Raw genomic sequence first — 126118 nt, 5'->3', positions numbered from 1 at the left:
GGAGACCCATGAAGCGGTGCACAATTTGCCCAGTGTCGTCCGGGTTAGGGGAGGGTTTGGCCGGCTGGGATGTTCTTGTCCCATCTCCTTGTGGCGGTCGGGCCATGCACGCCAGCTGTAAGGTGTTTCCTTTGACACATTGTTACCAGATGTGGAAAATAGTTTAATGTAACCATGGCTCTGTAGTACTGTGCACCTCCTATGGGAGCTGTCTGTTCTGGACTTGGAGACTGTGAAGAGACAAAGAGACCTCTGGTTGCATGTCTTGTGCGGTATGCATGGGTGTCCGAGCTGTGTGTTAGTAGTTTAAACAGACAGCTTGGTGCATTCAACATGTTAATACTTCTTACAAAAACAAGTAGTGAGGAAGTCAATCTCTCCTTTACTTTGAGCCAAGAGAGATTGACATGCATATTATCAATGTTGACTCTGTGTACATTTAAGGGCCAGCTGTGCTGCCCTGTTCTGAACCAGTTGTATTTGTACATGGCTAAATAAAAGTTGTCAAGTTACATTTTAAGGCCATCATCTCAAAGTATATATGTTTAAAGCCCAATGCTTTACACCTCTGAAGCCCTCCTGTGTCATGGTATATTTTCATAGAACTGTATGTGCAGAGGAGGCTGGATAATATCGACAAATATACTGAGACTGTCACACCCTGATCTGGTTCACCTGTCCTTGTGATTGTCTCCACCCCCTCCAGGTATCGCTTATTATTCCAGGTGTATTTATCCCTGTGTTTCCTGTCTCTCTGTGTCAGTTCATCGTGTATGTTTTTCAAGCCACTGTGACTATTAAAACCTACCCCAACCAGAAACCGTGGATAGATGGCAGCATTCGAGCGAAACTGAAAGTGCGAACCACCGCATTTAACCATGGCAAAGTGACTGGGAATATGGCAGAATAGAATGATAAATCAGTTTATTTAAGATAGACTACTTACAAAGCTACACCATCAGCATGTGAATTAGTTGATCATTTTCTTGTCAATCATTTTTTATGAAAGTGTTGAGTTCGTTTCAGACAGTCTATAGACTGTAGTATACACCGCTCCACCATTTTAGGCCATATTTATCTGACGGAGAACAGTAATTCATCAACCTCACAAGTACCCTAGTAATTCATAAACACTTGAGCCATTTAATCAAGAACAAGTGGTGTTTCAGATCATCTTTATTTTGCAGTTATGCTACGAACTTATCAGATCTCACAGCGCCTGGAGAAGTATTTATCACGTCAGGAAACCCATTCATGTAACATAGCAATCTTGGTAACGCTATATTTTAAGGGATTCTTATTACAGTGTAATTACATATGTGATTACACTAAAAGTATTGTAATTAATTGTAATAATTAATAGTTACACTGTAATAACAACATGCAACTGGTTATAATTGCAGTCTGTAAGTACAGGGATGTAACAATGAATGCTTCTTACAAGGGTTGTTATGGTGACCATATTACAGCCACACTGGCGGTCACAAGTCATGATGGCAGTCAAATTCCATGTGACCGTTTAGTCACGGTAATTAGGCTTCTCCTAGCTCTGATGCTGCTGATGGTCATTAGTAGCCTACCAAACTTGCTAACTACCTGGTACTCAGCACTCTATTGTCCCTCTAATCACTCTGACATCAATGCAAATGTAATGAAAAATCAAAGAAAAAAATACTTGATGAGCCCATGATGCTCAACATTTCTATAGGCTATGCAATTGCGTGAGAAAACAGTGATGTTAAAAGAGGAGATCCCATCAGTTTTCTATAGGCTAGGCTTACTATATTTATTTCTCAACTTACCTAATATTAAGCACATTGCTTCTCTTTACAACAGGAGTATAGTCTACCTGGCTGGCAATAAAATGAACCGTTGGGAAAAGCCTCCTCCGTTCCCTATTTCAGTGCATAGATGACATATATTTTGCATGCACCTGCCCGTTTCTAGACAGGTGCATGATAATGGTCCATTCTAAATCAGCGCGTGAGTTTCAAGTTAGGAAAGATCATTTTAACCATACAAATGCACCCTTATAATAAAAGCATTACATGCATAATCGCATTTGCGGACACTTTTGAGAATGGTGGTTTCCCGCTAATGGAACATTCGCGTTTATAGCATACTGCCAACGCTTTTTTTAATGCTAGTGGCTGTACTAATTTGGGAGCTATCCCATCCCACAACTGTCCCAGACTATGTTTGGAATATTTCTTTCTCGTATAGAATAGGTCAACTGTTGTACTACGGGGGGATAGTAGATTGTCATAGGCTCGTGCTTTTGCTGTTCGTTAAGCCTACTCATCCGGTTGGCTGACGGAAAGTAAATGTGGACAGTTCTTCCAGAATCTTCAATATGAGCCTCGGAATTGGATAAGGACATGCGCAGTTGCGTCCCGGAAGTGTCTGTCTTCACTTGTAGGAGAAAGACCCGATCACCTGATGGAGACAGCGACCACAATCCAATGCGGGATAAAGCGCAATTCTTATAAAATAATATAATATTTATGTTGCACCATTGTTCTCATGTAATATAAGCGTATACAATTTCAGTAGCACATGTCCTAGACTGATGGACTGGGCCATCTACTCAAACAGGCGCGAATCAGACAGGTTTCTAGAAGACTATGATATATAAAAAAATTCTACTGCTACTTGCTTGACTAAATAAATCTTGGTCGACCAAACTGGGGTCAGCCCTAATTTGTACTTATTTCTTGGTTGCATGCGTTCCTTCTATATTGCTTTCTTTCTTTTTTCTTTCTTTCTTCAACTACTCTAAATCCCCAACTACCCCAACTACTAATGAATGGAATTCTATGGGAGATATGCTTCTAATCAGCACATGCTCATTGTTTAAGCTAGAGACTCCATTTATCTTTCCAGAGGCTTTAAGAGCCTTTCAAAATATACATACAGTACCAGTCAAAAGTTTGGACACACCTACTCATTCCAGGCTTTTCTTTATTTTTACTATTTTGTACATTGTAGAATAATAGTGAAGACATCAAAAGTATGAACAACAAGATTGATTCTCTACTTAGTTTGACCAGTTTATTCGACCTGTTATATAACTTTTTGAAGTTTTCGTCCGAGTTCGCCTGCATCTGCGCGAGCGTTTGGACATGTGCACTAAACATGCTAGCAAAAGTAGCTACTTAGACATAAGTAATGGACAGTATCGAACAAAACAACGATTTATTGTGGAACTAGGATTCCTGGGAGTGCATTCTGTTAAAGATCATCAAAGGTAAGAGAATATTTATGATGCAATTTCGTATTTCGGTTGACTCCAACATGGCGGAGAAATGTTGTTATTTTTGAGCGCCGTCTCAGATTATTGCATGGTGTGCTTTTTACGTAACGTTTTTTTGAAATCTGACACAGCGGTTGCATTAAGAACAAGTGTATCTTTAATTCTATGTAAAATATGTATCTTTAATCAAAGTTTATGATGAGTATTTCTGTTATTTGACGTGGCTCTCTGCAATTTCTCCGGATATTTTGGAGGCATTTCTGAACATGCCGCCAATGTAAACCGAGATTTGTGGATATAAATATGCACATTATCGAACAAAACATAAATGTATTGTGTAACATGATGTCCTATGAGTGTCATCTGATGAAGATCATCAAAGGTTAGTGATTCATTTTATCTCTATTTCTGCTTTTTGTGACTACTATCTTTTGCTGGGAAAATGGCTCTGTTTTTCTGTGGCTATGTACTGAGCTAACATAATTGTTTGGTGTGCTTTCCCCGTAAATCCTTTTTGAAATCAGACATGTTGGATTCACAACATGTGTAGCTTTAATTTAGTGTCTTTCATGTGTGATTTCATGAAAGATTCATTTTTATAGTAATATATTTGAATTTGGCGCGCTACATTTTTTCTGGCTTTTGGCCAAGTGGGACGCTACCGTCCCACATATCCCAGAGAAGTTAAGACACTAACAGCTTACAGACAGTAGGCAATTAAGGTCACAGTTATGAAAACTTAAGACATGAAAGAGGCCTTTTTACTGACTCTGAAAAACACCAGAAGAAAGATGCCCAGGGTCCCTGCATATCTGCGTGAATGTGCCTTAGGCATGCTGCAAGGAGGCATGAGGACTGCAGATGTGGCCAGGGCAATAAATTGCAATATCCGTACTGTGAGACGCCTAAGACAGCGCTACATGGAGACAGGACGGACAGCTGATCGTCCTCGCAGTGGCAGACCACGTGTAACAATACCTGAACAGGATCGGTACATCCGAACATCACACCTGCCGGACAGGTACAGGATGGCAACAACAACTGCCCGAGTTACACCAGGAACGCACAATTCCTCCATCAGTGCTCAGACTGTCCGCAATAGGCTGAGAGAGGCTGTAGGCCTGTTGTACGGCAGGTCCTCACCAGACATCACTGGCAACAATGTCGCCTATGGGCACAAACCCACCGTCGCTGGTCCAGACAGGACTAGCAATGACGAGTCATGGTTTTGTCTCACCAGAGGTGATGGTCGGATTTGAGTTTATCGTCGAAGGAATGAGCTTTACACCGAGGCCTGTACTCTGGCGCGGGATCGATTTGGAGGTGGAGGGTCAGTCATGGTCTGGGGCGGTGTGCCACAGCATCATTGGACTGAGCTTGTTGTCATTGCAGGCAATCTCAACGCTGTTCGTTACAGGGAAGACATCCTCCTCCCTCATGTGGTACCCTTCCTGCAGGCTCATCCTGACATGACCCTCCAGCATGACAATGCCACCAGCCATACTGCTCGTTCTGCGCGTGATTTCATGTAAGACAGGAATGTCAGTGTTCTGCCATGGGCAGCGAAGAGCCCGGATCTCAATCCCATTGAACACATCTGGGACCTGTTGGATTGGAGGGTGAGGGCTAGGGCCATTCCCCCCAGAAATGTCTGGGAACTTGCAGGTGCCTTGGTGGAAGAATGGGGTAACATCTCACAGCAAGAACTGGCAAATCTGGTACAGTCCATGAGGAGGAGATGCACTGCAGTACTTAATGCAGCTGGTGGCCACACCAGATACTGACTGTTACTTTTGATTTTGACCCCCCCTTTGTTCAGGGACACATTATTCAATTTCTGTTAGTCACATGTCAGTGGAACTTGTTCAGTTTATGTCTCAGTTGTTGAATCTTGTTATGTTCATACAAATATTTACACATGTTAAGTTTGCTGAAAATAAACACAGTTGACAGTGAGAGGACGTTTCTTTTTTTGCTGAGTTTAGATCATTCCATCTCACCAATAACAAGTTAATCACTACTACGAGGTAATTTAAATAGCTGTAAACATACTAAAATGTGCTCATGTCAATTAGTTGGTTTCCAACAGTTGATTAATGAACTCTCTACTGTATGTTAATGATGGTCTGAAGACTGGTTTTATTTGTTAGAATGGTACTCTGAACTACAGGTAGGAGAGAAACACATGTACACATTCAGACACACACACACACACACACACACACACACACACACACACACACACACACACACACACACACACACACACACACACACACACACACACACACACACACACACACACACACACTCATGCACTGATCTGAACCCGAGTCTCCCATGGGAGAAACCAACGTCTTAAAGGGAATATGGGGAATTTAGCAAATTAGGTTTTTGTGGTAAGTACATGGGGGCCGTCATCTTTACCCAACTACACTATTATTTGCGAAAGTGTTGATCTGATTGGTGAAAGGACCAATTAGTGGAAAAAGACCAGAATTGGGCTAACTGTGTAAATGTAGCTATGGAGAACTCCAAATTCTAATTCCAACCATTTCCTCATTACTTTGGCTGCGTTTACACAGGCAGTCTAATTATGATCTTTTTCCACTAATTGGGCTTTTGACCATTTATTAACATCAGATCTTTTTCAGAGCTGATATGATTCACTACTCTGGACGATTCTGACTTAGAATATGTGGACAACTACAAATACCTAGGTGTCTGGCTAGACTGTAAACTCTCCTTCCAGACTCATATTAAACATCTCCAATCCAAAATCAAATCTAGAATCGGCGTCCTATTTCATAACAAAGCCTCCTTCACTCACGCTGCCAAACATACCCTCGTAAAACTGACTATCCTGCCGATCCTCGACTTCGGCGATGCCATTTACAAAATAGCTTCCAATACTCTACTCAGCAAACTGGATGCAGTCTATCACAGTGCCATCCGTTTTGTCACCAAAGCCCCTTATACCACCCACCACTGCGACCTGTATGCTCTAGTCGGCTGGCTCTCGCTACGTATTCGTCGCTAGACCCACTGGCTCCAGGTCATCTATAAGTCTATGCCAGGTAAAGCTCCGACTTATCTCAGCTCATTGGTCACGATAACAACACCCACCCGTAGCACGCGCTCCAGCAGGTATATCTCACTGGTCATCCCCAAAGCCAACACCTCCTTTGGCCGCCTTTCCTTCCAGTTCTCTGCTGCCAATGACTGGAACGAATTGCAAAAATCGCTGAAGCTGGAGACTTATATTTCCCTCACTAACTTTAAACATCAGCTATCTGAGCAGCTAACCGATCACTGCAGCTGTACATAGCCCATTTGTAAATAGCCCATCCAATCTACCTACCTCATCCCCATATTGTGTTTATTTACTTTTCTGCTCTTTTGTACACCAGTATTTCTACTTGCACATCACCATCTGCTCATCTATCACTCCAGTGTTAATTTGCTAAATTGTAATTACTTCGCTACTATGGCCTATTTATTGCCTTACCTCCTCACGCCATTTGCACACACTGTATATAGACCTTTATTTCTATGTGTTATTGACTGTACGCTTGTTTATTCCATGTGTAACTCTGTGTTGTTGTTTTGTGTCGCACTGCTTTGCTTTATCCTGGTCAGGTCGCAGTTGTAAATGAGAACTTGTTCTCAACTAGCTTACCTGGTTAAATAAAGGTGAAATAAAAAATAAAAAAGATGATTTGGTTATATTTCATAGCAACACTCATGAATAGGCCATTATAAATGGTTTACACATTTGCTATAAATGGTTTACAGATTTGTCAGGGTGACTGGTCACTTTGTTGTTGTTTGAGTCCCAGATTGACCCTTTATTAAGTCTATCTGATGGAGTTGTGTTGGATACCGATTTGAAGAGTTAAACATATTTTTATAACTTAACTCACAACATTACATCAGAAACTATTAAAGGAGTGGACTAAAGATACAATAGGTGATATATTAGCGGTGAAAAAGACATGTATAGTCCATGTTGTGGGGACTGTCTGGTAATTAGTCAAATCTTATGTCATTGGTGTAAAAAAAGTCATGATCATTAGGATGGATGTTTAATAAACATTATATTGTTAAAACATGTTTATTGTGTTAGTAGCATACACACAGTGTGCTGCAGTCTGTTCACTCTGTCTTTTGAATTACATTGGACCAATGCCTGTCTGTCTGTGGAATTACACTGGACCAAAACCTGTCTAGCTGTCTGTTGAATTACACTGGACCAAAACCTGTCAATCTGTCTGTTGAATTACAGTGTACCTAAACCTTCAGTATTGCTGTCTGTTGAACTACACTGGACCTAAACCTTCTGTATTGCTGTCTGTTGAATTACACTGGACCTAAACCTTCTGTCTAGCTGTCTGTTGAATTACACTGGACCTAAACCTGTCTAGGTGTGTGTTGAATTACACTGGACCTAAACCTGTCTAGGTGTGTGTTGAATTACACTGGACCTAAACCTGTCTAGGTGTGTGTTGAACGTGTCTATGAATAAACATGGACCAGAAGACAAGTGTGACACACAGGAAGGATTCTGGAATGTTAAGTAGAAACAGATTCTGGTTCTAGAACCTGGAGTGTATGAAGATGAGTGTTCTGGAATGCTTTAGCCAGATGTTCTGGAGGAGTGTAATGTTGATTGTGACGTCATCACACCTTGACCACAGCCTTGCCGGTGTTGTCTCCCTGTAACATGCCCATGAAGGCAGCAGGCATGTTGTTGAAACCACTGGTGATGTGTTCACTGCATCTCAGCTTGCCCTGAAAGATCAACACAAACATTTAATTCTCCCTGCCAGCATCATCACTACTGTCATCACCATCATCCTCGTCGTCATCACCACCGTCATATTCATCATCATCATCATGCTTACACAGTGTTTGACAACTGTTTTCATGGATTCACATGACTCAATAAAACTACCTTCAGAAGCAATCTTTACTGGATGGGTTTCTATAGTATCCTGAACACTGGTAATGTAACACTTTTTAAAAAACCTTTATTTAACTAGGCAAGTCAGTTAAGAACAAATTCTTATTTACAATGACGGACTAGGAACAGTGGGTTAACTGCCTTGTTCAGGGGCAGAACGACAAATGTTTATCCTTGTCAGCTCAGGGATTCGATCTTGCAACCGTTCCGGTTACTAGTCCAACGCTCTAACCACTAGGCTAATTGCCACCCCTGCCAACAGAACACCGGTAATGGAACACCGGTAATAGAACACCGGTAATACAACACAGGTAATGGAACCCTGCCCCTGTACATCAGTCATCCAGGCCAATATTGTCCCTAGTACCGGAACACTGCTAATACAACACTAGTAGCAGAACACTGCTAATACAACACTAGTAGCAGAACACTGCTAATACAACACTAGTAGCAGAACACTGCTAATACAACACTAGTAGCAGAACACTGCTAATACAACACTAGTAGCAGAACACTGCTAATACAACACTAGTAGCAGAACACTGCTAATACAACACTAGTAGCAGAACACTGCTAATACAACACTAGTAGCAGAACACTGCTAATACAACACTAGTAGCAGAACACTGCTAATACAACACTAGTAGCAGAACACTGCTAATACAACACTAGTAGCAGAACACTGCTAATACAACACTAGTAGCAGAACACTGCTAATACAACACTAGTAGCAGAACACTGCTAATACAACACTAGTAGCAGAACACTGCTAATACAACACTAGTAGCAGAACACTGCTAATACAACACTAGTAGCAGAACACTGCTAATACAACACTAGTAGCAGAACACTGCTAATACAACACTAGTAGCAGAACACTGCTAATACAACACTAGTAGCAGAACACTGCTAATACAACACTAGTAGCAGAACACTGCTAATACAACACTAGTAGCAGAACACTGCTAATACAACACTAGTAGCAGAACACTGCTAATACAACACTAGTAGCAGAACACTGCTAATACAACACTAGTAGCAGAACACTGCTAATACAACACTAGTAGCAGAACACTGCTAATACAACACTAGTAGCAGAACACTGCTAATACAACACTAGTAGCAGAACACTGCTAATACAACACTAGTAGCAGAACACTGCTAATACAACACTAGTAGCAGAACACTGCTAATACAACACTAGTAGCAGAACACTGCTAATACAACACTAGTAGCAGAACACTGCTAATACAACACTAGTAGCAGAACACTGCTAATACAACACTAGTAGCAGAACACTGCTAATACAACACTAGTAGCAGAACACTGCTAATACAACACTAGTAGCAGAACACTGCTAATACAACACTAGTAGCAGAACACTGCTAATACAACACTAGTAGCAGAACACTGCTAATACAACACTAGTAGCAGAACACTGCTAATACAACACTAGTAGCAGAACACTGCTAATACAACACTAGTAGCAGAACACTGCTAATACAACACTAGTAGCAGAACACTGCTAATACAACACTAGTAGCAGAACACTGCTAATACAACACTAGTAGCAGAACACTGCTAATACAACACTAGTAGCAGAACACTGCTAATACAACACTAGTAGCAGAACACTGCTAATACAACACTAGTAGCAGAACACTGCTAATACAACACTAGTAGCAGAACACTGCTAATACAACACTAGTAGCAGAACACTGCTAATACAACACTAGTAGCAGAACACTGCTAATACAACACTAGTAGCAGAACACTGCTAATACAACACTAGTAGCAGAACACTGCTAATACAACACTAGTAGCAGAACACTGCTAATACAACACTAGTAGCAGAACACTGCTAATACAACACTAGTAGCAGAACACTGCTAATACAACACTAGTAGCAGAACACTGCTAATACAGCACTAGTAATAGAACACTGCTAATACAACACTAGTAATAGAACACTGCTAATACAACACTAGTAGCAGAACACTGCTAATACAACACTAGTAGCAGAACACTGCTAATACAACACTAGTAGCAGAACACTGCTAATACAACACTAGTAATAGAACACTGCTAATACAACACTAGTAATAGAACACTGCTAATACAACACTAGTAGTAGAACACTGCTAATACAACACTAGTAATAGAACACTGCTAATACAACACTAGTAGCAGAACACTGCTAATACAACACTAGTAGTAGAACACTGCTAATACAACACTAGTAATAGAACACTGCTAATACAACACTAGTAGCAGAACACTGCTAATACAACACTAGTAATAGAACACTGCTAATACAACACTAGTAGCAGAACACTGCTAATACAACACTAGTAGTAGAACACTGCTAATACAACACTAGTAGTATAACACTGATAGTAGAACACTGGTAGTAGACCACTATTAGAAGAACACTATTAGAAGAACACTGGTAGTAGAACCCTGGTAATAGAACCCTGGTAACAGAAACCTGATATTAGAATAATGGTAATAGAACACTGGTAGTAGAACCCTCTCTCTGTACCTCAGTCATCCAGGCCATCAGCCTCCTCAGTGACTGCTGGTGTTTGTGTTTCCAGCGAGCACACAGGAAGCCCTCCATCCTCAGCTGTTTGAAGATCATATGGGTGTGTACATACGGCCCTGAAATATAAATAAATACCTGTCTGTGGTGCGGACAGTATACCTGTCTGTGGTGCGGACAGTATACCTGTCTGTGGTGCGGACAGTATACCTGTCTGTGGTGTGGACAGTATACCTGTCCGTGGTGTGGACAGTATACCTGTCCGTGGTGTGGACAGTATACCTGTCCGTGGTGTGGACAGTATACCTGTCTGTGGTGTGGACAGTATACCTGTCCGTGGTGTGGACAGTATACCGGTCCGTGGTGTGGACAGTATACCTGTCCGTGGTGTGGACAGTATACCTGTCCGTGGTGTGGACAGTATACCTGTCCGTAATGTGGACAGTATACCTGTCCGTGGTGTGGACAGTATACCTGTCCGTGGTGTGGACAGTATACCTGTCTGTGGTGTGGACAGTATACCTGTCTGTGATGTGGACAGTATACCTGTCTGTGATGTGGACAGTATACCTGTCTGTGGTGTGGACAGTATACCTGTCTGTGATGTGGACAGTATACCTGTCTGTGGTGTGGACAGTATACCTGTCTGTGGTGTGGACAGTATACCTGTCTGTGATGTGGACAGTATACCTGTCTGTGGTGTGGACAGTATACCTGTCTATGATGTGGACAGTATACCTGTCTATGATGTGGACAGTATACCTGTCTGTGGTGTGGTGTCGTTGTACATGGAGATGCTTCCACACACAGCTATTCTGCCATACTCTCTCATCTGAGGCATCACTACACTGGAGAACTTCCCACCAACCTGGACAGAGAGAGAGAGAGACAGAGAGAGAGAGAGATTGAGCTTTGACACACACACACACACACACACAAATGTCCATACACACACCTGTCCACACACACAAAGAGTGCGTGTGTGCGAGTGGTGCAGTGACCTCACGTTCTCAAAGTAGCAGTCGTATCCGTGTGGCGCGGCCTCCCTGAGTGATTCCTCCAGAGAGGTGGCAGTCTTGTAGTTGAAGACCTGGTCAAATCCCAGCTCCTTTAGATAGGACACCTTGGTATCTGTCCCAGCACAGCCCACCACTCTGCAGCCCTGAGGACGGACGGACGGACACACACACACTGACTCACTATACATTATGAAAGTCACTGGTAACACACAGACACATGGAATATAGAACACAACTTGTCCTCATCTTCAGGAAGTAACTAACACTGTGGAGACGTTGTGGGAACACTCTGGAAACGATGGGGGAATGTTGTACCTTGATCTTGGCGATCTGTCCCACCACTGAGCCCACGGCTCCTGCTGCAGCGTTCACCAGAAGAGTCTCCCCCTTCTTTATCTCACACACCTCCTCTAGTCCATACAGAGCTGTCAGACTAGAGAGATATCATTATCACTATTATAACCACTACTGTATATCACACACCTCAACCACACAGGGCAGTCTGCATATCTATCTATCTATCAAGAGAGATCCATCCATCCATCCTACCCAGGCATGCCGATGGCCCCCAGGGCCAGGGAGAGGGGGATGTCCTGGGGCCAGTCGGGCAGCACAGGGGTCAGCTCTGCCCCATCACACACCCAGTGACTCCTCCATCCACAATCACTGACCACATGGCAGCCAACCGGGAAGCTGGGGTTATAGCTCTGGATCACTCTGGAGAGAGGGGGGGAGAGCGAGAGAGAGGGAGAGAGAGAGAGAGAAAGGTGAGTGTGTGTCAACATGAGTCTCAGTCAGTCTATAGTGTGTCAACATGAGTCTCAGTCAGTCTATAGTGTGTCAACATGCGTCTCAGTCAGTCTATAGTGTGTCAACATGAGTGTCAGTCAGTCTATAGTGTGTCAACATGCGTCTCAGTCAGTCTATAGTGTGTCAACATGCGTCTCAGTCAGTCTATAGTGTGTCAACATGCGTCTCAGTCAGTCTATAGTGTGTCAACATGCGTCTCAGTCAGTCTATAGTGTGTCAACATGAGTCTCAGTCAGTCTATAGTGTGTCAACATGAGTCTCAGTCAGTCTATAGTGTGTCAACATGCGTCTCAGTCAGTCTATAGTGTGTCAACATGCGTCTCAGTCAGTCTATAGTGTGTCAACATGCGTCTCAGTCAGTCTATAGTGTGTCAACATGAGTCTCAGTCAGTGTATAGTGTGTCAACACAAGTGTCAGTCAGTCTATAGTGTGTCAGTCAACACGAGTGTCAGTCAGTCATATAATGTGTCAACATGAGTCTCAGTCAGTCTATAGTGTGTCAACACAAGTGTCAGTCAGTCTATAGTGTGTCAGTCAACACGAGTGTCAGTCAGTCTATAGTGTGTCAACATGAGTGTCAGTCAGTCTATAGTGTGTCAACATGAGTCTCAGTCAGTCTATAGTGTGTCAACATGCGTCTCAGTCAGTCTATAGTGTGTCAACATGAGTCTCAGTCAGTCTATAGTGTGTCAACATGAGTGTCAGTCAGTCTATAGTGTGTCAACATGAGTCTCAGTCAGTCTATAGTGTGTCAACACGAGTGTCAGTCAGTCTATAATGTGTTTGCATCCACATGCCCGCCTCCCTCCCCCATAATGTACCCTTACTTGGCAACTTGGGATCCAATCATCACGTCTCCCTCCTTCATCATCGTCTGGCTGTAGGGTCTCATGTAAGGATCCACACTGAGGAACACAGCCTCCAACAGCACCTGAACAGTGGTCTATTCATTAGTACACACCGTAGCAAAACAATTTGCAACTGAAAATATTTTGCTACAAAAATGTATAATTTGTTAAGGGGTATATTCATTAGTGGACACTGTTTTGCAAAGAAAACACGTGATTTTTGTTGGAAAATTTCTGATTAGTCCCACCCCGTTTCGGCCCAGATAACCTGTTTCTAGTACAAATGTATTAACCACAGGTTATCAAGTCATTTCACATGCCATGGAACATGTTAGAATTGCAAAAGGAACGTGTTCATTTTGTGTGAAGTTCCTGGTAGGGCTTCAGTACGTGTCCAAGACCATTTTCCCCTCTGGGACATTAAAGGGCAATTCCGCCACTTTTCAACTTCATATTCTTTATCTCCAGCCCCAATCCAGTGTCTACATGTGAAAACAGTGTGTTTCTGTGATACTTGATTAAAAAGAGAAGAAGGTCCTCAAAAAGTATTCTCTGTGACATCACAGGGTAGAATTAAAACAGTGACTTCTTGCTCCCCACGTCACCGCAAAATCTCAGTGTTGGATAAACACTGTTTTTAAAAAATATTTTAACTTTTGATGATGTCATCAAGTAGAACCTTTTTAAAGTTATATCTTTTTTCTACAACACATAGAAATGCAACATTTCCACATATGTGGACACTGGTATTGTGCTGCATATTATGAAGATACGGTTGGAAAATGGTGGAATTGCCCTTCAAAGTCTATCCTATCCTCACCTGTCCATTCTTGGGCTGTGGCAGCGTCTCCTCCCTCAGATGGAAGTCACTAGCCTTGGGGAAACCCTGGAAGTGCTGGCGTAACGTCCAGGCCTTGGACACAACCATGGTGCTCTGCTCCTCTGGTCTAAAACAGTAGATCTGTAGAGACGGGCTGGAGGGAAGAGGAGGAGGAGACAGCGGTATGAGTGTATGAGAGAGACAGAGTTATGAGTGTATGAGAGAGACAGAGGTAGGAGAGAGACAGAGGTATGAGTGTATGAGAGAGACAGAGGGAGATATAGAACATGTGTTGTGTGTCTTGGGTTGAAATCACAGTGTAAATATTTGCATTCTTTTGTGCATATGCTAATAAATCCTGTCACAGCTATGTTTACTCAGGGCAGGTCATGAAAACAACTTTGTCCCAATGTTTTCTCAGGGCAAGTCATGGAAACTATTGTTTAGCCATGTTTACTCAGGGCAGGTCATGGAAACTATTGTTATGACATAAAAACAGATTAAGCTACTTTGGGTTGGGAGCAAAAATACATTTTCATTCTCTACTGCAAGATAAGGGACAATAAAAGATTATTCTTGTAATTCAAATGATTCTACTTCTTTACCTGAATATGCTGATTACTGCAGCATAAAACTCAGGGGCGCAACTTTTGATTTTAGAAGTGGGGGGGATAACAATAAATATATTATTAACAGCCTACCTGACCGCTCGGAGGCGTCCGCATGGTCCTAAAGCACACATTTGCCTCGTTTTGTATCACATTCCAATGATAAAACTGGGGTGGACAAAATTGAAATTTCTGCATGCTCCCTGTCCGTCCCACGTCCCCAGTGAAAGTTGCGCCCCTGATAAAACTGAAGTATGTCCAGCTATCCTAGTCTTCACACTATACATTTTATTTTCTGATTGAACCTTTATTTAACTAGGCAAGTCAGTTAAGAACAAATTCTTATTTACAATGATGGCCTACCCCGGACAACGCTGGGCCAATTGTGCGGCGCCCAATCACGGCCTGATGTGATAGAGCCTGGATTTGAACCAGAGACTGTAGTGACGCCTCTTGCACTGAGATGCAGTGCCTCAGACCGCTGCACCACTCGGCAGCCCATGTACATTGAGTACATTTCTTACCTAGCTATATTTCACTGTGTAAAGATGATTAAATATATCTATGTTTTCCATTCAAGTATTTGGTAATTGAATGGAATAGACATCTAAGCACTGCCACTGTGGATTTCAGAAAGCTTCATTTCTGCTACTTTGCAACAGTGTTGCTATGGGTTACTTTATAGGTGGCTGTAACGACTTTCATCTCGAATGTCCACTTCATACAGAGAAATGACACCCCAGCAATGAACTAAAGCAGCCGTTCAGAATTAAATGTAGTTGTGATGAATGAGCTTTTATGGAATGCAATATATGCACGTGTTCAGACAAGACAACTCAACCCAAGGCTGGTCCCAGATCTGTTTCTATGCCAACTGTAGCCAACATGCAACCAACCAACTCCTATTCCTATAGTCGTTGTTTGTGGTTGAAGTTTAATTCTTGGTTTGAAACAGACGACCAAGCTATTCTATGCTAGCCGTTATGCTTAATGTTAAACTGATCAATATGTGTTGTTAATTCAACGTTTCTCAGGCGTCAACATGCGGAATAGACCTACTTCAGCAACAACAACAAAAAGGAGAGGAGCGGAGGAACCCGCCCGTGGGCTACATGCGTGCTGGTAAGCATCTCATCCAAGCAGCCAGATAACGGAATGGGACTAGTCCTACTTTTAGCTAAAGCGAATCCTCACTCGTACGATATCCGTTAGTAAACGCGTATTTACGCCACCGCGAAATCGACTGAATGAGTGTAGGCCAACGTCTCCTAAACGCGGAACTTGTAAATTCGATAAACATTTGTACTAGACAAACACTGAATATTAAGGTAGAAAGGGTGGATATGTCGGTTTACTTTACCGTTTGGTCCGTAAACCGCTCGTGCGCGTCTGCTATTTCAGTTCAGGCTCGCCCACGTCTGCTGGAGAAAGTTGGCTTGTCGGTGGATCCCAGGATTGGGAATAGTAACCGATCTGTCGCAGTGTCCGGAAGGGAACTGTGGGCTTTGTTACTGGCATTGGAGTTATAACGTTGCCTAACCTTTCACCCTAATATTTCCTCACCGACCGAAAATGCGGAATCATTGAACAGTGGCACGCTCTGCAGTGACAGAAGTTGTAGCCTAATGCTACGTTCATAACCAAGTGGAAAGGTAGTATTTGCTATGTACGACTGGGGGGGAAATCCTCTTGAACGTCCCCTCCAACTGGTAATTACTAGAGGAAAACACGTCTATCATCCCGGAGCTCAGACTTCTCCCACATGCTGACCTTTGTAGTCATCTACTAAGAAAATTACTTCCAGAACAGCATTTTCTGCAGTTAAGTGCAACAAAACCTTATTTATAAAAAGTAATCTATTAATATGGTTTTGTAACATTATAATTTGTTTACAAGCATGATGTCCATGGTTGATGCAGCTTGTTGGCTTTTAGCCAGTTGCAGTTTCTCAAAGAGTTCAAAGCATGTGAATGCATTCAACTGGTATTATGACTTCACAACTGGTACTTACCACCTTGCCACTTATTTGGAATGCAGCATTACTCCGTCAATTTATGCTGCATTCATAAACAAGTGGGAATGTGGTTATTACTAGAGGTGTGCCGAGTAGTCGGACAAACAAGTATAGTGAAGGAAATGAGCAATTCTCTTGATGCGATTGTGATCCGAGTATTCTTTTTATTATCCGTGATCGGAAACGCATCTTTCTCATGTCAGTCAGTCAAGTGAGGTGCTGCTACATCATCTAAATAGCTCAACTGGCTAGTTTGCCTGTCTGTAAAGAGAAGGCTGGGCTGTATATTGATCCTGCTGCACTGATTGGACAGAGTAAAGCTGTATGTCTCTGTCCACTCGCTTCATAATTTCACCCGATCACTTTCACTTCTGTTTCACGTTAGCCTGCTGCTATGATAAATCACATGGCAAGGACGTTTGCTATCAAGCATCAATGTGCTTCATATCTAACAAACGGGTGAGGGTAGGGAAAAAAAATATAAAACGCCAACTCGCATTCTGACTGATAGCAAAATTGTCTGCCCACTGCAAGTTGAGGACACAGACACAGGTCGAACACACACCCTCCGCGGCTCCTACTCTGCAGGTTGTTTGGTCTATACACGTGCAGGGAGATAGATATTTGACAACATCTACATGTTAAAACATTTAACATTTAACATTTACAAGCACGAGTATCATCCGATCCAACTATCAACTGTCAATGTACAGATATGATTACGAATACGAGTATGGCCATGTCGGCACACCCCTAGTAATTACCAGTTGTGAAGTCGTAAATACCAGTTGAATGCATTCACATGCTTTGACCTCATTGAGAAAGATAAGATAAGTTAATGGCCAACAAGCTGCTAGGTAATATTTAACTAGGCAAGTCAGTTTAGAACAAATTCTTATTTACAATGACTGCTTACACCGGCCAAACTCAGACGACGCTAGGCTAATTGTGCTCCGCCCTATGGGACACCCAATCACAGCCGGTTGTGATACAGCCTGGATTCGAACCAGGGTGTCTGTAGTGAGGCCTCTAGCACTGTGCCTTAGACCACTGCGCCAACTTGGAAGTCCAAGAGTATACCAATAGTGTTCATGAAACATATTAATAGATTGTTTTTTATAAATAATGTTTTGTTGTTAAATTTAACTGCCTAAAATGCTCTTATCGAGATCATTTCCTTAGTAGGTGCAGAGGTCAACATGTGGGAGAAGTTGGAGCTCAGGGATTTCCCACTAGTAATTACGAGTTGAAGGGTAATTAAAGTGGATTTTTCCCAGTCGTATGTGGTCAATATCACCTTCCCACTTGGTTATGAAGGCAGCATAACATTAAACAACATTAGTGTGCCCTAGAAATAGTATGCCAAATTCATGATATTGATTTACATTTGGATATTGTATTTTTTATTTAAATGTTTATTATTAATATCACACATTAAGGCATACTATTTATAGGGATATTGGCAGCATATTGTAGGAAATGTTTCATTTTATTCTTCCAACATGAATCGATTAATCACTTTTTTTTCTTAGTAGCTGATAGTCACAGGCCTAGCTCTGGTCCAGGGCGTTAGTGCGCGTTTCACTTCAAAGATAACGCTTTGAACACACCGACTGTACTTTGCGCAAAATAGTATGCTGCGTCATCTAGATACGTGTGCAACAAAAGTTCAACATTCACCTTATGTTACCATTTCTGTCAAACCGTTTACGCATACAGTTTGACGTATACGTTCGATAAATCCAACGTATAAACCACACAAAACGTACTGCAGCAGCCTCTGCAACGCAATTGTGCAGGGCAACGCAGCGTTCCATTGGAAATGAATGTACTTCTGGTGTCCCAAAACGCTTTCACAGTCAGTGTGTTCAACGCGTAAGATATAAGAGAATGCGCACTAACGCTCTGGGCCATAGCTATGGAAGGAGGAACTGAAGTGCAAGCGCCAATCTATTTCGCCAGGTGGCGACAATAGTCCAGACAAAGTATCAAGGATTTTCTACACACCCATACAACAAGGCTTTTGCACTATTATTACCAATACAGCATACATGATCTAAACTGACCTATTATATTACCAGTACAGCATACATGGTCTATAGTGACCTATTATATTACCAGTACAGCATACATGGTCTATAGTGACCTATTATATTACCACTACAGCATACATGATCTAAACTGACCTATTATATTACCAGTACAGCATACATGGTCTATAGTGACCTATTATATTACCAGTACAGCATACATGGTCTACTGACCTATTATATTACCAGTACAGCATACATGCTCTATACTGACCTATTATATTACCAGTACAGCATACATGGTCTATACTGGCTTTGTACTGTTAAATAATAAGCGGTTACGTTTCTTTGCTAATACATCAGGATTTCTATTACTTAAGCTGCTTCGCCAGTCCACTTAATTCCATAACAGTTTCTGATAATATAATGTTGGGATTTCATTACAAAATAAAACATAATTTAGTCACATTGGATATCCAAATGAGAACTTTAGGCTGTTTATGTCGCCGGCTGGGTTTTGAACCCGGGTCATATGTGCAAGAACAGACTGTGTTAGCCCACCATGCTAAGATAAGGGTCAAGTTACCTATGTTTTTTTCCCCCAATCACTTTGCCAAATTTTCACAAGAATGAGCTTAACACAAAAATCTAAAACAGATCATCAAAATGTCTCATGTTTCAAAACTCTAAACACATAGTTACAATGTGGACGTTGTCTTCTCGCACATCCAGTGGATATTCGTTGTGCATGGTACGTCGTTCCAACTCTTTAGTGGGTCTGATACCATCTTTGAGAGATGAGCGCAGTCTTCACCCTGATTTGCATCGTTTGGTTCCCCATCCCTCCAATACCTATAAACAAGACAACAAAATAGACGGCAAAAAGTAATTAAAAAATAAATCAAACAGGCTACAGCACAGATAGACGGTAAAAAGTCACATGGAACACCACAGGGAAACAGAAGGTAAAAAGACACATACATATGACATTTACATTTTAGTAATTTAGCAGGCACTCTTACCCAGAGAGACTTACAGTTGGTGCATTAATCTTAATAACCTGTTTGGGCTAGGGGGCAGCATTTTCACTTTTGGATGAAAAGCGTGCCCAGAGTAAACTGCCTGCTACTCAGTCCCAGATGCTAATATATGCATATTATTAGTAGTATTGGATAGAAAGCACTCTGTTTCTAAAACTATTTGAATGATGTCTGTGAGTATAACAGAACTCATATGGCAGGCAAAAACCTGAGAAAAAAATCCAACCAGGAAGTGGGAAATCTGAGGTTTGTAGTTTTTCAACTCAGCCCCTATGGAAGATACAGCGGGATATTGGTCATGTTGCACTTCCTAAGGCTTCCACTAGATGTCAACTGTCTTTAGAACGTTGTTTGATACTTCTACTATGAAGGGGGGCTGAATGAGAGGGGAATGAGTCAGGTGTCTGGCAGAGTGCCTTGGGCTCGTGACGCGCGGTCATGTGAGAGCGAGCTCTGTTCCATTGCTTTTCTACAGACAAAGGAATTCTACGGTTGGAACATTATTGAAGATTTATGTTAAACACATCCTAAAGATTGATTCTATACATCGTTTGACATGTTTCTACGGACCGTAACGGAACTTTTTGACATTTCGTCTGCTCCTACTGAACGCGCTTTGTGAATTTCGATTTGTTTACCAAACGCGCTAACAAAAGAAGCTATTTGGACATAAATGATGGACATTATCGAACAAAACAAACATTTATTGTGGAACTGGGATTCCTGGGAGTGCATTCTGATGAAGATCATCAAAGGTAAGTGAATATTTATAATGCTATTTCTGACTTCTGTTGACTACACAATATGGCAGATATTTCTTTGGCTGTTTTGGGCTCTGAGCGCCGTACTCAGATTATGCTTTTTCCGTAAAGTTTTTTTAAAATCTGACACAGCGGTTGCATTAAGGAGAAGTGTATCTAAAGTTCCATGTATAATAGTTGTATCTATTATTAATGTTTATTTTGAGTATTTCTGTGAATTGATGTGGCTCTCTGCAAAATCACCCCATGTTTTGGAACTACTGAACATCACATGCCAATGTAAAATTCAATTTTTGGATATAAATTTGCACTTTATCGAACAAAACATACATGTATTGTGTAACATGAAGTCCTATGAGTGTCATCTGATGAAGATCATCAAAGGTTAGTGATACATTCTATCTCTATTTGTGCTTTTTGTGACTCCTCTCTTTGGCTGGAAAAATTGCTGTGTTTTTCTGTGACTTGGTGGTGACCTAACATAATCATTTGTGGATCTTTCGCTGTAAAGCCTTTTTGAAATCCGACACTGTGGCTGGATTAACGAGAATTTTATCTTTAAAATGGTGCCTAATACTTGTATGTTTGAGAAATTTGATTTATGAGATTTCTGTTGTTTGAATTTGGCGCCCTGCAATTTCACTCGCTAGCGGAACCCCTTTCCCAGACAGGTTTTAAGATGACAAGGTGGGACAACCACATATCACAGTCATAGTAAGTACATTTTTCCTCAGTAAAGTAGCTATCAGCTACTTTGTAGTTGTAGTTTTTGATGTCAGAGGAGTCGAGTGTTGGTTTCTTGAGGAGGGGATCGGATCGGGACATTTTGAAGTCAGAGGGGACGCAGCCAGTGGTCAGGGATGAGTTGATGAGGGAGGAGAGAAGGTCTCCAGAGATGGTCTGTAGAAGGGAGGAGGGGATGGTGGGCAGGTTGTCGGGTGGAAGTTACATTTTCCTCCTTTTTCACTCAGCTGCCCACAGCCCTGTTCTGTAAGCTCGCAATGAGTCACAGCCAAGGGGCAGGAGGGGAGGGCCGAGCCGGCCGGGAAGAAAGGGGACAGTGCGAGTCATAGGATGTGGAAAGGGAGGAGAGTAGGGTCAAAAAGGCAGAATCGGGAGACAGGAGGGAGAAGGATTTAGCAGAAGGGAAAGATGATAGGATAGAAGAGGAGAGAGTAGGGGGAGAGAGAGAGAAGATTTTGACGGCGCTTGGCCATCTAGATAGGTGCTGAGTGGTTAGGGTTGGAGGAAAGGGAGACAGAAAAGGAAACAAAGTAGTGATCAGAGACCTGGAGGGGGTTGCAGTGAGATTAGGAGGCGAACAGCCTCTAGTAAAGATGAGGTCAAGTGTATTGCCTGCCTTGTGAGTGGGAGGGGACTGGGGAAAGGTGTGAGAGAGTGGTGTGGAGCCTTCCTTGAACAACTCTGCAGAACAACTCGGCAGAACCGCCGTTGTTTCGACGACCATCTTAGTTTGATCTCATTTTGCTCTTTTGTAGATTTGGCAACTATTTGTGTATTCTATACCCGTTCGCTCCTCTCCCTGTAGGCTTTACAGACGCTCCCCACCCTTTGACTACAACCCTTCTAATTTAGTGTACCCTGCACGCACAACCCATGTGGAATTCCTGGTTTTCCGATCTGTGGTCAAGTACGCAGAGTTCATCTCAGCCTATGCTTCTTTCAGTCCCTTGACTTTTTGGCCCTGATGGAGACATGGATCACCCCAGAGAACACTGCTACTCCAACTGCTCTCTCATCATCTGACTACGTGTTTCTCTCATAGTTCGAGAGCATCTGGTCGTCGTGGTGATGTCACAGGACTACTCAGTTCTCTTAAGTGGAGATGTTCTCTTTTCTCCCTCTCTCACCTGTCCATCTCTTCATTTGAATTCCATGTTGTCACTGTCAATTGTCCACTCGAGCTTAACATTGTTGTTATCTATCGGCCACCAGGTGCCCTTAGAGAGTTACTCAATGAGCTTGCCACCTTAAAGCTAATTTACTGACATTGGGTCACTGCTCTTCGTATTTGGTGACTTACACCTCCTGACGTCTGCCTTTGATTCATTTCTTTCCTTCATTTCCGATTAATTTTCCCTCCTTGCCTCTTTTGACCTCACAGTACTCATTTCTGATTGCCTAGGAGAGGAGGAACCATTCCCCCTCCAATACAGCCACTGATTACCAAAACAACAACAGTCCCAAATTGCCCTGCCCCTTAATGCTGGTTGATGTGTCAACAATCCTCTGGGAGTTAATAGCAGTCAGCCGTTCACACACCAAGTAGGCTCCTGGGAAGACAGGACTTAAAGTAGATGGCCCTAGCTAGCAAAAAGACAGTACTAGACAACAACAGATTAGGACAAATGATATTTATCACTCCTGGAGATATCATGAGTCCTCTAACTATAAAATGAATCACACTGAGATGGAGCCTCAGAAACTGGTTCTGTACACTTCAGTACACTTCAACCAGAAACTGGTTCTGTACACTTCATCAATTCAGGAGTCCTAACTATAGAAGGAAGCACATAGAAACAGACAGTAGAAAGTCATCCAATACCAACACAGATAATCAGACGGTAAAAAGGAATTTGTTACAAATTAGACTGTAAAATATCATCCAGAACAGGTCCACTCACGTAGTGACAGGAGCTGATGATTGGTCTAATGCGCCATCGTTAATCCACTCCCAAACCCCCTCTGTGTTAGTGTCATGGAAACCAAGATAGGTGTCCAGGCATCCACTCCATTCATAAATAAATTCCTATTGTTTTGTCACAAAGAAAAGATCCAGTCAAAAAGAAAAGATCTTGAATCACATACAAACATGCTTTTGTGTCAGGATTATTCTCGTTTTATTTTGGAGGGGGGGGCTTGCAAACATTGGTTAAAGAGAGTGACATGATAAAGTGAAAAACAAACAGGAGTTGAAATAGAAACCAAATGTTGAAATGATCCAAAATATAATTGTCTAACTCCCTCTCACCTGTTCCTCTTTGCTGTTAATGATCACTGTAGGAGTATGATTGGACACATGGATAACATATGGGGGTATAAGAGGTGAACAGTAGAATAACATAGATGTCAGACAGAGAGGCGCCTAAAGAAAATTGGACACACTGAGGATGGGGGAGAGTGGAACAAAGAGTGCATTGATTTAGTGGTGAAGGGAAGGGGCATGGGGTCTGTTGACACACTGGGATAGAGGGTCCTGCCACCATTATAAACTAATTGAAGGCAGATGGTGGTGAATGACTTCATAAGGGACGGACAATACTATGTGGGGATAGATATAAAGGACTGGACTTCTGAGAGGTTGTGGGTGTGTGTTCCGCGGGGACATGCCAGTTGGCTATACAAATGTAATAAAAAGCATGTTTGATTTTAAAAGTTCTTGAAAGCGTTGTATTTGAAATGATTTTCCACGACATCACCAGGTGTGCTCCTCGTCCCAGACAGTCCTGCCTGCTCTCTGTCCAGGATTTCTTCTCAGTAGAGAGGTAGTACCAACTGGACTTAAACTTCCTCCATCCTTGGGGACCGGAGCGTAGAGGTTATTTCATGACAAACCCATGATAGCGATCACATTTGTCCACATCAGGGTCAAAATAGCACCTTATTCCCTACGTAGTGCACTACTTTCCACCAGGACCCAAATGGCATGGTGGTTTAGAAACAACAGCGTCCTTGGTGACTTTCAGTGGGAATGGAAGTCCTTTCAGTTCCCCAAAATGTTTTGACCTAGATTCAATCAGATCAAGTGTTAAGGCGACAGCAGACAGCTGCATAGGGGATGTTTTGGTGGTGTTGGAGGTGGAACTGTGTTAGATACGTGAGTGGCTGCTCTTGCCATCAATGTCACAAAGCCACACCCACCTCACTTGTGTTAGAAGTTCAGAACGAGAAAGTGTAGGCTATATAGAAATAATGATGCTCAAATGGAAAAATCATTCAAATAAATAATGCGGATTCTATCATCCAAATCATTCCAGCGTTCGAACGTGTAAACAAGGCTGCATGGGATCTCTTAATGCAAATCTGTGCAGCCAATGGCAATGTCTGCATTAGGTACACTGAGTGTACAAAACATTAGGAACACTTGCTCTTTCCATGACATAGACTGACCAGGTGAATCCAGGTGAAAGCTATGATCTCTTATTGATGTCACCTGTTAAATCCACTTCAATCAGTGTGGATGAAGGGGAGGAGACAGGTTAAAGATTTTTAAGCCTTGAGACATGGATTGTGTATTTGTGCCATTCAGAGGGTGTATGGGCAAGACATAAGATTTAAGTGCCTTTGAACAGGGTATGGTAGTAGGTGCCAGGCGCACCGTTTTGTGTGTGTCAAGAACCGCAAAGCTGCTGGGTTTTTCGCACTCAACAGTTTCCTGTGTGTATCACCACCCAAAGGACATCCAGCCAATTTGACACAACTGTGCATTGTAGTCAGCATGTGCCAGCATCCCTGTGGAATGCTTTTGACACCTTGTAGAGTCCATGCCCTGAGGAATTGAGACCTGTTCTGGGGGCAAAAGGGATGCAAGTCAATAATAGGAAGGTGTTCCTAATATTTTGTACACTCAGTGTACAATGCCAGGAGCTGCTTGTGGATTTGACAGCTCTAACGCAGTTCCACCTCTGACACCATCAAAACAGCTGCTATGTGGATGTCGGCTAACCCGGATCTGATTAAATATACCCCTTACTGAACATGAACTGATCTGCTCTAGTCTATTTGCAATTTCCCAAACTCCAAAAATATGCTTTCATTGGTTGCTTTCCTTGGTTGCTTTCCACAGAAACTTTTTTTTTTACAAAAAAAGTCTGACCCATACTTACTGAGAAATGAACCATCACATCAAAAGGTCATTTTTTATTAATCAACACAGCTCCATCCTGTTTAATTTCCAAACACTGGGAAGACACACATGACAAACCAGATGCCTACTCAGCAGCCTGGTATCAACTGATAAGCATCCACAGCCAGCTGCCTTCTCAGAAGCCTGGTATCAACTGATAAGTGACCAGAGCCATCTAAGTACACACAAATCTGTCTTTGCTGACAGATCTACTTGTTTTTGCCAACTCTTTGAATAATCTACATCAAGGGTTCTTAAACTTTTTCAGCTCAAGATCCAAATTAGAATTTGACCTTACTCCCGTGACCTATATTGTCCTCCAATTGCCCAAATTATGAAGAAACAGTGTGTAGATGTACTCATAACTTGCAACCCACCTCCCACATGCTCAGGGCCCACTTTCGGTCCCGACCCATAGTTTAAGAAACTCTTGTCTACATGCAGAGTATTGCACAATTGATCATCTAACTAATGAAATTATCAGATTTATCTTGTATCCGTTACATGTCCGTTTAGGTTAAAAATCCATTGTGTTGGATGGGCACAGCATACGTTAAAAATGAAATAACACTCATTTCGAGGTAATCCAATTGATTACATTAAATGACTTGTATTGTAATCCGTCCAACCCTGATCTGTATAAATACAGTAAATCAAGTGCACCTAAAATATATATATATTTTTTAGAAAACAATTAGGCTACTATTTGGATCAAGCCAGGCCCCCAGTGTCCGGTTTGGAGCATGAAGTCAAGTGCTCTGTTGGTCGCCCACTGCATAGCAAACTAGCGGTGCCCCAAAAAAACCTGGTCTGCGTTAGAAAGCCTAAATCCATTACGATCGCTAGAACGGCCCCATTTTTTTAAGATACTGTTTTGGGCTCAACAATTTGTTTACTACGATCAAGTTTGATCCCCTATGTGAATTATTTTAAAATTCTCCTCAAATCGGGATATTTAATTAAATAGTGATAAAATCTGATCACTATATTGTCGTCACACAGGACCACGTGCTGACACAGACCAATCACGAACCGGCAGGCTTAGCGGAGGCTCACGCCCTCATGCACGTGCTCTCAGGCAGGATGAAAACGACTACATCAGGTAGGATGAAAACGACTACATCGACCATGATGCTTTGCTAGTGACGGCTGCTTACAACATGATCCTTAGCGATTTTCTGGGTGACATTCAGCCCCATTCAGCAATATGGCACGCTTCAAATTAAAATACTTCCGGATTCATTCGCCATCGGAACTTATCCATAAGAAATAAGTGGACGACGTCAGCGCTATCACTATGTACTGGTCTTAATGTCTATGAATCTAGCAGATCTGGAGTACAGTGAAACAGTCAATTGATCTAGCACAGTGGTTCCCAAACGTTTTATAGTCCCGTACCCCTTCAAACATTCAACCTCCAGCTGTACCCCCTCTAGCACCAGGGTCAGCACACTCTCAAATGTTGTTTTTTGCCATCATTGTAAGCCTGCCACACACACGCTATACGATACATTTATTAAACATAAGAATGAGTGTGAGTTTTTGTCACAACCCGGCTCGTGGGAAGTGACAAAGAGCTCTTACAGGACCAGGGCACAAATAATAATATAATAATAATCAATAGTTTTGCTCTTTATTTAGCCATCTTACATATAAAACCTTATTTGTTCATCAAAAATGGTGAATAACTCACCACAGGTTAATGAGAAGCGTGTGCTTGAAAGGATGCACTTAACTCTGCAATGTTGGGTTGTATTGGAGAGAGTCTCAGTCTTAAATACTTTCCCACACACAGTCTGTATTTAGTTTTCATGCTAGTGAGGGCCAGGAATCCACTCTCACATAGGTACATGGTTGCAAAGGGCATTCCTGTCTTAACAGCACTATTTGCCAAGGCAGGGTTCTCTGAGCGCAGCCCTATCCAGAAACCTGGCAGTGGCTTTTGATTAAATTATATTTTCACAGAACCGCTTGTTGCAATTCCGACGAGGCTCTCTTGTTCAGATATCGGTAAGTGGACTGGAGGCAGGGCATGAAAGGGATAACGAATTCAGTTGTTTGTGTCGTCCTTTTCGGGAAAGTACCTCCGTAATTGCACACCCAGCTCACTCAGGTGCGTCGCTATATCACATTTGACATTGACCATAAGCTTTAGTTCATTGCACACAAAAAAAATCATACAATGATGGAAAGACCTGTGTGTGTTGTCCTTGTTAATGCAGACAGAAAATAGCTCCAGCTTCTTAATCATAGCCTCAATTTTGTCCTGCACATTGAATATAGTTGCGGAGAGTTCCTGTAATCCTAGATTTAGATCATTCAGGTGAGAAAAAACATCACCCAGATAGGCCAGTCTTGTGAGAAACTCGTCATCATGCAAGCGGTCAGGCAAGTGAAAATTATGGTCAAGGTTTTATGGTTAATGTGATTGGATGTTAATTATTTGACTAGGCTACCTGTATTTGACATTGTATTGTTATTTCGCTGAACACTAGATGGTTTCATTTTATTTTTTGGCAGTGAAATGAGGCCACTCAGGCGAGAAAAAAACCTCACCCAAATGTATAGCCCCGTTGGAAAATATACAGTTGAAGTTGAAAGTTTACATACACCTTAGCCAAATACATTTAAACTCAGTTTTTCACAATTCCTGACATTAAATCCTTGTAAGAATTCCCTGTCTTAGGTCAGTTAGGATCACCACTTTATTTTAAGAATGTGAAATGTCAGAATAATAGTAGATATAATTATTTATTTCAGCTTTTATTTCTTTCATCACATTCCCAGTGGGTCAGAAGTTTACATATACTCAATTAGTATTTGGTAGCATTGCCTTTAAATTGTTTAACTTGGGTCAAACATTTCGAGTAGCCTTCCACAAGCTTCCCACAATAAGTTGGGTGAATTTTGACCCATTCCTCCTGACAGAGCTGGTGTAACTGAGTCAGGTTTGTAGGCCTCTTTGCTCGCAGACGCTTTTTCAGTTCTGCCCACAAATTTTCTATAGGATTAAGGTCAGGGCTTTGTGATGGCCACTCCAATACCTTGACTTTGTTGTCCTTAAGCCATTTTGCCACAACTTTGGAAGTATGCTTGTGGTCATTGTCCATTTGGAAGAGCCATTTGTGACCAAGCTTTAACTTCCTGACTGATGTCTTGAGATGTTGCTTCAATATATCCACATAATTTTCCTGCCTCATGATGCCATCTATTTTGTGAAGTGCACCAGTCCCTCCTGCAGCAAAGCACCCCCACAACATGATGCTGCCACCCCCGTGCTTCACGGTTGGGATGGTGTTCTTTGGCTTGCAAGCCTCTCCCTTTTTCCTCCAAATATAACGATGGTTATTATGGCCAAACAGTTCTATTTTTGTTTCATCAGACCAGAGGACATTTTCCAAAAAGTACGATCTTTGTTCCCATGTGCAGTTGCAAACTGTAGTCTGTTTTTTTTATGGCGGTTTTGGAGCAGTGGCTTCTTCCTTGCTGAGCAGCCTTTCAGGTTATGTTGATATAGGACTCGTTTTACTGTGGATATGGATACTTTTGTACCTGTTTTCTCCAGCATCTCCACAAGGTCCTTTGCTGTTGTTCTGGGATTGATTTGCACTTTTCACATCAAAATACATTCATGTCTACGAGACAGAACGCGTCTCCTTCCTGAGCGGTATGACGGCTGCATAGTCCCATGGTGTTTATACTTACGTACTATTGTTTGTACAGATGAACGTGGTACCTTCAGGCGTTTGGAAATTGCTCCCAAGGATGAACCAGACTTGTGGAGATTTACAATTTTTTTGGTTGATTTATTTTGATTTTCCCATGATGTCAAGCAAAGAGGCACTGAGTTTGAAGGTAGGCCTTGAAATACATCCACAGGTTCACCTCCAATTGACTCAAATTATATCAATAATTTTCTGGAATTTTCCAAGCTGTGTATGTTAACTTCTGACCCACTGGAATTGTGACACGGTCAATTATAAGTGAAATATTCTGTCTGTAAACAATTGTTGGAAAAATTACTTGTGTCATGCACAAAGTAGATGTCCTAACCGACTTGCCAAAACTACAGTTTGTTAACAAGAAAATTGTGGAGTTGTTGAAAAACGAGTTTTAATGACTCCAACATACTGTAAGTACATGTAAACTTCCGACTTCAACTGTAAATGTACTATATGTCACGCCCTGGCCTTAGTATTCTTTGTTTTCTTTATTATTTTAGTTAGGTCAGGGTGTGACATGGGTATTGTTTGTGTTTTGTCGGTTTTGGGTGATTATATGGTAAAGGGGGTGTTGGGTGTAGTGTATGGGTTTGTGTTGAGTGCATGTGTCTAGCGTTGTCTATGTTGGTTTAGTTGTCTAGGAGAGTCTATGGTTGCCTGAATGAGTTCCCAATTAGAGACAGCTGATTTCTGTTGTCTCTGATTGGGAGCCATATTTAGGGTAGCCATAGGCTTTCATGTGATGTGGGTAATTGTCTATGTTAAACGTTTGTAGCCTGTGTGTGCACTTCGTTCTTAGCTTCACGATCGTTTTCTTGTTTTGTTTAGTGTGTAAGTGGTTTTGTTTCGTTTTGCCTTTGTATTCATTAAAAGGAATATGGCTTATTTTCCTACTGCTGCGTTTTGGTCCGTCAATCCTCCACAAAATCGTGACAGAATTACCCACCATAGGACCAAGTGGCATGTAAAGCGGCAACAGGACCCACCTACACAGGATTTCTGGAGATGGGAGGACGAATTGGAGGGTAAGGGACCTTGGGCACAACCGGGAGAATATCGCCTCCCTCGTGAAGAGCTGGAGGCAGCGAAAGCCGAGAGGAGGCGATATGAGGAGGCAGCACGGAGACAAGGCTGGAAGCCCGTGAGTACAACCCAAAACTTTCTTGGGGGGGGCCTTAAAGGGAGTGTGGCGAAGTCAGGTAGGAAACCTGCGCCTACTCCCTGTACTTACCGTGGAGAGCGAGAGTACGGGCAGACACCGTGTTACGCAGTAGAGCGCACGGTGTCTCCTGTACGCGTGCATAGCCCGGTTCGGTACATTTCAGCTCCACGTATCGGCCGGGCTAGACTGAGCGTTGAGCCGTATGTCATGAAGCCGGCCCAACGCATCTGGTCACCAGTGCGTCTCCTCGGGCCGGCGTACATGGCACCAGCCTTACGCATGGTGTCCCCGGTTCGCCTACATAGGCCGGTGCGGGTTATTCCACCTCCCCGCACTGGTCAGGCGACGGGGAGCATACAACCAGGTAAGGTTGGGCAGGCTCGGCGCTCAAGGGAGCCAGTACGCCTGCACGGTCCGGCATTTCCGGCGCCACCTCCCCGCCCCAACCCAGTACCACCAGTGCCTCCTCCACGCACTAGCCATATGGTGCGTGTCTCCAGCCCTTTACCACCAGTGCCTAAACCACGCACCAAGCCTCCTGTGTGTCCCCAGAGTCCTGTGCGTCCTGTTGCTGCTCCCCGCACTAGCCCTGAGATGCGTGTCCCCAGCCCGGTGCCACCAGTCCCGGCACCACGCACCAGGCCTACAGTGCGCCTCAGCCGGCAGGAGTCTGCCGTCTGCACAGCGATGCCTGAACTGCCCGTCTGCCAAGCGCCATCTGAGCCATCCGTCTCCCCAGCGCCATCTGAGCCATCCGTCTCCCCAGCGCCGTCTGAGCCATCCGTCTGCCATGAGCCTGCAAAGCCGCCCGTCTGCCATGAGCCTGCAAAGCCGCCCGTCTGCCATGAGCCTGCAAAGCCGCCCGTCTGCCATGAGCCTACAGAGCCGTCCGCCAGACAGGAGCCGCTAGAGCCGTCCGCCAGACAGGAGCCGCTAGAGCCGCCCGCCAGACAGGAGCCGCTAGAGCCGCCCGCCAGACAGGAGCCGCTAGAGCCGCCCGCCAGACAGGATCTGCCAGAGCCGCCCGCCAGACAGGATCTGCCAGAGCCGCCAACCAGACAGGATCTGCCAGAGCCGCCAACCAGACAGGATCTGCCAGAGCCGCCAACCAGACAGGATCAGCTAGATCCGTCAGTTAGCCATGAGCAGCCAGATCCGTCAGCTAGCCATGAGCAGCCAGATCCGTCAGCTAGCCATGAGCAGCCAGATCCGTCAGCTAGCCATGAGCAGCCAGATCCGTCAGCTAGCCATGAGCAGCCAGATCCGTCAGCTAGCCATGAGCAGCCAGATCCGTCAGCCAGCCATGAGCAGCCAGATCTGTCAGCCAGCCATGGGCCATTCCTCAGTCCGGAGCTGCCATTCCTCAGTCCGGAGCTGCCATTCCTCAGTCCGGAGCTGCCCCTTACCCTGGTACTGCCCCTTAGTCCGGAGCTGCCCCTTAGTCCGGAACTGCCCCTTAATGCAGTGGGGTTAATGTGGAGGGGGGTCATTTGGAGGAAGCTAAGGAGGCGGTTAGTGGCTGTGGTGGGGTGGGGACCACGACCAGTGCCGGAGCCGCCACCGTGGAAGGAAGCCCACCCAGACCCTCCCCTAGACTGTGTAATGGTGCGCCCGGAGTTCGCACCTTAAGGGGGGGGTTATGTCACGCCCTGGCCTTAGTATTCTTTGTTTTCTTTATTATTTTAGTTAGGTCAGGGTGTGACATGGGTATTGTTTGTGTTTTGTCGGTTTTGGGTGATTATATGGTAAAGGGGGTGTTGGGTGTAGTGTATGGGTTTGTGTTGAGTGCATGTGTCTAGCGTTGTCTATGTTGGTTTAGTTGTCTAGGAGAGTCTATGGTTGCCTGAATGAGTTCCCAATTAGAGACAGCTGATTTCTGTTGTCTCTGATTGGGAGCCATATTTAGGGTAGCCATAGGCTTTCATGTGATGTGGGTAATTGTCTATGTTAAACGTTTGTAGCCTGTGTGTGCACTTCGTTCTTAGCTTCACGATTGTTTTCTTGTTTTGTTTAGTGTGTAAGTGGTTTTGTTTCGTTTTGCCTTTGTATTCATTAAAAGGAATATGGCTTATTTTCCTACTGCTGCGTTTTGGTCCGTCAATCCTCCACACGATCGTGACACTATAAATGTGAATCACATTTTTATTTGGCGTACCCCCGACGGCATTGCGCGTTCACCAGTTTGGGAATACCTAATCTAGCAGATCTGGAGTACCACAAAACAGTCATGTCATTTTCCAGTTTCTTACCACCGCTCTGTTTGTTTAGCTCTTCCTTCGAGTGGTCTCTCTCTTTAGTCAGGGTGTTGTAACTGGTCTGTAGCTGGTCTCTCTCTTTAGTCAGGGTGTTGTAACTGGTCTGTAGCTGGTCTCTCTCTTTAGTCAGGGTGTTATAACTGGTCTGTAGCTGGTCTTTCTCTGTAGTTAGGGTGTGGTAACTGGTCTGTAACTGGTCTCTCTCGTTAGTCAGGGTGTTACTACTGGTCTGTAGCTGGTCTCTCTCTTTAGTCAGGGTGTTGTATCTGGTCTGTAACTGGTCTCTCTCTTTAGTCAGGGTGTTATAACTGGTATGTAGCTGGTCTTTCTCTTTAGTCAGGGTGTAATAACTGGTCTGTAGCTGGTCTTTCTCTTTAGTCAGGGTGTTATAACTGGTCTGTAGCTGGTCTCTCTCTTTAGTCAGGGTGTTGTATCTGGTCTGTAACTGGTCTCTCTCTTTAGTCAGGGTGTTATAACTGGTCTGTAGCTGGTCTTTCTCTTTAGTCAGGGTGTTATAACTGGTCTGTAGCTGGTCTTTCTCTTTAGTCAGGGTGTTATAACTGGTCTGTAGCTGGTCTTTCTCTTTAGTCAGGGTGTTAGAACTTGTCTGTAACTGGTCTCTCTCTTTAGTCAGGGTGTTGTAACTGGTCTGTAGCTGGTCTCTCTCTTTAGTCAGGTTGTTGTAACTGGTCTGTAGCTGGTCTCTCTCTTTAGTCAGGTTGTTGTATCTGGTCTGTAGCTGATCTCTCTCTTTAGTCAGGGTGTTGTATCTGGTCTGTAGCTGGTCTCTCTCTTTAGTCGGGGTGTTGTATCTGGTCTGTAGCTGGTCTCTCTCTTTAGTCAGGGTGTTGTATCTGGTCTGTAGCTCGTCTCGCTCTTTAGTCAGGGTGTTATAACTGGTCTGTAGCTGGTCTCTCTCTTTAGTCAGGTTGTTCAAACTGGACGTCTGGAATCTCTCTGCAGAGTAGTAATGACCAATGACTCGGTTATCTGTTGAAATAAAAACATATAGATATTTTGGACAATTTTATAAAACAAAATTCAGCCACACAAGTGGATATAGTATACACATGTGCTTACGTCACTGAGGACAACACAGTAATTTCCCCGTTGTAGTCCTTTGAACGATAAGTATTAAACTACTGATGATGAAGAATGTAAACTCAGCAAAAAAGGAAACGTCTTCACACTGTCAACTGCGTCTATTTTCAGCAAACTTAAAATACGTGTAAATATTTGTATGAACATACAAATATTAAACAACTGACACATAAACTGAACAAGTTCCACAGACATGTGACTAACAGAAATTGAATAATGTGTCCCTGAACAAAGGGGGGGTCAAAATTAACAGTCACTATCTGGTGTGGCCACCAGCTGCATTAAGTACTGCAGTGCATCTCCTCCTCATGGACTGCACCAGATTTGCCAGATAGCCCTCACCCTCCGATCCAACAGGTCCCAGACGTGCTCAATGGGATTGATATCCGGGCTCTTCGCTGACCATGGCAGAACACTGACATTTATGTCTTGCAGGAAATCACGCACAGAACGAGCAGTATCGCTGGTGGCATTGTCATGCTGGAGGGTCATGTCAGGATGAGCCTGCAGGAAGGGTACCACATGAGGGAGGAGGATGTCTTCACTGTAACGCACAGCGTTGAGATTGCCTGCAATGACAACAAGCTCAGTTCGATGATGCTGTGACACACCGCCCCAGACCATGACGAACCCTCCACCTCCAAATCGATCCCGCTCCAGAGTACAGGCCTTGGTGTAACGCTCATTCCTTCGACGATAAACGCGAATCCGACCATCACACCTGGTGAGACAAAACCGCGACTTATCAGTGAAGAGCACTTTTTGCCAGTCCTGTCTGGTCCAGCGACGGCGGGTTTGTGCCCATAGGCGCGTTGTTGCCGGTGATGTCTGGTGAGGACATGCCTTACAACAGGCCTACAAGTCCTCAGTCCAGCCTCTCTCAGCCTATTGCGGGGACAGTCTGAGCACTAATGGAGGGATTGTGAATTCCTGGTGTAACTCGGGCAGTTGTTGTTGCCATCCTGTACCTGTCTCGCAGGTGTGATGTTCGGATGTACCGATCCTGTGCAGGTGTTGTTACACGTGGTCTGCCACTGCGAGGACGATCAGCTGTCCATCCTGTCTCTCTGTAGCGCTGTCTTAGGCGTCTCACAGTACGGACATTGCAATTTATTGCCCTGGCCACATCTGCAGTCCTCATGCCTCCTTGCAGCATGCCTAAGGCACGTTCACGCAGATGAGCAGGGACCCTGGGCATCTTTCTTTTGGTGTTTTTTAGAGTCAGTAAAAAGGCCTCTTTAGTGTCCTAAGTTTTCATAACTGTGACCTTAATTGCCTACCGTCTGTAAGCTGTTTGTGTCTTAACAACCGTTCCATTAATTGTTTATGGTTCATTGAACAAGCATGGGGAACAGTGTTTAAATCCTTTACAATGAAGATCTGTGAAGTTATTTGGATTTTTACGAATTATCTTGAAAGACAGGGTCCTGAAAAAGGGACGTTTCTTTTTTTACTGAGTTTATTAGTGAAAACATAATAAACGTATAAACTCACAGTAGACAGACAGGCCTATGATCCCAGCCAGTAGGAGAACACACAGCAGCCCCAGACACACCGCAGCAACTCCAGAGGGTCTCTTCCACCACTGAAAGTTGGCTGAATCTCAAGGTATTATAAACTCTCTCGGGTAATGTTACATTTTTTTATATCATCCAGAATTTTGAGGGGACTCATAGGTACTCGTCTGAGAAAGTGGTTTGTGTGTGTGTGTGTGTGTGTATGTGTGTGTGTGTGTGTGTGTTTTTCTCTGTGTATCTGTACTTGCATTGATACCTGAAAATGTAACACCAATGTAATCCTTTTTTCTGGGCTTGTTGGCATATGTGTCTTATGTATCGTTATTCGAAGTACTGGAGGGGAGCTTGACGTAGTTTATTTACTCATTACAGAGGAAACAATGGGATAGTCCCAAAAGTACAAACTCAATTAGTGATTAACTCTGCTTAGGTAAAATATTAATATTTTAAACATAAAATGGTATATATCTAACCCCCCCCCCCCCCCCCCCCCCCCCCCCACAGACAGTGCATAACATTATCATGTATTAATCAGGTGAAATGGTGAAGAAAACCTTACCCCGGTCTTTGAGAGATGAAAAGAGATGCATCCAAATATATTACATTGGTGTGTAAATATGTCCAACGTAACCAGATGTACTGAGTGAGCACGAAATGGAAGATTGGAGTTGTGTGTTTTTTTTGTCCAAACCACTGCACATTTTGTGTCAACATCAGCATATCCTTTACCTTATTTGGCCAAACAATTATGATCTAATATACCACTGGACGATATGTTCAGATATACGGTACATGTGATTAACTTGGGCTTGTCCAGAAAATGTGTGAGTCAGTATGTGTAACAAAAGTTCACAGTCAACTGAAAGTTCAAGTTACAGAATGCTGCACAGATATGTGGGGTCATTTGGACTATTAAAAAAACATAAGAACACTTAACAATGCTTAATCACTACATTTTGTTATGCTTGTCTCAACAACAAACCAATATAGACCGTGATAAGATTTATTTTCTTCATTCATCTGTTATGATTATGTCATATTTTATGCATTGTCTGATTCGTATGTAATGTGTTAGAAGCTCTGGGGCGATCAAAATACATACAGGACAATTGGTTTAGAGATATAGAATTTGTGCTTTAAATATGAATGTTTTACCCAATAGGAGCATGTGTTGCTAGTTGGGCAGAGTTTGCTCCTTTGGGACTATCCCATTGGTTCCTTTGTACTGGGTAAGCTGAATCATGCTAACCTCAAGTTTTTGACGTCTGCAAACGCAGGTGCAGTTGAAAGCAAATAATCAACCAGTCCTTCAATTCGCAAGTGGCTGAAACTATCTTGAGTGGAGCATGGGGTAGCGGCTAGCGAATAAATTATATATTTTTAAAAAGATGACTAATATTATTTGTTTTGAATTATGCCCAGGTCATGAGGCCCCTTGATGAGATGAGGCCTGAGGCACTTCCCTCTTCTGTCTAAGGGTAAGTTTGCCAGTGGGGAGGAGGGAAGGAGAGGCGAGAGACAGCAACCGACAAAGCCGACTCGTGCTATAGTGGACTAATAGCTGCCATAGCTAGTTTATTTATCATCCAATATGATTGCGTAGTTCCTGTCTTGACTGAATCAAACCGGAGAAGCTAGTTAATAACTAGCTAGCTAGCTAGGCTAATTAAAGCTGCATGTGTTTTCTCATCCTACAGCTACAAATAACAACAACTTCAATGAGAATATGAATTATTGGATACTTCAGGATTTTGGCAATGAAGCCCTTTATCTACTTCCCCAGAGTCAGATGAACTGGATAACATGTTTATGTCTCTGCATGAAGTTTAAAGGAAGTTGCTTAATAGCTTTAGCGTTAGCTTACTAGCGTTAGCAAAATGACTGGAAGTCTATGGTATCTACTAGCATGCTAGTTTGCATTGGCACGTGAAACTACAGTGCCTTCAGAAAGTTATCACACCCCTTGACTTGTTCCACTTTTCTGTTGTGTTTTAACCAGATTTTTCTATAAGTACCTCATCTCTGTACCCCACACATACAATTATCTATAAGGACCCTTAGCCGAGCAGTGAATTTCAAACACAGATTCAACCACAAAGACCATGGATGTTTTCCAATGCCTCCCAAAGAAGGGCACATATTGGTAAATGGGTAAAAAAATATAAAAGTAGACATTTAATATCCTTTTGAACATGGTTATTAATTACACTTTGGATGGTGTATCAATAAACCCAGTCACTACAAAGATACAGGCATCCTTTCTAACTCAGTTGCCGGAGATGAAGGAAACCACTCAGGGATTTCACCATCAGACCAATGGTGACTTTAAAACAGTTAGAGTTTAATTCCTGTGATAGGAGGATGGATCAACAACATTGTAGTTTTACTCCACAATACTAACCTAATTGACAGAGTGCAACAAAGGAAGCCTGTATAGAATAAAAATATTCCAAAACATGTGTTCTGTTTGCAAAAAGGCATTAAAGCAATACTGCAAAAAAATGTGGCAAAGCAAATCACTTTTTTATTTTTCTTAAAAAATTCATTCAAATGTGTTAGCCAGCTAGGGTTATCTAGACATGCTGCTAACCTGGTCTAGGGTTATGAAATTCCGCATAATTTCCCAGAATTCACAGATTTTTCACAGATTTCCTCCATTCCTCACTCATACCAGCCAGGATTTCTTCAAAACCAAGGAATTTTTGGAAAGTTAGCGGACTTTGCAACCCTAAGCCTGGCTAAACCAGAATGAATGCTGGACTCAATGTTTCTAAGACTGTGTGTGTGTGTGTGTGTGTGTGTGTGTGTGTGTGTGTGTGTGTGTGTGCGTTTTTAGCTGAGTCAGAAAGCCTTAAGGTGATGCACTCCTGCTCTCTTCCAACGTCCCCTAATGACCTCTTCACTCCCGAAATAGGCCTCCTACACGTGCCTCGCTCGTTTCCTCCCTCCCTCTGCCCTCCCTACCCTCACTAAGGGCCCGATCCCAACTTAAGACATCTATTCCTGTTTTACACACTTCTCTGTAGTTTTTATTCAGACTGATCTAGTTAGTTAGTTTTTATTCAGACTGATCTAGTTAGATAGTTTTTATTCAGACTGATCTAGTTAGTTAGTTTTTATTCAGACTGATCTAGTTAGTTAGTTTTTATTCAGACTGATCTAGTAAGTTAGTTTTTATTCAGACTGATCTAGTAAGTTAGTTTTTATTCAGACTGATCTAGTTAGTTAGTTTTTATTCAGACTGATCTAGTTAGTTAGTTTTTATTCAGACTGATCTAGTTAGTTTTTATTCAGACTGATCTAGTTAGTTTTTATTCAGACTGATCTAGTTAGATAGTTTTTATCCAGACTGATCTAGTTAGATAGTTTTTATCCAGACTGATCTAGTTAGATAGTTTTTATCCAGACTGATCTAGTTAGATAGTTTTTATCCAGACTGATCTAGTTAGTTAGTTTTTATCCAGACTGATCTAGTTAGTTAGTTTTTATTCAGACTGATCTAGTTAGTTAGTTTTTATTCAGACTGATCTAGTTAGATAGTTTTTATTCAGACTGATCTAGTTAGATAGTTTTTATTCAGACTGATCTAGTTAGATAGTTTTTATTCAGACTGATCTAGTTAGTTTTTATTCAGACTGATCTAGTTAGTTAGTTTTTATTCAGACTGATCTAGTTAGTTTTTATTCAGACTGATCTAGTTAGATAGTTTTTATTCAGACTGATCTAGTTAGTTTTTATTCAGACTGATCTAGTTAGTTTTTATTTTATTATTTATTTTATGTTCCCCACTCTGTCCAGAATGGTGTTCCCTGCTGCACTCTTCCCCTGTTCTCCACTCTGTCCAGAATGGTGTTCCCTGCTGCACTCTTCCCCTGTTCCCCACTCTGTCCAGAATGGTGTTCCCTGCTGCACTCTTCCTCTGTTCCCCACTCTGTCCAGAATGGTGTTCCCTGCTGCACTCTTCCCCTGTTCTCCACTCTGTCCAGAATGGTGTTCCCTGCTGCACTCTTCCCCTGTTCTCCACTCTGTCCAGAATGGTGTTCCCTGCTGCACTCTTCCCCTGTTCTCCACTCTGTCCAGAATGGTGTTCCCTGCTGCACTCTTCCCCTGTTCTCCACTCTGTCCAGAATGGTGTTCCCTGCTGCACTCTTCCCCTGTTCCCCACTCTGTCCAGAATGGTGTTCCCTGCTGCACTCTTCCGCTGTTCTCCACTCTGTCCAGAATGGTGTTCCCTGCTGCACTCTTCCTCTGTTCCCCACTCTGTCCAGAATGGTGTTCCCTGCTGCACTCTTCCCCTGTTCTCCACTCTGTCCAGAATGGTGTTCCCTGCTGCACTCTTCCCCTGTTCTCCACTCTGTCCAGAATGGTGTTCCCTGCTGCACTCTTCCCCTGTTCTCCACTCTGTCCAGAATGGTGTTCCCAGCTGCACTCTTACCCTGTTCCCCACTCTGTCCAGAATGGTGTTCCCTGCTGCACTCTTCCCCTGTTCCCCACTCTGTCCAGAATGGTGTTCCCTGCTGCACTCTTCCCCTGTTCTCCACTCTGTCCAGAATGGTGTTCCCTGCTGCACTCTTCCCCTGTTCCCCACTCTGTCCAGAATGGTGTTCCCTGCTGCACTCTTCCGCTGTTCTCCACTCTGTCCAGAATGGTGTTCCCTGCTGCACTCTTCCTCTGTTCTCCACTCTGTCCAGAATGGTGTTCCCTGCTGCACTCTTCCCCTGTTCTCCACTCTGTCCAGAATGGTGTTCCCTGCTGCACTCTTCGCCTGTTCTCCACTCTGTCCAGAATGGTGTTCCCAGCTGCACTCTTCCCCTGTTCTCCACTCTGTCCAGAATGGTGTTCCCAGCTGCACTCTTCCCCTGTTCCCCACTCTGTCCAGAATGGTGTTCCCTGCTGCACCCTTCCCCTGTTCTCCACTCTGTCCAGAATGGTGTTCCCTGCTGCACTCTTCCCCTGTTCCCCACTCTGTCCAGAATGGTGTTCCCAGCTGCACTCTTCCCCTGTTCCCCACTCTGTCCAGAATGGTGTTCCCTGCTGCACTCTTCCCCTGTTCTCCACTCTGTCCAGAATGGTGTTCCCTGCTGCACTCTTCCCCTGTTCTCCACTCTGTCCAGAATGGTGTTCCCTGCTGCACCCTTCCCCTGTTCCCCACTCTGTTCCAGGCCAACCAGGACAAGTCTCAGGTCATGGATCATTCCATCTCCTGAGAGAAAGAGATGCACAGGGTTTGTGATAAGTAGAACTGTATACAATATCTGAGGTATGCTTTTGAAGAAGTACAGAACAATTTAAATAATTATTGAATTACCGAGCAAGAAGATGAAAAGTTTAAAAGCACTTCTACTCCTTTCTAGCAACTTCTAATGGGTGATTGATTTGATTAATCTTGTTATTATGGGTGCACAATTGCTGTGCATCTACTGCAAGATGCATCTACTGCATCTTGCCTATGCCGTTCTGTACCATCACTCATTCATATATCTTTATGTACATATTCTTTATCCCTTTACACTTGTGTGTATAAGGTAGTAGTTGTGGAATTGTTAGGTTAGATTACTTGTTGGTTATTACTGCATTGTCGGAACTAGAAGCACAAGCATTTCGCTACACTCGCATTAACATCTGCTAACCATGTGTATGTGACAAATAAAATTTGATTTGATTTGAAATCAAATCCCATTTTTATTACTACTAATGTACAGATGTAGGATATTAATATGATCACTCTTTTGGTGCTAAGAATTTTCCTGCACAGCAGGAAATGCAAACTTGTATTAAATTCAAGGTATAAAAAGCCTTCTAAACTTTGTCACTTTCACTTTACAATGTCAGATTTCTGTATTACTCCCTTCACAGAAAAGCGCAAACTGGCTCTAACGAGAATAGAAAGAGGAGTGGGAGGCCTATAGTAGAGAAATTAACATTAAATCTCTGGCAACAGCTCTGGTGGACATTCCTGCAGTCAACATGCGAATTGCATGCTCCCTCAAAACTTGAGATATCTATGGCATTGTGTTGTGTGTGAAAACTGCACATTGGAAACAGGCAGTATGTCTAACTAAAGTTCAGTCACGCTCAAGTCCAACTGAAAGTTTCAGTTGCAGACTGCTGCACTGAAGAGTTTCAAAACACCCTCTCTCAAGCATTACCTGGGGTTATGAATGATCTACTATTCTGCTACTCCAAAATTACCTAAAGTTAGAAAACATGTGTCTATAGCTTACTTTCAAATATATATTTTGGGTGAAATAATGTGGTCTGCGTGAATGACAGTGCAGGGAATCTTCTTCAGTGAAATCAACCCAAACCTGGCCTCAATGCAAAGCAAATGCAGATCTAGAGATGAACCATCTCAGGAATACTGACCTGGGATCAAGTCCTCCCTGTCCACATGACCTTATTCATTATGATCAAAAAGGATAAACAGATCCTAGATCAGCACTCCTGCACTGACACGTTTCATAAATATGGGCCCTGACTTGAGTCTGCTAATGCAGCACTTAAAACAAATATGTATTTTACCTATGTCTGCATTTTTCTACAAAAACTAGAGGAAGAGAGAGAGTAATGTGAAAGATGAAAACAGGAAAGTATGGTGTGAGAAAAATAGAAGTGGAGGAGCTGTGCCAGGGTGATAAGGTGGAATCCCCCTACCCTTCACTATGTTACTTATTTTAAGTCCTATACCGTTTCTTGTAAAACACATGATCTTGCTTCTCATACAGTAGGCCTTAAAAAGGCTAGCTAGGGACCCTGCAATAGGCCAGATAGCCACTCTACAATAGGTTACCTATCCACTCTACAATAGGCTAGCTAGCCACTCTACAATAGGCTACCTAGCCACTCTACAACAGGCTACCTAGCCACTCTACAACAGGCTACCTAGCCACTCTACAACAGGCTACCTAGCCACTCTACAACAGGCTACCTAGCCACTCTACAACAGGCTACCTAGCCACTCTACAACAGGCTACCTAGCCACTCTACAACAGGCTACCTAGCCACTCTACAACAGGCTACCTAGCCACTCTACAACAGGCTACCTAGCCACTCTACAACAGGCTACCTAGCCACTCTACAACAGGCTACCTAGCCACTCTACAACAGGCTACCTAGCCACTCTACAACAAGCTACCTAGCCACTCTACAACAGGCTACCTAGCCACTCTACAACAGGCTACCTAGCCACTCTACAACAGGCTACCTAGCCACTCTACAACAGGCTACCTAGCCACTCTACAATAGGCTACCTAGCCACTCTACAATAGGCTACCTAGCCACTCTACAATAGGCTACCTAGCCACTCTACAATAGGCTACCTAGCCACTCTACAATAGGCTACCTAGCCACTCTACAATAGGCTACCTAGCCACTCTACAATAGGCTACCTAGCCACTCTACAATAGGTTACCTAGCCACTCTGCAATAGGCTACCTAGCCACTCTGCAATAGGCTACCTAGCCACTCTACAATAGGCTACCTAGCCACTCTACAATAGGCTACCTAGCCACTCTACAATAGGCTACCTAGCCACTCTACAATAGGCTACCTAGCCACTCTACAATAGGCTAGCTAGCCACTCTACAATAGGCTAGCTAGCCACTCTACATTAACCTATAATAGTCCAAGCCCTGTATTACAATTATTTGATGAACATTTTTATTTAGCTATTAGCCCATACAAATGCATTGAATAACAGATTCACTACATGGAACAGATAGTCCCCCCCTAAAAAATCCAAAGGAAGTTTGTTCTGAAGTGTCTGTCCAATATCTGAGAGATATAAGAATGATCAGTAACATTTTATTTTTAATTTTTTTTTACATGTATTTAACCCCTTATTTGTCACTAAACAGTCTCCATATATATTTCCATTCATTTTTTCAACTGGTGCGAGGGGACCTTCAGACGAGTCTTGTGAACATTCTAGAGCAAAACAACGGAAATGTCCGTGTCCGTGAGAGTCTCACCTTTCCACTATATATATTATATTTATATATTTCCACTGGGGTACGGACATCAACCTTAGGAGGTTTTAACCTAGCGACCCTACAATAGGCTAGCTATTAAATTCAGAATAGGCTAGCTAGCAAACATACAATATGCTAGTTATAGGGACCCTACAATAGGCTATACCCACTCTAAATTAAGCGAGCGACCCTACAATAAGCTATAGCCACTCTAAATTTAGCTAGCTACAGTATTTATAGGTTAGCTAGCTACGTTTAAAAGAGAGCTGGATTTTTGCAAGAAATAAAAACTTGTGAATGATGAATGAGTTACCTGATGCTGACACTCTGACCGCAGGAGGTCAAATGCATTAAAGGGGAGATGTTTAATGTTGCATCTAGAATGATTGTGATGTTACTAGCTATGCCTGTCATGGACTGTTCGCTAACACATTTTTGGGAGGCAAAAACTATTCTAGAACCCTCCTCCTGAACAGGGTTCAACAACCAGTTACTGAGTGACTTTTGGTCAAGACACGAACAGGGTTAGAAAGTTCAGAACCATGTTTGAACACATAAAGGGACAATCTGAAGTTCAAGCAAAAAGAAACTGGGCAAACCGCTTAAGGATGGGGCTGGGGAAATGTAACCAATCAAATTCAGAGACTGGGCTATAGATCCAAGGACTGAACATCCATAACATAAGAATTGTAGTTTTTAAAATGTCTTGAAGCTATACAGTGACTAAGTTTGCATTTTATGTTATGTTATATTCTTCCAGAATCAACAGGTAGTATAGAGTATATTATTAATTTAAAAGTGCAAAAATGGAGTTAGCAAGCACAGATTACCCCTTTAACGCTTAAAAGTAATGAATAGACACATTCTGGCATTCAGCCTTCCAGTTTTCCGAGTTTTGGTATTGTGGATTAGCTGAACATTCAATTTCTTTTAACCGAAAGTATACCTTTTACCCCCATGGCTTTTGTGTTTGAGAGAGAGAGGAAGTGAAACACTTCTGTGCAGCATTTTGTAACTTTAACTGTCAGTGACTTGAGCTTGACGAGAATATTTCAACTTTTGGACAAATGGTAACCGTTTCCTCCCAAAGGCCATTTGTAAAGACTTCTCACACTAAGTTTCTAGCTAACTCCTAAGACTCATGCTAACACATAGTTAAACTCATACAGAAACATTGGTTTTGTTTAAAACAGTATTCAGTGGTATTGTTTTTTTATTTTATTTTTGGAACAAACAGAGTAAAAAATAAAATATGAGACAATAGATTCATTAAGAAAGATAATTGGGGGAAAAATAACATTTGAGTAAATATATTTATTGGTTTATTTTGATTTTGAAAATGTAATGAATTGAAGGTTATTTGTTGATGTAAAAATTGAAATGTACAGATTTGAAGGTTGTGTCATTAGATTTGGGGTGTGTTGTGGTCGCAAGAAATTATTGCGGAAAAAAAGGGGGTCCCCAGAAATTCAAAACTGAAAAAGTTTGAATACCACTTTTGAGGCGACCATGCAGTAGGATTTTAACAGTCAGGAGACTGACAAAGTCGATGGATTTTTCTTGTCCAGTGTGAGTGTTTTTATTTGCAAGTGAAGATAGCCGGCAAAATGTGCAAGTATTTACAAAAATTATCAAATAGAGCATTTCAAACAAACCTGAGCAGCATGCCGAGCTGTTCCCTGTCCTGTTCCTCAAACAAAGAGTACAAACTTCTTATAGCAATACCCAAGCCTTCTACATCTGGTCAATTAACATTCAAAGCACATGATATACTATACAGACATGTTCAGATAAACATATGTAATAATACCAGCACACATTTCAATCAAGATGCTTTAAGCATCAATAACCTGGGACATAAACATGTCCCCCGGAATAAGCTACTAGCGCATTACCCTGAATAAACGATGCGCTCGAACGCACCCAATTTCCCCCCCAGTTCTCTGAACAGAAGAACTGAACAGAACCCTCTTCAATCACAAGGAAAACAGGTACGTTTGCAAACAAATCTTTACCTTTAACCTAGCGATTACATACATTACGTTCTGGTGATTTTCTTCTGTACTCCATCACTGTTCCGTGCTGTGCTCCATCACTGTTCCGTGCTGTGCTCCATCACTGTTCCGTGCTGTGCTCCATCACTGTTCCGTGCTGTGCTCCATCACTGTTCCGTGCTGTGCTCCATCACTGTTCTGTGTTCAGTGCTGTGCTCCATCACTGTTCTGTGTTCAGTGCTGTGCTCCATGACTGTTCTGTGTTCAGTGCTGGCTGTGCGTGTTAGTCTTGTGAACGGTCATGTCCATCAGGTAGTGGTGATGACTGACCCGGTAGAAGAGCTGTTCCGGTACCGACCGGCTCACGCCAGGCGTGGCGTATCCCTTGGTGACGCCGACGCATCGGAACCCCAGAGTCTGGTAAAGCTGGTGAGCAACCGGCGAGTAGGCCGTGGTTCCCAAGACGACAGAGAGATAACCACGGTCCGCTGCAAATTGTAGAACTTTCCGCCCGAGGGCAACACCAACCCCACGTTGCCGACAGTGCCGGTCCACCGACATGCGATGCAGCTCCACAGTGCCAGCTTCCCCCCGCAGGGCACAGGCTGCCACTACACCCACCACACTACCCTCCAGCACTGCAACCCACAGACAGGAGTCTGAGAGAGAAATAAGGGGGGGAGATTTGGAAATAGTGGGTTATATCAAATGATGTCCTAATCCTCCTATTTAATAAAAGCTGATGTCATTGTCTTTTGACTTTTATACTTTAAATGGATCCTTTTCTTGAAAGAGCCTAATCACTGACTGGTCATCCTTTTGGGGACAAAGATTTACTATACTATACTATATTTTTTGCTCCAGCAGGTATATCTCACTGATCATCCCAAAAGCCAACACCTCATTTGGCCGCCTTTCCTTCCAGTTCTCTGCTGCCTGTGACTGGAACGAATTGCAAAAATCGCTGAAGTTGGAGACTTTTATTTCCCTCACCAACTTTAAACATCTGCTATCTGAGCAGCTAACCGATCGCTGCAGCTGTACATAGTCCATCTATAAACAGCCCACCCAATTGACTTACCTCATCCCCTTACTGTTTTTAATTATTTACTTTTCTGCTCTTTTGCACACCAGTATCTCTACTTGCTCATGATCATCTGATGATTTATCACTCCAGTGTTAATCTGCTAAATTGTAATTATTCGCTCCTATGGCCTATTTATTGCCTACCTCATGCCTTTTGCACACAATGTATATAGACTCATTTTTTCCCCCCTACTGTGTTATTGACTTGTTTATTGTTTACTCCATGTGTAACTCTGTGTTGTTGTCTGTGTCACACTGCTTTGCTTTATCTTGGCCAGGTCGCAGTTGTAAATGAGAACTTGTTCTCAACTAGCCTACCTGGTTAAATAAAGGTGAAATAAAATAAAGAATAAAATAAATAAATAAAAATGTTCTATTGATGGGGTAGACTGAAATGAGCCTGGAGGCAGAGGGATCATGGTGACACATCCACAGGCACTAGCTTGTCATTTTAGATGAGTAATTATATTCAAGAATGGAGACAGGAATGAAGCCCTGGTTTTATTTTACCTCCCTGCTCGTTTGTTTTTAACCAGGCACTGAATCTTGTGTGCAAATCTATTTTAACAAAATAACTATGTGCAATATAACTAAACTAAAGCCAACTACACTCAAATAAACAAATAAAACGAATGATACATGCATTTTTAAAAACTATTCCACCAAGACTATTACCTGGAGTTTTCATGTAATGTCCCTCGATGTCGCCCATATCCGTGAGTTTGGCGCGCTCCAGGTAACCAAGGACAACTTTCCTGCTGTAGTAGTAGCGTGCGCACAGGACAGCGAGAGGCACCCAACAAGTCAGCAAGAACGACTTGGTCGCAATACAACAAACAACTGCAAAAGACATGGCGGAAAATAGATGAATGATTGAGTAATCTAATGTTGACATACAATATTCACAGGAAGGAAAGGAGTCGGTACTATCGCAATCGAGCACATATTATGCATTCTACTGCACATTTCCCTGAATTATGTTAAATAACAATAAATAAAACGATAGTGATGAAATAAGTCAACATATAGCCTAAATGTAAATTCGTATGACTTGGATACATTTTTATAACACATTGTCTCTTGTCAAATGTAGATTTTCCTAGAATAATGCAATCAAATAACAGTCAAAACTGTAACCTATTGATGGAATTACATTCAATATATAAATATAAATTGATATGACCTATTTCTCCTTTACTTATAATAGCACCAGGGTGATGTTTTAACCCTCTAAAAGCGATTTCCTCCGGGTAGTCAACTTTCGAATTTACGTACAACCACACGGTCCGTTCTAAATAGCTTATTCACTTTTTGATTGTCCTTTCTTGATGCTTTGTTGTTGTCCTCCATGTTATCCTCTCTGGTACCAGTGGTAGCGTCTCACCTCGACAACAGCCAGTGAAATTGCAGGGCGCCAAATTCAAAACAGAAATCCCATAATTAAAATTCCTCAAACATACAAGTATTATCCACCATTTTAAAGATAAACTTCTTGTAAATCCAACCACAGTGTCCGATTTCAAAAAGGCTTTACTGCGAAAGCACACCATGCGATTATGTTAGGTCAGCACCTAGTCACAGAAAACCATACAGCCATTTTTCCAGCCAAAGAGAGGAGTCACAAAAAGCAGAAATAGAGATAAAATGAATCACTAACCTTTGATGGTCTTCATCAGATGGCACTCATAGGACTTCATGTTAGACAATACATGCATGTTTTGTTCGATAAAGTTCATATTTATATCCAAAAATCTCAGTTTATATTGACGCGTTATGGTCAGAAATGCATTGTCTCAAACAAACATCCGGTGAAAGTGCAGAGAGCCACATCAAATTACAGAAATACTCATCATAAACAGTGTTAAACATACGAATAAAGATAAACTTCTCCTTAATGCAACCGCTGTCAGATTTCAAAAAGGCTTTACAGAGAAAGCACACTTTGCGATTATGCTAGGTCAGCTCCTAGCCACAGAAAAACATACAGCCATTTTCCTACCAAGGAGAGGTGTCACAAAAGTCAGAAATAGCATTAAAATTAATCACTTACCTTTGATGATCTTCATCTGGTGGCACTCCCAGGCCTCCATGTTACACAATAAATGTTTGTTTTGTTCAATAATGTCCCTCTTTATGACCAAAACCCTCATTTTTCCCCGCGCGTTTTGTCCAGTAATCCGAATGCTCAAGGCGCGTGCACTAAGTCCAGACAAAAAGTTTTTAAAAAGTACAATAAAAGTTAGTAGAAACATGCCAAACGATGTTTAATAGACAATACATTAGATATGTTAACAGCACAGTCACCTGGAGGAAGAGGAGGAGGGGTTAATAGACAATACATTAGATATGTTAACAACACAGTCACCTGGAGGAGGAGGAGGAAGAGGAGGAGGGGTTAATAGACAATACATTAGATATGTTAACAACACAGTCACCTGGAGGAAGAGGAGGAGGGGGAAGAGGAGGAGGAGGGGTTAATAGACAATACATTAGATATGTTAACAACACAGTCACCTGGAGGAAGAGGGGTTAATAGACAATACATTAGATATGTTAACAACACAGTCACCTGGAGGAAGAGGAGGAGGGGGAAGAGGAGGAGGAGGGGTTAATAGACAATACATTAGATATGTTAACAACACAGTCTCCTGGAGGAAGAGGAGGAGGAGGGGTTAATATACAATACATTAGATATGTTAACAACACAGTCACCTGGAGGAAGAGGAGGAGGAGGAGGAGGAGGAGGAGGAGGAGGAGGGGTTAATAGACAATACATTAGATATGTTAACAACACAGTCACCTGGAGGAAGAGGAGGAAGAGGAGGAGGAGGGATTAATAGACAATACATTAGATATGTTAACAACACAGTCACCTGGAGGAAGAGGGGTTAATAGACAATACATTAGATATGTTAACAACACAGTCTCCTGGAGGAAGAGGAGGAGGAGGTGTTAATATAAAATACATTAGATACAGTGGGGCAAAAAAGTATTTAGTCAGCCACCAATTGTGCAAGTTCTCCCACTTAAAAAGATGAGAGAGGCCTGTACTTTTCATCATAGGTACACTTCAACTATGACAGACAAAATGAGAAGAAAAAAATCCAGAAAATCACATTGTAGGATTTTTAATGAATTTATTTGCAAATTATGGTGGAAAATAAGTATTTGGTCAATAACAAAGGTTTATCTCAATACTTTGTTATATACCCTTTGTTGGCAATGACAGAGGTCAAACGTTTTCTGTAAGTCTTCACAAGGTTTTCACACACTGTTGCTGGTATTTTGGCCCATTCCTCCATGCAAATCTCCTCTAGAGCAGTGATGTTGCTGGGCAACACGGACTTTCAACTCCCTCCAAAGATTTTCTATGGGGTTGAGATCTGGAGACTGGCTAGGCCACTCCAGGACCTTGAAATGCTTCTTACGAAGCCACTCCTTCGTTGCCCGGGCGGTGTGTTTGGGATCATTGTCATGCTGAAAGACCCAGCCACGTTTCATCTTCAATGCCCTTGCTGATGGAAGGAGGTTTTCACTCAAAATCTCACGATACATGGCCCCATTCATTCTTTCCTTTACACGGATCAGTCGTCCTGGTCCCTTTGCAGAAAAACAGCCCCAAAGCATGATGTTTCCACTCCCATGCTTCACAGTAGGTATGGTGTTCTTTGGATGCAACTCAGCATTCTTTGTCCTCCAAACACGACGAGTTGAGTTTTTACCAAAAAGTTATATTTTGGTTTAATCTGACCATATGACATTCTCCCAATCTTCTTCTGGATCATCCAAATGCTCTCTAGCAAACTTCAGACGGGCCTGGACATGTACTGGCTTAAGCAGGGGGACACGTCTGGCACTGCAGGATTTGAGTCCCTGGCGGCGTAGTGTGTTACTGATGGTAGGCTTTGTTACTTTGGTCCCAGCTCTCTGCAGGTCATTCACTAGGTCCCCCCGTGTGGTTCTGGGATTTTTGCTCACCGTTCTTGTGATCATTTTGACCCCATGGGGTGAGATCTTGCGTGGAGCCCCAGATCGAGGGAGATTATCAGTGGTCTTGTATGTCTTTCATTTCCTAATAATTGCTCCCACAGTTGATTTCTTCAAACCAAGCTGCTTACCTATTGCAGATTCAGTCTTCCCAGCCTGGTGCAGGTCTACAATTTTGTTTCTGGTGTCCTTTGACAGCTCTTTGGTCTTGGCCATAGTGGAGTTTGGAGTGTGACTGTTTGAGGTTGTGGACAGGTGTCTTTTATACTGATAACAAGTTCAAACAGGTGCCATTAATACAGGTAACGAGTGGAGGACAGAGGAGCCTCTTAAAGAAGAAGTTAAAGGTCTGTGAGAGCCAGAAATCTTGCTTGTTTGTAGGTGACCAAATACTTATTTTCCACCATAATTTGCAAATAAATTCATTAAAAATCCTACAATGTGATTTTCTGGATTTTTTTTTCTCATTTTGTCTGTCATAGTTGAAGTGTACCTATGATGAAAATTACAGGCTTCTCTCATCTTTTTAAGTGGGAGAACTTGCACAATTGGTGGCTGACTAAATACTTTTTTGCCCCACTGTATGTTAACAACACAGTCACCTGGAGGAAGAGGAGGAGGAGGAGGAGGAGGAGGAGGAGGGGTTAACAGACAATACATTAGATATGTTAACAACACAGTCACCTGGAGGAGGAGGAAGAGGTGGAGGAGGAGGAGGAGGTGGAGGAGGGGGTAATATACAATACATTAGATATGTTAACAACACAGTCACCTGGAGGAAGAGGAGGAGGAGGAGGGGGAGGAGGAGGTAATATACAATACATTAGATATGTTAACAACACAGTCACCTGGAGGAGGAGGAGGAGGAAGAGGAGGGGTTAATAGACAATACATTAGATATGTTAACAACACAGTCACCTGGAGGAAGAGGAGGACGACGAGGAGGGGTTAATAGACAATACATTAGATATGTTAACAACACAGTCACCTGGAGGAAGAGGAGGAGGAGGAAGAGGAGGAGGGGTTAATAGACAATACATTAGATATGTTAACAACACAGTCACCTGGAGGAAGAGGAGGAGGAGGGGTTAATAGACAATACATTAGATATGTTAACAACACAGTCACCTGGAGGAAGAGGAGGAGGGGGAAGAGGAGGAGGGGTTAATAGACAATACATTAGATATGTTAACAACACAGTCACCTGGAGGAAGAGGAGGAGGAGGGGTTAATAGACAATACATTAGATATGTTAACAACACAGTCACCTGGAGGAAGAGGAGGAGGAGGAGGAGGGGTTAATAGACAATACATTAGATATGTTAACAACACATTAACCTGGAGGAGGAGGAGGAGGAGGAGGAAGAGGAGGAGGAGGGGTTAATAGACAATACATTAGATATGTTAACAACACATTAACCTGGAGGAGGAGGAGGAGGAGGAGGAGGAGGGTTAATAGACAATACATTAGATATGTTAACAACACAGTCACCTGGAGGAAGAGGGGTTAATAGACAATACATTAGATATGTTAACAACACAGTCACCTGGAGGAAGAGGAGGAGGGGGAAGAGGAGGAGGAGGAGGGGTTAATAGACAATACATTAGATATGTTAACAACACAGTCACCTGGAGGAAGAGGAGGAGGAGGAGGAGGGGTTAATAGACAATACATTAGATATGTTAACAACACAGTCACCTGGAGGAAGAGGAGGAGGAGGAGGAGGAGGAGGAGGAGGAGGAGGGGGGGTTAATAGACAATACATTAGATATGTTAACAACACAGTCACCTGGAGGAAGAGGAGGAGGGGGAAGAGGAGGAGGAGGAGGGGTTAATAGACAATACATTAGATATGTTAACAACACAGTCACCTGGAGGAAGAGGAGGAGGAGGAGGAGGGGTTAATAGACAATACATTAGATATGTTAACAACACAGTCACCTGGAGGAAGAGGAGGAGGAGGAGGAGGAGGCGGAGGAGGGGTTAATAGACAATACATTAGATATGTTAACAACACAGTCACCTGGAGGAAGAGGAGGAGGAGGAGGAGGAGGAGGAGGAGGAGGAGGGGGGGTTAATAGACAATACATTAGATATTTTAACAACACAGTCACCTGGAGGAAGAGGAGGAGGAGGAGGAGGAGGAGGAGGAGGAGGGGTTAATAGACAATACATTAGATATGTTAACAACACAGTCACCTGGAGGAAGAGGAGGAGGAGGAGGAGGAGGAGGGGTTAATAGACAATATATTAGATATGTTAACAACACAGTCACCTGGAGGAGGAGGAGGAGGAAGAGGAGGAGGGGTTAATAGACAATACATTAGATATGTTAACAACACAGTCACCTGGAGGAGGAGGAGGAGGAGGAGGAGGAGGGGTTAATAGACAATACATTAGATATGTTAACAACACAGTCACCTGGAGGAGGAGGAGGAGGAAGAGGAGGAGGGGTTAATAGACAATACATTAGATATGTTAACAACACAGTCACCTGGAAGAGGAGGAGGAGGAAGAGGAGGAGGGGTTAATAGACAATACATTAGATATGTTAACAACACAGTCACCTGGAGGAAGAGGAGGAGGGGGAAGAGGAGGAGGAGGAGGGGTTAATAGACAATACATTAGATATGTTAACAACACAGTCACCTGGAGGAAGAGGAGGAGGAGGAGGCGGAGGGGTTAATAGACAATACATTAGATATGTTAACAACACAGTCACCTGGAGGAAGAGGAGGAGGAGGAGGGGTTAATAGACAATACATTAGATATGTTAACAACACAGTCACCTGGAGGAAGAGGAGGAGGAGGAGGAGAGGTTAATAGACAATACATTAGATATGTTAACAACACAGTCACCTGGAGGAGGAGGAGGAGGAAGAGGAGGAGGAGGAGGAGGGGGGTTAATAGACAATACATTAGATATGTTAACAACACAGTCACCTGGAGGAGGAGGAGGAGGAGGAGGAGGAGGGGTTAATAGACAATACATTAGATATGTTAACAACACAGTCACCTGGAGGAAGAGGAGGAGGAAGAGGAGGAGGAGGAGGGGTTAATAGACAATACATTAGATATGTTAACAACACAGTCACCTGGAGGAGGAGGAGGAGGAGGAGGAGGAGGAGGGGTTAATGGACAATACATTAGATATGTTAACAACACAGTCACCTGGAGGAGGAGGAGGAGGAGGAGGAGGAGTTAATAGACAATACATTAGATATGTTAACAACACAGTCACCTGGAGGAGGAGGAGGAGGAGGAGGAGGAGGAGTTAATAGACAATACATTAGATATGTTAACAACACAGTCACCTGGAGGAAGAGGAGGAGGAAGAGGAGGAGGAGGAGGAGTTAATAGACAATACATTAGATATGTTAACAACACAGTCACCTGGAGGAGGAGGAGGAGGAGGAGGAGGGGTTAATAGACAATACATTAGATATGTTAACAACACAGTCACCTGGAGGAGGAGGAGGAGGAGGAGGAGTTAATAGACAATACATTAGATATGTTAACAACACAGTCACCTGGAGGAAGAGGAGGAGGAAGAGGAGGAGGAGGAGTTAATAGACAATACATTAGATATGTTAACAACACAGTCACCTGGAGGAGGAGGAGGAGGAAGAGGAGGAGGAGGAGGAGGGGGGTTAATAGACAATACATTAGATATGTTAACAACACAGTCACCTGGAGGAAGAGGAGGAGGAAGAGGAGGAGGAGGAGGGGTTAATAGACAATACATTAGATATGTTAACAACACAGTCACCTGGAGGAGGAGGAGGAGGAGGAGGAGGGGTTAATGGACAATACATTAGATATGTTAACAACACAGTCACCTGGAGGAAGAGGAGGAGGAAGAGGAGGAGGGGTTAATAGACAATACATTAGATATGTTAACAACACAGTCACCTGGAGGAGGAGGAGGAGGAGGAGGGGTTAATGGACAATACATTAGATATGTTAACAACACAGTCACCTGGAGGAGGAGGAGGAGGAGGAGGAGGAGGAGTTAATAGACAATACATTAGATATGTTAACAACACAGTCACCTGGAGGGGGAGGAGGAGGAGGAGGAGTTAATAGACAATACATTAGATATGTTAACAACACAGTCACCTGGAGGAAGAGGAGGAGGAAGAGGAGGAGGAGGAGGAGTTAATAGACAATACATTAGATATGTTAACAACACAGTCACCTGGAGGAGGAGGAGGAGGAGGAGGGGTTAATAGACAATACATTAGATATGTTAACAACACAGTCACCTGGAGGAGGAGGAGGAGGAGGAGGAGGAGGAGTTAATAGACAATACATTAGATATGTTAACAACACAGTCACCTGGAGGAAGAGGAGGAGGAAGAGGAGGAGGAGGAGTTAATAGACAATACATTAGATATGTTAACAACACAGTCACCTGGAGGAGGAGGAGGAGGAGGAGGGGTTAATGGACAATACATTAGATATGTTAACAACACAGTCACCTGGAGGAGGAGGAGGAGGAGGAGGAGGAGGAGGAGTTAATAGACAATACATTAGATATGTTAACAACACAGTCACCTGGAGGAGGAGGAGGAGGAGGAGGAGGAGTTAATAGACAATACATTAGATATGTTAACAACACAGTCACCTGGAGGAAGAGGAGGAGGAAGAGGAGGAGGAGGAGGAGTTAATAGACAATACATTAGATATGTTAACAACACAGTCACCTGGAGGAGGAGGAGGAGGAGGGGTTAATAGACAATACATTAGATATGTTAACAACACAGTCACCTGGAGGAGGAGGAGGAGGAGGAGGAGGAGGAGTTAATAGACAATACATTAGATATGTTAACAACACAGTCACCTGGAGGAAGAGGAGGAGGAAGAGGAGGAGGAGGAGTTAATAGACAATACATTAGATATGTTAACAACACAGTCACCGGGAGGAAGAGGAGGAGGAAGAGGAGGAGGAGGAGGAGGAGGAGTTAATAGACAATACATTAGATATGTTAACAACACAGTCACCAGGAGGAAGAGGAGGAGGAAGAGGAGGAGGAGGAGGAGTTAATAGACAATACATTAGATATGTTAACAACACAGTCACCTGGAGGAAGAGGAGGAAGAGGAGGAGGAGGAGGAGGAGGGCTTAATAGACAATACATTAGATATGTTAACAACACAGTCACCTGGAGGAAGAGGAGGAGGAGGAGGGGTTAATAGACAATACATTAGATATGTTAACAACACATTCACCTGGAGGAAGAGGAGGAGGAAGAGGAGGAGGAGGGGTTAAAAGACAATACATTAGATATGTTAACAACACAGTCACCTGGAGGAAGAGGAGGAGGGGGAAGAGGAGGAGGAGGAGGGGTTAATAGACAATACATTAGATATGTTAACAACACAGTCACCTGGAGGAAGAGGAGGAGGAGGAGGAGGAGGGGTTAATAGACAATACATTAGATATGTTAACAACACAGTCACCTGGAGGAAGAGGATGAGGGGGAGGAGGAGGAGGAGGAGGGGGAGGGAGAAGAGGAGGAGGAGGGGGAAGAGGAGGAGGGGGAAAAGGAGGAGGAAGAGGAGGAGGAAGGGTTAATAGACAATACATTAGATATGTTAACAACACAGTCACCTGGAGGAAGAGGAGGAGGAGTTAATAGACAATACATTAGATATGTTAACAACACAGTCACCTGGAGGAGGAGGAGGAGGGGTTAATAGACAATACATTAGATATGTTAACAACACAGTCACCTGGAGGAGGAGGAGGAGGAGGAGGAGGAGGAAGAGGAGGAGGAGGGGTTAATAGACAATACATTAGATATGTTAACAACACATTAACCTGGAGGAGGAGGAGGAGGAGGGTTAATAGACAATACATTAGATATGTTAACAACACAGTCACCTGGAGGAAGAGGAGGAGGAGGGGGAGTTAATAGACAATACATTAGATTTGTTAACAACACAGTCACCTGGAGGAAGAGGGGTTAATAGACAATACATTAGATATGTTAACAACACAGTCACCTGGAGGAAGAGGAGGAGGGGGAAGAGGAGGAGGAGGAGGAGGGGTTAATAGACAATACATTAGATATGTTAACAACACAGTCACCTGGAGGAGGAGGAGGAGGAGGAGGAGGAGGAGGAGGAGGGGTTAATAGACAATACATTAGATATGTTAACAACACAGTCACCTGGAGGAAGAGGAGGGGGAGGAGGAGGAGGAGGAGGAGGAAGAGGAGGAGGGGTTAATAGACAATACATTAGATATGTTAACAACACAGTCACCTGGAGGAGGCGGAGGAGGAGGAGGAGGAGGGGTTAATAGACAATACATTAGATATGTTAACAACACAGTCACCTGGAGGAAGAGGAGGAGGAGGAGGAGGAGGAGGAGGAGGAGGAGGAGGAGGAAGAGGGGTTAATAGACAATACATTAGATATGTTAACAACACAGTCACCTGGAGGAAGAGGAGGAGGAGGAGGAGGGGTTAATAGACAATACATTAGATATGTTAACAACACAGTCACCTGGAGGAAGAGGAGGAGGAGGAGGAGGAGGGGTTAATAGACAATACATTAGATATGTTAACAACACAGTCACCTGGAGGAGGAGGAGGAGGAGGAGGAGGAGGAGGAGGGGTTAATAGACAATACATTAGATATGTTAACAACACAGTCACCTGGAGGAGGAGGAGGAGGAGGAGGAGGAGGAGGAGGAGGAGGAGGAGGGGTTAATAGACAATACATTAGATATGTTAACAACACAGTCACCTGGAGGAAGAGGAGGAGGAGGAGGAGGAGGAGGAGGGGTTAATAGACAATACATTAGATATGTTAACAACACAGTCACCTGGAGGAGGAGGAGGAGGAGGAGGAGGAGGAGGGGGGTTAATAGACAATACATTAGATATGTTAACAACACAGTCACCTGGAGGAAGAGGAGGAGGAGGAGGAGGAGGAGGAGGAGGAGGGGGGGTTAATAGACAATACATTAGATATGTTAACAACACAGTCACCTGGAGGAAGAGGAGGAGGAGGAGGAGGAGGAGGAGGAGGAGGGGTTAATAGACAATACATTAGATATGTTAACAACACAGTCACCTGGAGGAAGAGGAGGAGGAGGAGGAGGAGGAGGAGGGGTTAATAGACAATATATTAGATATGTTAACAACACAGTCACCTGGAGGAGGAGGAGGAGGAAGAGGAGGAGGGGTTAATAGACAATACATTAGATATGTTAACAACACAGTCACCGGGAGGAGGAGGAGGAGGAAGAGGAGGAGGAGGAGGGGTTAATAGACAATACATTAGATATGTTAACAACACAGTCACCTGGAGGAGGAGGAGGAGGAAGAGGAGGAGGGGTTAATAGACAATACATTAGATATGTTAACAACACAGTCACCTGGAGGAAGAGGAGGAGGGGGAAGAGGAGGAGGAGGAGGAGGGGTTAATAGACAATACATTAGATATGTTAACAACACAGTCACCTGGAGGAAGAGGAGGAGGAGGAGGAGGAGGCGGAGGGGTTAATAGACAATACATTAGATATGTTAACAACACAGTCACCTGGAGGAAGAGGAGGAGGAGGAGGGGTTAATAGACAATACATTAGATATGTTAACAACACAGTCACCTGGAGGAAGAGGAGGAGGAGGAGGAGGAGGAGGGGTTAATAGACAATACATTAGATATGTTAACAACACAGTCACCTGGAGGAGGAGGAGGAGGAAGAGGAGGAGGAGGAGGAGGGGGGTTAATAGACAATACATTAGATATGTTAACAACACAGTCACCTGGGAGGAGGAGGAGGAGGAGGAGGAGGAGGGGTTAATAGACAATATATTAGATATGTTAACAACACAGTCACCTGGAGGAGGAGGAGGAGGAAGAGGAGGAGGGGTTAATAGACAATACATTAGATATGTTAACAACACAGTCACCTGGAGGAGGAGGAGGAGGAAGAGGAGGAGGAGGAGGAGGGGTTAATAGACAATACATTAGATATGTTAACAACACAGTCACCTGGAGGAGGAGGAGGAGGAAGAGGAGGAGGGGTTAATAGACAATACATTAGATATGTTAACAACACAGTCACCTGGAGGAAGAGGAGGAGGGGGAAGAGGAGGAGGAGGAGGAGGGGTTAATAGACAATACATTAGATATGTTAACAACACAGTCACCTGGAGGAAGAGGAGGAGGAGGAGGAGGAGGCGGAGGGGTTAATAGACAATACATTAGATATGTTAACAACACAGTCACCTGGAGGAAGAGGAGGAGGAGGAGGGGTTAATAGACAATACATTAGATATGTTAACAACACAGTCACCTGGAGGAAGAGGAGGAGGAGGAGGAGGAGGAGGGGTTAATAGACAATACATTAGATATGTTAACAACACAGTCACCTGGAGGAGGAGGAGGAGGAAGAGGAGGAGGAGGAGGAGGGGGGTTAATAGACAATACATTAGATATGTTAACAACACAGTCACCTGGAGGAGGAGGAGGAGGAGGAGGGGTTAATAGACAATACATTAGATATGTTAACAACACAGTCACCTGGAGGAAGAGGAGGAGGAAGAGGAGGAGGAGGGGTTAATAGACAATACATTAGATATGTTAACAACACAGTCACCTGGAGGAAGAGGAGGAGGAGGAGGAGGAGGAGGGGTTAATAGACAATACATTAGATATGTTAACAACACAGTCACCTGGAGGAAGAGGAGGAGGAAGAGGAGGAGGAGGAGGAGTTAATAGACAATACATTAGATATGTTAACAACACAGTCACCTGGAGGAAGAGGAGGAGTTAATAGACAATACATTAGATATGTTAACAACACAGTCACCTGGAGGAAGAGGAGGAGGAAGAGGAGGAGGAGGAGGAGTTAATAGACAATACATTAGATATGTTAACAACACAGTCACCTGGAGGAAGAGGAGGAGGAAGAGGAGGAGGAGGAGGAGTTAATAGACAATACATTAGATATGTTAACAACACAGTCACCTGGAGGAAGAGGAGGAGGAGGAAGAGGAGGAGGAGGGCTTAATAGACAATACATTAGATATGTTAACAACACAGTCACCTGGAGGAAGAGGGGTTAATAGACAATACATTAGATATGTTAACAACACATTCACCTGGAGGAAGAGGAGGAGGAAGAGGAGGAGGAGGGGTTAATAGACAATACATTAGATATGTTAACAACACATTCACCTGGAGGAAGAGGAGGAGGAAGAGGAGGAGGAGGGGTTAATAGACAATACATTAGATATGTTAACAACACAGTCACCTGGAGGAAGAGGAGGAGGGGGAAGAGGAGGAGGAGGAGGGGTTAATAGACAATACATTAGATATGTTAACAACACAGTCACCTGGAGGAGGAGGAGGAGGAGGAGGAGGAGGGGTTAATAGACAATACATTAGATATGTTAACAACACAGTCACCTGGAGGAAGAGGAGGAGGAGGAGGAGGAGGAGGAGGAGGAGGGGGGTTAATAGACAATACATTAGATATGTTAACAACACAGTCACCTGGAGGAGGAGGAGGAGGAGGAGGGGTTAATAGACAATACATTAGATATGTTAACAACACAGTCACCTGGAGGAAGAGGAGGAGGAAGAGGAGGAGGAGGGGTTAATAGACAATACATTCGATATGTTAACAACACAGTCACCTGGAGGAGGAGGAGGAGGAGGAGGGGTTAATAGACAATACATTAGATATGTTAACAACACAGTCACCTGGAGGAGGAGGAGGAGGAGGAGGAGGGGGGTTAATAGACAATACATTAGATATGTTAACAACACAGTCACCTGGAGGAAGAGGAGGAGGAGGAGGAGGAGGAGGAGGAGGAGGGGGGGTTAATAGACAATACATTAGATATGTTAACAACACAGTCACCTGGAGGAAGAGGAGGAGGAGGAGGAGGAGGAGGAGGAGGAGGAGGAGGTTAATAGACAATACATTAGATATGTTAACAACACAGTCACCTGGAGGAAGAGGAGGAGGAGGAGGAGGAGGAGGGGTTAATAGACAATACATTAGATATGTTAACAACACAGTCACCTGGAGGAAGAGGAGGAAGAGGAGGAGGGGTTAATAGACAATACATTAGATATGTTAACAACACAGTCACCTGGAGGAGGAGGAGGAGGAGGAAGAGGAGGAGGGGTTAATAGACAATACATTAGATATGTTAACAACACAGTCACCTGGAGGAAGAGGAGGAGGAGGAGGAGGAGGAGGAGGAGGAGGGGTTAATAGACAATACATTAGATATGTTAACAACACAGTCACCTGGAGGAGGAGGAGGAGGAGGAGGAGGAGGAGGAGGAGGGGGGTTAATAGACAATACATTAGATATGTTAACAACACAGTCACCTGGAGGAAGAGGAGGAGGAGGAGGAGGAGGAGGAGGAGGAGGGGGGGTTAATAGACAATACATTAGATATGTTAACAACACAGTCACCTGGAGGAAGAGGAGGAGGAGGAGGAGGAGGAGGGGTTAATAGACAATACATTAGATATGTTAACAACACAGTCACCTGGAGGAAGAGGAGGAGGAGGAGGAGGAGGGGTTAATAGACAATATATTAGATATGTTAACAACACAGTCACCTGGAGGAGGAGGAGGAGGAAGAGGAGGAGGGGTTAATAGACAATACATTAGATATGTTAACAACACAGTCACCTGGAGGAAGAGGAGGAGGGGGAAGAGGAGGAGGAGGAGGGGTTAATAGACAATACATTAGATATGTTAACAACACAGTCACCTGGAGGAGGAGGAGGAGGAGGAGGAGGAGGAGGAGGAGGGGTTAATAGACAATACATTAGATATGTTAACAACACAGTCACCCGGAGGAAGAGGAGGAGGAGGAGGGGTTAATAGACAATACATTAGATATGTTAACAACACAGTCACCTGGAGGAAGAGGAGGAGGAGGAGGAGGAGGAGGAGGGGTTAATAGACAATATATTAGATATGTTAACAACACATTCACCTGGAGGAAGAGGAGTAGGAAGAGGAGGAGGAGGGGTTAATAGACAATACATTAGATATGTTAACAACACAGTCACCTGGAGGAAGAGGAGGAGGAGGAGGAGGAGGAGGAGGGGGGGGTTAATAGACAATACATTAGATATGTTAACAACACAGTCACCTGGAGGAGGAGGAGGAGGAGGAGGAGGAGGAGGAGGGGTTAATAGACAATACATTAGATATGTTAACAACACAGTCACCTGGAGGAAGAGGATGAGGGGGAGGGAGAAGAGGAGGAGGAGGGGGAAGAGGATGAGGGGGAAGAGGAGGGGGAAGAGGAGGAGGGGGAAAAGGAGGAGGAAGAGGAGGAGGAAGGGTTAATAGACAATACCTTAGATATGTTAACAACACAGTCACCTGGAGGAAGAGGAGGAGGGGTTAATAGACTGTGTAAGAGGAAGAGGAGGAGTTAATAGACAATACATTAGATATGTTAACAACACAGTCACCTGGAGGAAGAGGAGGAAGAGGAGGAGGAGGAGGGGTTAATAGACAATACATTAGATATGTTAACAACACATTAACCTGGAGGAGGAGGAGGAGGAGGAGGAGGAGGAGGGTTAATAGACAATACATTAGATATGTTAACAACACAGTCACCTGGAGGAAGAGGAGGAGGAGGGGGAGTTAATAGACAATACATTAGATTTGTTAACAACACAGTCACCTGGAGGAAGAGGGGTTAATAGACAATACATTAGATATGTTAACAACACAGTCACCTGGAGGAAGAGGAGGAGAGGGAAGAGGAGGAGGAGGAGGGGTTAATAGACAATACATTAGATATGTTAACAACACAGTCACCTGGAGGAGGAGGAGGAGGAGGAGGAGGAGGAGGGGTTAATAGACAATACATTAGATATGTTAACAACACAGTCACCTGGAGGAAGAGGAGGGGGAGGAGGAGGAGGAGGAGGAGGAGGAGGAAGAGGAGGAGGGGTTAATAGACAATACATTAGATATGTTAACAACACAGTCACCTGGAGGAGGAGGAGGAGGAGGAGGAGGAGGGGTTAATAGACAATACATTAGATATGTTAACAACACAGTCACCTGGAGGAGGAGGAGGAGGAGGAGGAGGAGGAGGAGTTAATAGACAATACATTAGATATGTTAACAACACAGTCACCTGGAGGAAGAGGGGTTAATAGACAATACATTAGATATGTTAACAACACAGTCACCTGGAGGAGGAGGAGGAGGAGGAGGAGGAGGAGGAGGAGGAGGAGGAGGAGGAGGGGGGGGTTAATAGACAATACATTAGATATGTTAACAACACAGTCACCTGGAGGAGGAGGAGGAGGAGGAGGAGGAGGAGGGGTTAATAGACAATACATTAGATATGTTAACAACACAGTCACCTGGAGGAGGAGGAGGAGGAGGAGGAGGAGGAGGAGGAGGGGGGGGTTAATAGACAATACATTAGATATGTTAACAACACAGTCACCTGGAGGAGGAGGAGGAGGAGGAGGAGGAGGAGGAGGAGGAGGAGGAGGAGGAGGAGGAGGGGGGGGGTTAATAGACAATACATTAGATATGTTAACAACACAGTCACCTGGAGGAGGAGGAGGAGGAGGAGGAGGAGGAGGAGTTAATAGACAATACATTAGATATGTTAACAACACAGTCACCTGGAGGAGGAGGAGGAGGAGGAGGAGGAGGAGGAGGAGGAGGAGGAGGAGGAGGAGGAGGAGGGGTTAATAGACAATACATTAGATATGTTAACAACACAGTCACCTGGAGGAGGAGGAGGAGGAGGAGGAAGAGGAGGAGGAGGAGGAGGAGGAGGAGGGGGGGTTAATAGACAATACATTAGATATGTTAACAACACAGTCACCTGGAGGAAGAGGAGGAGGAGGAGGAGGGGTTAATAGACAATACATTAGATATGTTAACAACACGTCACCTGGAGGAAGAGGAGGAGGAGGAGGAGGAGGAGGAGGGGTTAATAGACAATACATTAGATATGTTAACAACACAGTCACCTGGAGGAGGAGGAGGAGGAGGAGGAGGAGGAGGAGGAGGAGGAGGAGGGGGGTTAATAGACAATACATTAGATATGTTAACAACACAGTCACCTGGAGGAGGAGGAGGAGGAGGAGGAGGGGGGTTAATAGACAATACATTAGATATGTTAACAACACAGTCACCTGGAGGAAGAGGAGGAGGAGGAGGAGGAGGAGGAGGGGTTAATAGACAATACATTAGATATGTTAACAACACAGTCACCTGGAGGAAGAGGAGGAGGAGGAGGAGGAGGGGTTAATAGACAATATATTAGATATGTTAACAACACAGTCACCTGGAGGAGGAAGAGGAGGAGGGGTTAATAGACAATACATTAGATATGTTAACAACACAGTCACCTGGAGGAAGAGGAGGAGGGGTTAATAGACAATACATTAGATATGTTAACAACACAGTCACCTGGAGGAAGAGGAGGAGGGGGAAGAGGAGGAGGAGGAGGAGGGGTTAATAGACAATACATTAGATATGTTAACAACACAGTCACCTGGAGGAAGAGGAGGAGGAGGAGGCGGAGGGGTTAATAGACAATACATTAGATATGTTAACAACACAGTCACCTGGAGGAAGAGGAGGAGGAGGAGGGGTTAATAGACAATACATTAGATATGTTAACAACACAGTCACCTGGAGGAAGAGGAGGAGGAGGAGGAGGAGGAGGGGTTAATAGACAATACATTAGATATGTTAACAACACAGTCACCTGGAGGAGGAGGAGGAGGAAGAGGAGGAGGAGGAGGAGGAGGGGGGTTAATAGACAATACATTAGATATGTTAACAACACAGTCACCTGGAGGAGGAGGAGGAGGAGGAGGAGGAGGAGGAGGAGGGGGGTTAATAGACAATACATTAGATATGTTAACAACACAGTCACCTGGAGGAAGAGGAGGAGGAAGAGGAGGAGGAGGGGTTAATAGACAATACATTAGATATGTTAACAACACAGTCACCTGGAGGAGGAGGAGGAGGAGGAAGAGGAGGAGGAGGAGGGGTTAATAGACAATACATTAGATATGTTAACAACACAGTCACCTGGAGGAAGAGGAGGAGGAAGAGGAGGAGGAGGGGTTAATAGACAATACATTAGATATGTTAACAACACAGTCACCTGGAGGAAGAGGAGGAGGAAGAGGAGGAGGAGGAGGAAAAGGAGGAGTTAATAGACAATACATTAGATATGTTAACAACACAGTCACCTGGAGGAAGAGGAGGAGGAAGAGGAGGAGGAGTTAATAGACAATACATTAGATATGTTAACAACACAGTCACCTGGAGGAAGAGGAGGAGGAAGAGGAGGAGGAGGAGGAGTTAATAGACAATACATTAGATATGTTAACAACACAGTCACCTGGAGGAAGAGGAGGAGGAGGAAGAGGAGGAGGAGGAGGAGGGCTTAATAGACAATACATTAGATATGTTAACAACAGTCACCTGGAGGAAGAGGAGGAGGAGGGGTTAATAGACAATACATTAGATATGTTAACAACACATTCACCTGGAGGAAGAGGAGGAGGAAGAGGAGGAGGAGGGGTTAATAGACAATACATTAGATATGTTAACAACACAGTCACCTGGAGGAAGAGGAGGAGGGGGAAGAGGAGGAGGAGGAGGGGTTAATAGACAATACATTAGATATGTTAACAACACAGTCACCTGGAGGAGGAGGAGGAGGAGGAGGAGGAGGGGTTAATAGACAATACATTAGATATGTTAACAACACAGTCACCTGGAGGAAGAGGATGAGGGGGAGGAGGAGGAGGAGGAGGGGGAGGGAGAAGAGGAGGAGGAGGGGGAAGAGGATGAGGGGGAAGAGGAGGGGGAAGAGGAGGAGGGGGAAAAGGAGGAGGAAGAGGAGGAGGAAGGGTTAATAGACAATACATTAGATATGTTAACAACACAGTCACCTGGAGGAAGAGGAGGAGGGGTTAATAGACTGTGTAAGAGGAAGAGGAGGAGTTAATAGACAATACATTAGATATGTTAACAACACAGTCACCTGGAGGAAGAGGAGGAAGAGGAGGAGGAAGAGGAGGAGGGGTTAATAGACAATACATTAGATATGTTAACAACACAGTCACCTGGAGGAAGAGGAGGAGGGGTTAGTTAATACATTAGATATGTTAACAACACAGTCACCTGGAGGAAGATGAGGAGGAGGAGGAGGAAGAGGAGGAGGAGGGGTTAATAGACAATACATTAGATATGTTAACAACACAGTCACCTGGAGGAAGAGGAGGAGGAGGAGGAGGAAGAGGAGGAGGAGGGGTTAATAGACAATACATTAGATATGTTAACAACACAGTCACCTGGAGGAGCTGGTTGAGAGCTTCAAGTTCCTTGGTGTCCACATCACCAACAAACTAGAATGGTCCAAACACACCAAGACAGTCGTAAAGAGGGCACGACAAAACCTATTCCCACTCAGGAAACTAAAAAGATTTGGCATGGGTCCTCAGATCCTCAAAAGGTTCTACAGCTGCAACATCGAGAGCATCCTGACTGGTTGCATCACTGCCTGGTATGGCAACTGCTCAGTCTCCGACCGCAAGGCCCTACAGAGGGAAGTGCGAGTACGGCCCAGTACATCACTGGGGCTAAGCTGCACGGTGTCAGAGGAAGACCCTAAACAATAGTCAAAGAACCAGCCCCCCCAGTCATAGACTGTTCTCTCTACCACTGCACGGCAAGCGTTACCGGAGGGCCAAGACTAGGAACAAAAGGCTTATCAACAGTTTTTACCCCCAATCCGTAAGACTACTGAAAAGGTCATCAAATGGCTACCCGGACTTTTACGTTGCTGGTACTTTCTGTTTATCATATGTGCATAGTCACCTTAACTATACATTCTTTCACATACTACCTCAATTAGCCCGACTACCCAGTGCCTGTATATAGCCTCGCTACTGTATATAGCCTCTCTACTGTATATAGCCTCCTTACTGTATATAGCCTCACTACTGTTATAGCCTCCCTACTGTATATAGCCTCTCTACTGTATATAGCCTCTCTACTGTATATAGCCTCGCTACTGTTAAAGCCTCTCTACTGTACATAGCCTCAGTACTGTATATAGCCTCTCTACTGTATATTATCTCTCTACTGTATATAACCTCTTTACTGTATATAACCTCTCTACCGTATATAGCCTCTCTACCGTATATGGCCTCCCTACCATATATAACCTCTCTAACTGTATATAACCTCTCTACTGTATACAGCCTCTCTACTGTATATAACCTCTCTACTGTATATAACCTCACTACTGTATATAGCCTCTCTACTGTATATAACCTCTCCACTGTATATAGCCTCAATACTGTAAATAGCCTCTCTACTGTATATAACCTCGCTACTGCTATAGCCTCGCTACTGTATATAGCCTCCTTACTGTATATAGCCTCCCTACTGTTATAGCCTCGCTACTGTATATAGCCTCCTTACTGTATATAGCCTCTCTACTGTATTTAATCTCTCTACTGTATATAGCCTCTCTACTGTATATAACCCCTTCACTGTGTATAGCCTCTCTACTGTATTTAACCTCTCTACTGTATTTAACCTCTCTACTGTATATAACATCTCCACTGTATATAGCCTCTAAATTGTATATAGCCTCTCTACTGTATATAACCTCTCTACTGTATATAACCTCTCTACTGTATATAACCTCGCTACTGTTATAGCCTCGCTACTGTATATAGCATCCTTACCGTATATAGCCTCTCTACTGTATATAGCCTCTCTACTGTATATAAACTCTCTACTGTATATAGCCTCCCTACTGTTATAGCCTCGCTACTGTATATAGCCTCCTTACTGTATATAGCCTCTCTACTGTATTTAACCTCTCTACTGTATTTAACCTCTCTACTGTATATAACCCCTCCACTGTATATAGCCTCAATACTGTAAATAGCCTCTCTACTGTATATAGCCTCTCTACTATATATAGGCTCACGACTGTATATAGGCTCTCTACTGTATATAGCCTCACTACTGTATATAGCCTCTCTACTGTATATAACCTCTCTACTGTATTTTGCCTCTCTACTGTATATAGCCTCTCTACTGTATTTAACCTCTCTACTGTATATAGCCTCTCTACTGTATATAACCCCTCCACTGTATATAGCCTCAATACTGTATATAGCCTTGCTACTGTTATAGCATCCCTACCCTATATAGCCTCACTACTGTATATAGGCTCACTACTGTATATAGCCTCACTACTGTATATAGCCTCTCTACTGTATATAGCCTATCTACTGTATATAGCCTCACTACTGTATATAACATCTCTACTGTATATAGCCTCTAAATTGTATATAGCCTCTCTACTGTATATAACCTCGCTACTGTTATAGCCTCGCTACTGTATATAGCATCCTTACCGTATATAGCCTCCCTACTGTTATATCCTCACAACTGTATATAGCCTCCTTACTGTATATAGCCTCTCTACTGTATTTAACCTCTCTACTGTATATAGCCTCTCTACTGTATATAACCCCTCCACTGTATATAGCCTCAATACTGTAAATAGCCTCTCTACTGTATTTAACCTCTCTACTATATATAGCCTCAATACTGTATATAGCCTCGCTACTGTTATAGCATCCCTACTGTTATAGCATCCCTACTGTATATAGCCTCACTACTGTATATAGGCTCACTACTGTATATAGCCTCTCTACTGTATATAGCCTCTCTACTGTATATAGCCTCTCTACTGTATATAGCCTCTCTACTGTATTTTGCCTCACTACTGTATGTAGCCTCTCTACTGTATATAGCCTCTCTACTGTATATAGCCTCACTACTGTATATAGCCTCACTACTGTATATAGCCTCGCTACTGTATATAGCCTCTCTACTGTATATAGCCTCGCTACTGTATATAGCCTCTCTACTGTATATAGCCTCGCTACTGTATATAGCCTCGCTACTGTATATAGCCTCTCTACTGTATATAGCCTCGCTACTGTATATAGCCTCGCTACTGTATATAGCCTCGCTACTGTATATAGCCTCTCTACGGTATTTTGCCTCACTACTGTTATTATTCACTGTCTTTTTACTGTTGTTTTTTCCCCTTACTAATCTATTGTTCACATAATATCTATTTTTTACTTAAAAATTGCACTGTTGGTTAGGGCCTGTAAGTAAGCATTTCACTGTCAGGTCTACACCTGTTGTATTCGGTGCGCGTGACAAATAAACTTTGATTTGATTTGTTACAGATCACCTGGTCCAGCCTGATATCTCCCTGACTGACTCAATGGGAGGGGTCTCCAGGGGCCACCAGGGGCCTGAGATGTTATGGGGTTACAGCTTCACCATCACCTGCTCCACTCAGCCACAGTACCCAGGAGGCTCCTTCCTCCTCACGTTCACCGGCTCCAACAGAACCCAGACCCAGCCAGCTGTCAATCACTCTGCTGCCTTCCTCTTCCCTGCTGCAGATGACTCCCACCAAGGGAACTACAGCTGTGTTTATGACAATTATGTTTTCTCTCATAACTTCTCCTCTGAGAGTGAGCTCCTCTCCCTCACCATCACAGGTAACTGAACATGAACCAGACTTATAACTTTGTCATTGACAGATTTCCCACAGATCTATCTGATGATGATCAGTCCCCTCATCAAAGGTGTTTCTGTTTGCAGCCTCTCCTCTACCAGCCTCTCACGATGACTGTATAGCTTGGAAGTCTGTTTAGCAAAATATGATGCAATCTCTATTACACTTAACACTGCCCTTTCCCACTTGGACAAAAGGAACACCTATGTGAGAATGCTGTTCATTGACTACAGCTCATCGTTCAACACCATAGTACCCTCAAAGCTCATCACTAAGCTAAGGATCTTGGGACTAAAGACCTCCCTCTACAACTGGATCCTGGACTTCCTGACGGGCCGCCCCCAGGTGGTGAGGGTAGGTAGCAACACATCTGCCACGCTGATCCTCAACACTGGAGCCCCTCAGGGGTGCGTGCTCAGTCCCCTCCTGTACTCCCTGTTCACCCACGACTGCGTGGCCAGGCACGACTCCAACACCATCATTAAGTTTGCAGACGACAGAACAGTGGTATGCCTGATCAACGACAAGCCTATGGGGAGGACGTCAGAGACCTGGCCGGGTGGTGTCAGAATAACAACCTGTCCCTCAACGTAACCAAGACTAAGGAGATGATTGTGGACTAAATGAAAAGGAGGACCGAGCACGCCCCCATTCTCATCGACGGGGCTGTAGTGGAGCTGGGTGAGAGCTTCAAGGTCCTTGGTGTCCACATCACCAACAAACTAGAATGGTCCAAACACACCAAGACAGTCGTAAAGAGGGCACGACAAAACCTATTCCCACTCAGGAAACTAAAAAGATTTGGCATGGGTCCTCAGATCCTCAAAAGGTTCTACAGCTGCAACATCGAGAGCATCCTGACTGGTTGCATCACTGCCTGGTATGGCAACTGCTCAGTCTCCGACCGCAAGGCCCTACAGAGGGAAGTGCGAGTACGGCCCAGTACATCACTGGGGCTAAGCTGCACGGTGTCAGAGGAAGGCCCCAAAAAATTGTCAAAGAACCAGCCCCCCCAGTCATAGACTGTTCTCTCTACCAATGCACGGCAAGCGTTACCGGAGGGCCAAGACTAGGAACAAAAGGCTTATCAACAGTTTTTACCCCGAATCCGTAAGACTACTGAAAAGGTCATCAAATGGCTACCCGGACTTTTACGCTGCTGGTACTTTCTGTTTATCATATGTGCATAGTCACCTTAACTATACATTCTTTCACATACTACCTCAATTAGCCCGACTAACCAGTGCCTGTATATAGCCTCTCTACTGTATATAGCCTCTCTACTGTATATAGCCTCTGTACTGTATATAGCCTCTGTACTGTATATAGCCTCTCTACTGTATATAGCCTCGCTACTGTATATAGCCTCACTACTGTATATAGCCTCGCTACTGTATATAGCCTCGCTACTGTATATAGCCTCGCCACTGTATATAGCCTCTCTACTGTATATAGCCTCTCTACAGTATATAGCCTCGCTACTGTATATAGCCTCGCTACTGTATATAGCCTCGCTACTGTATATAACCTCTCTACTGTATATAGCCTCTCTACTGTTTATAGCCTCTCTACAGTATATAACCTCTCTACTGTATATAACCTCTCTACTGTATATAGCCTCTACTGTATATAGCCTCTACTGTATATAGCCTCTACAGTATATAACCTCTCTACTGTATATAGCTTCTCTACTGTATATAACCTCTCTACTGTATATAGCCTCTCTACTGTATATAGCCTCTCTACTGTATATTACCTCTCTACTGTATATTACCTCTCTACTGTCTATAGCCTCTCTACTGTATATTACCTCTCTACTGTATATAGTCTCACTACTGGATATAACCTCTCTACTGTATATAACCTCTCTACTGTATATAACCTCTCTACTGTATATAGCCTCTCTACTCTATACAGCCTCACTACTGTATATAGCCTCACTACTGTATATTGTATATAACCTCCCTACTGTATATAACCTCTCTACTGTATATAGTCTCACTACTGTATATAGTCTCACTACTGTATATAACCTCTCTACTGTATATTACCTCTCTACTGTATATAGTCTCACTAATGTATATAGTCTCACTACTGTATATAACCTCTCTACTGTATATAACCTCTCTACTGTATATAGCATCTCTACTGTATTTAACCTCTCTATTGTATTTAACCTCTCTACTGTATATAGCCTCTCTACTGTATATAGCCTCTCTACTGTACATACCCTCCCTACTGTATATAACCTCTCTACTGTATATAGCCTCTCTACTCTATACAGCCTCACTACTGTATATAGCCTCTTTACTGTATATAACCTCTCTACTGTACATAACCTCTCTACTGTATATAACCTCTCTACTGTATCTAGCCTCTCTACTGTATATAACCTCTCTACTGTATATAGCCTCTCTACTGTATATAACCTCTCTACTGTATATAGCCTCTCTACTGTGTATAGCCTCTCTACAGTATATAACCTCTCTACTGTATATAACCTCTCTACTGTATATAGCCTCTACTGTATATAGCCGCTCTACTGTATATATCCTCTACTGTATACAACCTCTCTACTGTATATAGCCTCTCTACTGTATATAGCCTCACTATTGTTATTATTCACTGTCTTTTTACTGTTGTTTTTTCCCCTTACTAATCTATTGTTCACATAATATCTATTTTTTACTTAAAAATTGCACTGTTGGTTAGGGCCTGTAAGTAAGCATTTCACTGTCAGGTCTACACCTGTTGTATTCGGTGCGCGTGACAAATAAACTTTGATTTGTTACAGATCTCCTGGTCCAGCCTGATATCTCCCTGACTGACTCAATGGGAGGGGTCTCCAGGGGCCACCAGGGGCCCGAGGTGTTCAGGGGCTACAGCTTCACCATCACCTGCTCCACTCAGCCACAGTACCCAGGAGGCTCCTTCCTCCTCACGTTCACCGGCTCCAACAGAACCCAGACCCAGCCAGCTGTCAATCACTCTGCTGCCTTCCTCTTCCCTGCTGCAGATGACTCCCACCAAGGGAACTACAGATGTGTTTATGACAATTATGTTTTCTCTCATAACTTCTCCTCTGAGAGTGATCTCCTCTCCCTCACCATCACAGGTAACTGAACATGAACCAGACTTATAACGTTGTCATTGACAGATTTCCCACAGATCTATCTGATGATGATCAGTCCCCTCATCAAAGGTGTTTCTGTTTGTAGCCTCACCTCTGCCAGCCTTCATCATCAGACAAGTTGTAGTGCTGCTGCTCCTACTGAAAGCCATCACCACCTCCTACCTGTACTACAAGGTAAAGACATTTACTCAGACGTTACAAGTCATTTAAACTAGAGGGAGAGGGGGAGAGGGAGGGAGAGAGAATGGAGATACTAGAGAGTAAATGACTATCTGTTGGTGCTGTGTCTCCCTAGCCCACCAGGAGGCAGAAGAGAGTGAACAGGGTGAGCAGCATGGATCTTTATGTCAATGCCATGGAGATGGTCTCTCTGAGCTCCAGAGCTGAAGCTGGACCGGGAGAGGAGAGAGCAGCCCAGGGGACGGAGTAGGAGTAGAATGAAGCTGACCCTACATGCTGATCTTAGGTCAGTTTTGTGTTTTAAATCGATGGTCAGCAGTGGACTGGTGTTTAAAATGTGGTGACAAACCTGAAGTGGTTCTAATTTTAATAACAAGTTCAGAATTAGTTTATCTTTCTAGAACCTTGGAAGAAATCTAAAAGGAGTGACTGCAACCACCATTATTCATTTTAGTTTGGTTTTTACCACCAGGGTAACATGGGGTTCTGGGTAACATGGGGTTCTGGGTAACATGGGGTTCTGGGTAACGTGGTTTTCGTAACATGGGTTTTGGGTAACATGGGGTTTTGGGTAACATGGGGTTTAGGGTAACATGGGGTTTGGGGTAACATGGGTTTTGGTAACATGGGGTTTTGGGTAACATGGGGTTCTGGGTAACATGGGGTTTTGGGTAACATGGGGTTCTGGGTAACATGGGGTTCTGGGTAACATGGGGTTCTGGGTAACATGGGGTTTTGGGTAACATGGGGTTCTGGGTAACATGGGGTTCTGGGTAACATGAGGTTTTGGGTAACATGGGGTTCTGGGTAACATGGGGTTTTGGGTAACATGAGGTTTTGGGTAACATGGGGTTCTGGGTAACATGGGGTTTTGGGTAACATGGGGTTCTGGTAACATGGGGTTTTGGGTAACATGGGGTTTAGGGTAACATGGGGTTTAGGGTAACATGGGGTTTGGGGTAACATGGGTTTTGGTAACATGGGGTTCTGGGTAACATGGGGTTTTGGTAACATGGGGTTCTGGGTAACATGGGGTTCTGGGTAACATGGGGTTTTGGGTAACATGGGGTTCTGGGTAACATGGGGTTTTGGGTAACATGAGGTTTTGGGTAACATGGGGTTTTGGGTAACATGGGGTTCTGGTAACATGGGGTTCTGGGTAACATGGGGTTCTGGGTAACATGGGGTTTTGGTAACTTGGGGTTTTGGTAACATGGGGTTCTGGGTAACATGGGGTTTGGGTAACATGGGGTTCTGGGTAACATGGGGTTTTGGGTAACATGAGGTTTTGGGTAACATGAGGTTTTGGGTAACATGGGGTTCTGGTAACATGGGGTTTTGGGTAACATGGGGTTTTGGGTAACATGGGGTTTAGGGTAACATGGGGTTTTGGTAACTTGGGGTTTTGGTAACATGGGGTTCTGGGTAACATGGGTTTTGGGTAACATGGGGTTCTGGGTAACATGGGGTTTGGGTAACATGGGGTTTTGGGTAACATGGGGTTCTGGGTAACATGGGGTTCTGGGTAACATGGGGTTTTGATTATTTTAAGATAGGAGCTACATTTCGTCTGTTTTGTGTTACAGAATGTATTGCTTTTTGCTTTTTGTCTTTATGTCTTTATCCCTCATGATGTTATTGATTATAAATGTTATGATATTGATTATTGATTATGATGGAGATTATTGTTATGATGTTGCTCTCTAAACTGCCATGTAATCAACTGAATGCTTTTAATAAAATTACAGGCTGTCAGTCTTGTGTGATTTAATTATTAGACAGACCACAACATACGGTATGAATTAACTGAGATCAGTCTGTGTGATTCCCCTCTTGGACAGACTACAACATACAGTATGAATTAACTGAGATCAGTCTGTGTGATTCCCCTCTTGGACAGACTACAACATACAGTATGAATTAACTGAGATCAGTCTGTGTGATTCCCCTCTTGGACAGACTACAACATACAGTATGAATTAACTGAGATCAGTCTGTGTGATTCCCCTCTTGGACAGACTACAACATACAGTATGAATTAACTGAGATCAGTCTGTGTGATTCCCCTCTTGGACAGACTACAACATACAGTATGAATTAACTGAGATCAATCTGTGTGATTCCCCTCTTGGACAGACTACAACATACAGTATGAATTAACTGAGATCATTCTGTGTGATTCCCCTCTTGGACAGACTACAACATACAGCATGAATTAACTGGTCATACATTTGGCAGGAGGTTAGGAAGTGCATCTCAGTTTCCACCTCATTTTGTGGGTTGTGTGCACATAGCCTGTCTACTCTTGAGAGCCATGTACCCACCTGTATATAGTCCTGCTATTGTTATTTTACTGCTGCTCTTTAATTACTTGTTACTTCATTTTCTTATTCTTATCCATATTTTTTTTAACTGCATTGTTGGTTAGGGGCTCGTAACTAATACAATTTGATTTGAGGTCTGCCTACGGCGGCCTTTCTCAATAGCAAGGCTATGCTCACTGAGTCTGTACATAGTCAAAGCTTTCCTTAAGTTTGGGTCAGTGACAGTGGTCAGGTATTCTGCCACTGTGTACTCTCTGTTCAGGGATAAATAGCATTCTAGTTTGCTCTTTTTTTTTGTTAATTCTTTCAAATGTGTCAAGTAATTATCTTTTTGTTTTCTCATGATTTGGTTGGGTCTAATATGTTTGCTGTCCTGGGGCTCTGTGGGGTCTGTTTGTGTTTGTGAACAGAGCCCCAGAGCCCCAGTGTAAATGCAGAGCCAACTACTCCATGTCTGATCAGGGTCCAGAAGTCACAAACCAACCCTGGAGAGATACAGTCACCCACCAAACCTGGAGAGATACAGTCACCCACCAACCCTGGAGAGATAGAGTTTGCAGGATTTTGTTCCAGACCACCAGTGAAACGCCTGAAGTCAAATTGTCTAATCATAAAGGATTTGATGATATATTGATTGATTGGTTGAAGTGGTGCTGGGCTGGGGAAACGTCTGCATACCTGGGCTGGGGAAACGTCTGCACACCTGGGCTGGGGAAACGTCTGCATACCTGGTCTGTACCCCAATAATCTCTCCTTCCTCCCAGTGTGTGCACTTGATCACTTCCCTTAAGGACAGGATTTGACAAGAATTGATTAGTTTGGAAACTCGTGCTATAACCTACGCCTTCACCAATCCAATGCTTATACACTTTATGGGGAGTAGTGAACGAGTGCACATGTCAGGAAGCAGTAAATACTTTTGGGACGCACCCCTGGCCCAGGCCAGAGGATCTCCAAATTGACCACTTGGCAAAGGGAGCCTATAAATTCTGTGGTGCTCTATTCTGGAATATTAACTGGCGTTTGTCGCCCCCTTGTGGAAATAACCTCTTATTAATCTGGCTCTATATAGAGACCTCTGCAGTTTGTACCTCGCAGCACACCGTACAAATAGTTGAGGTTAGAATTACTGTTCTGCTGGCAGCACAACAGAAGATTATTTTCTTCTAAATAAGAGTCCTCCTGCAAAGACAAGCTCAACTTTGAGAATAGCGATTATTTTACTGCTGTAGTGGAGTACAACACTTTTTCACAGCATTGCAACCAACAAATAAATTGATAATTTGACATATTTTAATATTGTATTATTTATACCAGCATTTCTTTTGAAAGTTTCCAAACGAAATACTGGTATGTTGAACGCTGTTGTGTAGGTCAGTGGTGTAGTGGTGCCTGGAGAAGTGGGTACACAGTACTCTAATTTAGTAAAACATTTTCCAAACGGCCCAGAGAAGGAAAGGCACCCTGTGTGAAAAGGATGAGAAACAGTGATATACACTCTGAATGACCTAAAATGATGAATCCCATATTGGTCTTTCACAGTCAGGCCAACCCAAGCTGTACTGTTCAGTAGGATAATAGTAGACCAACCCAAGCTGTACTGTTCAGTAGGATAATAGTAGACCAACCCAAGCTGTACTGTTCAGTAGGATAATAGTAGACCAACCCAAGCTGTACTGTTCAGTAGGATAATAGTAGACCAACCCAAGCTGTACTGTTCAGTAGGATAATAGTAGACCAACCCAAGCTGTACTGTTCAGTAGGATAATAGTAGACCAACCCAAGCTGTGCTGTTCAGTAGGATAATAGTAGACCAACCCAAGCTGTACTGTTCAGTAGGATAATAGTAGACCAACCCAAGCTGTACTGTTCAGTAGGATAATAGTAGACCAACCCAAGCTGTACTGGTCAGTAGGATAATAGTAGACCAACCCAAGCTGTACTGTTCAGTAGGATAATAGTAAACCAACCCAAGCTGTACTGTTCAGAAGGATAATAGTAGACCAACCCAAGCTGTACTGGTCAGTAGGATAATAGTAGACCAACCCAAGCTGTACTGTTCAGTAGGATAATAGTAGACCAACCCAAGCTGTACTGGTCAGTAGGATAATAGTAGACCAACCCAAGCTGTACTGTTCAGTAGGATAATAGTAGACCAACCCAAGCTGTACTGGTCAGTAGGATAATAGTAGACCAACCCAAGCTGTACTGTTCAGTAGGATAATAGTAGGATAATAGTAGACCAACCCAAGCTGTACTGGTCAGTAGGATAATAGTAGACCAACCCAAGCTGTACTGTTCAGTAGGATAATAGTAGGATAATAGTAGACCAACCCAAGCTGTACTGTTCAGTAGGATAATAGTAGACCAACCCAAGCTGTACTGGTCAGTAGGATAATAGTAGACCAACCCAAGCTGTACTGTTCAGTAGGATAATAGTAGACCAACCCAAGCTGTACTGGTCAGTAGGATAATAGTAGACCAACCCAAGCTGTAGTGGTCAGTAGGATAATAGTAGACCAACCCAAGCAGTACTGTTCAGTAGGATAATAGTAGACCAACCCAAGCTGTACTGTTCAGTAGGATAATAGTAGACCAACCCAAGCTGTACTGTTCAGTAGGATAATAGTAGACCAACCCAAGCTGTGCTGTTCAGTAGGATAATAGTAGACCAACCCAAGCTGTACTGTTCAGTAGGATAATAGTAGACCAACCCAAGCTGTACTGTTCAGTAGGATAATAGTAGACCAACCCAAGCTGTACTGGTCAGTAGGATAATAGTAGACTAACCCAAGCTGTACTGTTCAGTAGGATAATAGTAAACCAACCCAAGCTGTACTGTTCAGAAGGATAATAGTAGACCAACCCAAGCTGTACTGGTCAGTAGGATAATAGTAGACCAACCCAAGCTGTACTGTTCAGTAGGATAATAGTAGACCAACCCAAGCTGTACTGGTCAGTAGGATAATAGTAGACCAACCCAAGCTGTACTGTTCAGTAGGATAATAGTAGACCAACCCAAGCTGTACTGGTCAGTAGGATAATAGTAGACCAACCCAAGCTGTACTGTTCAGTAGGATAATAGTAGGATAATAGTAGACCAACCCAAGCTGTACTGGTCAGTAGGATAATAGTAGACCAACCCAAGCTGTACTGTTCAGTAGGATAATAGTAGGATAATAGTAGACCAACCCAAGCTGTACTGTTCAGTAGGATAATAGTAGACCAACCCAAGCTGTACTGGTCAGTAGGATAATAGTAGACCAACCCAAGCTGTACTGTTCAGTAGGATAATAGTAGACCAACCCAAGCTGTACTGGTCAGTAGGATAATAGTAGACCAACCCAAGCTGTAGTGGTCAGTAGGATAATAGTAGACCAACCCAAGCAGTACTGTTCAGTAGGATAATAGTAGACCAACCCAAGCTGAACTGGTCAGTAGGATAATAGTAGACCAACCCAAGCTGTACTGGTCAGTAGGATAATAGTAGGCCTTTTATTGAAACAGAGAAACTGAGTCAGAAAAAACCACAGTCAGACAACATATGAATTTCTCTCCTAAAATTAAGAAAACCAAAAATATATTTAATAATTGTCTACAAAGAGATCTTTCTATACTTGGGAGAGTACTTCTGTCCAAGGCAGAGGGACTGTCTGGTTTTGTGTACCCCTCATCTTTGTTTGTAAATCCTGCTACTTGTAAAGAGATCAACAAGACCTTTCTTGACTTCATCTGGAAAAATAAGTCTCACAAACTAAAGAAGTCAGTCCTCTGTAATAAAAGACCTGAAGGAGGTCTGGAAGTGTTGGACTTTGTGACATAAATAACACTTTCAAGATCAACTGGTTGAAAAGATGTTTGATCAATACCCATTCAATATGGTATTTCATTCCAAATAATGTGTTTCATAAGTTGGAAGGTCTTCAATTTTTACTGAAATGTCATTATATTCCTGAAAGATTACCCGCTAAATTGGCTAGGTTTCACCAACAAGCTTTAAGGCCTGGAAAATATGTTTCCTACACAATTTTTCCCCACATAAAGCTCTTTTGTGGAATAATTCAGACATAACTGTAAGGAATAAGTCATTGTTCTACCCCAGCTGGCATGAGAGGAATATTGACTTTGTTCTTGATGTTTTTGACAACAGAGGTAATATTCTCACATATGAACAATTTATAACATTGAAAGAGTTTCCAATTCCTTTCAGTGTTTATTTCTGTGATCAAAGCCGTTCCCAGTGGTCTAACTACACTCATGAAAACTCATCTTAGCTTTGGTAATGATCACAAAGTTTATCCAGAACTCAGATTGGAAGGCGTGGGCTTACTTGAGAAATCTTGTTGTAATAAATATATAAGACAAATTCTTCATTCAGAAACCAACTTCCACCGAGAGGAAAATGTTTCTGGAACATGCTTATTATTGAGTTTGAGTTTATTTTTATTTTTACAGGGACAGTGCACATTAATCAACGTTTCAGTGAAAGTGCCGGTTTTAGCCAGCCGGCTAATTTTCAACCGCAGTCCCTGGGCAGGTTATTAAAAACAATTACAATATAGACAATAGCAACATAGAACAAGACATAGCATACAGACATAGCAACATAGGACAAGCTGACATTGTCCTGACATTGTCTGGAAAAATGCCTGGTTAAGGCCTTACAAATATTGTATACCAAACAAAGTTAAGGAAGAGCACTTTAAAACTTTACATAAGATACTGTATATCCATGTAATTCTATGATATCCAAATTTGTGGCTGTTGATGATATCTGCGTTTTCTGTGAAAAAAAGGTGAGAATCTGTCCCACTTGTTCTTTAATGTAAATTTGTGTCAGAATTTTGGGAAAACCTTGAAAAATACTTATTTACCATTATGAACACGACCCATGTTTTTGACATGAAAGATATAATATGTTACTATTGCAATGATAACAAGACCATTGAAATTATTGTTCATTTTTTTTATTCTTGTTGCCAAATACTTTATACACAAACAAAAATTACAAAATTCTATACCAAAATTACAAATTTTTCTGATTGAATGTAACTATTTTATTAAAACATTAATCCTAGTGAATAACAACAACAATAACATCTTCCTGAATCATTATAGATTTTTTCAGAGTGATTACAACTACACTAGAATAGTTCATTATTTATATTTTTTGTATGTTTTAGTATTTTCTTGTTAATACCTGTGTTCTGTTTTGTATGATGTAACAATGTAAATTGTAGATCTGCATTTTGAATAAAAATATATATAAATCAAATCAAATATAAAAAGACGCACTTCTGCTGCGACTCTTTCTGCTGACTGGAGTGGGCAACGCAGTTGAGGAACCAAAAGTTTATTATTTCTGATGTTTGATCAGAGATCTTTTATCAGAGTATCTCTTGTGACATTGATCACAGCTATGAGATTTGCTTGTCTGAGTAAAACTCTTCCCACATTGATTACAGCTATAAGATTTCTCTCCTGTGTGTGTTCTCTGGTGTATAGTCAGATGGCTAGATGTAACAAATCTCTTCCCACATTGATCACAGCTATAAGGTTTCACCCCTGTGTGTGCTCTCAGATGTACTATCAGCCAGCTTGAGTGATTAAACCTCTTCCCACATTGAGTACAGTTAAAAGGTTTCTCTACTATGTGTATTTTCTGGTGTGATTTTAAATCTGTTGAACAAAACTCTTTCCGCAGTCAGAGCAGTGGTAAGGTTTCTCTCCGGTGTGTGCTCTCAGATGTACTATCAGGCAGCTTGAGTGATTAAACCTCTTCCCACATTGAGTACAGCTATAAGGTTTCTCCCCAGTGTGTGCTCTCAGATGTACTATCAGGCAGCTTGAGTGAGTAAAAATTTTCCCACATTGATCACAGCCAGAAGGTTTCTCTCCAGTGTGAATTCTCATGTGTACATTTAGTGATTCTGATCTTAAGTAACTCTTCCCACAATCAAAACAGTGGTGAGATTTCTCTCCTGTTTGTACTCGCTGGTGTATTTTAAGTTCTGATGAAGATTTGCAACCTTTCCCACAGTCAGAGCAGTGAGATTTCTTCCCTGTGGGTCTCCTCTGGTGTTTCTTGAGGTGATATGATCGGGAGAGACTCCTCTCTGCCTCGTCAGCTTCATGATGTTGTTGAGGCTCCCCAGAGGATACACGATAGTCACGTCTCTCTCCTGTGTGAACAACAAGTCAGACAGATGGTTAAAGGCCCACAACAGCAGAAATCCACTGTAAAAGGTGATGCCATCAGCGTAGCCATGATGTTGTACAACAATTGACGTCTGTAATGAATGTTAAAATTACTTGACAATTGTCTTAAGACAGTCAAGTGAGCAACAATAGTCATATTTAGTCTTTTTTTCACATTAGTAGTAACATCAATGATTATAGGCTAGAAAAAAGTAAAAGTTGTTGAAATCCTAAGCAGTGTGCCAGATGACTTTTGGTCTCCAATATAGGCCCCTTTCTGTGTTTTCTAAAATTGCGACAAGGGCGATGCACATGCAATTTGGTTGCAGAAACACCTCCCTGATAATGCAGAAACCACTAGTTATGTATGTTGTATATCTGCCTGGAGCAAAAAAGGTGAGCAAAGATTTTAGTTTTTCCACAATGTATTCTGAATATGACAACACACTATCAGTGCAAGATCAGGAGTGCTACTCAAGGAAACTCACATTAAGCTCTGTGTCTATTCACTAATTTACCACCGTGGGGGAAAACTCAGGGGAGTTCTCATAGGCTGACAGCAGATATAGCCTCCATTTACAGGTTACTTATGAGTGCATTTCACACTACTTTGGATTATAATTGTAAGGTTCATTTGAATGTCCTGATTAATATAATGTTTATGTTTTTGTCGAAAATGTACTACTTTGTATTTAAAAACGACTTTAACCAGTAAAATGTTCTTTGGCTATTATTCTAAAATGGATGACATCTTCAGACAATACCCCATAATGACATCACAATACCCCATAATGACATCACACCAAAATAGTACCCCATAACAGTGAATAAAGTTTAGAAATGCTTGCTTACCAGGGAACTTTTGGCTAAACCAACTATATCATACTACGACCAATAAGCATACTACAAACTCAATGTACGACACAAATAGTACAGTTAGTATGAGTATTACAACACAGCTCAGGTCTCTGGGCTGCCATTTTGTTTCTGTTTAAAACCTAGGTTGCCCCTTTAAAAAAGCCACACAACAAACAACCAATCTGCAGTTGAAACAATAACAAAGATGTCATTCTTTTTTTACTCCAATGTTTAGAAACAAATTTCAGATTTCCCATTTAACACCACACACATCAGTCCCACAACTGCCTCTGTTTTTAACACAGTAACGGTACCTAAAGTTGAAGTCTAAAGTTTCGACTTAGCCAAATACATTTAATCTCATCACAATTCCGGACATTTAATCCTAGTAAAGATTCCCTGTCTTTGGTCAGTTAGGATCACCACTTTATTTTAAGAATGTGAAATGTCAAAATAATGGTAGAGAGAATGATTTATTTCAGCTTTTATGTCATCAAATTCCCAGTGGGTCAGAAGTTTACATACACTCAATTAGTATTTGGTAGCATTACCTTTAAATTGTTTAACTTGGGTCAAACGTTTCGGGTAGCCTTCCACAAGCTTCCCACAATAAGTTGGGTGCATTTTGGCCCATTCCTCCTGACAGAGCTGGTGTAACTGTGTCAGGTTTGTAGGCCTCCTTGCTCGCACATGCTTTTTCAGTTCTGCCCACAAATGTTCTATACGATTGAGGTCAGGGCTTTGTGAGGGCCACTCCAATACCGTGACTTTGTTGTCCTTAACCATTTTGCCACAACTTTGGAAGTATGCTTGGGGTCATTGTCCATTTGGAAGACCCATTTGCGACCAAGCTTTAACTTCCTGACTGATGTCTTGAGATTTTGCTTCAATATATCCACATAATTTCCCCATCTCATGATGCCATCTAATTTGTGAAGTGCACTAGTCTCTCCTGCAGCAAAACACCCCCACAACATGATGCTGCCACCACCATGCTTCACAGTTGGGATGGTGAGCTTTGGCTTGCAAGCCTCTCCCTTTTTCTTCCAAACATAACGATGGTCATTATTGCCAAACAGTTCTATATTTGTTTCATCAGACCAGAGGACATTTCTCCAAAAAGTACGATTCACTGATGTGGCCATCAACCTCCTCCTTCACATCTGACTCCTGATGATCAACCTCCTCCTTCACATCTGACTCCTGATGATCAACCTCCTCCTTCACATCTGACTCCTGGTGATCAACCTCCTCCTTCACATCTGACTCCTGATGATCAACCTCCTCCTTCACATCTGACTCCTGATGATCAACCTCCTCCTTCACATCTGACTCCTGATGATCAACCTCCTCCTTCACATCTGACTCCTGATGATCAACCTCCTCCTTCACATCTGACTCCTGATGATCAACCTCCTCCTTCACATCTGACTCCTGATGATCAACCTCCTCCTTCACATCTGACTCCTGATGATCAACCTCCTCCTTCACATCTGACTCCTGATGATCAACCTCCTCCTTCACATCTGACTCCTGATGATCAACCTCCTCCTTCACATCTGACTCCTGATGATCAACCTCCTCCTTCACATCTGACTCCTGATGATCAACCTCCTCCTTCACATCTGACTCCTGATGATCAACCTCCTCCTTCACATCTGACTCCTGATGATCAACCTCCTCCTTCACATCTGACTCCTGATGATCAACCTCCTCCTTCACATCTGACTCCTGGTGATCAACCTCCTCCTTCACATCTGACTCCTGATGATCAACCTCCTCCTTCACATCTGACTCCTGATGATCAACCTCCTCCTTCACATCTGACTCCTGATGATCAACCTCCTCCTTCACATCTGACTCCTGATGATCAACCTCCTCCTTCACATCTGACTCCTGATGATCAACCTCCTCCTTCACATCTGACTCCTGGTGATCAACCTCCTCCTTCACATCTGACTCCTGGTGATCAACCTCCTCCTTCACATCTGACTCCTGATGATCAACCTCCTCCTTCACATCTGACTCCTGGTGATCAACCTCCTCCTTCACATCTGACTCCTGGTGATCAACCTCCTCCTTCACATCTGACTCCAGTGATCAATCCAGAGCGTCTTCTTTTTTGGGGGGGAATCCCGATGGACGTCATCGAATAGGCCGTCATCACGACCACCACCCACAAGTTAATTGTCATTCAGGTTATCAATAGGAAGAGCATCAGAAATATGTCCTGTCTGGTAACTTGTCTCGTTCTATGGATTTACATTGGCAGGTGCACAGGGAGAAACTCCATTAAAAAAACTCAGTCGAACTCAAACTGCGGAAAAACTTTTGGAAGTCTTTATCAAAGTCTGTGGCCTGTGATGTTGGGACAAATGACAGTCCCTTATTATACAAGCGACAAAATTCACAAATTCTACAGCACAACGGCAGAGTCATGGAGACTTTTGACTGGTACCATTATTTTCTCATGCAATTACAGTAGGTTGTACCCAATTGGTTTTCTCTCTAGGTCATGTCAGTAGGTTACAGTAGGTTGTACCCAATTGGTTCTCTCTCTAGGTCATGCCAGTAGGTTACAGTAGGTTGTACCCAATTGGTTTTCTCTCTAGGTCATGCCAGTAGGTTACAGTAGGTTGTACCCAATTGGTTCTCTCTCTAGGTCGTGTCAGTAGGTTACAGTAGGTTGTACCCAATTGGTTTTCTCTCTAGGTCATGCCAGTAGGTTACAGTAGGTTGTACCCAATTGGTTTTCTCTCTAGGTCATGCCAGTAGGTTACAGTAGGTTGTACCCAATTGGTTTTCTCTCTAGATCATGTCAGTAGGTTACAGTAGGTTGTACCCAATTGGTTCTCTCTCTAGGTCATGTCAGTAGGTTACAGTAGGTTGTACCCAATTGGTTCTCTCTCTAGGTCATGTCAGTAGGTTACAGTAGGTTGTACCCAATTGGTTTTCTCTCTAGGTCATGCCAGTAGGTTACAGTAGGTTGTACCCAATTGGTTCTCTCTCTAGGTCATGTCAGTAGGTTACAGTAGGTTGTACCCAATTGGTTTTCTCTCTAGGTCATGTCAGTAGGTTACAGTAGGTTGTACCCAATTGGTTGTCTCTCTAGGTCATGCCAGTAGGTTACAGTAGGTTGTACCCAATTGGTTTTCTCTCTAGGTCATGCCAGTAGGTTACAGTAGGTTGTACCCAATTGGTTCTCTCTCTAGGTCATGCCAGTAGGTTACAGTAGGTTGTACCCAATTGGTTGTCTCTCTAGTGGAAACAATTATCAACCCAATGTGGAAAGTGTTGAATTTGGTCAACAACAAAATGAATGGCTTATTTGCTACGTGAGGTTTACTTGATCTAACAGAAGTGTCGTAATTCTTAAATTGTTATGTGGACACGTGACATACCGACAACTTTGATAAAAAACACTATAGGAGTTGTCTCCAGATCGCTGTGCATATTCATGCTAGTAGCTTAGCATCTCTCTCCATTGAATACAGGCGGTTGACGACAACAACCGTCATAGAATATAAACAATAGATAACAATAATAATAAGATCCACCAATCCAAAGAAAGGATAGGCGAGAGCTAGACAACCCACAGTGCCGCTTTGTGGACAACGACTCCGCTTGTTAGGGCAGAGACTTCTTGTCAGTATATCCATAATCGTTGGTGTAGCCAACCCAACTCTCGCATGGCACTATTGGGGGGCACTGTGTGTAGTAAATCATAACTACATTAAAATCACTACATGCCGTGGCCCCCAGATAGACCCTTCTCAAATATATATGTTAAGTCACTTTTTGAAAACGGAACGGAGAAAACAAGGGGTAGCTTGCTCTCTACGTCGTCTGATTCTAGACATATCAGTCATCATTCCAGGGCCCTCCCTTGATGAGGTATTGACGAGCCAACTCCGAATATCCAAAGTGAAAATCCAATTTAAGGCGGTACTTACTGATGTAAATCAGATCTCCTACCTCAACATCTTTCAATGTGACAGAAATCTCCCCTTCCTTCTTCACGGCAAAAACGGCATCCTCTTTCTCATCCTCCTCTTTCACTGTGAACGCGTCTTCCTCTTTCACTGTAACGTCTTCCTCTTTCACTGTAACAGCCTCACCCTCAATTTATTTTTTAACTGTGACATCCTCCTCTTCCTTCTCCTCTTTCACTACAATGTTCAGCCCCAGAGCTTCTTTCTCCGTCCAGCAGACCTCTTCTTTAGCAGGAGGGGAGAAGCTTACTGACCTCATGTTCGGGGATATTAGCTAGCTAGCTATCATTAGCGACTAAGCTAGTGCTAATTTAACCAGCCAGCTACTATATCTGACTAATAAAAAATAACGTCATATTAAATTAAATAGGTTAACAAGTATATACGATAGAAGTGTGTCTAAAACACAGCAGCTAATATACACCGAAAGCGTAAAAACAGCTTGAATCTTTCGGCTACGTTGGCTAGCAAGCTACCGAGGTGGTTGACTTGTTGTTTTTGATGAACCGTGCACTACATTATACGTCACGATAGCAGCATCGCCTGAACGACGCAAATCGCCGACTGGAGTGGGAAACGCAGTTGAGGAAATGGATTTAATTAAATAATGCTATTATATTGAGAAATACAAAGACAGGAATGTGTTGATTGATTAGTGCGAATACATTTTCTTTAACTACAACACATTTAAGGCAGTTTCATTAGGTCAAACTAAATCTAAATAAGTAGCCAGCTACTGTCAGTCTATACTGCTCCGACATGGTGTAACAATACATCATGTAGATGTATATAATGAACAGACTAGGTCTATACTGCTCCGACATGGTGTAACAATACATCATGTAGATGTATATAATGAACAGACTAGGTCTATACTGCTCCTACATGGTGTAACAATACATCATGTAGATGTATATAATGAACAGACTAGGTCTATACTGCTCGTACATGGTGTAACAATACATCATGTAGATGTATATAATGAACAGACTAGGTCTATACTGCTCCTACAGGGTGTAACAATACATCATGTAGATGTATATAATGAACAGACTAGGTCTATACTGCTCCTACATGGTGTAACAATACATCATGTAGATGTATATAATGAACAGACTAGGTCTATACTGCTCCTACATGGTGTAACAATACATCATGTAGATGTATATAATGAACAGACTAGGTCTATACTGCTCCTACATGGTGTAACAATACATCATGTAGATGTATATAATGAACAGACTAGGTCTATACTGCTCCGACATGGTGTAACAATACATCATGTAGATGTATATAATGAACAGACTAGGTCTATACTGCTCCGACATGGTGTAACAATACATCATGTAGATGTATATAATGAACAGACTAGGTCTATACTGCTCCTACATGGTGTAACAATACATCATGTAGATGTATATAATGAACAGACTAGGTCTATACTGCTCCTACATGGTGTAACAATACATCATGTAGATGTATATAATGAACAGACTAGGTCTATACTGCTCGTACATGGTGTAACAATACATCATGTAGATGTATATAATGAACAGACTAGGTCTATACTGCTCCTACAGGGTGTAACAATACATCATGTAGATGTATATAATGAACAGACTAGGTCTATACTGCTCCTACATGGTGTAACAATACATCATGTAGATGTATATAATGAACAGACTAGGTCTATACTGCTCCGACATGGTGTAACAATACATCATGTAGATGTATATAATGAACAGACTAGGTCTATACTGCTCCTACATGGTGTAACAATACATCATGTAGATGTATATAATGAACAGACTAGGTCTATACTGCTCCTACATGGTGTAACAATACATCATGTAGATGTATATAATGAACAGACTAGGTCTATACTGCTCGTACATGGTGTAACAATACATCATGTAGATGTATATAATGAACAGACTAGGTCTATACTGCTCCTACATGGTGTAACAATACATCATGTAGATGTATATAATGAACAGACTAGGTCTATACTGCTCCTACATGGTGTAACAATACATCATGTAGATGTATATAATGAACAGACTAGGTCTATACTGCTCGTACATGGTGTAACAATACATCATGTATATGTATATAATGAACAGACTAGGTCTATACTGCTCCTACATGGTGTAACAATACATCATGTAGATGTATATAATGAACAGACTAGGTCTATACTGCTCCTACATGGTGTAACAATACATCATGTAGATGTATATAATGAACAGACTAGGTCTATACTGCTCCTACATGGTGTAACAATACATCATGTATATGTATATAATGAACAGACTAGGTCTATACTGCTCCTACATGGTGTAACAATACATCATGTAGATGTACACTACCGTTCAAAAGTTGGGGTCACCTAGAAATGTCCTTGTTTTTGAAAGAAAATCAAATTTTTTGTCCATTAAAATAACATCAAATTGATCAGAAATACAGTGTAGACATTGTTAATGTTGTAAATGACTATTGTAGCTGGAAACGGCAGATTTTTAATGGAATATCTACATAGACGTACAGAGGCCCATTATCAGCAACCATCACTCCTGTGTTACAATGGCACGTTGTGTTAGCTAATCCAAGTTTATCATTTTAAAATGCTAGTTGATCATTAGAAAACCCTTTTGCAATAATGATAGCACAGCTGAAAACTGTTGTGCTGATTAAACAAAGCTTTTGTAAACAGTGTGCAGGCCTTCTTGTTCTTTAACAAAGCTTTTTTAACAATCAGGCAGTAGAACAACAATAATCATCACCCTCTTGACCAATTTTCCCTCCCCTTAACATTCAGACCCTGTCAGTGTGCCAGGTGGTCATTGGGTTTGATTCAAACCCTGTCAGTGTGCCACGTGGACATTGGGTTTGATTCAGACCCTGTCAGTGTGCCAGGTGGACATTGGGTTTGATTCAGACCCTGTCAGTGTGCCAGGTGGACATTGGGTTTGATTCAGAACCTGTCAGTGTGCCAGGTGGACATTGGGTTTGATTCAGACCCTGTCAGTGTGCCAGGTGGTCATTGGGTTTGATTCAGACCCTGTCAGTGTGCCAGGTGGACATTGGGTTTGATTCAGACCCTGTCAGTGTGCCAGGTGGACATTGGGTTTGATTCAGACCCTGTCAGTGTGCCATGTAGACATTGGGTGTGATTCAGACCCTGCCAGCATGGCCAGAAATGTATTCCAAGGTCAGTAACTTATAACCACGGAATCACCGCAGACCTTTCATGCCTAAAAACACCTATGTATTAGATTTACTGCATCAGCAAATCTAATTTTGTCACTGCATAAGACACCATTCCCAATGATGGCTGAGGTACGTGTAAAACATGACATATTATTTCCTCATTGTAAAAAATGTCCCGCTCCTTTAAAACATATTTGTAATGGCAAGGCTTTAGCTCAGTGGGCTGTTCCATTGTTGAGGAAAGCAGGGGAGTGTTGTGAGTAACAGAACTGCCTGAGATGTAGGGGAAGGGAAGCTGTTCCATTGTTGAGGAAAGCAGGGGGAGTGTTGTGAGTAACAGAACTGCCTGAGATGTAGGGGAAGGGAAGCTGTTCCATTGTTGAGGAAAGCAGGGGGAGTGTTGTGAGTAACAGAACTGCCTGAGATGTAGGGGAAGGGAAGCTGTTCCATTGTTGAGGAAAGCAGGGGGAGTGTTGTGAGTAACAGAACTGCCTGAGATGTAGGGGAGGGGAAGCTGCTCACTGATTGGCTGCAGGGACAAGGACAATTTTAAATCCAGCTGGGCCTTTTAACACAGACAGTTGTTCCTGCTGTAGATGTTATGCCTTTGTACAGATCTAGAATCAGTTCGTTTAATATGTTCTCTAACACAGACAGTTGTTCCTGCTGTAGATGTTATGCCTTTGTACAGATCTAGGATCAGTTCGTTTAATATGTTCTCTAACACAGACAGTTGTTCCTGCTGTAGATGTTATGCCTTTGTACAGATCTAGAATCAGTTCGTTTAATATGTTCTCTAACACAGACAGTTGTTCCTGCTGTAGATGTTATGCCTTTGTACAGATCTAGGATCAGTTCGTTTTATATGTTCTCTAACACAGCCAGTTGTTCCTGCTGTAGATGTTATGCCTTTGTACAGATCTAGGACCAGTTCACCTCCACAATGCATATACAGTACCGGTCAATTGTTTGGACACACCTACAAATGCAATGTTTTTTCTTTATTTTAACTATTGTCTACATTGTACAGATCTAGGATCAGTTTTAACTATTGTCTACATTGTAGAATAATAGTGGAGACATTGAAACTATGAAATAACACATATGGAATCATGTAGTAACCAAACAAGTGGCAGTAGAATGGCTTTACTGAAGATCTCCGTAACTTTCAACGTGGCACCGTCAGAGGATGGCACCTTTCCAACAAGTCAGTTTGTCAAGTTTCTGACCTGCTAGAGCTTCCCCGGTCAACTGTAAGTGCTGTTACTGAGAAGTGGAAACATCTAGGACCAACAACGGCTCAGCCAAGAAGTAGTGGGCCACACAAGCTCACAGAACAGGACCGCCGAGTGCTGAAGCGTGTAACGTGTAAAAATCATCTGTACTTGGTTGCAACACTCACTAACAAGTTCCAAACTGCCTCTGGAAGCAACATCAGCACAAGAAACTGTTTGTCAGGAGCTTCATGAAATGGGTTTCCAGGGCCGAGCAGCTGCATACAAGCCTAAGATCACCATGTGCAATGCCAAGTGTAGGCTTAAGTGGTGTAAAGCTAGCTGCCATTGGACTCTGGAGCAGTGGAAACCTATTCTCTGGAGTGATGAATCACGCTTCACCTTCTACTAATCCGACGGACTAATATGGGTTTGGAGGATGCCAGGAGAACGCTACTTGCCCCAATGCATTGTGCCAACTGTAAAGTTTGGTGGAGGAGGAATAATGGTCTGGGGTTGTTTTTCATGGTTTGGGCCCCTCAGTTTCAGTTAAGGGAAATCTTAACCCTACAGCATACAATGACATTCTAGAGGAATCTGTGCTTCCAACTTTGTGGCAACAGTTTGGGGAAGGCCCTTTCCTGTTTCAGCATGACAATGCCCTTGTACGCAAAGCAAGTTCCATACATGAATGGTTAGTCGAGATTGGTGTGGAAGAACTTCACAAAGCCCTGACCTCAACAACGTCGAACACCTTTGGGATGAATTGGAACGCCGACTGCGAGCCAGGCCTAATCGCCCAACATCAGTGCTCGACCTCACTATACTCTATGTGGCTGAATGGAAGCAAGTCCCCGCAGCAATGTTCCAACATCTAGTGGAAAGCCTTCCCAGAAGACTGAAGGCTGTTATAGCAGCAACGGGGGGACCAACTCAATATTAATACCCAGGATTTTGGAATGAGATGTTTGACGAGCAGGTGTCCATATACTTTGGTGATTTATTGTATATACTGCAGACAGACAGACATACATACATACATACATAACTACTAGTCACCCTTCCACTCTCTCGACCGACCGACACACAGACAGACACAGACAGACATACATAACTACTAGTCACCCTTCCACTCTCTCGACAGACAGACAGACAGACAGACAGACAGACAGACATACATAACTACTAGTCACCCTTCCACTCTCTCTCGACAGACAGACAGACAGACAGACAGACATACATAACTACTAGTCACCCTTCCACTCTCTCGACAGACAGACAGACAGACAGACATACATACATAACTACTAGTCACCCTTCCACTCTCTCGACCGACAGACAGACAGACAGACATACATAACTACTAGTCACCCTTCCACTCTCTCGACCGACAGACAGACAGACAAACAGACATACATAACTACTAGTCACCCTTCCACTCTCTCGACCGACAGACAGACAGACAAACAGACATACATAACTACTAGTCACCCTCTCGACAGACAGACAGACAGACATACATACATAACTACTAGTCACCCTTCCACTCTCTCGACAGACAGACAAACAGACAGACAGACATACATAACTACTAGTCACCCTTCCACTCTCCTGACCGACAGACAGACATACATACATACATAACTACTAGTCACCCTTCCACTCTCTCGACCGACAGACAGACAGACAGACAGACCTACTAGTCACCCCTCCACTCTCTCCCTGAGTCCAGGCCCCAGACAGACAGAACTACTAGTCACCCCTCCACTCTCTCCCTGAGTCCAGGCCCCAGACAGACAGAACAGCAACACCGTCAGAACTATAGCAGTCTTCATTCTGAAATGACTCTGGTCTTCTTCAGAAGTAGTGCAGTAGTCTACAGGGTTCAGAACTCACCTTTTTAAACACTTCTTATCACTCATATCATGAGGTTTCACATGTGTTTGGTTACATAGTGTCCAATGTTCTTCTGTGTGATAAAACAGCAACCATTAAGAGTGTTTACTTATCAGACCCACATATATAATAAATATACTATAATATACTATATTCATATGCTTTTAGTACTCACAGATGAATCATATCATGTATTCAGGTCATGTGTTGTTTTGAGCCAGCAGTAAAAACACACTGACAGGACAGTTCCTCTTATGGCCACTAGGTGATAATCTGGTGTCACAGACGCAGGACTGTAGACTAGAAAGAACCATTGCCCCAATTATCTCTCCTTTCTCCTAAAGTGTGCACTTGTTCCCTTCACTGAAATGACTGGTACACTAAATATAGTGGAAACGCCCACTTGATAACAGAAGGTAGAGTCCTCTGATTGGAATGGTGGGAGACAAACAGTACCTCCTCTCCCATTCTCCCATCCTCCTCTTCTCTTCTCCCCCCTCTCCTCTCTTCTTCCCCCTCTCCTCTCCTTCCCCTCTCCTCTCCTCTTCTCCCCCTTCTCCTCTCCTCCCCCTCTCCTCTTCTCCCCCTCTCCTCTTCTCCCCCTCTCCTCTTCTCCCCCTCTCCCCTTCTTCTACCTCCCCTTACTTTATTTAATATAAATTAAAGGATGGGAGGGAGACAGAGAGGGGGGAGGGGAAGGGAAGTAGGGTAGAGAGGGAGGAGGGGAGAGGGGGGAGAGACAGAGAGGGGGAGGGGAAGGGAAGTAGGGTAGAGAGGGAGAAGGGGGGAGATGGGGGAGAGACAGAGAGGGGGGAGGGGAAGGGAAGTAGGGTAGAGAGGGGGGAGGGGGGAGATAGAGAGGGGAAGGGAAGTAGGGTGGAGGGGGTAGATGGGAGGGAGACAGAGAGGGGGGAGGGGAAGGGAAGTAGGATAGAGAGGGAGGAGGGGGGAGATGGGAGGGAGACAGAGAGAGGGGAGGGGAAGGGAAGTAGGGTGGAGGGGGAAGATGGGAGGGAGACAGAGAGGGGGGAGGGGAAGGGGAGTAGGGTAGAGAGGGAGGAGGGAGGAGATGGGAGGGAGAAAGAGAGGGGGGAGGGGAAGGGAAGTAGGGTAGAGAGGGAGGAGGGGGGAGATGGGAGGGAGACAGAGAGGGGGGAGGGGAAGGGAAGTAGGGTAGAGAGGGAGGAGGGGGGAGATGGGAGAGAGACAGAGAGGGGGGAGGGGAGGGGAAGTGGGGTAGAGAGGGAGGAGGGGGGAGATGGGAGAGAGACAGAGAGGGGGGAGGGGGGAGGGAGTAGGGTAGAGAGGGAGGAGGGGGAGATGGGAAAGAGACAGAGAGGGGGAGGGGAAGGGAAGTGGGGTAGAGGGGGAGGAGGGGGAGATGGGAGAGAGACAGAGAGGGGGGGGGGGAAGGGAAGTAGGGTAGAGAGGGAGGAGGGGGGAGATGGGAGGGAGACAGAGAGGGGGAGGGGAAGGGAAGTAGGGTAGAGAGGGAGGAGGGGGGAGATGGGAGGGAGACAGAGAGGGGGGAGGGGAAGGGAAGTGGGGTAGAGAGGGAGGAGGGGGGAGATGGGAGAGAGACAGAGAGGGGGGAGGGGAAGTGGGGTAGAGAGGGAGGAGGGGGGAGATAGAGAAGGGGTAGAGAGGGAGGAGGGGGGAGATGGGAGGGAGACAGAGAGGGGGGAGGGGAAGGGAAGTAGGGAGGGTAGAGAGGGAGGAGGGGGGAGAGAGAGAATTTATTTTTATCACTGACTTCTCACCAGTGATGTCATCATAACCAGTAACCTGTTCCTCTCTTGGCCCAGCCCAGCCTGACCCTGACATATAGCATCAGGCCTGTTGAGTTGACTTGGGTAACAGACCTCTAGCTTCTACACCACATCCCCCCTTCTCCTGCTCTAACATGAGACCTCATCAGTACTCATTTTGGGTGCTGGTACTGTTTATATTGAGGTGCTGGAACATTAAGCCAATATTCTATAAGAGGTGAACTCAAGCAGTAGAAAGTTAGAGCTGATATTATAGGACACACTATGTGTAACTTTGCTGCTCTGCCAGCAGTTTCCTGTGGAGTTTTTCTAATGTCAGTGTTTCCTGTAGGTAGGTGGGTTTAACTGATCTTATCTGCTTAAAAGTTTGTCACATCATATAAGTAAGGAAGTAATGAGATAGAAGTCATATAGCCGAGCAGTATTTCTCAGGAGGGGGAGGGAGAGGAGAGAGAGAGAGAGAGAGAGAGAGAGAGAGACAGAGAGAGAGAGACAGAGACAGAGACAGAGACAGAGACAGAGACAGAGAGAGAGACAGAGACAGAGAGACAGAGAGAGAGAGACAGAGACAGAGACAGAGAGACAGAGAGAGAGAGACAGAGACAGAGACAGAGACGAGAGATAGACCAGAGAGAGACAGAGAGAGACAGAGAGACAGAGAGACAGAGAGACAGAGAGACAGAGAGACAGAGAGAGAGAGAGAGAGAGAGAGAGAGAGAGAGAGAGAGAGAGAGAGAGATAGGACTTACTAGCAGACTGGGTTGGGAGAAGGAGACAAGGGAGGAGGATGAGAGAGAATGATAGAACTTACTAGCAGACTGGGTTGGGAGAAGGAGACAAGGGAGGAGGATGAGAGAGAGAATGATAGGACTTACTGACAGACTGGTTTGGGAGAAGGAGACAAGGGAGGAGGATGAGAGAGAGAATGATAGGACTTACTGACAGACTGGGTTGTGAGAAGGAGACAAAGGAGGAGGATGAGAGATGGGAGAGAGAAACTCAGCAAAAAAATAAATGCCCCTTTTTCAGGACCCTGTCTTTCAAAGATAATTCGTAAAAATCCAAATAACTACACAGATCTTCATTGTAAAGGGTATAAACACTGTTTCCCATGCTTGTTCAGTGAACCAAAAACAATTAATGAACATGCACCTGTGTAACGGACGTTAAGACACTAACAGCTTACAGATGGTAGGCAATTAAGGTCACAGTTATGAAAACTTAGGACACTAAAGAGGCCTTTCAACATACTGTGAAAAACACCAAAAGAAAGATGCCCAGGGTCCCTGCTCATCTGCGTGAATGTGCCTTAGGCATGCTGCAAGGAGGCATGAGGACTGCAGATGTGGCCAGGGCAATAAATTGCAATGTCCGTACTGTGAGACGCCTAAGACAGCGCTACAGGGAGACAGGACGGACAGTTGATCGTCCTCGCAGTGGCAGACCACGTGTAACAACATCTGCACAGGATCGGTGAAAAAGTTAAACTATTATTCTGCCATTAATTTCGGTGCGGTCTCGCTTTACCGCACCCTGTATGTCGTAGTAACGTTAATTTTAAAAATCTAACACAGCGGTTGCATTAAGAACTAATGTATCTTTCATTTGCTGTCCAACCTGTATTTTTTAGTCAAGTTTATGATTAGTTATTGATTAGATTAGGTGCCTCTCCCAAGATTTCTCCCGACATTTTGTTTGCAGTTTGGCCACTATTCTCATTGTATAACCACGATTTGTGCCGCTAAATATGCACATTTTCGAACAAACCATATATGTATTGTGTAATATGATGTTATAGGACTGTCATCTGATGAAGTTTTGAGAAGGTTAGTGAAAAAATTAATATCTTTTGCTGGTTTATTCGCTATCGCTAACGTGCATGAATCAATGCTGCTGTGTGGTTGGCTATTGTAGTAAGCTAATATAATGCTATATTGTGTTTTCGCTGTAAAACACTTAAAAAATCTGAAATATTGGCTGGATTCACAAGATGTTGGTCTTTCATTTGCTGTACGCTGTGTATTTTTCATAAATGTTTTATGATGAGTATTTAGGTAATTCACGTTGGTCTCTGTAGTTATTCTAGCCGCTTTGGTGAGATTTTGTGATGGTGGCTGCAATGTCAAACTATGATTTATACCTGAAATATGCACATTTTTCGAACAAAACATATGCTATACAATAAATATGTTATCAGACTGTCATCTGATGAAGTTGTTTCTTGGTTAGTGACTATTTATATCTTTATTTGGTCGAATTTGTGATAGCTACCTATGCAGTAAGAAAATGGTGGGGGAAAAAAGTTGAGTCTTTTGCTATCGTGGTTAGCTAATAGAAATACATATTGTGTCTTCCCTGTAAAACATTTTAAAAATCAGAAATGATGGCTGGATTCACAAGATGTGTATCTTTCATCTGGTGTCTTGGACTTGTGATTTCATGATATTTAGATGCTAGTATTTACTTGTGGCGCTATGCTAGGCTATGCTAGTCAGCTTTTTTACTGATGAGGGTGCTCCCGGATCCGGGATGAGTACTAAGTAGATTAAGTTTGCTGAAAATAAACGCAGTTGACAGTAAGAGGACATTTCTTTTTTTGCTGAGTTTAGTTCTTACTGACAGACTGAGTTGGTAGAAGGAGACAGGAGGAGGGAGAGAGAGATGAGAGAGAGATAGGACTTATTGACAGACTGTGTTGGTAGAAGGAGACAGGGGAGGGAGGAGAGAGAGAGATGAGAGAGAGAGATAGGACTTATTGACAGACTGGGTTGGTAGAAGGAGACAGGGGAGGAGGGAGAGAGAGATGAGAGAGAGAGATAGGACTTATTGACAGACTGGGTTGGTAGAAGGAGACAGGGGAGGAGGGAGAGAGAGATGAGAGAGAGAGATAGGACTTATTGACAGACTGGGTTGGTAGAAGGAGACAGGGGAGGAGGGAGAGATAGACTGACATTTAAATCAGCTGAATATATTTTTATCACTGACTTCTCACCAGTGATGTCATCATAACCAGTAACCTGTTCCTCTCTTGGCCCAGCCCAGCCTGACCCTGACATATAGCATCAGGCCTGTTGAGTTGACTTGGGTAACAGACCTCTAGCTTCTACACCACATCCCCCCTTCTCCTGCTCTAACATGAGACCTCATCAGTACTCATTTTGGGTGCTGGTACTGTTTATATTGAGGTGCTGGAACATTAAGCCAATATTCTATAAGAGGTGAACTCAAGCAGTAGAAAGTTAGAGCTGATATTATAGGACACACTATGTGAAACGTTGCTGCTCTGTCAGCAGTTTCCTGTGGAGTTTTTCCAATGTCAGTGTTTCCTGTAGGTAGGTGGGTTAAACTGATCTTATATTTCCTGTAGGTAGGTGGGTTAAACTGATCTTATCTGATTAAAGGTTTGTCACGTCATAGAAGTAAGTAATGAGATAGAAGTCATATAGCCGAGCAGTATTTTCCACTCTTCAGAATTCTCTCCCCAACCCCCACCAGTCTAGTACATAACTCAACTCTCTCCCTGACCCACACCAGTCTAGTATATAACTCAACTCTCTCCCTGACCCCCACCAGTCTAGTACATAACTCAATTCTCTCCCTGACCCCCACCAGTCTAGTACATAACTCAACTCTCTCCCTGACCCACACCAGTCTAGTACATAACTCGACTCTCTCCCTGACCCCCACCAGTCTAGTACATAACTCAACTCTCTCGACCCCCACCAGTCTTGTAACTCTCTCCCCGACCCCCACCAGTCTAGTACTTAACTAATACTTAACTCAAATCTCCCCCGACCCCCACCAGTCTAGTACATAACTCAACTCTCTCCCTGACCCCCACCAGTCTAGTAGATAACTCAACTCTCTCGACCCCCACCAGTCTTGTAACTCTCTCCCTGACCCCCACCAGTCTAGTACATAACTCAACTCTCTCCCAACCCCCACCAGTCTAGTACATAACTCAACTCTCTCCCCGACCCCCACCAGTCTCGTACATAACTCAACTCTCTCCCTGACCCCCACCAGTCTAGTACATAAATCAACTCTCTCCTCGACCCCCACTAGTCTAGTACATAACTCAACTCTCTCCCCCAAAAAATCCTTCCCACCTTTTGTTTTAGTTTTTATCCCAAGAGAAATGATTGGAAACACCTACACATACATTCACACAGAAACAGCACAATTCATCTCATATGACCTAGTAGTACTGTAGAGCTCTTTAACATCCACACAATATACACTACATTACATCCTCCATATAATTCATCTCATATGACCTAGTAGTACTGTAGAGCTCTTTAACATCCACACAATATACACTACATTACATCCTCCATATAATTCATCTCATATGACCTAGTAGTACTGTAGAGCTCTTTAACATCCACACAATATACACTACATTACATCCTCCATATAATTCATCTCATATGATCTAGTAGACCTCCCGGGTGGCGCAGTGGTCTAGGGCACTGCATCGCAGTGCTAGCTGCGCCACCAGAGTCTCTGGGTTCGCGCCCAGGCTGGGCTGGGTTCACGCCCAGGCTCTGGCATAGCGTCGTCCGGGTTAGGGAGGGTTTGGCCGGTAGGGATATCCTTGTCTCAGTATGTAAAAAATGTAATAAAATGTATGCACTCTACTGTAAGTCGCTCTGGATAAGAGCGTCTGCTAAATGACTAAAATGTAAAAAATGTAATGTACTGTAGAGCTCTTTAACATCCACACAATATAGCTGGGTCTCCCTGTCCTGTCCCTATGTGTCCACTGCCCTGCAGAGCCCCAACCCAACACATCCCACTCAGCTTTATGGTCTTATGAAACATTCATTATTGGTTTCAGGTATATTAGGTCAAGGCCAGAGTGACAACCCACAGGACAGCAGACCCCCAGGGCAGGACTGAACAACCCAGCAGCTATTGAAAACATGAAGTGGGTATCTTTTCAATACAGACTCCTTTTGTTGTACTGTTTTCAATATAAGGCATCCAGACCCTATTCAAGATGTCCAGTACACCTTTATAAAAGGTGAACTCAAGCAGTAGAAAGTTAGAGTTGATAGTATAGCAGACGCTATGTGAAACTTTACTGCTCTGCCAGCAGTTTCCTGTGGAGTTTTTCTAATGTCAGTGTTTCCTGTAGGTAGGTGGGTTTAACTGATCTTATCTGCTTAAAAGTTTGTCATCATAGAAGTCAGGAAGTAATGAGATAGAAGTCATAAAGCCAAGCAGTATTTTCCACTCTTCAGTTCTCTCTTCATGACAGTAGACTTGTTTCGCTCAGCGGAGCCCCAGTTAGAGGGAGATATGATACCTGCAGTGGTACTGACCATCCTGTTGTGGAGCACAGGTAGGAGGCTGTTATATTGATATACACTTGTGACAGTTACTGAGATATGTTTTGATATTGTAAGATATATTACCATTTGCAGGGCTAGTAAAATAACATGCAACTGGAAGCAGACAGTAAAAATGTGTCTCAAAGCAGGACAATGATGTGATCACCTGTAAATGTACTTTACTGTAGCCTAACTGTCCATCTGGGGACAGGCACTAATGTCAGTTAAGTTGTGATGGTGTCATGCATCTGACTGTTGTATATTCACTGTGTCAATGATTGATTGTATCTGACTCCATGTAAATGAATGAGAGTATATTTTATGTATCTATTTAATATTGGTCCTATGTTAGAGCAGGAGAAGGGGGGAGTGTCGATGCCAGAGGTCTGTGACCTGAGTCAAGCTCAACAGGCCTGATGCTACATGGCAGGAAGAGAGAGAGAACGAGAGATAGGAAAGGAGGGGACAGAGCATAGCCGAGGGAAGTAGGGGGTGGGGAGGGCAGAGGAGAGAGATAGGAGGGGAGGGGACAGAGCATAGCCGAGGGAAGTAGGGGGTGGGGAGGGTAGAGGAGAGAGATAGGAGGGGAGGGGACAGAGCATAGCCGAGGGAAGTAGGGGGTGGGGAGGGCAGAGCAGAGAGATAGGAGGGGAGGGGACAGAGCATAGCTGAGGGAAGTAGGGGGTGGGGAGGGCAGAGCAGAGAGATAGGAGGGGAGCGGACAGAGCATAGCTGAGGGGAGTAGGGGAGGGGAGGGCAGAGGAGAGATAGGAGGGGAGGGGACAGAGCATAGCTGAGGGGAGTAGGGGAGGGGAGGGCAGAGGAGAGATAGGAGGGGAGGGGACAGAGCATAGCTGAGGGGAGTAGGGGAGGGGAGGGCAGAGGAGAGATAGGAGGGGAGGGGACAGAGCATAGCTGAGGGGAGTAGGGGCGGGGAGGGCAGAGGAGAGAGAGAGGAGGGGAGGGGACAGAGCATAGCTGAGGGAAGTAGGGGGTGGGGAGGGCAGAGGAGAGAGAGAGGAGGGGAGGGGACAGAGCATAGCTGAGGGGAGTAGGGGGTGGGGAGGGCAGAGGAGAGAGATAGGAGGGGAGGGGACAGAGCATAGCTGAGGGAAGTAGGGGGTGGGGAGGGCAGAGGAGAGAGACAGGAGGGGAGGGGACAGAGCATAGCTGAGGGAAGTAGGGGGTGGGGAGGGCAGAGGAGAGAGACAGGAGGGGAGGGGACAGAGCATAGCTGAGGGAAGTAGGCGTTATGAGGGTGCTGCGGCGCCCCGAGAAAAATACATGAATGTAATTAGATTTTTTAACTTTTTGGAAAACCATTTTCCCCCTGTGGTAGACCAGGGGGTTTGGTCAAGACGTTTACCCAGATCAGACACGAACAGAGTAGGATTAGCTCGGTTTCAAGGGTGTTTATTTAAATAATAAATCAAAAAGATAAAGATAGGTCTCCCCCATGAGACCCTCTCCAGGATACCGTCTTCTACGCTCTGGGTCTTGCTGTATCCTGTCCAGCACAAAAACTGAACTCCCGCCTCATACCTCTGCAACCGTCCCCAACTATACGGGAGTCCTTTCCTCCCCCACTCTCTCTGTGTGATGCCCTTATGGCAGCTTTATGGGCCTTGCACAGCTGGTGAGCAATCAGCCCCTGATTACTCACCAACTCCCAGTCAGCCACAATTAGTCCTGGCCGGAGAGCCCGTCGAGACCTGGCACATCCAGCAGATGGAGCCATCGGCTCGTGATGTATACTCTGTCTGTCACCAGGCCTCGACGAGTCTCCCCCTGGTGGCTGACCTGCTGTACGCCACACCCACTAGTAGTCCAGTACTGTATCAGAGGTTTGATATAGCCTTCTGTAGTGAGCCCAACATTAACTTCTTACCTATAGGTCTACATCATCATCCTCTGTCTGCATCCTAATCCCTACCTGTAGTCTACCTACCTCTGGTATAATGCATTTCCACCTCTCACTCCATCAGTGTTGCTTGTCCATCTTCCTGAATTAAAAGATGAACAGATCAATATTGCTGCATAACGTCATTAAATATTGCTAAGTTATTTATCTATAGTGTGGATGTAGGGCTGTTTTTAGTATATAATGAGCACCCAGATGCTGCGTAGGCAACACAATAATATCAGACAGACAAACTGGCCCTGCTGCCTCCGTGTTGACTACTATGTTGCAATATGAATATTCTCAGAGTTGTCTTGTTGATACTAAATGTTTCAGTTTCTCCGAGACACCTCGTTCATTTATACAATGTTTCAATATTATCAGAGCCACCTTGTTGATGCAATGCTTCAGTATTCACAGAATGTTTCCTTTCCCTGGTGAATAATGCAGACAGGCAAATACAAAATGAGCTGGGTGCAGACATCATAAGGAACATCTCTGAATGCAGAGCAACAATTTTGTTGTGAAGCACATGAGACAATGACACTGTCATAGTACACAATACGAACCGCTCCACAAGGGTGACTTCATATACATTATAGCAGGGGGTCAACAACGTTTTTCATGAGGGCCACTCTACAATTGATCCTACAATTTCTAAAGATCTGCGTGACTGTAATTATTTCCATATAAGCATTTTATGCTACTCAACTGTGCCCAAAAAATGTTTAACTGCCCACAAACTGAATATTTCTAGCTGGCTACTGGACAGAAACGTTGTTCATTCAACCACAGGCCACGGAGCCCCACTATGCATTGCCTTCCTGTATGGAGGCACTGTCCAATCAGCGGTGCAGGTTAAGGTAAAGGTTAAATATTGTATTGTTTTTGTTAATTTCTGAGTGATGTTCTATCGATTCCCTGCGTCATTTCATGTTTTCATGTGTATCTGAGTTATTTGCCTTCAAGCAGGCAGAAATATGTCCGGTATGACGTAGCACCGTGATAAAGTCTCACTACACTGGAAGTTAATAGGAATATGACTTTTAGATCGCCAAAACGTTATTCATACACGTCAGATTTCAATACTGGACGATATAACTCGGGAGGTCTTCTCTCGAATGAGCCATTGATCATATTTTTGTGATGTTCCTGCCTTGAGAAACTGGTAATTTAACGGAGGGTCTAACAGGTTTCTCCTATTTGTCGGCCTCTTTAGTCCAGGATGCATTGCGTGGTGCCTTTGCCAGAGATATTATAGAAAGGAGATAGGAATCCAATTTAATGGACCAATGTATAACGCCCTTCCCAGCAGACTGTTGACCAATCACGTTCAGGTTGTCATGCTGCGTCACGCTGTTGTTAAGATAATCGTCACGCAATCCCTTCTCATAGTCAGTGTACTTTATGTCGAGAAATGTGGCTATTTTCTTCGAAAGTACGTAATGCCACGATTCCAAAGCTAAACGATACTACAGATAGCAAGTTAATTACCTCACATCTCGGAAAAGATTAGTAATGTTGTACTTCTTGTTGACTAAATTCGTGTTAATGTTGGGTTTTTGAGCTAGCGCCCAGTAGACTCCCATTCACTCCGTGAAGGAGAGCGATCCCTGTCCCAGAACCGCCCAGAATGCACCGCGTGGGCCACTGACGTAGCATCGTCGACGTTTCCCATCTCCTCAAAAGTATATCTGCCGTTGTGATTTTAACTCCACTCTGTGAGACACATCGATCTGCAGGTTGAACATGGTGAGATTGGAGACTCCTACATTGATAGTGCAGTTTGTTTAGGTGAGATCATTGCATTGTGGATTTTGTTCTCGATTTGAGCTGCAACAGATTTCCTCAACGATTTTCCATATTTCTACCAACCTTATTATAACGCAGAAAGGAAAGATCTGTTAACAAAAATGAATGTTCTCACACATTAGTGTTATTTAACACAGTAAATTAAAAAGAATGAGTGGTTGCGGGTGGATTTTTCCTTTAATGTGTAGATTTTCCTTTTGTATTTCATCATTTTCTTCATTCTTTGGTTGAGTCTGTTTGTTGTTATGCGTCCTTGTCGATTGAAGGCCTAAGTAATTGAAGACCTAAGCATTTTTATATTTTTCAATACATGTGTAGGATTTATCTATTTTTGTTAGTTTTTGCTGTTCTCCAAATAGTATTTTAGAGTTTTTAAGTACAGTAAATTATCAGGTGGGGGGATTTCTACACACCCCATTTAGCCATACTCTAGGTTTAGCTGTATTTCTACACACCCCATTTAGCCATACCCTAGGTTTAGCTGTATTTATACACATCCCATTTAGCCATACCCTAGGTTTATCTGTATTTCTACACATCCCATTTAGCCATACCCTAGGTTTAGCTGTATTTATACACACCCAAACTACTTGATGTGGCTATGGGACAGAGGAGGAGAGGAGGGGAGATGGAGAGAGAGGGAGATGTCAACAGAGATGGGGCTGACAGAATAACATTGCAACATGAAATCCCTATCAGTTAGCATGTGGAACATTCAGGGCCTAAACTCATCAACCTTTGGACTGAAGAGTTTAGCACTGGAGTTCAACAAAAATCTTAAAGATGTTGACGTCATCATTCTGCAGGAGACATGGTGTAAGGCTGACATTGTCACTCACTGTCCCACAGGCTACAGAGAGGTAATTGTGCCGTCACAAAAACACTGCTCTGTCAATAGAGGCAGAGACTCTGAAGGACTGATCATTTGGTACAAATCCGAACTACAAAATCTAATTGATCCTCTCAAAATTGGTAAATATCACATTTGGTTAAAACTGAAAAAATAACTTGTACTGACAGAAAAAGATGTGTTCCTTTGTGCAATTTATATCCCCCCCTCAGAATCCCCATATTACTCAGAGGAGATCTTCAACCCTTAGAATACCAGAAAGCAACCTGTAACCAAAATATCCAAACACTCTTTTAGTAGAGCTCCTGGTCAATAATTGGGGTGTCCAATGGATTTTGATTGTCCTTTATAGCTTTTTCTAATCCATTCAACTTCTCATGAATGAATTTGGCATTGCTCTGCGTTTGTGTCAATTTGAACGGTGTTGTAGAGTGTTTTAAAATGGGTTGTCCATATGTCACCATTTTGTATCTCTAATTCCTCTTGTTTCAATTATTAATTTTTCCCCCCAATTTTGCCAGAAGTTGTTTGTGTTTATGGACTCCTCAATTAACGTCAGCTGCTTGCTGTTGTACTGTGCTTTTTTGGTTCTGAGTGTATGTTTATAGAGTTTTAAAGTCTCACAGTAATGAAGGTGTAATTCATCATTATTTGGGTCTCTGTGCTTTTGGTTGGATAGTGTTCTAAGTTTTTTCCTTATAATTTTACAATCTGCATCAAACCAAACTCTGTGATCTTTTTTGTTTTGTTTTTTATCAATTTCAGTTGTGCTTCTTTTGCCATTTGCCTGGGTTAGGGTTACTGCTAGATTGATGCCTTCTTTACTGTGAGTGAATGTGGTATCCAGAATATAAGAAACTTCAGGCCCTCAAATTTTAAAAAGCATTCTGTCTTGATGGCATCCTAAATGAGATTCTCAAACTCACTAGTGCAAAATGTCAATTGGCTATATTAAAACTGTTTAATTTGATCCTGAGTGTAGGTTATTTCCCTGACATCTGGAATCAAGGACTCATGACCCCAATCTTTAAGAACGGAGACAAATTTGACCCTAACAATTACAGAGGCATTTGTGTGAACAGTAACCTGGGGAAGGTTTTCTGTAGTATTATAAATGTAAGAGTTCTAAACTTCCTTAACCTGTTAGTGTGTAGGGGGCGCTATTTTCACTTTGGGAAAAAATCGTGCCCAATTTAAATGGCCTCGTACTCTATTCTAGATCGTACAATATGCATATTATTATTACTATTGGATTGAAAACACTCGCAAGTTTCTAAAACCATTTGAATTATATCTGTGAGTAAAACAGAACTCATTTTGCAGCAAACTTCCTGTCAGGAAGTGAAAAATCTGAAATCGAGGCTCTGTTCCAGGGCCTTCCTATTCATTTGCTTGAAATCTATGGATATACATGCACTTCATACGCCTTCCACTAGATGTCAACAGGCAGTGGGAGGTGGAATGGGGTGTCTAGCTTGATCTGAGGTCGAACAAGAGCTCTTGGAATGACGTGACCCCAAATTTCCTTTGTCCAGCAAGGAACCCTGGAAGGAACCCTGGATTGCCTTCTGAAAAGCTTTCGGTATAGACGGCTAATATCTCCGGCTTTGATTTTATTTGATACATGTGATAATATCATCGTAAAGTATGTTTTTTCAATATAGTTTTATCAGATTATTGAAAGTTTATCGGGAGTTTTGGCGTTTTCCGTTCTCTGCGTTTGGTGAAGATGGACAACTTCGCGCCACTTGGCTAGCTTTGGTTGCTAATTCGACAGGAGAAGAGGACATTCTAAAACCAAACAACGATTTATTCTGGACAAAGGACTCCTTGTACAAGATTCTGATGGAAGCTCAGCAAAAGTAGGAACCATTTATGATGTTATTTCGTATTTCTGTGGAAAATGTTTAGTACTATTTTCCGCCCTCATTGCAGGCGCTGTCTCGCTATAACGTAAGCTGTATGTCGTACTAAAGTTATTTTTAGAATTCTAACACGGCGATTGCATTAAGAACTAGTGTATCTTTCATTTGCTGTACAACATGTATTTTTTAGTAAAGTTTATGATGAGTTCTTTGATTAGATGAGTGTCAGAAATATATCCGGATAATTTTGTGCAGTTTGGCTATGTATTCACATTGTAAAACCACGATTTTTACCGCTAAATATGCACATTTCGAACAAAACACATATGTATTGTGTAACATGATGTTATAGGACTGTCATCTGATGAAGTTTGTCAAGGTTAGTGAATAATTTTATATCTTTTGCTGTTTTTTTGCGATCGCTACCTTTGCGGTGAATGAATGCGGTTGTGTGGTTGGCTATTGTGGTACGCTAATTTAATGCTATATTGTGATTTCGCTGTAAAACACTTAAAAAATCTGAAATATTGGCTGGATTCACAAGATGTTTATCTTTCATTTGCTGTACACCATGTATTTTTCATAAATGTTTTATGATGAGTATTTAGGTATTTCACGTTGCTCTCTGTAGTTATTCTTGCTGCGTCTGTGCTATTTGTGATTGTAGCTGCAATGTAAAATTATGATTTATACCTGAAATATGCACATTTTTCAAACAAAACATAGATTTATTGTATAACATGTTATAAGACTGTCATCTGATGAAGTTGTTTCTTGGTTAGTGACTAATTCTATCTCTATTTGGGGGTTTTGTGCAAGCTACCTGTGCTGTGAAAGAAATGTCTGTGCTTTTTTGTATTTGGTGGTGAGCTAACATAAATATACGTGGTGTTTTCGCTGTAAATTTTTTTTTTTTTAAATCGGACATGTTGGCTGGATTCACAAGATGTTTATCTTTCATTTGCTGTATTGGACTTGTTAATGTGTGAAAGTTAAATATTTCCCAAAAATATTTTTTGAATTTTGCACGCTTCCTTTTCAGTGGAATGTGGGGGGTGGGGTTCCGCTAACCCCGGGGCTAGACAGGTTAATAAGCAAAATATCTTGAATAAAAGCCTAATAGGATTTATACCAAAACATCGCACGACTGATCATATTTACACCCTAAATACACTGATAGATAAACAATCAATAAAAAAACAATACCAAAACATACTCTTGCTTTATCGACTTCCAATTATTTGGCATACTGGACTGTTCTACAAAGTTATTGAAAGTGGTATAGGGGGTAAAACATATGAGATAATTAAATCAATGTATACTGGCAATAAGTGCCACATTAGAATTCGCAAAAAAATTACAGAAATCTTTAACCAGGGGCGGGGCCTTTGCCAGGGTTGCAATCTGAGCCCTGCACTCTTCAATATTTATATAAACGAATTGGCCACTATTCTAGAAAAATCCCCAGCCCCTGGTGTTAGTCTCCACAATTCAGAGGTTAAATGCCTACTCTTCACAGATGAGCTACAGCACATGGCCTACAGCAGAGCCTGGACCTGCTAGAGCAGTACTGCCAGACCTGGGCCCTGGCAGTAAACCCCAGCAATTCTAAAATAAAGATTTTTAAGAGAAGATCCAGATCTCAGGGAATTACACCAAAGTTCTCAATTGGTACAACATATATAGAGTACTGCACACACTACAATTACTTAGGTTTAAAAATAAGCTCAACTGGACACCTTTATGATGCAGTGAAGGAACTGAGAGCACGCAGGGCATTCCACGCCATTAAAAAACAAATTCTAATTCCTATTAAAATTTGGCTAAAACTAATTGAATGTGTCAACCAATTGCACTTTATGCCAGCGAGGTGTGGGGTCCACAAGATTTCACCAAAAGGGACAAACACCCCATTAAAACCCTGCATACAGAGTTCTGTAAGATTCTCCTACATGTCCAGAGGAAAACTACAAACAATGCATGCATGGCAGAATTAGGCCAATATCCACTAATAATAAAAACTCAAAAAAGAGCAATTAAGTTTTGGAAACATCTCAAATACAGTGACCCCCGCTCAAATCATTACCAAGCCCTGCAATGCCAAGAGCTGAGCAAAGAAAAGAGTCCCCTCATCCAGCTGGTCCTGGGGCTGAGTTCACAAACCAGTTCTCCTAACACACTGAAGCCTCAGGACCAGAACATCCAATCAATCAGAATAAAACAAATTACAACACAATCAAAACAAAACTACATTACCTATTGGGAAACACAAACACAAGCACAAACACAAAGCAAAATGCAGTGCTATCTGGCCCTAAAATCGACAGTACACTGTGGCTAACTATTTGACCATGGTTACAGATCAAAACCTTAGAAAAACCTTGACAAAGTACAGGCTCAGTGAGCACAGCCTTGCTATTGAGAAGGGTAGATACAGGAAAACCTGGCTCCCTGTAGAGGAAAGGCTGTGCAACCACTGCACAACAGCAGAACCTGAGACAGAGCTGCATTTCCTGACAAAATGTCAAAAATATAAAACAATTAGAGAGTGTAATTTCCAAACCCTTATTCAAGGTTTCAAAGACCTCTCTGATGAGAATAGGCTACCCATCCTGTTGGGGTGGGACGCAGAGAGCTGTGGGTTGGCAGCGCACTACATTGCTGCCTGCCATAAGATGAGGGACAGTGTCTGACAGACCAATCAACCTGCACATGTCCTCTACTGTATGCTTATTGTTAAATGTATGGTTATTTTGACCCTTGGTTATTGTTTTTACTGTTGTCCCATTGACAATTTTGGGAAAAAAGTAAGCTTTGGCAATATGTACATTGTTAAGTCATGCCAATAAAGCAAATTGAATTGATTTGAGAAGTGCCAGAGAGAGAGAGACAAAAAGAGAAAGAGAGAGACAGAAAGAGAGCGAGAGAGACAGAAAGCGAGAGAGAGAGACAGAAAGCGAGAGACAGAAAGCGAGAGAGAGACAGAAAGCGAGAGAGAGACAGAAAGCGAGAGAGAGACAGAGAGACACAGAGACACAGAGACCGAAAGAGAGAGACCGAAAGAGAGAGAGAGAGACAGAAAGAGAAAAGAGAGAAAGCCCTCTGTCTTTAGCAGGAGCATCAGTGAGCACAAATATCTCAGAGGATGGTGGTGCCACTGTGAGGACCATGGGAATTACAACACATACACCAGAGAATCAGACCACACTGGGATCAAGTATTGGAACTCCATGGGAAATAACATTTTCAGTCCACTGGTTAATTAATGTAAGAATATTTTAAGATAATTACACAACGCAGAGGAATAGTGGTCAATAGGGAATTAAAGATCAAAGGAAATTAACATCTGTTTAGAATCTGTATAGGGGTTTCAGTCCAAGACTCATAGCTACACGTGGCAAGTTGTCATTGGTCCAAATTGTCTATACATTGAGCCTGAAACAGGACAATCGGGGTTTGACCATTAGCCCAATTTTATTGCAAGGAATTCTAATTGGTCAACCACATACTAGGCTTGAGGCTATAAATGACATCCTGTCTCTTTGTTCAGTGGAGAAACCATGAGGACAGGGATGCTACCATCTACCTTCCAGCATGCCAACTATGATCTGTTCTCATTGAACAAATATATTTTCACCCCGATTTGCTTTGGGGTCTGTGTTAGAAGTTGATGTTATTCTTCACTAACACTAACCAACTCTGGCTGAGTTGCAAAAACAGGCAACCACATTTCAAATGCAGCCATTCAAATACAGCCTTCATAGTGGCACTGTGAAAGTAACTGACACCTGTGCACCCCCGCTGCCCAACCTCGCACGCACACACACACACACACACACACACCCCCCTGTAGTCCTGACAGGCACAGCTCTGGTTTTTCTCTTCCTCCTGATGCTGTCAGGGCGTTGATTCTCTGTTTGAAAATGTCTGCATTTGTTGTGGTGATCAGAGGTCCAAATCTCAAATGACTAATTGTGTATGATTTGATGGGACGTGATGTAATGTTATTCCACACAAGTAAAAAGATAATAACATTGGGTTAAAACAGTTATTCTGCTTCCAATATCAGGGAAGACACTTGTGACATGTGGCGTGACAATAATGTTGGAGTTGGACAGCACTAACAGATCTCAAATCAAATCAAAGTTTGTCACGTGTGCTGAATACAACAGGTGTAGTAGACCTTACAGTGAAATGCTTACTTAATTAAAGGCTCTAACCAATAGTGCAAAAAAGGTATTAGGTGAACAATAGGTAAGTAAATAAATAAAACAGCAAAAAGACAGGCTATATACAGTAGCGAGGCTATAAAAGTAGCGAGGCTACATACAGACACCGGTTAGTCAGGCTGATTGAGGTAGTATGTACATATGGTTAAAGTGACTATGCATATAGGACCTGGGACCAGGCTAACACCCACCTGGGTCCTTGAAGGGGACCTGGATGTATGTTACTGCTGATCTGGGACCAGGCTAACACCCACCTGGGTCGCTGAAGGGGACCAGGATGTATGCTCCTGCTGATCTGGGACCAGGCTAACACCCACCTGGGTCGCTGAAGGGGACCAGGAAACATGATGAAGGTTCCTGCTGGGCTCCTCTCACTGTCGATGATGGAGAAGGACACTCTCTTAGCCTCAGTGATGTCATCACTCATACTGCCTGTGGTGTCGATGACAAAACAAAGCACTGATGACTGGGTGATGCCAATTAACCTGGAGAGGAGGGAGGAAGGGGGAGAGAGAGAGAGAGATTAGGGAGTAATAATTATGAACCAAATACACCCTTCGTTTACCATGACAGCTCCCTCATCATACAGTAGCCTAATCCTTGCCCATAGTAGTGTCATGACGTTGGCCTGTGGGTAAGGTTTATGACCCCCCCATAAATACCTTTCTCCCTTCCCTCTCTCTTGACTCTACAGAGGGACTCTTGAATAGCCTTTGTTAAACATAGAGAGTCTGGGAACATCAAACAGGTGGGGGAAAGGAACCATATTTCGGTAATAGACCCAGTTGAAAATATGCGTTGGTACTTAATGAATATGATGTCAGTTCGGTTGTCATCTGAGACATTATGACTGATGACAGGACAACAAACTGTATCTGGGAAAGTCTACACATTATAGTTATCAGATTCACATGGAATTGTTGTGCAATTCAAATGTTTAAATATTTAAAAAAAATTGAAAAGATTAAATGTAATTTTAGCTCCAAAATGAGAGATTTGGGTTTTCATAAGGTTAGGGCTCTGCTCAATCAGTGGCCCGCCCCTGTGAAGAGACATGGGTTATAAACTATGAAACACACCCTTCTCCCTTCACTATATAAGCCCTTGACGAAAATGTAACCTCCTGTTCCGAGTACATTAGGATGACGATCCGATGTCAGAAGGATTCAAATAATAACTACAGAACGACCCCAACCTCAGCGTGAGCTTTGGTTGCGAACTGTATGAACTTTGAACTCTTATTCGCTACAGAAGTGATACCTCCTAGCCGTTGAGTTAGCAGCAGCCACTGTAAACGTGGGCTAGGAAAGGACGGACAGAGTATCCCGTCTACCACACAACAACGACACTACAACGTATCCCGTTCACCACCAGAGACATTCTTCAAAGGACAAAGGACTCTGTTGGGCAACACGGCCTTCCATCTACCACCAACCTATTGAAGCGCAGCTCAGAGTAAATATTTATTGCATTTTCCTTTTCCAAATGGGCGGTAATTTAGAATGCATAAGATTCTGTATTTACGATAGAGTAGCTGCCTACGGCCCGATAGAGACATCGCTTCTCCCTTTGTTCTTCAGTCTTCCCGCTCTTTCACTCAAAACCAGCCCCCTTTTCTTTGTGTAACCAGCTGTCATATCTGTTCCGTCTGCTAGGGACGTTTTCCTTTGACATAATTTGTAATCAAGGTATGATTCATTCTGTGTATATGTAATTCTGTGTGATTAGTTAGGTATTTAGTAAATAAATAATTAAACTCAATTTTGTATTGCTGATTCAACTTGTTAGCCAGGGTTCGTGAAGATAACCAAGAATGTACAACTTTCAGATGAGACTGAAATAAGGTGACGATTAATATTGACTGCTATTGATGTAAAATATTACTAGATCTTTAAGAGTTTATTCGGAAGATAACTGCTCTATAAATATTATTTTGTGGTGCCCCGACTTTCTAGTTAATTACATTTACATGGTTAGCTCAATCAGGTAATATTAATTACAGAGAAAGGATTTTATAGAATAGCATGTCATATCACTTAATCCGGCATAGCCAAAGACACAACATATTGGAGCCCCCGTGCGAGGAATCTAAAATAGGATGACGCTTTCATTTTGATTCAGCCTTTATAAAATTGAAAAGCAGATTACATAATATACCAAGTTTATTATACACATTATGGGAGTTGGAGACAGAAATTATTGGTGGTGTGTGTGCTGAAGATTCCCCGCCTCCGTGTTGTTCTCTGACGTAGTCAGTGGGTACCGTAAGCGAATACATTTCTGTATGAGGGCTGATAAAGGCAATTATAGAAATCTGAGAAATAGAGCGTTTGGTCAAACGCGTGTTTCAGACGTGTGGAGGCTCGGTCATTATTAATTTCTCGAGCGAGGACAAAGAGCCAGCCGATTGAAATTCAGGAGATATTAGCTTGACCAGCGATAATTATCTCTGTCTCTCTCGTGTTTCCACGCGAGGAGACCACGGTGCTTTTCGTTGTTTGCCGCGGGTTCCGGTTAAAACATCGTCGAATAACGCCGAAAAGGGTTTGAACATAATATGTTATGAGTAAAACCTTTCCCTTGCCAAGGGAATCCTATGCTGTAAAGTAGGATTAGCTTGCACGAGATGCTAAGCTAACAAAGGGAAAATAGCCATTTTGTTTTCTTGTGCCACATTGTAATTCCTCCGCCTTGCGGAACGGAAGTCCCGCCCCGGGTACTTCCGTTTGATTTCAGCGTGTGCAATCAGTGACGGCTGAAGTGTGTGCCAGTACTTTCCTTCAAGAATTATTCAGGTCACACTCAAGTCATTACTTATGATATCCAGATGGATATCAATGTCTTATTAAATTGAACTAATAAAACCCATTCAGTAATCCAGTAGTGACAGAAGTCCCACCCCAGCGGGAATCCCATGTGGCTTCGGCTATAGGGAGAAGCGTACCATAGTGGTGAATGTTGCCAACATTTGATCTACTGTTTACACTTATGATATCCAATCAATGGAGATTGTATGGATTATCGTCTCATTCAATTTAATAAGTTAAATTGTTGAACATACCTTAATGTTCTTCCAATCAAATTAGACACTTTTAAACTTCTCATATTAACCTGGATGTAGCAACCTCTCAGGTTAATTAAAGTTTAATACCCAGATAGCCTACCCAGGTAGGATTAATCATTGGCATTGATTAATTAATTCAATTTGCAAATTCATTCACGTCCAATTCCACATTACTGGTACGGTACTGATGGTTCGTCAACATCTATAAATAGATTCAACTTGTCTTTGCAGCTTCCAATGAAACCCAAACTTTGAAAAAAAAATTGGAACATTTTTCCTCTAAATTTTTCTAACAAATGTGCAAGCTATCAAAGGAGGTGGTCACCACTCCTCCGCTCATTAGTGAACCTCCACCCATAAAAGGATTGATCTCTGACCTCAGCAGCGATACTAACCCTAATTATGCCATTAGCGAAAAAACAGCCGAAATTGCGAACGCTCTCCAAAATCAACCATCAAACACAGGCTTTGTGACGGTTCTCTCCACTTTAGCACTTACTTATGTATCGCCATCAAAGTTTGGCATCGGTCCAATACCACAGTGCACAGCTGAAGCACGTGCAAGACATGGCTAACATGAGGGCACAGGTGGAGAGAACTGAGCAACTATTGACAAAAGCAGGAAATGAAAACATTCTGCTAGTCGAGGAGCTGCGTTTGAAATCTGAACAATTAAAAGTAATTGCAAATACTCATGACGATTTTTTTATTTTTTTATTTTACCTTTATTTAACTAGGCAAGTCAGTTAAGAACAAATTCTTATTTTCAATGACGGCCTAGGAACAGTGGGTTAACTGCCTGTTGAACGAGCACAAACTCTTCAACAAAATCGTTGTCTCCAGGAACAACTCGATTTAGCCAAAACTAAATACGATGTAGTCCACTCCAACCTAGATAAATCTGTCGAGTTATCTACAAACAGGAGCATGCAATTTGATAACATGCAGGCAGTTTTGTTGAACGTTACTCAAAGTAACACGATTCTACTCAAAACGCTGCAGACCAAAGACGATCAGTTAACGAACACAATGACTAAGTTGGATGACAAATCAGCAGATCTAATTGAAGTCGCTGACCAAATGAATGTTGAGAGAACTCGGGTGATGAAGATGGAAATATTGATTTCCAAGCAAGCGGAAGAAATCTCATCACCGAATCTCTCGCTCCGTACTCAAGATCTCTATCTGCAAACCATGACAAATAAGTTTGAGACCGAAAGGAGCAAGTGTGACACTCACGTGTCCAATATCAGTACTCTATGCGCTCAAGTGGACTCTGCAATGCAGCAGAATTCCACCCTTAGGTACCATCTGGAGGAAATCCAGAATGGTCACGCTCTACAGCATGACTATCCATCCAAGCAACCGGAGTCCGGTACTCAAAGGAGTGAAGACGATAGGTTTCAGACACTGCCTCCATCAAGTGTACCTCAGTCAGCAAAGGGTCTGAATAATTTTATAAGTATTGTATTTTTTATTTTTGAAAGACATTCTAAAAAACGTTTTTTGCTTTGTCATTATAGGGTATTGTGTGTAGATTGATGATTTTTTAATATTTTTTTAATCCATTTTAGAATAAGGCTGTAATGTAAAAAATATATACTTTAGCAGACGCTATTATCTAGAGCTACTTATAGTAGTTAGTGCATCCCCCATGGGAATGGAACCCTGTCGGGGTCTTTGAATCCCATTGACCTGCTTTAATTGTGATCAGTGATGCTACAGGGCAAGGGCTCAAAATATGATAAAAACATAATTAACTCTATATAGCACCACATTAGAGAATACATTTTTCCATGTAGGCATACAGTGCCTACAGAAAGTATTCAGACCCTCGACTTTTTCCACAAAAATGTAAAATACATTGTGCATTCTCCACAACTACCAGAAGGGTGCAGCATTTCATGCATAAAACAGAACTACCATTTTCAGCTACGTTTCTCTCTCTCCTGGAGAGCTACAGACTATTGATCCTGTCCAGCAATAAAAACACACAATTCAGCGTATCAACTTACCATCACAACCTTTAAGCCGCACTTCTTTAAAAGTTTATACCATCAATGATTGAATGAGCCACCAACAACAATATAAACAGTAGAGCAAATGCATGCTATGAGATTTTCACAATAAAATAGTACTTCAATTCAAAGTGTATTGGTCGTGTACACAGATTAGCAGGTGCAGCAAAATGCTTACGTTGATAGCTCCAACTGTGCAGTAATACGCACATAATCCACTGTAAAAATAAAGAAATATGAGAAGGAGCACTTGATTTCTATGCTATGTCTGTGCTGCTAAAGGAATGACATCGCATTGCATGTTTTAAACATTATTTGAATCTCTTCATAAGTCTCACATTACAAAACAACAACAAACATTGTAGAAATAGGTCCTTTGTTTTTTGGGGATAATAATAAAGTAAGACCGTTGCATTAAGGTATTTATAACAAGTCATATTATTAACATTTAAAGGGTATATTTCAGAATGTCACTGGACATCTTGTAGAGAATGTCTTTAGTTAGTTGTATGAGGTGTTTGAGTGCTGGGCTGGAACAATAGCCTAAAACCTCAAGGTAAAATGTACATTATCTCAAGGTAGAATTTACATGATCTCAAGGTATCATTTGTTAGAAGCAATATTAAACACATGATAGTTATGTAATGTTGTGGTTTATTCAAATGGACAGAATAAAGATCAATGTGGATAGAACCAGGTATATTTACATGTTCTAGGATATTTTCAGCAACTGAGTGGTTGGATGTAATCAGATCTAGTGTACACTACATAAAGGCCAAGCAGACAGAAGCAACATTCTAATGTTGCCCTTGAACGGGGTATGGTAGCAGGTGCCAGTCGCACCAGTTTGTGTCAAAAACTGCAACGCTGTTGGACTTTTCACATTCTAACAGTTTCCTGTGTATCAAGAATGGTCCACAACCCAAAGGATACCTAGCCAACTTTACACAACTGTGGGAAGCATTGAAGTCAACATGGGCCAGCATACCTGTGGACCATACCCCATTCAATGGCACTTAAATATTTTGTCTTGCCCATTCACCCTATGAAATGGCACACATACACAATCCATGCCTCAATTTTCTCAAGGCTTAGAAATCCTTCTTTAACATGTCTCCTCCCCTTCATCTTCACTGATTGAAGTGGATTAATCAAGTGACATCAATAAGGGATCATAGCTTTCACCTGGTCCGTCTATGTCATGGAAAGAGCAGGTGTTCTTAATGTTTTGTGCCCTCAGTGTATATTCAAACTAGTAAAAACAGCCAATGGCCACTGACACGAGAGTCTGTAGTGTACGATAGTAAAACATCAGTGGCACGTGGGTTCTAAGCAAATGGTCAGAAGCAGGTGTCACCATCCAGGCCCTTGTCACAGCATGCAGTGGCCTGACAAATACATGATGTACCTTTCGTCACCAAAGCCGTGTTAGCATTTCCTGCACGTTGCTGAACAATCCAAACATTGATCTAAATAGGCAATTCACACACAATATCCAATTAATAAGCATTGACTAATACCTGTAACCTCCTGTGATGGTCTGGCAGCATGCTGCTTTCTAGTGATCTTAGTCCCTCTCCACCTGAAATGCAATAACAAACACATGAATAACAATAAGCCTAGGCAGTAACTTGGCTACCTAGGCTACATAAGACACTCATGTAAAATGTGCACATCAGCCAAATGATACCCAACCAATACAGCCTAGAAGTCTATTTCCGGTGAAATTGAGAGGGGAATTTCTCTTGCCAATATTTTCAGTCACCAATTAATCAATATACAGGCAGTGGAATGAAGTAGTTTGACAAAAAGTGTTCCAACGTCAGTAACAAGTCTTTACAATACAGCTAGCAAATATAGCTATAGTTTGTACTTTCTAGAAACCCAGCTAACATTAGCTACACTGCAGTGATGATAATGGGAGTTAGCTAGCTACCTTTCCACCAGCAGTTTCAATTTAGCTAGCTAACGTTAAAGGCAGTTGTATAAACTATCAATCAGATGGTTAACTAGCAAATATATTCGTTTGCCCCTCAGATCTAAAGCTGCCTGATCAAGCTAGCCAGTTGATGGTAAAGCTAGGATGAATGTTAGAGGCCAGATAGCTAACACATGTGTGTTGAGCACACATCCTCGGCCTTCTATAGGAATTTGGCGACTGCGTTGGACTGTGTTTTGGATGACTGGCTGCGAATGCTTGTTGAGTTGTTTTGTTTCTGCCTTTTCTATTCCAGACATTCTGAAGTTCACTGGGGCATCCCATGTATGTGGCTTTGGTCTTTCACTTTTCAAAGTTTTTTTGCTGTCAAAGCAATACAATGGCTGGTCTGGAGTTCGTCTGAAATGTACCATTATATTTCACATGATAAGAAAACTACTGCCATGCATTGTCACCCCAAACATGTACAATAAAAAGAGACAATTACTTTCAAGTAGATCGTCTTAGTTTTCTTTACCTCATCCTCCCTTGCCCATGTTGATAGCTACTTCCTGATATTTCATTGGTGTAACAATCCAGCCAATGGTTAGGTGGCTGTGGATTTTGCAGAGGGAACTGATTGGGCAGGAGTAAAAGGTCCTGCCCCCAGTGCGCAAATCAAGGATTCACTTGCAAATCTCTTCCTACAAATGTACAAAACTTTCAGCAACGTGACATCAGTGACAGAATTCAGATCGTTTATTTTTGATTAACAGTAGAATATTAGAAGTCGTAAATAGGTTTACAAGATGCTTGCAAATCTTATTGAATGTATTCAAAATGTCAAGTTACAAGCTGTTGTTAAATCTTTCACACTTCACGATACAATCTCCCGAAACTAAATTACACATTTGCGAATCTCCTTGCAACCACTAACATAAATGTTCGACCACGAAATTCTAAATACAAACTCACGTATTTCTGTCATCATTATTATCCCATAAAATTTGGTCGAAAGTATTTGATCTGTTGCAATGGCCAGGTACAGTATATTATCTGATTGTGGTATTTCGTTTCCTGAATCAAGAACAACCCAGTTGATCAGAATATATCATGCAGTATCAGCAATTTCTGTCTGTCAACACAGAAAAATACTTTTGCAGTCAAATAAAAAACGTAGATACTGTGTTTAGCCTTTGTAGGGAAGAAATGCATGTAAATGGACCAAATACACCCCATGACCACATACATGAAAATAGCACTTGATTTCTATGCTACTGTATGTCTGTGGTGCTCAAGGAATGACATCCCATTACATGTTTTGAAACTCTAAATTAGTCTCACTTGACAAAAACAGCAAGCATTGTAGAAATAGGTCCTATGTTTTTTGGGAGGTTATGATCAAGTTACATTAAGGTTTATATATATATATATACAGTGGGGCAAAAAAGTATTTAGTCAGCCACCAATTGTGCAAGTTCTCCCACTTAAAAAGATGAGGCCTGTAATTTTCATCATAGGTACACTTCAACTATGACAGATAAAATGAGCCAAAAAAATCCAGAAAATCACATTGTAGGATTTTTTATGAATTTATCGGCAAATTATGGTGGAAAATAAGTATTTGGTCAATAACAAAAGTTTCTCAATACTTTGTTATATACCCTTTGTTGGCAATGACAGAGGTCAAACGTTTTCTGTAAGTTTTCACACACTGTTGCTGGTATTTTGGCCCATTCCTCCATGCAGATCTCCTCTAGAGCAGTAATGTTTTGGGGCTGTTGCTGGGCAACACGGACTTTCAACTCCCTCCAAAGATTTTCTATGGGGTTGAGATCTGGAGACTGGCTAGGCCACTCCAGGACCTTGAAATGCTTCTTACGAAGCCACTCCTTCGTTGCCCGGGCGGTGTGTTTGGGATCATTGTCATGCTGAAAGACCCAGCCACGTTTCATCTTCAATGCCCTTGCTGATGGAAGGAGGTTTTCACTCAAAATCTCACGATACATGGCCCCATTCATTCTTTCCTTTACACGGATCAGTCATCCTGGTCCCTTTGCAGAAGAACAGCCCCAAAGCATGATGTTTCCACCCCCATGCTTCACAGTAGGTATGGTGTTCTTTGGATGCAACTCAGCATTCTTTGTTCTCCAAACACGACGAGTTGAGTTTTTACCAAAAAGTTATATTTTGGTTTCATCTGACCATATGACATTCTCCCAATCTTCTTCTGGATCATCCAAATGCTCTCTAGCAAACTTTAGACGGGCCTGGACATGTACTGGCTTAAGCAGGGGGACACGTCTGGCACTGCAGGATTTGAGTCCCTGGCGGCGTAGTGTGTTGCTGATGGTAGGCTTTGTTACTTTGGTCACAGCTCTCTGCAGGTCATTCACTAGGTCCCCCCGTGTGGTTCTGGGATTTTTGCTCACCGTTCTTGTGATCATTTTGACCCCACGGGGTGAGATCTTGCGTGGATCTCAGATCGAGGGAGATTATCAGTGGTCTTGTATGTCTTCCATTACCTAATAATTGCTCCCACAGTTGATTTCTTCAAACCAAGCTGCTTACCTATTGCAGATTCAGTCTTCCCAGCCTGGTGCAGGTCTACAATTTTGTTTCTGGTGTCCTTTGACAGCTCTTTGGTCTTGGCCATAGTGGAGTTTGGAGTGTGACTGTTTGAGGTTGTGGACAGGTGTCTTTTATACTGATAACAAGTTCAAACAGGTGCCATTAATACAGGTAACGAGTGGAGGACAGAGGAGCCTCTTAAAGAAGAAGTTATAGGTCTGTGAGAGCCAGAAATCTTGCTTGTTTGTAGGTGACCAAATACTTATTTTCCACCATAATTTGCAAATAAATTCATTACAAATCCTACAATGTGATTTTCTGGATTTTTTTGGCTCATTTTGTCTGTCATAGTTGAAGTGTACCTACGATGAAAATTACAGGCCTCTCTCATCTTTTTAAGTGGGAGAACTTGCACAATTGGTGGCTGACTAAATACTTTTTTGCCCCACTGTATATGTCAGTATGCAAAATGACAGAACATCTTGGAGACAGTGGCTTTAACAACAAGTTGATTGACCAAGTCATGTAATATTGTAAGAATTGAATAAACCACCTTTGCGGTATTATCAACAATATGTCTCTGGGGTCAAAATGACCCCAGTTGGTAGTTTGAAGGTTAATGCAACTGTCTTACTTGTAAGTAACCTCAATAGTGCCTCAAACCAAATCTACCTTGAGATAATGTAAATTATACCTTGAGATAATGTAAATTATACCTTGAGGTTTTAGGCTATTGTTCCAGGTCAGCACTAAAACATGTCATACAACTAGTCAAATACATGTAAAACTATTTATATTTTTCTTCAGTGTATATATTCTTGCAGAATTCTTGCTTGAGAAATTACTCTTTGCTAAGAAGCTATTTTTGTTTCATTTGAATTGAAAACAGTCACAGTAATATAGTTAACCCATTTAATCCCATTGGTCACAATAGTGAGAGAGAAAAAACACTTGTGCTTTACAGGCTCTAGATAAGTTGGTTGTACCTATCAACAAATAAGTTGCAAAAACTGACTATCGGGAAGGTCCATTCATCTTTGCCTCGATCCTGACTAGTCTCCCAGTCCCTGCCGCAGAAAAATATCCCCACAGCAGGATTCTACCACCACCATGCTCACCGTAGGGATGGTGCCAGGTTTCCTCCAGACGTGACGCTTGGCATTCAGGCCAAAGAGTTCATCTTGGTTTCATCAGAGCAGAGAATCTTGTTTCACATGGTCAGAGTCTTTAGGTGCCTTTTGGCAAACTCCAAGCAGGCTATCATATGCCTTTTACTGAGGAGTGGCTTCCATCTGGCCACTCTACCATAAAGGCCTAATTGGTGGAGTGCTGCAGAGATGGTTGTCCTTCTGGAAGGTTCTCCCATCTACACAGAGGAACTCTAGAGCTCTGTCAGAGTTACCAGTGGGTTCCAGGTCACCTCCCTGACCAAGGCCCTTCTCCCCCGATTGCTCAGTTTGGTCAGGCGGCCAGCTTTAGGAAGAGTCTTGGTGGTTCCAAACTTCTTCCATTTAAGAATGATGGAGGCCACTGTACTCTGGGGACCTTCAATGCTGCAGAATTTTTGGGGTACCATTCCCCAGATATATGCCTCGACACAGTCCTGTCTCGGAACTCTAATGATAATTCCTGTGACCTCATGGCTTGGTTTTTGCTCTGACATGCACTGTCAACTGTGGGACCTTATATAGACAGGTGTGTGCCTTTCCAAATCATGTCCAATCAATTGAATTTACCACAGGTGGACTCCAATCAAGTTGTAGAAACATTTCAAGGACGTTCAATGGAAATAGGATGCACCTGAGCTCAATTTCGAGTCCAATAGCAAAGGGTCTGAATACTTATAAAAATAAGGTATTTTTTATTTTTATTTTTGAAAGACATTCTAAAAACCGGTTTTTGCTTTGTCATTATAGGGTATTGTGTGTAGATTGATGATTTTTTTATATTTTTTTAATCCATTTTAGAATAAGGCTGTAATGTAAAAAATATATACTTTAGCAGACGCTATTATCTAGAGCTACTTATAGTAGTTAGTGCATCCCCCATGGGAATGGAACCCTGTCGGGGTCTTTGAATCCCATTGACCTGCTTTAATTGTGATCAGTGATGCTACAGGGCAAGGGCTCAAAATATGATAAAAACATAATTAACTCTATATAGCACCACATTAGAGAATACATTTTTCCATGTAGGCATACAGTGCCTACAGAAAGTATTCAGACCCTCGACTTTTTCCACAAAAATGTAAAATACATTGTGCATTCTCCACAACTACCAGAAGGGTGCAGCATTTCATGCATAAAACAGAACTACCATTTTCAGCTACGTTTCTCTCTCTCCTGGAGAGCTACAGACTATTGATCCTGTCCAGCAATAAAAACACACAATTCAGCGTATCAACTTACCATCACAACCTTTAAGCCGCACTTCTTTAAAAGTTTATACCATCAATGATTGAATGAGCCACCAACAACAATATAAACAGTAGAGCAAATGCATGCTATGAGATTTTCACAATAAAATAGTACTTCAATTCAAAGTGTATTGGTCGTGTACACAGATTAGCAGGTGCAGCAAAATGCTTACGTTGATAGCTCCAACTGTGCAGTAATACGCACATAATCCACTGTAAAAAATAAAGAAATATGAGAAGGAGCACTTGATTTCTATGCTATGTCTGTGCTGCTAAAGGAATGACATCGCATTGCATGTTTTAAACATTATTTGAATCTCTTCATAAGTCTCACATTACAAAACAACAACAAACATTGTAGAAATAGGTCCTTTGTTTTTTGGGGATAATAATAAAGTAAGACCGTTGCATTAAGGTATTTATAACAAGTCATATTATTAACATTTAAAGGGTATATTTCAGAATGTCACTGGACATCTTGTAGAGAATGTCTTTAGTTAGTTGTATGAGGTGTTTGAGTGCTGGGCTGGAACAATAGCCTAAAACCTCAAGGTAAAATGTACATTATCTCAAGGTAGAATTTACATGATCTCAAGGTATCATTTGTTAGAAGCAATATTAAACACACGATAGTTATGTAATGTTGTGGTTTATTCAAAGGGACAGAATAAAGATCAATGTGGATAGAACCAGGTATATTTACATGTTCTAGGATATTTTCAGCAACTGAGTGGTTGGATGTAGTCAGATCTAGTGTACACTACATAAAGGCCAAGCAGACAGAAGCAACATTCTAATGTTGCAAGAACGTGTAGCAGACATGGCTCTGACATTTAACACTAGAAGCTTATTACCTAAAATGGATCAAGGAAGAGTGTTTTGAATACGGATGTTAACGATTCTGGTTAAAACCTTTTTCGGCAAGACAGATCTTCCAAAGGTGGTGGAGTGGCAATCTTTACCAAGGATCACCTTCAGTGCTCAGTTGTCTCCACCAAGTCTGTCCCCAAACAATTTGATTTGCTGGTTTTAAGCATTAAACTTTAAAATAGCTCTTTGTTGCTGGGTGCTATCGTCCTCCATCAGCACCTGCCCTACGCTCTTTCCTTGCCCCTTACACTAAGTCTGAATTTGTCCTGCTTGGTGAACTAAACTGGGACATGCTTCAACCACCTGACCAAGTTCTAAAGTAACGGGACTCCCTCAATCTTTCTCAGATTATCACCAATCCCACAAGGTATGACTCCAAACACCCATAAAAGGCTACTCTCCTCGATGTTATATTAAATAATAATCCTGATAGGTATCAGTCTGGTGTTTTCTGTAATGACCTTAGTGATCAGTGTTATACAGCCTGTGTTCGTAATGGCTGCTCAGTGAAATGACCTGTCCTGATTTGTCATAGATGCTTGCTAAAAAAACTTTCATGAGCAAGCCTTCCTTCATGAACTGGCTTCTGTAAAATGGTATAGAATCAGCTTGATCTCAGGCTATCCGGAAGGACAAAATTAGTTACTTTAAGGAGCAGTTCTCTCTCTGAGGGTCTAACCCCAAGAAGTTCTGGAAAACGGTTAAAGACCTGGAGAATAAACCCTCCTCCTCACAGCTGCCCATGTCCCTTTATGTTGATGATGTGGTTGTTACTGACAAGAAGCACATGGCTGAGCTCTTTAATCCCCACTTCATTAAGTCAGGATTCCTATTTGACTCTGCCATGCCTCCTTTCCCGTCCAACATGAACTCATCTCCCACCCCTTCTAATGCGACTGTCCCTGATGCTTCTCCCTCTTTTTCCCCTGCCCCGCTAGAAAGTTTCTCCCTGCAGGCAGTCACTGAGTTCGAGGTGCTAAAGGAGCTCCTTAAACTTAACCCCCAAAAAACATCTGGGTCAGATGGTTTAGACCCTTTCTTCTTTAAGGTTACTGCCCCTATCATCACAAAGCCTGTCTTTCCTTTCTGGGGACGATCCCATTGCTTGGAAGGCAGCCACAGTTCATCCTTTATTTAAAGGGGGATATCAAGCGGATCCTAACTGTTATAGGCCTATTTCAATTTTGCCCTGTTTAGCAAAAGTGTTGGAAAAACTTGTCAATAATCAACTGACTGGCTTTCTTGACGTCTATAGTATTGTCTATAGTATCCTCTCTGGTATGCAATCTGGTTTCCGCTCAGGTTATGGATGTGTCACTGCAACCTTAAAGGTTCTCAATGATGTCACCATTGCCCTTGATTCTAAGCAATATTGTGCTGATATTTTTATTTACTTGGCCAAAGCTTTTGATATGGTAGACCATTCCATTCTTGTGCACCGGCTAAGGAATGTTGGTGTCTCTGAGGGGTCTTTGGCATGCTTTGCTAACTAACTACCTCTCTCAAAGAGTGCAGTGTATAAAGTCAGAAGTTCTGCTGTCTCAGCCACTGCCTGTCACCAAGGGAGTACCCCATGGCTCAATCCTAGGCCCCACGCTCTTCTCAATTTACATCAACAACATACAGTTGAAGTCGGAAGTTTACATACACTTAGGTTGGAGCCATTTCAACCACTCCGCAAATTTCTTGTTAACAAACTAGTTTTGGCAAGTCGGTTAGGACATCTAATTTGTGCATGACACAAATTATTTTCCCAACAATTGTTTACAGAAAGATTATTTCACTGTATCACAATTCCAGTTGGTCAGAAGAATACGTACACTAAGTTGACTAACTTTTAAACAGCTTGGAAAATTCTTGGAAAATTCCAGAAAATGATGTCATGGCTTTAGAAGCTTGATAGGCTAATAGACATAATTTGAGTCAATTGGAGGTGTACCCGTGGATGTATTTCAAGGCCTACCTTCAAATTCAGTGCCTCTTTGCTTGACATCATGGGAACATCAAAAGATATCAGCCAAGACCTCAGAAAAAAAATTGTAGACCTCCACAAATCTGGTTCATCCTTGGGAGCAATTTCCAAACGCCTGAAGGTACCATGTTCATCTGTACAAACAATAGTACGCAAGTATAAACACCATGGGACATTGCAGCCGTCACACCGCTCAGGAAGGAGATGCGTTCTGTCTCCTAGAGATGAACGTACTTTGGTGCGAAAAGTGCAAATCAATCCCAGAACAACAGCAAAGGACCTTGTGGAGATGCTGGAGGAAACAGGTACAAAAGTATCTATATCCACATTATTAAAACGAGTTCTATATCAACATAACCTGAAAGGCCGCTCAGCAAGGAAGAAGCCACTGCTCCAAAACCGCCATAAAAAAGGCAGACTACGGTTTGCAACTGCACAGGTGGACAAAGATCGTACATTTTGGAGAAATGTCCTCTGGTCTATTGAAACAAAAATAGAACTGTTTTGCCATAATGACCATTGTTATGTATGGAGGAAAAAGGGGGAGGCATGCAAGCCACAGAACACCATCCCAACCGTGAAGCACGGGAATGGCAGCATCATGGTGTGGGCGTGCTTTGCTGCAGGAGGGACTGGTGCACTTCACAAAATAGATGGCATCATGAGGAAGTAAAATTATGTGGATATGTTGAAGCAACATCTCAAGACATCAATCAGGAAGTTAAAGCTTGGTCACAAATGGGTCTTCCAAATGGACATGACCCCAAGCATAATTCCAAAGTTGTGGCAAAATGGCTTAAGCACAACAAAGTCAAGGTATTGGAGTGGCCATCACAAAGCCCTGACCTCAATCCCATAGAAAATGTGTGGGCAGAACTGAAAAGGCATGTGCGAGCAAGGAGGCCTACAAACCTGACTTAGTTACACCAGCTCTGTCAGGAGGAATGGGCTAAAATTCATGCAACTTATTGTGGGAAGCTTGTGGAAGGCTACCCGAAATGTTTGACCCAAGTTAAACAATTTAAAGGCAATGCTACCAGATACTAATTGAGTGTATGTAATCGTATACTCAGCTGCCCAATCCCCAGATGTTGTGTTAAATGCTCTACAACAAAGCTTTCTTATTGTCCAACCAGCTTTCTCTACCCTTAACCTTGTTCTGAACCCCTCCAAAACGAAAGTCATGTGGATTCGTAAGAAGAATGCCCCTCTTCCCACAGGTGTTATTACTACCTCCTGAGGCTTTAGAGCTTGAGGTAATCACCTCATACAAGTACTTGGGTGTATGGCTAGACGGTGCACTGTCCTTCGCTCAGCACACATCAAAGCTGCAGGCTAAAGTTAAACCTAGACTTTCCTCTATCGTAATTGCTCCTCTTTCACCCCAGCTGCCAAACTAATCCTGATTCAGATGACCATCCTACCCATGCTAGATTGCGGAGACAATTTATAGATCGGCAGGTAAGGGTGCTCTCGAGCGGCTAGATGTTCTTTACCATACGGCCATCAAATTTGCCACCAATAC

General features: G+C 42.8%; 2 protein-coding genes and 1 long non-coding RNA gene across 9 annotated transcripts; all 3 read right to left on the bottom strand.

Moving 5' to 3' along the window:
- Positions 1-7322: 7322 nt before the first annotated feature.
- On the bottom strand, positions 7323-16497 carry LOC139579426 (prostaglandin reductase 1-like). Of its 2 annotated transcripts, XM_071408088.1 has the most exons (9): positions 16225-16497; positions 14257-14410; positions 13416-13519; positions 12327-12494; positions 12093-12210; positions 11765-11920; positions 11521-11626; positions 10759-10877; positions 7323-8044 (listed from the first exon to the last, which is right to left on the bottom strand). In XM_071408088.1, exons 2-9 carry the CDS (start codon positions 14362-14364, stop codon positions 7934-7936), a joined length of 990 nt encoding a protein of 329 aa, XP_071264189.1. In that variant the 5' UTR covers positions 14365-14410; positions 16225-16497; the 3' UTR covers positions 7323-7933. The 2 variants fall into 2 exon arrangements, with proteins under 2 accessions (XP_071264189.1, XP_071264190.1); XM_071408089.1 differs by lacking the exon at positions 16225-16497 and having other exon boundaries at positions 14257-14515.
- A 28105-nt stretch (positions 16498-44602) lies between these two features.
- LOC139579424 (N-acetylaspartate synthetase-like) lies at positions 44603-117382 on the bottom strand. Of its 6 annotated transcripts, none has more exons than XM_071408086.1 (5): positions 117303-117382; positions 116367-116428; positions 110082-110196; positions 47059-47223; positions 44603-45956 (listed from the first exon to the last, which is right to left on the bottom strand). In XM_071408086.1, the coding sequence occupies exons 3-5, from the start codon at positions 110182-110184 to the stop codon at positions 45562-45564; spliced, it is 663 nt and encodes a 220-aa protein (XP_071264187.1). In that variant the 5' UTR covers positions 110185-110196; positions 116367-116428; positions 117303-117382; the 3' UTR covers positions 44603-45561. The 6 variants fall into 6 exon arrangements, with proteins under 6 accessions (XP_071264187.1, XP_071264188.1, XP_071264186.1 ...); XM_071408087.1 differs by having other exon boundaries at positions 110019-110249; positions 117273-117364; XM_071408085.1 differs by having other exon boundaries at positions 117273-117364.
- Positions 79581-102630, bottom strand: LOC139579425 (uncharacterized). The gene is made up of 3 exons (XR_011675746.1): positions 102503-102630; positions 101057-101111; positions 79581-80817 (listed from the first exon to the last, which is right to left on the bottom strand). It is a non-coding gene; the product is annotated as an uncharacterized lncRNA (long non-coding RNA).
- Positions 117383-126118: the final 8736 nt, after the last annotated feature.

Source organism: Salvelinus alpinus, chromosome 6 (assembly GCF_045679555.1).
Source record: "Salvelinus alpinus chromosome 6, SLU_Salpinus.1, whole genome shotgun sequence".
Lineage (NCBI taxonomy): Eukaryota > Metazoa > Chordata > Actinopteri > Salmoniformes > Salmonidae > Salvelinus > Salvelinus alpinus.
Note: the sequence above shows the minus strand (reverse complement) of the source record. Positions and strands in the feature narration are given on the sequence as shown.

Bases quoted from the DNA above. Each gene is read 5' to 3' on its own strand.
- LOC139579426 (XM_071408088.1), bottom strand. From the start codon at position 14,364: ATGGTTGTGTCCAAGGCCTGGACGTTACGCCAGCACTTCCAGGGTTTC. The intron at 11,921-12,092 runs GTACAACATTCC...GTCCGTCCTCAG, and splicing joins GACAGATCGCCAAGATCAAG to GGCTGCAGAGTGGTGGGCTG. The intron at 11,627-11,764 runs GTGAGGTCACTG...CTCTCTGTCCAG, and splicing joins ACGACTGCTACTTTGAGAAC to GTTGGTGGGAAGTTCTCCAG.
- LOC139579424 (XM_071408086.1), bottom strand. From the start codon at position 110,184: ATGACATCACTGAGGCTAAGAGAGTGTCCTTCTCCATCATCGACAGTG. The intron at 47,224-110,081 runs GTGGGTGTTAGC...TGTCTTTTGCAG, and splicing joins GGTCCCCTTCAGCGACCCAG to TTGTTTGTTGTATTGCGACC. The intron at 45,957-47,058 runs GTAATAGTCTTG...TTTCTCTCTCAG, and splicing joins ACATTACATGAAAACTCCAG to ACTCCTGTCTGTGGGTTGCA.